Source organism: Megalops cyprinoides, chromosome 7 (assembly GCF_013368585.1).
Source record: "Megalops cyprinoides isolate fMegCyp1 chromosome 7, fMegCyp1.pri, whole genome shotgun sequence".
NCBI classification, from domain to species: domain Eukaryota; kingdom Metazoa; phylum Chordata; class Actinopteri; order Elopiformes; family Megalopidae; genus Megalops; species Megalops cyprinoides.
The window spans coordinates 18,663,335-18,805,146 of NC_050589.1; the positions used below are offsets into that span (position 1 = coordinate 18,663,335).

A 141,812-nucleotide genomic window follows, 5' to 3' on the forward strand; every position below is an offset into this window, starting at 1 on the left:
GGTTAACAAGGGGGATGCATTTTGGTCATTTTGCTAACAAGGGGGATAGCATCCCCCCTCACTCCCCCCTCAAATCGCCTACTGTTTACCTCTATATGATGCACTGAATTACAAAAATATATATTTCACCACAGAAAATATGTTTCAATGTTTAAAAGGAAAAAATAGCTGCCCCTAAATCACAGAAAGGTTATAGCACTTCAGAAGCTGACTTATCTGCTCAATGAGTACATTCAAACGAGCAAAAAATGCAGTGACTAATGATGTGTGTATCTACCAATCTGTATACAATGTGAAACACCAAGTGCAAGATAAAGCTCATTTTCTCATAATTTGTCTCATTCTCCTGCCTTCACCTTCCTTCTATCACGCTCTGCCCCCCCCCCCCTCCTTCCTTTGCCTCAGATTCTTTCTCCTGGTCTCTCTGCATCCTTTCCTCTTTCCCCCTGCCTTCTTATATGAAGTAAGGCAGTGCGTGCTCTGGGTTCTACCACAGTAATCAGTAGAGACTCGCCAGGTGTTATAGCTGACCTAGGCACAGTGTGTTTTGTTGGTTGTCCTCGGTTCTGGTCTTCAGCACTTGAATCCGTGGCACCACCTCCAACCTCTGCATGTTCACCAACAGGTTTCTGGCGAACAAAGGTTCAACCTACCAGGGAACAAACAGTGTTAGACTCGTAGGAATGTCTGGGCAATTCTGCCACTTGCTGGAACATGACTAGTTCTGTTACTTGCATTTCCAGTCTGTGTGATTTTTATCTCTAGCTGTATTCATTCATATTAAGATAATAAGCATTGTCAATCATACATCACATTTCACAAGTCTATCACTGATCATACAGCCAAAGCATTGTGGCTGAAGTCTTTTTGTACATAACTAGCTATGTTTACAAGTACTGAAATGTAAATTATTCCTGTTAATTTTCAAGATAAATTGCAAAAATTATATTGTTGATCCTTTCAAGATGTGTGAGTGAAATAGCCATAGACTGAAGATGCATTTTTGCATCATAGCTAATGTTTTGTAGTTAGTTAACATTTGTCAGATGCCAGTGTAAAATCAGAATCAGTTCTCAGAGCAGTCAAAATAAACCTGGTCCACATCCCTATAACCCATTGCCTGCTTAAGACAGGGTCATTAATGCTGCAGTGGTCCCCACTCACTCGTGCTGTGATGAGCTTCTTGGCCTTGCTCTGGCCGGATTCAGGGAACTCCTCACCGAAGCAGAGGTCGATCTCAAAGCTGGGTTTGGGTCCACTCTCTTGCAGGAACTGCTGAAGCTCTGTGCAGTCAACAGAGAATAGACATGTTTGTGTCTGGTTTGTATTAGGAGGTGCCAGTTCAAGAGACCATGAAGTCTTCAGGAAAATAACCCCCGAATTTGGATGTTACAGCCCTCAGGCAGGCACCAGTGGGTTTGGGAGAAGTTTATCTGAGCAGGAACAGGTTAACTGTGGTCTCGTCCGTGAGTCTTCCTGCTTACTTTTCTTGAGCCAGGGAAGGAGAAAGGGAAGGTACTTAGAGACCAGGAATAGAAAACAACAGATTGCACTTCATTCATTTCTTTTTATGGTCAAAATGAGATAATAGACTGACAGAAAAGAGAGTCATTATGCCAAACCTCTAAATGATATGGATGCTACCTGTTATTCAGCAGGTTATATGTGTATATTTGTCATTGAAATGTAGCTTCTCTACCTCAGGGAAGAGTCAATAATGTGTCTGTTTCGGCTGTTCCGCCTGGGTTCCTACCTTTGAGGAAGATGGGTGTGTCCAGCAGCTTGCAAGTCTTCTCCCGCTCCAGCTTATTGGGGCGGTCACGGTGCTGGGCGAGAGGGCCGCCCCAGTACACACGGCCCTGGCAGAAGCGCTTGATGAACACCCCATCAGGGGCCACCCACACCAGCACGCCCCGCTCCAGGTGGGGCAGCAGGCGGGCCATGGCCTCGGTGATGCCGGGCGGCACGCACACCACTTTGGGAGGGGGGAAGCAGACCTGCTCCGCTGTGCAGGGCCCGTAGATGCGCTCGTTCTCCATCGGGACGGACCCGTGCAGGATCCAGCAGCCATCGGGCGTGCTGGTGGTGACGTCCTGGACCAGCTGGCCCTGGTAGTACAGGCGCACCTGCAGACGGAAATCTGAGAAGACAGCAGTCCACCCCATTCACATCAGCACCTTCAATTATGGGGAGCACATTCCTTCTAAAGTACTAAAAACAATGGTTTTACATTTGTAAAAACTAATAGTTGTATAGATTTTGTCACCTGTTTTTGGGGGTTGAGACAGAGCATAGAAGTCACAATTTGTTGGGACATGAAAGGAATCACAGTACCTGTGATTTGCAACCCTGTTTGGTGGATTGTTGGTAAGAAGGAACCAGTGGAAACAGAACCTGTCACTCCAGATATGCACCATGAAGAGGATTCAGTTTTCGCATGTCCTGCTGTAGACAGAGAATCGAGCTATCACTTGCCTCGCTTGTAAGTCACTGTCTCATTTGTAAGTCGTTTTGGATAAAAGCATCTGCCAAATGAATAAATGTAAATGTAAATGTAAATCAATTTCCCGACAGCTCAGCTCTGTACACTATACGTGGATTCTATAAACACGCATTTATTTCACTATGCCAAAACAATAGGCATGCCTATGTCCTATGCTGAGTGCACATTATGACACTGACCACTGTCTGTGGGGGCTCTCTGGGCTTGTATCCGCGTGTCCAAGGAGATAGAACGCTGGTTCTGACTACTGGAGTCCATCCTCTGCCTCCAGTCTGCATCCGCCTCAACGTGGGAGCCAAACTGTGGGAGACAACAGTCTTTTAACTCAAGTAGGATAAGGCTGCATTTGCACAGACTCGACAGAGAATGAAGTCACCTCTCATTCCGTCACAGCGACCCACACTCTCCACAAATACGGTTTCTCTCCATCACACTAGGTGGCAGCAGTGCACCACGCGGGAGCACCGTCCGCCGCACAGTCTGGCTGACGTAGATGACGCTTGTGTTTGTGCTGACGGCGGACAGACAGACGGAGATAAGATACGCAAAGCTGTCGGGTCAGGATTAGTGCTACCTGGTGGAGACTGGCTGGGACGCTAAGGGGCATGCCAGGCTGACTGCCCACGAAGATCACAGGATTCCCTGGGGACTCTGAGACAAGGGAGAGAAAGAGAGAGCCACTGGCTCAGTGGAACAGGGTCTGACTATCCGAGTGCCAGTGTGAGCATCATCATGTTCAAGGGCACAGAGAGGTCGTTGTGCCAGGGCACACTCAGCGCCTTACCACCTGCCTCTGGCTCGCTTACCTGCCCCGCTGCCTCCCTCTGCCTGGATCTGGTACACCTTGTAGGGCTCGGAGATGTCCAGCTGACTGCGCTGGGGGACCTCCTGGAAGTCGGTGCTCTTGTTCAGGGCACATCGCAGTCGGGTCTTCCAGGTGGAGGGGTCAGCTTTGTCCTTACCCTCCCTGTACTTCCCCTTATACACTGCCCAGGCCTGAGGCAGACATGTAAACACGTACACCATCACCGTGAAAGCAAGCGCATACATGAACTCGCACACACGCACACGTCCATGAGCATACAAGTGCATGTGCGGAGTCCTCAAATGACATTTACAACCAATGTGTTATCCAAAGGAATGCTCAGGTATATACCTTCTTTTTCAAAATATTTTCAAAACAAAGCTGCACATACATAAATATACCCATTTGTGGCTGATTCTACATACTTCTTTAATATACTCATTTAATTTACTGGATCTGAATAAGTGTTCCTTTTTAACTTCCACAGCTCCCTACTCAATAAACGACGATATTGTTAAATTTAAGAAAACGTCCACCAGTCTCTAGCAAGAAAGCATCCATATGGTATTATAACGTACAATACCATATAGGAACGATTTTGCTGTGTGGGAAAGACTAACAATCCCTTGAATACCTATATGTTTTATAGTTTTGTTTTGTTTTTTTTTTCAATGTTTTAATAAGCTTAATACTATCATTTTCATTACTAATTTCCAACAGAAACAGATATAAGACCTTAACATTAAATGAGATTAGTTTGTTGTTTTACCTTGAACAGTGCAGCGTCTTCGTTCTGCTTGTAGTCCTGCTTTGCTGCATGTTTCCAGGGTATTCTAAACATGGTTTTCTCCTGATTTTCCCAGCTGAGTCCTGCATATTTCCCGCTGTCTATCTGAGCAATTAACCACTCACGCAGGCGCATATTCTTACTGGTGTCCTTCATCTTAGTTTGAAAAGGGAGTAGAGGCGATAATTAAAATTACTTTTGCTAATCAAACTTAGCTACCTTGCGACAATGTAATGACAGCGACCATCTGTCTGTCACATGTGCAACAGAACTCTTTGTTGGAATCGGAGATATTTCTTTTTAATGTTATAACTAGAGTTGTCTTAGAAAACTTCAGTTAAAGTAAACCAAGCGCATATCCGCTTAAATTTGTTGGAGGTACGCATGGCCTAAATCTTGCATTTGAGAGAACGCATCCAACGTTGGCAATAATCTGTTTTAGAAGTGAAAGTAAAAGTAAGAAGTGAAACAGTTTTGGTTTCCTGCCTAACTCTGGCGCTCAGGTAAAAGGTAGACTTATCAAGCTGCCTTTCGTGTTGCGAGGTTATTATTTTTTATTACTATTATTTTTCAGATGTATATTATAAACAATTAAGTGGTTCAAAAAGCGTTTCAGGACCATGTCCTAGTGACTGACAAACATGAGTGTCATAACCGTAATCATATATTATAGATATGTGAAGGTAAAAAAAAAAAAAACCAAAACAAAACGTATTGTTCACTTACAACAGACATTTAAATGTAAGCTGAAATGAATAAATGAAGATATTTTGCAAATTAGTCTACTGTTATTATTTATAATAACTTACATGAATGACATAATTATCTGTTTATTTCCTTTATGTCTTGTGTCTTCAGAATACACTTTTGTTTGAGGGCATTATTTTCTGTGGAATCATTTTGCAACAGAATCCTACAAACTCCTACCTCCTGACATTTCAAATGGTAGTGAACTACTTCCCTAGAATTACTATGGTAACACTTGTGTTTGTTGTAAATTGATTTGGTGAAGAGCAATGCTGTTTGTGTCATGTCTAAAAAAGATTTTTTAAAGGTTACTAAGGTCCTTGGGGTTTACCAGTGATATCTTCTCATCAGGACAAAGATGGCTAAAATCCGGCATTGCCAATTAAGAGAAAGGTCAGTTTGTATGTATGTCAGGGCTGATTGCTTACATAATCTGAAGTCTACACAAACATTCTAGATTTCCATTTGTAAACATGTTCATCTAATGTGTATGTGCATTCATGTGTTTGTAGTGTGAGGTCAACTTTACCAGTTGCATCACGCAGATTATGGCCCATGGGAGAGAGTTCATGGCTATTTCACTTCTCATTGGTCACTAAATTGATGCCTAAAATGTATGAGCTGGCAGGACATTAGTTCACGTTACAGGTGTTTTCATTGATACTGTTTGACATCTCAATTAGGTTGAAGATATTCTAGTTTTTTCTGGCAATAAAGCAGCAATTAATTGTTGTGGATGTTAAAAAATAAACTCTTAAAACAAAAGTGGCACATGTCAGTGGAGAGGATTTGGGTATGATGTAGCGATGATTTAAACAAGGAAAACATTGTAGCAGCATAAATAAGTGAAGTGATGGTGAACCACTACACAGTATAGGCTCCCTTCGGATAAACGCTGCCTACCTAAGTAAATAATCTCTTTGCACACATTCTGGGAGCAGACACTCTACAAATCATGCCTCGTTTTTTGCTTCCATGACAAACGCAACAGAGAGCATCCCTTCTGTGTTACCATGTGTCACCTTTGACTCATCATTCTCTGAGTCAAAAAAAAACAACTTGTTTTCCCCAAGATAATAATGTAGTGAAGACCACGCAGTGCTTTATGTATGGGAGGAGTGTCATTGGTGATGTTACAAAGGAAGAAGTATTTGTCAAACGGTCATAAACCTGCTCTGAGACTTGATGGTCTGGTCACCTGACAGGAGGAATCCTGTATATGTATAAACTTTGTCTTGGCAGGCATCTCGTCAGTCATGCCATTCGAGTGGGAGTCTGGAGGAGGAGCTAGGGTGATAAAGGGTGGCATTCGCTAGCAGAAGCAGGGGATTTCCTGTCGAGTGGCACTGGAAATTGCAGTGCCAAAAAACAAAGATCAGGGGCCCTGCTCCCCTGCCACCTCAATGCGTATGTGCAAACATATTCAGGCATATCTCTCAATAGAGGAGAGCGACAATGGCATGTTGAGTGGGAGGTAATGGTTTAATGGCAGTGGTCTTATGTTCCAACGGACATACTTTGCATGTAAAACTATGAATCACAGAGTGAAACTTAATTTTACATTTTAACCAAACTCTTTACCAAAACTATGGTTACATTGTATAGGAAGAAATGTGGCATTAAGTATCTTTTCATCTCCATGTACAACATCTGTCTTTAACCACAGAACACAGCTTGGTATCTTATGTTGTTTATTTATAGTTATAAAGAAGCTTGGGGTCTTGCATTGAGATCATTACGGTTAAATTCATTTACCATGCATGTCCTTGTCACTGAATTTATCTGTGAAGCAGGTTCAGACAAAAATGCAATTATGGTCTCTTTCCATTCATAAGCAAAGCAAATTATTTTTCAATATGTCTCTTTTTAGATTTTTTTTTAGATCTTTTCATGAATCATTTCAACACTTACTACAAAAGGGGAAATTACCCGGAGGGGAGTTGAGCTGTGCTACATCTTCCATTCGTGGGCAGGGACTTTTCTCCTTTCACTCTTTAGCTACCCACAGAGCACGCGCACACACACACACACCCACCCACATACCCACACTCATGCAGGCACACAAACATGCAGGCCTACACATATACACACACACACACACACACACGTATGCACATACACACACATACGTACACACACACACGCACACACACACAAACATGCAGGGACATCTACTTTTGTTTTGTTCACTGCTGCATACAGCTTCCTGTTCACAGGCAGACCTGCTCAGGCTCCTCCCTCAAAGCCAAGAACACAGATAGCAGGCACTGAAAGTGAAACTATCAAGTGCAGCCACCACTGTGACCTCCCGTGCTTTGATACACAATGGACCTCCACCCCACACATGCAGCTGGAGCAGGATTAAAGGAGCCGAGCATCTCCACTTTCTGCACACTACACTCTCTTCAAACAAAGCCTTGTCCATAATTAACCCTGAGCAGTTCTACAGAATGTGTGCAAGTTTAGTAAGGAGATCCTGCAGCTGAGCAGCTGAAATTGTTATGCAGGGGTGGGCTGGGGTGGGGGGTGGGGACATAAGATTTCTCCAGCAGCTGCCTTTGTTATTGAAGCACTAGATTGTCCTGGAAGAGCTGGCCTTCCCCTCTCCAGCTGCTGTGATGGCCCCTTCCCCACAGCAGAGGGGGGGGCCCTTTCATGTTCTCTCCAGTCAACCTCCCCTTCCAACCCCCCCGCCCGCTACACACACACCATCAGCAGCCTGAGCAAGGCCCATCTGGAGCGTGCATCCATCACAGTCATGCCATCATCCACACGGTCACCGTCACACCTGCGCCACCCAGAGGAGACCTGTGTCATGCGCGTGAGCATGGAGGGCTTCTCCAAAAACGTGTCTGTGAGCAGGGCTGTGTGGCGAGAGACCGGATGCATGACACCTCAGCTGTGACAGTTTGAGCTCAGAAAAGGCAGTGAGAACTAAAGTTATGTGTGATGGCTGCAAAAATAGGAAGTACACCTGTTTAGTCCTCTCTCTCTGTTTTCTCAAATCCTTTCTTCCTATCTCCCTCTCTTTCTCACCAATATTGGTAAGGGGATATTAAATTGACCTGTTGAAAAACATTCCTCTGCTTCACGTGCCTCCATTACTCAGATAGCTAACTCAGTCAGCATCTGTAGTGGCGCTCCAAGCAAAGCACGTTTGTTGCACAAGACCTCTGCTCCGCTGAACTCTCAGTTCTGGATATGACAGATTGTGTAAATGTTAACTCTGGAACTAGGAGCCGATGAGAGGCGTGAGCAGAGGGATTCTGCGGACATGAGGAAGGAAAGGCCACGCAGCAAGTGTGCTGGCTCCCAAGCTAAAGAAGACAGCACGCCTAGATGCAGGTCCGCAATTTGTCTGCATGTCTTGTCTGCACAGTGGGATGAAGTGGAAGGATATCGCCAGCAGGGGGCGGGCTTATCTCTTGCCGCTGATTGCCAAAGCGGGGTTGCCCGCAGCTGAATGTGAGAGTCGGCCGGCATTCTGCCAGCCCAAAGACAACACTGAGACAGCTTTCGGCAGTCCCAGCGAGAGGTGCGGCTGCATTGCGTCCTTCCCTGCGTGACCTGAACGCTGTTGGCGCGCTCCCGGGGGGACGTGAGCGTGGAGACATCAGTTGGCCGCACCAAGAGAGATCCCCTGCCAATGCTTCACAATGAGTTCCCGGGTCCACAAATCCCCGTGTACCAGACAGCAGCAGAGGGGGGGGGACAAGCACTCCTTTGTGTCAGAGAGTGTGTGAGTGCGCAAGAGGACAAGGGGGTACAGGGGCTTGTTTGGGGGGGGGGGGGGGGGGCTGGGTCTTCATACCCCATGATAGACGGAGTGGGAACACTGGGACTTTGTGTGTGTGTGTGTATGTGTGTATATATGCATGTATGTATGTGTATGTGTGTATGTGTGTGTATGCTCACATCCGAGTCTCTGTGTTTGCGTGTGAAAACAAGTTCTCATTTTCTGCCATCTGAGGGCGGACAACACCCAGGCTCACACCCGGGAACATGGAGATTTTCTTTCAAAGCTGGATATTTATATGTATTTTTGTTTACTCTGACACTCGGCCTTTGCCAAATTCTTTCTCCAGTCCCCCACCTGCTAATCTGGAATCAGTTTAAAAGGAACCTAAAGCTGAGCGATTACTCCCTGCCTGGGCCCTCGCCAAGCTATTGCCTTTCACAGCACTGCATGACTAAACTATGCTAGGCATGGCAGTACCTCTCTCTCCTTACCCATGACAAATGCAATATGTGTATTATTGTAATCTGTCTGTACCTCCTTATCATCAACTAAACACACTTATGTGTTGTGCGAGAACATTGCTGGTGTGCAGATAGTATGAAAACTAGGGCATCCTCAGCTCTACTCAGTTCTGTAGAGCTGCATCAGTTTTGACACAGGCTAGTTGTTTGTGTTTGAGTACGCATGTGTATTTGCAAGCGTGTGTATGTATGCATCTGTGTGAGTGTGTGTGCGTGTGTGTGCGTGTGTGTGTTCAGGCACCATCTGCTCCCCTCAGAGATCAGAGCATCCAGCTGCATCTGAAACACCCGTCTGGACCCCAGCAGCTCTGGCCTGGGACCATTCCTCTGTAAACTGATAGTCTTCCTGTTGCTGATTCGGTGAGGGATTGGAAATGATAGGATTCAGAGGAACGAACGCATTATTGAAACCTGGAGACCCCTAACAGCCCCATTCGGGTAAGTGTCCTCAGCTGTTCTGGATGAAAGGGGAGGTGGATGGAATGCAGGCTCTCGTCGCAGGCGAGCGCTGAGTTAACTGCAGAGTTCAGCCTGGAAGTGCAAGGCAACGGTCTGACCACGGGGACCACCGCAGGTGACATCCCTCCATGTTGTTAGAGGGGGGTGGTGGCCAGGCCCCCAGAGATTAAACAGAATCAAGCGCTTAAGTTCCATAAATAAACACTCTGTTCCATCAGTTTTGACTCTGTGCCTCTGTGAGGCAACAGTCAACTGCAGGACACAGAGAGCGCAAAGTTTGCAGACACAAGGGGGGACGTGGGAAACCTGGTGTAGGGTGTGATGAAAGCTGATTGGGTTTTGGATGTAGGAGGGGTCGGGGGTGGGGAGGGGGGCAGGGGTGTCCAGCGCACATTAACTTTGACCCACATTACCACTCCATTAACCTTTGACCTCTGGCTGGTCACTAAGGAGCTGACGAAGGGCAAGATTTGGTGCGCAGCTCCCGAGAGCAGGGAGAGAGCCGCCTCTGGTGGACTGGAAGCCTGCCCTGTCCCCTAGCCGCGCAACGCCAAGCGCTCTGTGACCCCTGAGGGAACACATGTTCCCCGTTTGCGAGTCTGCGGGTGGCACCGCCCGCTAATCTGAAACAGCCCACCATAAACAGGATGTCAGAGAGGGGCTCAGGGCAGGGCTGGACAGAGCAGCCCAGTCCAGCGCCCCCCCCCCCCCCAACCCTCAACCTTCTACACCGAAGGTGAATAAGAAATGAGGTACTGCAGGTCCATCTTGCACTTCTGCGCTTTTCCCTCATGCACACACTGCCATCCCACACTCCTGTGACTCTCTCTCTCTATCTCTCCCTATTTCTAACCCCCCATTCCACACCCATAGTGTCCATGTGACCTCTCTAACATTTTTGTCTCTGAGTCTTACTCTTTGTCCCTCTGTCTCTGCCTCCTGTTTGTGACCCTCCTAATGCCTGAGTGTCCCTAATGCTATCCCATCTCTTAGCTGTAACACAGGGACTCCAGACTAATAAATAGCCTCACCATGTTTGAAAGCATCTGGTGCATCAACAGCTGTCAGTGTGAAGTATTTCAGGAAGGGGTTGTGGTTTTTTTTTTTTAAAAAAGTAAAGAGTTTTCTTCCTCACCGTTCTCTCTCATTTCCCCTTAATTCCCCTCTCTGTATCTTCTTCTCTCTGCCTCTCTCCCTTTCTCACTCTTGCTGTCTTGAATTGATATTAGGATCATTGATGATTTCTTATACATTTATATAACTGGTGTTCTGCAACAGTATACATTTACAAACCCACCATGTTGTGCAATTATGTTACTTACAATGTGTCAATGTGTCATTGTCAATTGCCTTCCAATTACGTGTGAGAAAAAAGTTCCCTCTACACACTGCTCTCCCCCTGGTGTCAGAACAGGTAAATGACAGAAGAAATGTGAGCATCATTTTCCACTGTGGATACAAAAGTGAAATTAAAAATTGTTTGGCAACAATGTTGTGAGTAACTCTGGTGTGCTCAGTGGAGAAAAGCGGTCAAGCAAAGATGCTCAGTGGATTTCATTAGGTTAAGAAAAAAAAATTTGGGAATCATCAGGCTCCCTGCCTGCAGATTTTCTTGGTGAAAAATCAATCCATGAAGACAGAATAAAGTTTCTTCGTTTTTTATTGAACTAGTTTTGTACTAAAACATTGAAGTCAGGAGAGGGCAAAATACCTTTTTTGGCATGTTGTACTGCTCTCAAATGCACTCAATAAATATTTCTCTTAAATAAGAAAAGTGGTTTCTTCACAGCAGAAGGAGAAATAGAATATCCTGAAATGAGCTGACCAAGGCATTAAAGACGCATGTTCCCTCACACAACAGTCCTCTTTCTGCCCCTTATTGTTTCATAATGCAATGTAGCTAGCACTGCACATACTTTTCTACTTACTTACTCTGAAACTGCAGTCGAACTGACCAGAATTTAAGAAACAACACTGTACTGCAAAGACTTAACACATCTCTAAAGAAATGCCACAAAGTCTCTCGCGTCCTCTGCGTTTTGGTGTTGGCCACGTATCATATATCCTGACCTTACCCCCTAACCTCCTCCCAATATCATTACAGCAACGTTAAGAATTCAGAGGAAGTGCCTGAGATATTCCCATGGCACGCCTGCGGGCATTTAGTCATGACCTACGATAGAGTTACAGCTCTTAAACATAACCATTTTGTCAAAGTTTACAGGGAAACAACCGTCTGAAACTGTGGTGAGGTCTGCTACGCTGACGTATGCGCAGCCCAGGGAACAGTTTCCAAAACGTAGTGTCATTTTTTTTGCTTTTTTTGCAGCTCTCGAGACCGTTTTTATTTTTAAAACGCAGTTTTTGGTGTCATAAGCAGAACAAAACATCGATGCATTGTATAAAAAGGAACTGGAAGAAATGAGAAGTTTGACACAAGGAGAATGGTAGATGAGATCAGCTTCCCCTTTACATCCAGGCCTGGAAATAAATACACTTTTATCTGTCTTTAAAGAACTATTTACACAATATCATACAAAGGATTCATCTAACACTCTACCCTCCTGTAGCCAGGCCTTCTAGAACACCAAAAGAAAAACAAAGGAAAAAATATCAGACAGGTTTACACAACAGAAGAAACTTTGAAAGTGATTGTGTGGCTGTGTACTACTATACAACCACTGCTTATAATGTCTCATACACAGTAGACAGCACAGGAAGGGGAAGAATGGCCACTTCTGTCCGGAACTCGTGTCCATCCCAAGCAAACGATCACCGCAGCATGTCCATTGTGTTGCGTATTCGTCGCAGGTGGGATTCGAGACGGAAACTGGGCTGCTAGGCAATGCTGGTGACAGAAACTGAACTGAGAACATGCGATGCGGACAGATCCGCAGCTGGGCCACCATCCTCTTTTCCAGGGACGAGGTGATGGACGTGCAGGTTTTGTGACAGCTGGCCCGATGCAGTGTCAGCTGTTGTGAGGGCTTCCTTCTTTCATTTTCTTTCTGAGGCAAGTTGTTCTTTAAAAAAAGAGGCAGCCGGAGTGTTTGTTTGTTCACATGGTGGTGTACATGTGCACGTTTCCTGAATCGGCATACGTGTTTAAAAAAGGCATTGGTGCATGGCTACATGCCTGCCCCTGCAGGCCACAGGGCTGGTGCCTCCCAGCAGCATGATGGAAGGCCAAAGTGGATGAAGCTGGCCAATCAGAGGCCGCTGTCCGGTCAAGGAGATGGTCTTGATATGAAGCTCGGTGCTAACCTGGGGGAGTTTGTTTGGAGCAGACTGGAATGCGTCTCCGTCCACAGTGTTAGTCATGTGACCGGGGGCCATGCTGAGCACATGGGGGGAGAGAGCGGGCCACTGCAGGGGAGGGTCGTCTCCCCGTCGTGCCTTTCTGTGGGGTGGGGGAGAGTGGCAGCAACTTGAAGAAGTGATTCGAGCAAAGTGAGGGCCTCTGTTCCTTTCGCCTCTCTTCCAGCCTTGATGCATTTTGGGAAGTGTGCATGTATGTGAGTGTGCAAGTGTGTGTGTGTGTGTGTTTGTGTGTGTGTGTGCGCATGTGAGTGAGTGTGTTTCTGTATGTTTGTGTGTTTCTAGGTGTGTGTTTGTGTGTGTGTATGTGTGTGTGTGTGTGTGTATTTGTGCACGTGTGAGTGCGTTATCATGTGTTTCTGTATGTTTGTGTGTTAACAGGTATGTGTGCACGTGTGTGTGTCAATGTGTGCACATGCGTGCGAGCGAGCGCATGCGTGTTTGTAAATGTGTGCATGAATGTGCTGGAAGGCGTTAGTGGCAGCCGCAGGCTCTCACGACCATGTTGCGATACTTCTTCAGGATGACATTGGAGCTGTCGTCGAAGTAGAGGACGGAGATGGCGTGGAGCTGGGTGGGAGCACAGCAAGGTTTGGGCACCGTTTCTGGGTTTATGAAGTGAACCTGTGGAAGAAGAATGCGCGACACAGATTATTTCAATGAAAGACAGAAATAAAACTAAAATACAGTCTCCAAATATATCCTGTTTACCCCACTCAACCCGGTGCCCTGTTGAAGTCACTTACCAGTGTCTGCACAATGGCGTGATTGGTGGCGTTCATGTAGGAGTTGAGAGGGAAGGCGCATTCGCCCTCGCAGTAGTACGCGGCGTAGCCCTCTGGGGCGATGATCCAGTCCTACGAAAGAGAGCCACTTCTGTGACCGTCCCTCATGTGACTTTGGGCATGGCCAAAGCCATTTCTATGCTGCCTCTGACACAAAGATTCACCACTGTTCGCCCCCACGATTTACGCAACTCCCCAGATTCAATTATCCCAGCTGAATAACTGTCACACTAACTCCACTTTACTGCTCAGCTGCAGCCTCAGGTTGTTAAAGATTCGACACAGCTGCTGCCTGTGCAAGTGCACATACGAGAAATCATTTTAAAACATTGCATAGGTACAGACGGTGCAGCCCACTATACGCGTAGGGGCTAAACACGCATGTTAAAAATGTAAAACTGACATATTGTATTTTAGGTTTTATGTGGGTAAATATGACAGTATTTTAACAAGGACCATAAGTAGGTAACAAGCTTCCTCAACACAGCCATGTCAGTTTGGTCTGATAACTGCCCCTGATAGAGAGGGAAGGATAAATCACCCACACAAGTCAGAAGGGAGAGGGAGAGGAGGACCAGAGAGGGAAATGGAGAGATTAAAGAGGGAAAGAGAGAGAGAGGAGGGAGAGGAATGCGGAGGCGGCGTGCTGTACCTGCCACCCCAGGTCCCTGAAGCTGACGTACAGCTCGTGTTTCTTGCAGGCCTGTTTCTGGTCAGAGCTGCTGTTCTCTGGGAGGGGAAGAGGAAAGCAGAGAGAGAATTTGAGAGAGGCGCACGACAGGACGTGCTACAAGACATGAAAGTGTGCGAGAGACAGCACTTGTCTGACACATGACAGCGTGTCAGAGAGACAGCTTTTGTTTATCACGTGGCACCAAGTGTGAATTACCACCCCAATATTTTTTTCTCTATTCATTTTATCATGCACAGCATGTGCTGAGTAAATTCTCTTCTGTACAGTAGCCCTGACAGACAGCAGTACATGTGCAACAGGATCAGAGACGGGGGAAATGGAAGACCTCGTTAACAAGACAGTTAATGAGACTAAGTGAAGAAATTTCATAAAGCGTCCTGTATCACTGCAGTAGGACTCCACATTTCTCCATATTTCTCATTGCCACCCCCCACCACTTCATCACCTCCTAATGACTGAGAGAAAAACGGGACACAAGACCCTCCACATGCCTCTGAAACATAATGGAAGTTTATACAGAATGCTGGTAAAAGTGCACCTGTAATATCTTTACGGGAATATCCTAGTGTACATACAGCATGGACAAATTTAATAGCCCAGCTGGAGCAGAGCAAAATTCCCTTTGCCATATTTTCCAGTCCAAGAGGTGGAAAATAGATCACTTCTGCTCTGAACAGAGGTTTTCGACAAGCAGCAACATTTAGTACAAATAAATCATGTTTTATCCATAGGTAGATGAGAGGCCCCACTACCCTTCCTGTGCGGGGACCTGAGGCAGCTTGTTTGCATTCAAGACCAGTCTAGAAACAGTAATGCTAACTGTCCCAGTCTCCCATTCACTTTGACTCCAGTTCTCGTAGTCTCGGCCTTGACTCACTGTCAAAAAGGGTGGTCTCAACTGTGAGCAAGTCTGGCAGACTATTTGTTATTTTTGAACAAATCATGTCAGGGAACCGTGAGAAGAGATTTCAGCACCCGAAGCTTTGAGTGAGGCGCTGCAGCCTATCGTGTAAAGCTGACATACCAGCACATATCCAGACAAGAAACATTTAGAGTCCTTCCACCTATTTATATGTTCGTTCTACTGAATGTACTCCCTCCACTCTTTTTTTTCCTCAAACTAGTTTTGTGTTCTATGATTTTTAGGATGCTTATCATGCCAAAATAGTGGGTTGTGTGAAAAATAAACCACGCTCAATTCCTTTTCCCATGACACTGACCACGACTGTGTGCACACGATTCACAGCACTTGGAATGTTTTGACTCGCATTAAGAAAAAGCGAAGAGGGTGACAGTAGTTTCCAAACTGAAGGACTTGCACCCCTAGTTCAAGGATTACTGCAGTTGCATAACCTCTGAGGCTTTTATAAACTGGTATGAAAGTTATGCCTGAACACCATTGCTTAAAATGTACTTTAAAACATGCAAGTTTTTATTCTGTTATTAATAGAAATAATATCAAAGCTGCTTTATTGCTAAAAGAATTGGGGGTTCTCATCATGGTCTTGGTCTTGGGTCAGACTTAAGGCTGTCTTGACTTGGCCTTAGATAGGGTATTCTCGACTACCTCTCTGGTCTGGGGTAATAAGGACAGGAATCTTTTAAAAGTGTGGTTGCTGATCAGGGTACCCTATTCCTATTGACATATAATATGGGCAAACTATTCTTCCTGTAAATATGCATAACTTGTTTCTGGGTCTTCTCTACTTTGATTGGTAATTACGATCCTTGAAAATGAAGACGTCACTGCACAAGAAGAACAAAAATATAATCAATCACCACCAAATCCTCCCTCTTCATCTGCCTAAATAGTTGTTCTAACAAGTTCAAGACAGCCAAGGATTATGCTACTGAACTTTAGTGATATGGCATTCTTTCCTGTAGGACTCTTGTCCCCTCCACCCGCTTTGATAAGTATGGCATTCGATACTTTTACAAGCAGTTGCTGAATGTTGCACCGTCTGGCTTGACGATTCGATAGCCGGTTTGATATGCTAATGATGCAGGGTCTGGGAGGCTCTTTTGTCCCCCGGTTTGGTCCCTCCTCCCCTCCGTTTCCCCACCAGCAACACCCAAACAGAGCTGTTTCAAACATGTATTTGGCTAGCAGATGTGAACTGCACAACCATTGGTTTCAGTTGCAAGATTTTGTCCTTTCTGGTGAGTAATGGTTTTGTAAATAAACAAAAGAGGGGAAAGCTATTTGAAGCTGACGCACTACGGTTTAGTGTTACGGTTCCCTTACACAAACAGAAAGCTCCCACACCTCACTGGACACTGGGAAATATGCTTGCCTTGATATGAAAGCCCTCACTCTGCAAGTTACAGCTTTCTTAAGTTTAAAAAGCCTTTCCAGGGTGTCCAGCGAGTACCTCTGAGGGCAATTCCTCCATCTGGTTTTGATTTCACCCGGACTCCCGATAATTCATCACAGTTTATGGTTATGAAACATGGGACCTTCTCTCCCCAATCGCCTTTCCCATATCTCATCCGAAGTGGACTATGATTTTACGTGACCTATAAACTGGAAGTGTCTGTCATTGGGCTGACACTGATGTGGCATGGTGAGGAGCTTCTGCACTGTTCCGTTGATGTAATTGAGGAGTGAGTCTATGGCCCCCTAGTGGCTATTATTGGTATACCTGCAATGTTGGCCACCCTAAGAGCCTCCTGGCCCTTGGACCCCTTGGAGCGGTTGGAATTGCGTGGCTTGTTGCCGGCAGAACGAATGCTGCGAATGTGGACTTCAGTGGCTTTGAAGAAGGCCACCATGAAGGGCTGTTTGTTCTGGGGTCCATTGCGACCTATCAGCCCCGCCACCCTTGGGTTCACACTCTGGCCTGCAGGGGGAGACAGAGAGACACCACAGGTACAGTCACTTCCTGATTCTGCACTGTCCAAGCCAAGTAAAAATACAGCACAGTACAAAAGACTTGGACATTTGTTGTGAGAATAAAAAGAAAACCATTGCTATTGATGATTTTTTAATAATAATTTGATAATAATTTGAACTTCTAAATAAATGCACATGGGTAAGTAGAGAGAATCTGTATCAGATTGGAAAGTTCTTTAACTTCAATTTATGAAAGAATATAATACTAGCCTAACAAACTTGCCACAACCTGCTCTTCTCCTCCCCAATAAAATGGACAGACTGAGAAAGAGCAACCATGGTGTGTGTGTGTGTGTGTGTGCGTGTGTGTGTGTGTGTGCATGTTCACTCATGCTGGCCTATCTGTGTGTGTGTGAGTGTGAGCATATGTGCACATGGGCGTGGGCGCGCAAGCTTGCGCATTTGTATTTGTGCGTGTGTGTGGTCCCTTCTTCAGAAAGCTCCAAATTGAAAAGCATTTCTTCTCGCCTCTAATCTGCCAGCAGATTTCTCTAAACGAGCGGGTTTTCTCCCGGCCTTTTCAACACTTTCTTTCTGGGCTTTGAAATGCTTGACACATCGCAGGGCTTCTGTCAGGCGCCCACCCGCCGGTCAGCCTCAGAGAAAGGGTTTCAGCTGTGCTCTGGATGTCCTGACACAGAGGCAGAGCCGAGGAATGCACCGCCGAACCCTCTGTGAGGCAGAACGAGGCTGCCGAGCAAGAGGCGGTCTGCGGGCCTGCTCGCACACGTCCGTCTAAGCCCTGCTCCTCTCAACATGAAAGGAGAATCTCTCTCTGTTCTCTACACAACAAGACATGTAATATCCTGTAACAGTGAGTCTTGAAAACCACTCCACACACACACACGCACACACATGCACACACACACACACACACACACACACACACACACACACACACACACACACACACACACACACTTACACATCACCCTGACCATTGGACCACTGCCTGCCTGAGCACCTTTCTTCTGTGGTAGTGACTGAGGGAGCTAGGAGAAATAAGCAGATGGGGAGTTCTTCCATAATAACTAAGGTGATGCTCTACTAATATCCTCAAGTGGCTCCAGTAGGTGAACCCCCTAAACCCACATGCTACAGCTACAACCTTCAGGTTTCTTATAGAGAGATGTCCATTCATAAAGTGACCCTGGAAGTAAGGCCTTTCTTGCACCAAAGCATGTGAACACCTGCTTTAGCTCTTTTGCGGTAAATGTTCACTCGTAAAGTTGTGGTAATTTGAAGAGACACAAAGAGGCTGTTGACAAGCGGCCGTCTGTGGCCGGGACAGGGCCAGCCCGTTCAGAATCCAGCAGGTACGGCAGTCCTACTCACCATCCACACTCTCCAGCGCCAGCTGCAGGCCCAGGTTCCGGCCCGGGTTCAGGACCCAGTGGTTGCTGGTGGCGGTGATGTCAAACACCAGCCACCCTTCCTCAGCCGCCCATATGACCCGCGAATCCAAGAGGAACAGGTCCGATTCCCTGCGATGCAAGCAAAGGAGAACATGGTGAGCATGAACTGAAAGCAACATCTCCGGAGAGAAGCTAGGTGCAGGGCACAACAGGACTTTGGGCCATGCTGTGTGGATACCGCTGCCTGATCTGAAAAAGACTTCACAGAAAAAAAATTCACAAAATTTCACAGAGTTGCAAAGCTACGAACTGGTGACAGCCTACTGATTCGGTTTAATCCCAAAGGCAACTTGTCTTTGGTAAAATGCCAATTATCTGAAACACTGGTGAATCACTTATCATAACATCACCATTCCCAGACTTGATCTGAAACACAAGCTATCCAAGCTGTTTCGTGGATAATGCGCTTGTTTACACCTAATGTTTCAAGCCCTTGGGACGTGTGATTTTGTTGTCATCCGCTGAGAGGACACAGGCATCCCCTGTGTGTGGCGGCGCCAATTTGGAGCCTGGCGACACAATTGCCCTGCGTCATCCAAGGGAGGGGGTGTCGATATCTACACCTGCCGCTCAAATGTCGCCGTAGCGACGCCAGGACGAGGAGGTCACTTGTCTGCGATGACACACGAGACGTCTTCGCTTCTTGGCGGATCAAAAGTGTATAACAACAAACAAATGGGGTCAGCCAAAGCCCAGAGACGGGGCGAGCGCCTGTGTGCGGAGGCGTTGGATGGGTGGGAGGACGTGGTCGCCCGCCCTGTGACGGGAGTGTCTGGTGTGAACCGTGCCAAGCTGCCAGAAATCAAGAGGAAAACTGTAGCGGGAGCACGAGAGGGCGGTCCGTGGAGACGAACCGCAAGGGAACCATGAATTGCAAATGTGGAATCCCTAAGAAAAGTGAACAACACAGCTACAATCTTGTGCGCAGACAGGCCAACCTGTCAACCTGTCAAAGTCACAGAATGGATCACATAATCGGGGGGCTGGAGGGATAAAAATCATACAAACTGACACTGTATGTAATATATTTGTGTGAGAAGATGGACCTGTTCATTGTGAAATGTGATTCTTCACACAAATACACACACACACACATACACACATATACACATGCGCACACAAAAAAACAGGAACAGGCGTGTGCGCACACACACACACACAGGCACACACACAGGCACACACGCAGGGAATTGCTAGGAGGAATGGAGGACATGATAAAACCGAACACTGAACCCAACAAGTGAGATGACAGAAAGGAGGATGCGGGAGGAGAGGAGATGGATGGAAGGAGGCACCGGGAGAGAGGGAACGAGTGAGGCAGAGAAATGGCGAGAGGGTAAGATGTTAGAGGACTCCAGATGGCGAAGCAGGGCCTTCATCCCGCCCAGGGGAGCACTTCATTTCCTTAATTGACAATAATGGCTTTATAAACGGCTGTTGGTTTCGTGGCGAACAAGCAGCTCCACAATAAATCAGCAGCAGGAATTCTGTGGGAGCAGCAGAGCTCCAAAGGCGCTGCCAGAGAGAGGGAACCGCCACGAGTGCTGGATTCCAGCTCATCCAGGCCCTTCCCGCACAGCTCTCCCCATTCAGAGTGCTGGGGTCCGCACTGAGGGACCAGGGAATGCGGGGCCCAGGTACAACCCTACAGTTCAGGGGTTAGGGCCGTGCACATCCGCACGCTTCCACACATCCCCCCACACTCACTGCAAAGATCCCTCACTGTCCTCTTAATGTGAGAGCTCAGGAAACTAGGGGCAGCAGTGAGGGATAGTGGGAAGGAACAGGGCTCGTTACCCAAACCCCACTTCCCTGGTGGGGCACTGTTGTTTTATCCTTGGGCAAGGCGCTTAAGCCAAACTGCCTTGGGACAAATACCCAGCTGTGTAAATGAATGACATTACTCTGTAGATGAGTGTCTGTTAATCAACTGCAACTGAAACAAGATGGCATCCACGGAGCCTTTTTATTTGATCCTACTTGTACAGAGGATGAGTGATGGCTACCCAGCTCATCTATGGGGGTTTTCTGAATCAGCACGCAAAGTAACAAGTCAGTTTGGAATTGCAGCATTGCTTTACAAAGATAGGGAACGACAATCTGCCAAATGAATAAATAAAGAATGAAAATCACCACACCGTGAAACATAACCCTATGTAGCAATTTATATAACAGGAAGCTTCCTGATTAAGAAAAGACAATGGTGTCAGTTTTCAAGAGCTCTCCCTGAAAGGGAAGCTGAAAATAATAGAAATGAATAAAATAATTCAATAAATTATGAACACATAACCAAGGAGGCATGGGGGCATATCCGGTCATATCAGCTCTGTGTGGGGCCTCACCTGTCCGAGTGCTCCTCCAGCACCTGGTAGACGCTGATGCGGAAGGTCTCATTGTCGAAGCGCTCGTGGATGAAGTCCTTGTAGATGCGGAACTCGGCAGCAGTGACAGCCTCCCCCTCGGGAATCCGCGACAGGTCGAAGCGGAACTCCCTGTGGTGTCGTCTCACCGGCAGGAACTCCTTGTCGTGCTCCACTGGAAGAAAGGTGACGGGGGACAGGGAGAGGGAAAGGAGATGCTTTGTCACTCTCAGAGCCATGTCGCCACGCTGTTCTGAGCTCTCACACGCGAATAGACATGCTGTGCTGGCCTTGACATTTCCCTGTACAGATTTATTCTTTGATTAACCGAAGTGGAAGCTTGTTTTTGTGCAGATGGAAGTGATATATGGATATGTCCCTGCTCCTGAGGGTATCTAACCACCGAAACCTCTGAGAAATATTGAAATAGATACAAAGATACACAGATAGACAGCTTTATGTCTTTTCTCTTCATTTCAACCCCTGAGAATCATCTGGTGGGGCTCTCATCTGGAACTCATGAAGAGACTCCATTTCGACGACTGCATCCCCCTGTCCTGGTCTCCTGAGGCGCAGCAGGATCTTCCTGGGGTCAGCACCTTGTCTCTCATCATCTCCCAGGCCTGCTTCCCCTTCTGTTTAACCTCCCTTCCCCTCTCCCCATCCCTCGCCCCAGTTTAGCCCCTTCATTGACCCATAGCTGATTCGTGGAGAGCTTTGCCCCCTGCACCTTTGTTTGCTTGACCTCCGGCATTTATCATATCCTGTGTGATGCACTTCACAAAGGAGCGTCCACGCTACTGGGCGGGCTATGTTCCCTCCCCATTAATGAGCTTAGAGATGGGAGAAAATTCTCCAGTACTTTGAATAGAAGCATGTCAGCGACGTGCCCAAAGCGAACCACCAGTGTTACCCATCCTGCACTGCAGTCACAAATGGCAAAACAAAAGTGTGTGAGCGAATTCTCTGTAATGCTGCTTCTTCTGCGGTCTCTCAACAGTCCTTTATCAAATTGACATTGAACTCTGACCAGTTTTGGCACCAGTGCAAAGCCTTTATCTCTGCCAAGGCCCTGGAGTTGGGGAGAAACAGAAGGCGTCTTGTTAGCTCTGTTGCACTGTTCGCTTATCTGAGCCGAACCTCTGAAACCCCTGTTTTCTTGAAACAACTAACAAGCAACTCTGACTAGACAGATAAAAAAAAAACCTACCAACAACAACAACCTGCCCTCTCAATAAACGCAGCATCTTCCCATATTGCGCTTGTGTAAAAGCCTTTTCACTTCCCATCTCATTTTTTCCACGCTTGCGCTCTCCCTCTCCTCTCTCTTTCACTTCTCCCCTCTCCCTTTCTCTCTTCTACCCTCTCACTTTATTCCTCTTTCTCACAGAGTGGCAGCGCGGTACAAAGACCGCACTGTCTGGGCTGAGCGGGGGAAAAGCATGGATCTAATTACTTTTCAATAGGGGACTGGTTTCTGTTCGCGATTAGCGGAGGGCTTTCGTGCCTATTGTCCAGAGCTTCCCAGAGCACTCACATTGTTTACACACCGTTTTCACTTAAGAGCGCCCCGGAGGCGAACCCTGAGGTCCTGTCCCACTGGGATACTCAACACTGCCACCACCTCTGCCATTCCAGGGCCACAGAAATTCCCAGTCATTCGGAGCTTTCAACAGTGCCCTCCCCAGTGATTCCATTAAATGTGAGGACACTAAGTCAACTTTACACACACTGGAACTATATGTTCCAGAAGCCTGGGAGACTTACCGTATACCCCTCTCAGGTTCACCAATGCAGTGGCTGCAAAGAAGGTAGCCATACCCTTTGTCAGTATATATAAAATGCTAATTGGTTAGTAAGCTGCTCAATGGCTATTTTTCTGATTTTTTTTTAAATGATTGTTCTTGTTTCCCCAAGCAATCCTTTCAGTCAGCGAAGACACTTTTGAATCTTCTTTCACCCACAGAGAATGCTTTATTTGAACGGAAATCCAATTTCGTGGTGGGCGTTTTTTATGCCTTTTTCCAAAATCATTACTCCATCTTTAAACATGCTTCCCGGCATCAAAGTAAACACAGCTGAATTTTACTGTTCGTTCTGCGTGGAGATCAAACAGTCACCCCCCCTCCCTCCGCTCCCTCCAACGGAAAAACACAAGTGCTTTTCCATTTTCTTGATAGTGTTTTATGGATGACGTCCACCAAGCTGTCACAGTCTCTCTCCCCGGTCTTACTAAAGACTCTTCCTGGAATGTGTTTAGAAGTCTCTAAACATGCGAGCTATGCCGCTCCTTATTCAGTCAGATCTGCGCTAAGTGAAATCATCTGCACCCCCTCACGCTTGTTTTTTTTCCCTGTGTGTGTTCTCGGCCACAATTCAGCAGGTACATTCACACCCCACAACTTTTCCCCTTTTTCCCACGACGGCTAACCTGCTAATCATTACAAATGCCTTGCTCTTGTGCAGTGCCTTCAAAGAATCTCAAAGTGTTTCATAGTTACAGAGGTCCACCACCAATACTTTGTTCCCCACCTGGATGATGCACGCCAGCCATTTAGCCACAGAATGCTTAAAATAAATCATTAAAAGACAAGAGAATAGGAAGCCTTAATTAGGTGGTTAGGCTGGGAGATGGAGGCTAGACTGTTCCTTGTACATGATAAAATTTTTAACAGATCAAATACAGCTTTTATACCCATTTGCTCTGTAATATGACATTGTACAGTCACAAGATCTCAGGCTGTGTCCAAGCTGACTTAAATTACCACTGGTCAGAGCTGGTATTGAATACAACTGTAGAGCACAAGATTAGGAATTTGGCAACAACACCAGGGATCATGACAGTGCCATGGGGTCTATACGTATTCTGCAAATAGTAATAGCAAACCAACACTAAATAATTGTGACCCATTACACCAACACACCTGCAGGTCAGGCTGAGCCATAATGAGCTCAGTGAATGCACTGCTTCACACTGTCAGCCTTTTTGTTAGCTGCACTGCCGCCTGTGTGCACGTGTGAGGACACCCTGTTACTGGGGGCAGATGAGAAATCCGTCTCCCAATCACCCGCACACCCCTCCACCCACCCACCCCTTTGCGGTGCTTGATTAACGATTGGTCGTAAATAAGGCCCGGCAAACCAGGACGCCCAAGCGGCGATGACACGGGGAGACCTGACCCAGCCCCCCCCACTTTCCATTCCCCAGAGCCGGCTCTCTCACTGGGCGCTCCACTTCCACAAACCCTCCCCCCTTCCCTTGGCCTCCTCCTCCAGCACAGGTGCAGCCCACTGCAGGGAATACAGACCTGTTCTCCCGGCCCAGAGGCCAGCAGGCCCCTTAATCTCTCAATCCGCCCCTCCACATTAAAAGCCCTTTATCTGCACTTCTGAGAACAGCTGGTCGCGGCTGTGAAGTTTTGCGTAACCCTTTCCCTCCTCTCTCCTCGCTGCGCCTCCGTACTCTCCCTCCACCAACGGCCACATGGGCCCATGCCCATCCATACAATGCTGGCTCAGTTCACTGAAGCATACACCTACCTTTCCTTCTCGGATGACCAAGAATTCCCTTCATAAAGTCCTTAACTATGTATGTGGAAAGTTGAACAGTTAGAGCTATGGTAGAAAATGATTCTGATGTGATAAAGAGGCCCCCGCACATCAATAAGTGTGATGAACATGGTTTTGTTCCCTTCTCCCATGTTGTCCTCAACTTTTCACCTCACCTCCCTCCCAAATCCACCGTGATTGGTCCTCAGCTGACTCCCAGTCGCCGGTTTCCTCACCATCTTCCCTTCCGCCTCTTCTCTCTTTCTCCCCTCCCCTTCCCTCTCCTGCTCTTCCCCTCTCTCTCTCCTCTGAATCCCATTAAAGGAGTATGGCAGTAATTAGAAGCCGGGCAGAAGTGCAGTTAAACATAAGCGGGCACGTTTATTGCTTCCTCTGAGAGGAAACAAGCGGCCATCATCGCGGTCGCCCTACCTGCGTTAAATAAACATTTCAGGGAGAGTGCAGGCCTTAAACAGGCGGCTGGAGAAACGTGATCTGCAACGTCTATAATTCTGTCCGTTTCCACCCTCTCTATCTCACTCACCCCCATGCCTCCCACCCCCCCTTCCCCACAAAAAACCCTCTCCCAGCAGCCTAGGGTTCAGCATAGGGCCTCCATCCCACTTAAATGCACGTGTACACATGTTAAATATGAAACTGTTGAAAGAAGTTCTACATTTCTATCAGTTTAGCTAGCAGTGCATTCTAGAACGGTACATGATCTTAAATTTTATATGCTTATTGTACACCGGTGCTTTGCTGGAGCAAGTAAGGTAAAGTCACTTACTCAAGAGTACAACAGCAAGACTGGAAACCACTGCCATCCGGTCTGCACTGCGGATCGCTAACCACTACGCCACATGATGACCCACTGCAGAGGCGAAGTGGTGAATTTCCAATGCGAACATCCGCTTCTTCAAATAGCATTCATGGAAGTCATTGTGGTTTAATAAAGGCAGAGACACTCACCGCTATTAACTGTGTAGTTCATCAATGTGAGCACCAGATTCACATCAGTCAGAGCACCCTCATTAAGGCCCCCTCTCTGAAGCCTAATTGGAAACACTCACAAAGCACAAAGTGCCACTACTGTTTGTGTATTTAATAGTAAATCTATCATGTCAACAAAGGGAATGAACAGGATTTGTTTCAAATCAGAACATTTCCTGGTTCTGTTTTTTTTCTAAGAAAGAAAAATCAATGTTTCCTAAAAACTGATTGATCTTAGTACAAGATACCGCAGTTAAAAATTTCATTTGGACTTGGACTTGGAATGGGGAAACCCAACCACTGTATTTGCTTTTAGGTTTAATATACATGAACTCCTGCCACGAGAAAGATGTAGGAAAGCGTTTTCTCAAATGTGCCGCACCAACAAAAACACACTGCAGGACCACGGGGCAGGGGGAAATAATGAGTATGGAAGCCAAGCGCCCCTGCCCCAGCGAGCTGACCCCCGTGCAGGGTGCGGGAGGGGCCGTCCTGGCCCACGGCTCTCAGACACTTCCCCAACACCTCGCCACCCGATGCCAGAAAGAGGCGGAGTGACACAACACATTAGCGCAAGTGTCTGTCCCATCCGCCCGCACCCCCTCGCCGCGCCGCGTACTTCCGCCTACCCGCGGAGAGCTCCTCACCTTCCCCCCGCCCCGTTCTCCCCGGTGTTGTTCCCAGAGCACAGCCGTGACCTGACAATGGAGGGGCCTGCAACCACATCCATCATGACAGAAAATGGGGGTGGGTAGGGGGTAGAGAGGAGTGGCTGAGTATATACACCAAGAGGATTGAGGATTGATGAAGGCACAACCCATGTCTGATAGAATCGGGACTCTTACTTGTGGTTTCTGGGGATTACAGAGCAGGGTAGTCCTCGAGCTCATTATAGTGACGGTTTAAACTTGGGAGACACGGCCAAGATCGCCTGTTGTGAGCAGAGGAACGCTTGGGAGTGGTGACTTCTAGAAAGGAGGAGTCTAGAAAGTGTCCGCTCGGGCGCTGCTCGCATTTCTAAAAGCAAATCTGACCTTCCGACTCCGACATGTCTTCGGCGTGGTGGCGTTTGTCAGATTTCCAGAGGTTTTGCCGTGGTATTTGCGATGATTGCTTTATGTGTTTGCCCTTTTAAAAAAGATCTCCAAAGCAACGGGTGACTTCCCACAGCGGAGTGATTGCAGAGTTAAGACACATCCTGCCCACTAGCTGCAACAGATGACATCACCCCTCCGTGATGTATTTATATTGTTTTAACGCCTTCCAGTGCACGCTGGCTTGGGAGGCTGACTGAGGCGGGAGTTAAGTGCATACTGAAGCCAGCCAGCCATTTGCTTGGCTGCAATTAAACGCTGGAAAGCAACCAGAGGGTTTTACAAAGCGGTAATTGCTTATAAGGATTTAGTGTATTTGCATTTGGGGCTATTAACCTCGGTTCTGTGTGTATGTGTTTTTTTTACTGTTCCAACGTATTCAAAACTTATTTTAACGCTTTGAGAGCGTCAAGTTTGCCTTCATAAACCCTCGGCTATGTGCCTCCTGCTAGAGTGGATGTTACAGAAGTTCACTTCCTCCTTGACCTTGGAAGATTTACTGTTAGCTCACTGTGTTCCAAAGGCAAGTGTATGCATACTGCCCTGTAGAAAAACACAAGCAGTGCAGTGAATTACTATATCTTTCCAGAGATCTCCCAAAAAATGTCACAAATAACAAAAAATAAACTCCAGTAAATACCCTGCTTAACAGGCAAATTATAAAGCAGAGTCATGGATAAAATAATTGCGATAAAGCATGGACCACTGTTGTTGCAGATACAGCTCCCTTCATTTCACCTAACCCAGTTCATCCAACTCCAGGTCCATGGCAAGTTCTCCGTCATCGACATTCTGCAGCCCATTTAAGCAGCTGAACTTTTATTGGGGTGACCACTAGGAGGTACCTAATGCAAAAGTACCACAGCACCATGCTACACAGGGCTCAAACTGTGGTTCAGCATCCATTCCTCCAACCACTGCACCACACAGCCCTAGAATAATCAAAATAATTGGTCTTAATTGAAGATGGGGGCAACTGTGCACTGTAACACGGACAATCATTTAGGAGTCTGGCCAGATTGATTACTGGTCACAGAGAGATGCAATTCAGAGACAGCCTAAGGAGTGACTCGTTTGCACACGTGGGGTCATGAAGACTGGGGGTTTGTTGGTCTCGCCTCATTCACTGCTGTTGTAGGGTTAAATTATTCCCTTTTTCCCTGCGTTCTCTAATTTAGCAGCCACAGCGGCCCCGCCCTGCTGGCAGGCTCCGTGCTCAGCCAAGCCACCTCTTATTATAGACTTCACGAGAATTCACAGTTTCTAAGTAAATATTTTCATAATTTTCCCCTAAACCCGAGGCAGCGCAAGCAGAACACATGATGTGCGTTTCCTTTAAGAGCTTGTTGTTTACTTAGTCTAATTAAAGCCAGACCTTTAAAAAGTAAAATATTTGAAGAAATCACATCCAATTTGCTGTTGCAGCTGGTAAGTTTCCTGAACACACTGAAACATCTAGGATAAAATTCATATTTCCCACTAAAGTGGCATAATATTTCAGCTCTTCAATAAAAAATGATGCTTGTTAATGTCTCTTAGCATTCCGAGGCCTTGATGTGGCTCTCTGGAGCCGCAGCGAGTTCATGATATGGTAAGATCATTCTCTATCCCGGCCATCATGTGGCAGGAGATGTGTCCGCAAAGCCGGATGATGGGGACCTTCCGCAGACCGCTGCGGGGCCGCTCCGCTGATGTCACGCCGCCCTGTCACCATACACCCTCTCCAAGCGGGACCGCTGCACTTGTCCTCCTTCCTCCTCTCCAGATGTCTCTTCTGCTCCGCCTAACTACTTCAGAGGTCTCTGCTGGCTTTGCTGAGTCACCCCCTTCCAAAAAAAGCCGTGTCACGTTTAATTACCGGAGGATTTCCGCTGTGTCCCGCCCCACCCGCCCGCCCCGTACCTCCCGGCCTGCTGACAGCACCCGAGGCTGGGTGCGCAGCAACGGAGGTGAGGGCAGATTGATAGCAAGCTGCATTCCATCACCCCGCGTGCGGTGTCACGTCAGCTCACCTAAGTCGGTGCACGCGATGAAAGTAGAGGGAGGCATAAATCACGTCAGCAGGTATTCCGCCGGCCCGTTGCACACAGCTGGCTACGTAACACCACGTGTCAGGCTAGCTGAAGAGCAGAGAGAGAGAAAACTAGAATGGGCCAAGGCCGCATCGTGGTCGTTTTTCTATAGCTTCCGCTCAAAGAGAACGGAGCAAGAAGCCTCCTCTGCCTGCGAGCGGCTCGTCACGCGTGTTCCCCGCTGTCGTCACGTCCCCGCTTCTCCAGCCCCACCCTTGGCTCCTGGCTCCTCACGTGTGATGCCAGCCTGCTCCCGCTGCTGCGCCCACTGGCCAGTCTCACTCACCAGCCGGGCGGTTTGTTGTTTCTAAATGGGACCTTTTATTTGTTTTAACAACACCGCGGTCGTTCACTGGGTCGCGGGTTTGTTCGGTCCCACATCTGGGTCTTTTCACTCGGGATGCTTCCTTCTCGCCTTCCTCCCAGGGCTGGAATCGGACGCTTGGGGTTAACCAGACCTTTCTCTGCCTGCTGGGGCCAAGCCCTGCTGGCTCTCAATGCATTCAGCAGGCACTGAGCAGGCGGGACGGCCTCTGCTGTCACACTGCACCGAGACACATAGGATTATTGTGTGCACATCTCACGGACACTGTGCGTTACTCTGTTTGCCCACAATAAACGGCAGGCTCGCATTACAGCCTATCACACCACCACTGACCTTGCTTCCTTAACCAATCCACCCTCCCCGGTTCAACTGTCATTTTTTAAAAAAAATCTTACAGATGGATTACGTGTGATTATTCCTAAAACGAAAATAACACTTAGGGATTCAACTCATTTGAGTGCACTGCTCTCAGCCCCATGTCTGTCTTTTCACTGGCACTAGTTACGAATTCTTCAATTTGACCTTGTACGTCATTGCAGCTGAAAACACCCATTCGCCCAACTACCATCATGCTCCTTTCGCAACGCTCAAAACTCCTGCATACAACATCACGCCTAAAACCGTGATCCCTAATAATCTTGCACCCTCCTTTGTAACATTTTGTATTCAGCACCCTCTGTTTGCACGTTAAAGTCATTAAGATTTCAGGGGGGAAAACAAATGAGAGTAATTGGAAATTATGTTTTCATGCTGTGACGTGTCTCTTCTCTTTCCGACATTAATTTTCTTTTCAGTCTTTTCATGTAACTTCTACCGCAAAACAACAGAGCCGGTGACGCAAACCTCACTGGCACTAACCAGACCTAAAAAAAGTAGAGTACACAAGGGAGTTGACTTTAGCGTGTTCTGCAATGATTGCATATTTTTAGCTAAAAAAAAGGATTATTATTTCAAGGTGCGTTAACGGGAGTCGGCGACATAATCAGATTCGATGGAGGGAAACAAATCCCTCCCAAGTTTGCCTGCTTCTCCCTCCAATCTACTTATCAAGACAAACAGTTGCAGTTTCAGCCACCTGAGGTCTTTTAAAAATGCCGTCCAGTGTAACAGCTGGGAAACAGCATCTTAACAGTAATGGCACAAAATGTTTTCTGGGATAATAAGTACATGGTAGCTGGGACAATGGCTCTCGGCATTTTTTTAATGTAGTGGAATAATTAATCACAGGATTTCTAATCTGATGGAGAAAAGAGATTGTTTACTTGACAGGTTGGTAAAAATCCCCTCACAACTGTATTTTGCCGAAACTGAGTCCCCTTGAACTACCTTCACAGAGATCATTGGGCGGTCGATGATTACCCCAACACACAGCAAGAGCCCCCGACCGCCCCTGGAAGAAAAAGATATCCCCTCTCCGGTAAGCAAGGTTGGGGAATTGGTGGACTTGAGGCGATAAAATTTCCATGCACAGCTGCTTTGGCCCAGAGAAGTCAAGAAACATCTGTATTAACCTCTGGCTGTGTCCCAGGGGCAGCGCGCCGAGCGCTGGAATGCGAGGCAGCTCCTTCCAGGGAGCGCGAGCGCCATGCGCTGCAGCTGCTCAGGCCGGCTGCCCGCTCCGGAGCCGGGCAGAGCACTCCCGGCGCTGCAGCGTTTTGAACAGACCTCCGCCTCTGCCACCTCGCCCCGGCCGCCGCATCCACCAACCACTGCCTTACATCTCCGCTGCTGAAAAAGGCCTGTCCTGTCTCTCAGACTCCCCTCCCTGCGCTGACAGTATATCCGAACATGCTCTTGCAAAGACGCACAACTAAGTCATCGGCGTGGCGCTGCTGGGTGTATGACAGGGTGCTGTCTCCATGCAGAGTCCTAGTAAATCCAAGCAAATTTTCCAATTAGAACTTTTTCTAGGCCATATTACTTGCCTGTTAACACACACTATAAAACCCGGTGGAGTGGCTGCTGGCTGTGTGGCATCTCTCCAGAGACAGGTTGCACTGTGCCCCGCAGCCTAACAAAAGGTACAGCTGCGGTAATTATCCATTGTTTGCGAGTGACTCACTGTCTGTGTTTACCCGCCGTATCTCAGGTACACAGGATAAACCTAGCCGTTTTTTTCCTTCAGTTCCCCCCACAAAAAGGAACAGTCCTCCAGGAAAGGAAGAACCTTTTGCTGAAGTAACGAGAGACTGACTGTTTCAATTGTTTACGCTCTTTCACATCTGGCGTACATTAAAAGCACTGGAACATTCGACAATTAAAATGCGCGCACACCTTTTTATTCGCAATATCACTCCGGTTCCTGCCAAACCACAACTCCTTTTATGATGGAATCCCTCACAAGGCGAGGTCGAAGCAGCTGTCTTAAATACCAAATATTACAGACCGAGGGGCCTATTAATGATATTCATAACTGGTCACACATACGTACACCTGAGAGCAAGCACGTTTGGGCATCTGTCCACGAAGAATCACATGAGAGCCGGGAAAGAGGACACTCTGACTAACATACTTGATAATACAGTTGGCAACCAGAAAACAGAGCAATAAAAATGATACCACCATTCCCACTGTGATGCAAATAACAGGCTTACAAGTCACCGGTTGCTGCCTGATATCGTGCGCGCAACCGCCGGGTCGGGAGAATGACCTCACTGCGCGCCTCGGCTCCTCTCCAGCCCAGACAGGCAGCGCTCTCTGGAAGCTGTGGTTTGTTGAGGGGAAATGCCTTAATTCAGTGTGGCTGAGGGCTAATGCGCCCGGGACCGGCGGGACCAAATCAAATAATTAGCCAGGAAGAACGAGGGAGCACAGAGGGAGCAGTCCTGCCAATCAGCCGAGGAGAAGGCCCAGGAGCCGAGGGCCCTGTCAGCACCCTCCTTATCGCCAAAGAGAGCGATGGAAGCCGCTGAGAGCTGCGAAACAGGCTCCTCTGTCTCTATCCCCCCCACCCCATCCCACCCCCCCTTCCCTCTCCCCCCTCGCTCTCCCTCTCTCTCCTGCCGAGCCCTCGCACAAGCATACCTTTGTCCTGCATCAGGAGGGAGAGGAGGGCCGCCACACTGGAGATGAAAGCGAGGCGCTTCCCCTAAATGTTGCCTGCCTTCCCCGACCCGTCCCGACACGCTCCACTGAGAGAGGGGGGCTTGGAGAGGGTAGAAACAGAGGGGTGGCTCCCACTGTTGCTGCTGTTGCCGCTGCTACTTTTCCCACTCCGCTGACTGGTCTCAGAAAGGATTAGTCTTGTCTTCCCGGCATGACAGGAGATGCCATAGAAATAAAAAGCCAGCCTGAAACATTCCCACTAACATGGTTTTCACATATCTTCACATCCAGTAAGCTTCATTACCAGCACCATACTATTATATTATTTGTTTAGCATACACCCTTGCCAAGGGAAATCTGTATCTGTATTGCAGATGATTTACCCAGTATGTGATTTATGATGTACACAGCTGGATTTTTTAAACAAAAATAGTAAAAGCAGGTCCATCTATTTCAGCATCCAATAGTAAAGGCTGTAAAACTGGACATCCGAACAACAGCCCTCTAATCACAGTCAAAATCTCTATACACTACTACACACTACTGTAGCCACAGTGCTGGCATACTGTGCTTGACCATGCACAGTATGCCACAGTGGAACCTATTGACATCAAAGGGAAGACACCTACACCAGGAAGACGCATGCTGGCTTCCCTGTGGTGAGGTTGTGGCTGTGATGTGGTAGCAAAGGAAAACAAGCAGGATATTGTGTTATAAGACAACGATAGCAGAACCCCCCCCCCCCCCCCCAACCTCCAAACATGTCGAAGCACACGCACGCTCTTGGACGAGTGGAAAGCAACCTTGGCCGATAAAGAAAATGTTTAGTGTGGGAGTGTCAGCGGTTATACATCTCATTTGTCCCAGCTTTTGTTCCACTAGGTTGAGAAATGCCTGTCGAAATCCCAGCCATGGGAAACCAAGCCACTCTAAATTGTCTGTGCTTTGAGGGGGGTATCGCCGAAATCAGATACAGAGCTTCTGTCACAACATTTAACACCTGGGATATCACCTAGCTCTGTATCAGTGCATTTGGGGTTTAAAATTAAAATGTGTGGACTGTAAGTACCACAAATGTACAATTTGCATATTTATCAAGAGCAACAAGTTAACAGCTAAAAGAGTACACAAAATGACAAATAAATTTAAAACACATCAGACCCAACAGGGTAATAAAAACTTTCTAAACTTTTTGTCTTTGAATACTGCCTTAGGAGCAGCCAAATGTTTTTCCCAGGTGCAAATAAGACCATCCCTGTCTGTAACTACTTAATCCCTCCATAATTATTATATCTTATGCATCCACATGTCTCATGATGGACTCAGTGAAAGCTTGGACTTGATACTATCACATGAGCTTTTACAAGTGACCCACTACAAAGCAGCCATTCACAGCCATAAACGTTGTGCAGACTGCAATAAGATCATATAGCCAAATGTGAATGTGACATAATTTGATATGAACTACATGTACATACAATGCTGAAAGCATAACTCATCCAAATGGTAATTCTACAGTCCCGTTGCATTCTGTTTCCAAAATTTAAAGATCTCTACCTTCAATACATGTCAAAATATTATGACATAAATCATGGTAACTAAAAATTATTTGCAATTCAGTGACACACGAATCACATATCTTTTCAAACATTTGAGCATTTTACTTGAATTGAACTGCTTTGTTATGATTGCTTGTTGCGCTTATGGTCTGAGTTACAGATCTGGAATGGACAAAGCTTCCCTCTTCCTCATGCTGGACAGCACATGTACTCTGTATCTTTAATAAGCTCTTAAACAGTTCATGGATTGGTCCTGTAGAATTGAGGCCCTTGACTTTTGGAAAGTTTGTGGTCACATGCATCTGTGTCAGTCAATGTCTAAAATAGGCACAATGTAGAAGCTTCCACTATAATTACACATTTCAGAAAAAGAAACATAGTGTCACCTCCCATTCTCTTGCCAAAACATACCAGCAATTATCTTTTCAGAATTAAATTAATCCTAAATAGCAGCAACCTATATATATATATATATATATATATATATATATAATTAAAAGGATGCTGCTATTTATGATTAATTTACCTACATTTGAAACTACAGTAATGTCTATTGCCTCCTTTTGTACAATCATTTCAGTTGTCACATTTCAGTGGTGTTAACACTAACCCTAAATGTAACATCCAATTTCTTAAACTTCAACCATATAACCAGATGCCAGATGTACAACTCAGACTGATGATCATGAAATCAAGCATAACCAACCAAAACTTATTGGCTGGTCACAGTGCATATCCGATTTTAGTGGTGGCTCTGAGAAGCGGAATAGCAGATAATCCTGTTGGAATCAAACCACAATTTCAACTGTATGCTGAAGTCATGCAAGCGCGATAAACGGTGCGCGAACCCACAAACGTTTAAGGCAATGCACTTTGAACTGACAGGAGTGATGACATCCCTCTCCCCAACTGCCGCTTGCCTCACAAGCACGGGGAGATAAAGCAGCCTGGGAACTGCTGGTTTCAATTCTATGCAGGTCAAACACCTGAACATTAACGGCTCAGCACAGCTGTCGGAGCGACACAGACACGTTGGAATGCGACGCCTTTTGGATTCCTTTTCCACTGGCAAAATTGCTACACATCACAAACATAGGCTATATTTAGTAAAGCTGAACAATTGGAAATCATTGGTATAGTTTGTCGGGTTGTGGTTTGATACTGTTATGCCTGCTGTACAGGCCCAAGAAACATTGCCTGCACAAACTTATCAGTAAAATATTTAAAAAAACAACAACAATTACTTACATGTGGCCTTGTGAAATAAAATTCTAATTTAGGAAAACTACAGCCTGACACTACAGCAGTGTCAGACATTCCCGCGAACTGTGTCATCTAAAATACACAAACACGATTCATTTAACAATCTTCACAATGCCGGGATTACTGGACTTCACCGCCGCGGAATCCCCCTGGGAATATGAGAGGCTACACCGATCAGATTCTACTACAAAAGCGGCGTTGTTGTCAGTCCTTAAAACTCAATAACCAATTAGGTAAACAAATGTATAATGAAAATTGTCAATAAACAGCTTACTTTGTATTCCTTGACATTTGTTGTTTCCCGTGTTTTTTTTTTCAGTGACCGTGTCGTGGTCTAAATTCCTTTATTTTTGCTGCATTGTCTACATTAATTCGACTTCAACGGTAACGCAATCACTGTGAGATCTGTGAAGTAAGTACGCCAAAGACCTACTAACGTGACACAGGACTTACCCAGGTTGACAAAGCTCATGACCATGTCAGCATCGTTAAGGAAGTTGTTATCTTGCAGAGTTGCGATCGGCGGTCCCTGGGTGGTGAAGACGGGCTTATATGGGTACGAATAGCCGTCAGCTTCTCCTTCTGTGGACATGGCATTATACAGGTCCAGCATGAACATCGGCGCTGCGTTGTGTTTCCCGTGGAGGTGCGGCCGGGGCCGATGAGGCAAGCCCAGAATGGAGAGTATCTCGCGTTGCATCTCTCTGCGCTCCTGGCTCTTCAGTCGCCGGTGGATGAAACTTGAGTGGACCTCGTTGTCCAAAGTGAAGTTCGTGAAGACGGTTTCTGCCAGCACACAGTATCCCCACAGCAGCGCTAGTGCCGGGGCACTTGTATCTAATATCGAAACCATATTCAACGTCTTCAACACGTTCTACAGTGTCTGTTGATGTTCCACTTAAACTAAAGATAAGATTAATCGAAAGTTTAAAAAGCCTCGAATCAAAATTACTTAATAACTGGCATGTACAGTATATCTTAAGATAAAGAAATGTACTTATCCCTGCATCAGCTCAGATCCCACATGTTGAGGGAAGAGTCCCCCAGTGGATACATCAATTTCAGCTCGCGTCCAGTTTTATTTGTGTTGTCTCAAAACTAGAACAGTGTGTATTCCGTTGCTCGCGAAGTTGCCTAAAGAGACCACTGATTTTCTTTTCGCTTTGTCCCTGTCATACACTAGGTCTGGAGTTGTCAAGACGCGTTGCAGGCGGTGCGATGCCTGTTTAGAGCGCAGATAGCAAACTTTGAGGAGGTGCTATCTGCTGGGAGGGGCAGGAGGCAGCTGCTATTGCCGCTGAACAAAGCGCTAGGTTTAAGATAGAAGGGTGTGTGATTGGAATAAGGTTGGTTGGGGGGGGGGGCACATCAAGGTTATCTTTCAAGATGTTTATCGCTTGATAATTCGGTGGGTGGAGACATGTGTCCTCGCCCACGACACCAGTTTTTCAGCGCTGAATTGCAGACATTCAAAAGACTTGCCAGTTTGATTGTCCGCGCGCAAGTTTCTTTTGTTTGTAGGTAACAGCTTCGAGTGTTCCTCTTGTTCATTGTGGGCGCCTAGCGCAAAGCCTTTTGTTATTGGATAGAGATGAGGAGCAAATGGTTTCTTGAGACATATTTATTTCTGGTAGCAGGGGGTCGGTATGCTGTTGTTAAATAAAAATTTAAAATAAAAAAGTTGGAGTCACCAGACAAACCGATGTAATGCCCGTTCAATTCGTTTGTAAGACTCAACGGTACTACACACTCTGTACATTACATGTGTGCCGAGAACAGTGTGATGTCACCCTATTGACAAGTGCTGGACACCAATGTCTCATTCGTTTGCTACTAATACCGATATACACATAAGCCTGCTTTTCTTCTCACGAATGAATTTTACGTTATTTAAGAAATATTTCCTGTAGCTTTTCTGTACAGAAAGATTTCTCTGCCCCTTTTATTTTTGTATAAGTAGCCACACACTGAGGACGTTTTGGTAAATGCAATTCAACATTGCAACGTTACCTCGTGTTTACCACACTATTGCCCTTTTATCCTGAGCTGTAACGTGCAACCCAGTTTCATCTATTGTTATGTTTTGGCACCAGGACCAGGTAACAGTTGTGTAATATGGCCTTTGCATCAGTAACATGGAACAGAAGAGTGGTATCAAATGCAGTCTTTAAACGGAAACCCCTTATGGATGCTTAACCACACAGTAATATGATCACAGATATAGAACCCCAATCCTTGGTTTATGTGAAGTCCTGTGCAGTTGAAGGAATCCTGTCGAAGGGCAATTAATGATTCCCTGCTACGAGTACATATTATGTGCACCCAGAACTCACTGTGGCTACTGAGTAGGCAGGAAGTGGGCCATAATAGCATTAATGCACCACAGAAAGCTGGGTTATGGGTGCAGATGTCTGGCAGCTGTTTAGCCCTTTTCCTGCCCCCACTGCCCCACCACCTCTTAAACACCACAGTTAATGTAACTTCTCTGACCTTCACGTGTGCACCTTTTACCCCAGAAGGGATTGAGTTTGGGACCAGTTTATTCATTCTCACTTCTATTGGATCGACTCTTCCCAGTTTTCTTTATAGCATTGTGGGGGAGTTTTAGGGTACAGCTGCCAGGTATTTTTATGAAAGTTTTCAGTTACACAGCAAGGGAACTGATCTGTCCCAGATTGCAAGCAGTAATGACAGCAGCAGCGGAGGTACAGCTCTCACGTGTATTACACTCTGGCTGCATTTTGGAGTAGTTTTACTCCTTCCGTGATGACGATGAATGGTACTTTTATCACAGCCACAGCTCAATTTGTGTTTTTGTTTATCACCTTTATTGCTGTTAAATGCCTTTCAGCAGTAGCCTGTTAGTGTAAACCATTCTTTCCGGTTCCTCAGATGGAATCGGCAAATGGCAGCACATGTTTACATGCCAGTGGTTTCTGACTGAAGAGTTAAAAGGGACGTGGTTTTGGTTAAAACTCCTCTGTCAGGGGCCTGCACGTGGAAGCAAGGCCTCCAGTCCCCACCCCCTAAAGTGCCAGGCTGAGGGCTGTCAATCTTGGAAAGGACAATAGGAACAGACCTCCTTTTGTTCCGGCCCTAGTGCCCCTGATGACCCACACAGTAAACAGTGGCATTGGCCGAGGCCCTGTGACTGCGCTCTGAGGCGCCTCTGACCAGGAGGGGCAAAGTAGAACAGGAGTCCGCTGCCCTGCATTGCCTTTCCAGCCACTCCTCTTCTCCCAGTCACCTCCACAAACACACATCCTGACTGCAGCACACACACACACACACACACACATTTTCCCCAACCGTCAGCTGCACACATGCACACACACACGCCTCTCGGTGCAACATACAAACATCCACACAGACACACACACACTTACTTTTTGTCTATCCAACATCACACACCCACCACCACCCTGTCCCACTCCCCTTACCTGCCACCCCCTACCCCCCATCCCATGTCTTACTGTAAAACAACTCAGAGAAAATGCTCCCATCAGCTACACCCTTTTATGAAACTCAACACTCATTTAGCCACATGCACACATCTCAAACACATACAAAAAAAATGTGTAACTCCAGTCGCTAATTGACACTGCTCTCAAACAGCGCTCTACAGGCACACACTGAGAGGACCTCACAGTCCATTCCCCCACATGAGAGGCAGCCGTCGCGCATGGAGGGACACACATCTGTCATGGGGCCCAGGTTGGCTGGCTGGTAACCAGGGACGGAAATGAGGCTGGTGATGTGCAGCGGGGCTCTGGCCCAAACGCAGTATATTATCATTAGCACTCAGGAGGACTAAACAATACCATGCCCAAAAATACTGTTACTAAGTATTGTGCAATCTAAACAAATTCCAAACCCCACGTCCACCCTTCCTGCTCCAATTACAGTGTTCAGAAATGTCACATTAAAGGAAAGAAAATGTCACACAGGCATTTTGCGGAATGCAGCTGCCTGATTTGTGTCTCTTTTTATTTTCTTTTACTTTTTCCTCCCTCTGTCAACCTTTCCCCACATTCCCTAATCGCTCTCACCACAAACAAACTCACCCGTATGACAACGGCAGTTAAACAATGTTTGCATGCACCAGGCCCCCCTGCGCTCCCCCCACGCCTCTCTGTAGCTTGCTCCAACACACAGAGGGCCTGCAGGTTGGAGCATGACATCACCTCGTGCGAGCCGCAGCTCCAATTCAAAACAACTCGCCCTGCTCCGAGCTCACAGATGGACGCAGGCTCGGCCACCTCGCCTCTGCCTGAACCCCAGAACCCCTGGCTTTTTTTTTTTCGTTCGGATTTGCGCTTTAACAGCTTAGGCAAAGGTCAGATTAATATTTATTTCTGATGTTGTCTTAAATGCCATAGGCCATGCTCCTTTGAAGGCTGGGGGCAGAGCACAGCGGGCCACTCTGCGGAGGATACAGTAAAAAGTCTCTTTCAAGGTAAACTGACCTTTAAATGGAGCGGTGCGGGGTCGGGGGGGTCACATTTTTCCCTGTCTGTATTTTCGGGGCAGCACCGCCACTCACTCCACTCCCCGCCCCAGCCTGTTAAACACCCAGCCAGGTGAAGCTGAGCGATTGCAAATGTTCCACTTTGTGTCCGATAGGTCCCCTCCTCTGAGCAACAGGCCCATATGAGACACAGCTGTTGGACCACAATGCGCCTTCAAATGTGCCTTATTTTTCTTACTCATTTGCAAGCGCTGTTTTCATCTATCTTTCAAATGTGTATGAAGAATTAAAAAGGTTATTAAGTTCCTGTGCAGAAGCGATGATGATTGTGATGAGAAGGAAGGATTATGAGGATTAATTAAATATTCTTAATTCTGACTGTGATATATATTCTCGCATATTCTTTGAATATAATTTGTCAGTGGAGGGAATCTACAGAAGTTTGGTAGTGGACGATCATCTGCCTTGCCCTGTTCGTGGCTGTATCCACCTGCTCAAGTCTCAAATGTATGCAGAGCAGTGTGTGACAACGGCATCAGAGCCATTGTGACACTGCCCTCTGACTGTGCCTCTCCACAGAGCCACAAGATCACTAGACTGCCAGCAGTCAATTACATTTGGTATGCCTGGTCCATTTTCAATAGGATTTTCAGTTGCCCTACAGGACAATATGTTAGCACTTCACAGCTCTGGTGCCTCTTACTTTCAGCATAGCTGTTAAACTTTGCAAACAAAAAAAAATCACATTATATCATGTTCATGCATACTTAATACTAAAACCCCTTTATCCTGAGATGTAAAGTGCTGCCACCAATTCTATACAGTTAGACATCATATTAGTAGAGATAATATAATTAACATTTTTTTCTTTTATTAGAATAGAACGTATTAATATCACAGTTTTTCACTCTACTTCATAGCTGATAAAGCCCTTTTAGAGATACTGATGTTTTGATAACAGGATCATCCCAATCATCCCAATGGATTCGTGACTCTGTGTGGGCCTCCTCCCAAGCATTACGATTGAGGTCCTTATCACATCACTTCATAGCTTGAACTGTTCCATCACTCACATCTTTGAATAATCAGTCTCTGCCTCTTTAGGCCACTTACACAATTCCTATTAGCTGTACAAGATCGAATGAAACTGTGTTTGGCAAAGGCAGATGGGAAATGGGGATGGTGTGGGGGACAGGAGGGGAGGGGTGAGGCAGCTCTGTTTTCTATTTGTAGGGATTAAGATGACAGATCTGTATTTGGTTTCTCTGGGCCTCCGGCTGAAGCTAATCCCCCTCACCTGCAGTGGTTGCCCCCCTCTTTCTACTGACCCGGCGACCCTCTCCTCTCACCCAGTGCAAACACTCGTCCCGAGACAAGCGCATGACTGGCTGCACTCTGTCTCCGCAGGTTAATGCCTCACACTTGCCAGGGATCTTTCACAATCCAAGAAAACAGCAGGGGTCTCTGCTTTTGGGGAAAAAATAACCCACAGATGTTGTGGCCTTTCACAGATTATGGGTTTTGTTATCAAGAGATAGCAATTAGCCGACAATTAAGCCCTCGTCTTGCGGAAGCTGCTTGTCACCGGCACTCAAGAAAAGGGGAGACCCCTATTAAAGTACTGCGTTAAGAGAAATTTAGGGTCAGACCTGGGGCAGAGACCTCATCCTTCCATATTCAGGCATCCCACACATTTAACAAGCTGTTAGCTAAATGAAGAAGAACACAGTACCTTCACAAGTCAGATTCTATAAAGCTCAGCTCAACAATGATATATCTAGGCAAAGATTTTACTATTGTGTAGCAATTTTTATGTTGTGACACAGATTTAAAAACTCTAAATTATATGCTGATGAGATGGTCTGAGGGCAATATGAGCTTATTTAGGTTATTTTTCCCCTCTATTCAATTTCAAAGCTTCGCCTGAGTTTTTATGTCTGAGCGTGGAGCTTTCTGAAATTAAGGCTCTTGCTTTTTTTGGAAAATGAAAGCCTTCCCTCTGCAGCCCAGTGGTGTCATGAAGGGCTGTGGAATTCAGGGCTCCGAGGTGGTTTAGCTGCAGGGTCACTGAGGAACTGAAAATGTTTTGAGGGTCTCAGGTTGAAAGCTTGCAGTCTGCAGCTGGTGTAGTGACTGCACATACACCCTAATTAAAAGCAGTTATGACATACTTTATAAATTACAGCCATTTCCTGATTTGCAGGAAAGCACCCCTGTCACTTTGTATTTAACAGAAAACAAACATATTTGGGATTCAAAAGCAGCTGTTTGTGGCATGTGTGTGTAAGCGTGAGCGTGTGTGTGCGCGCAAGTGTGTGCATGCTGGGCAGAGGATGTGGGGAGAGTAAAACAGGGAAAAGGAATTCTCGCAATAGATTGCACATCAGATGACCTTTCAGATTTCTCTGTGCCACAATGTGCTTCATTCATGACATCAGCTCACAGAAGACACCATGTGATGTACCTGTTAGATCACAGAACTCTAGCTTTCAGGTTTGAGTCTCACAGAAACACCGCTGTTGTACCCTTTGTTATACAACAGATGCATTTATCCCCATTGCTTTAGTTAGAATCCAGATATTTAACTGGGTTACATAATAATAACAATCATTTGACCATTTGTTGCTCAGAGTCACATTGTGTTATCATAATTATCATTTTAGCTTCCAGCTTTGAAAACAGTAATATCTCTGTGTGTGTGTGTGTGTGTGTGTGTGTATGTGTGTTCGAGCATGCTGTGCATCTCATGTTCTCACAGGAGGTCTTGTTACTCCTCCAACCTCTTTATGGAGGCTAATCCCTCATTCTCACCAGTCGGCTTTGACAATGAATAGACCAACAGCCGCATGGAGACTTTCATGATTGGCAATCAGCTGTTAGTCTGTAGAGACAGATGCCACAGGAGGTGCTAATGTGGCCCACTGCAGTACAATGAGGTGCTAACTGCTGCATAGCCTTAGGCAAAAAGCTCTGTAACTTACTCAAAATGCCATTATCAGAGGCCAGAGAGAGCTCTGAGTGCCTTCTCTCTCCAGTGCCTCAACCACTGATCTTTATCACGGTAAGATAAAGATCACATGGAACAGTAAGAAATTGTGGTCAGTTATGAACTTAAACACTGGGGAAAATGAACGGGATTAAACCAAATACGAAAATGAATAGTTTGTTATAACACAATACTACATTGCATCAAATGATGATTACATAATACACAACACAGATAAGCATAATTGCAACAAACTGGAATTAATCGTCTCATTTTAGTACTGCACCCTTGACAAAGGAATTGATGCCTTTTAGATACAACGAAGCACGTCTTTCAAAATACACTGTCTAACAAGCAAGCTATCTTAGTGAATAAGGCATTAGTTAACAGAGGGTCACGCGCTGTCCATTTTACTTCAGAACAGTCTCTCAAATGCTCGCTGATGAGCAGCTACGCAACGTTTAATGTGGAGTGTTTTCGAACATACACGTGGTCTTTTTTTGAACAATTTGTGATAATTGTCGGTTGGTAGAGTAGTTAGACGATACTTGCGAGTTACTACATTGTGTGTGTGTTTTATCTAGCTATTAATCTCAATTAGCGAGTTATTGTTGCTAGTTAGGTAGTGAAGTTATCGGGCTACAAATTTGGCTACGCTACGCTTTGCTCATTCGTTAGTAAACGATAGCTTATTGACCATCAGATTTATAGCAAGCCAAAACAGGATTTATCAGTTATCTAGGCCAACTATATTTTAAATTTACGCTATTTCTTCTTCACATATAGCAAATGTCTGAAAAGTACGGCGAAGTTGAGAGGCTTTGGGCCGACCTGCAAAGTAACTGTACAGATGAACTCTTTCAACAGCCCAGGGATGTGGAGATAACCAGGTAAATCACACAGGCCCGTTTCGCTCTACAGATAGCTACTGTTTCGAAACTATTTTAGATGTCTGTGTTTGATTCCCTGTGCTTTGAAGATGTTGTTTATTTCTTTCTAACGATGACGCATGGATGTTCCGCAGTAGTTTTAGTATCTGTTGAATTTTCTTTCATTGTTGTTTTTCCAAGTCAGGACGTTCTATCGCGCATCGAGAAAGTAATCCTGGAAATAATAACTGACCTGTCCAAAGGCCAGGCGCCTTTGTTGGTCATTCAGAACAGATCGAGCTGGGCCAACATCAGGTAGGCCATACGCTGCATCATCAGTACGTCTTCTGACTAAATGCTATATGGGTGGTACTTAGTAACTGTATTCTCACCGTTTTGACCTTCGCAAGATAAACACGTAAGTCTATACAAATGTGAAAAGTTTATTTATGCTATCTAAATAAACATTGGAGATCGTAAATAAGCAGTCGTTTCTTGTAAACAAAATATTGCATGCAATTTAGTCGAAAAGGAACGTCATTTAGGATGCCCGTCCACGTCGGTGCTTGTTCTGAAACAACTTTACAAATAAATTGCCTGTTTTTGGAGTAAAGTAGAAAACACATTACTCAAAATAGACCAGAAACTGCACATAGAAAGGTGAACCAGAGTTAAAAGCAAAAATAAGATTTGGAGATCTAATATTTATTGTTTTTTTATGCTCTTATAAAAGAGGACGTCGTTTGTAAACGCAGTTTAGTAAACACCTCACCGAAACCTTGATCTCTTCAGCCAAAATGGCTTCCCGGCTCTAAATAGGTGTGAGTTTGTTGAAGGATGTCAGAGCACCAACAAGCAAAACACCCGGTGTAGACGTTATGCCTAGAACAAACCCACTTGCCACGGAATGCATGTCAACCTACCCGGAATGCTCTGTAGCTTTCCTCTGTAAAACAGGTGAATCAGAGTCTGGTAAAATCTTAGACTTCAGTTTACATACAAAACATGGAATTATTCCACAGACAGTTTATATGATTCAACCAAAATTACACATTTTTGTGACTGTGGGCATAGCTTCATCTGCTTTTGATAAAGAATTAGACTACAAAAATCCTTATGTGCATGTGATAAATTTTCTTTATTTCTGTATTAATATTTCTTTCACAAAGGTTTGATGATGCTGTCGGTCTTCATATGGGTTCAGGCAGCACTGTAAGCACCATCAGAAGTGACAGCGCTTCATCTGTTAACAGATTTGGTAAGAAATTATACATATATAATATCCTATGCAATTTCTATACAATTATGTTGAATCTGAGTTTCTGAATGGAGAGTCCCTAGGATGAATTTTCCTGAGGTTTAGCTGGTATACATCTTAGAAATTCCAAGTGTGGATTACCTTTAGGAGCACATTAAGTTATTTCAGTGTAACAAAGTGTGTTCCTGATCATTGTTATATTTAAACAGGGTAATTAATGTATGTTACATATTTCCACGTGCATTCCTGCATGTGCAGGAATTATAATCTGCAAAAAACATCATCATCTTAAAATGTGACATTACAATGAGGCAAGATAAAAGTGCTGAATCATGAAAGAGATAAAACTCAAAAGAACACACATACATGTATCATCCATGCAGACATTAAATTGTTGGACTTCTGTTTTCTCTTTGGCAGCATTAACTCTGAAGGTCCTATCTGAAGTCTATAAACTTGTGCAAAGCAACACGTATGCTACTAAAAGGTAGTAAACATATCCACTGTAGACTCTATCCCAGCTTTAATGAAACAAGTGCTGAAACCCCTGATTGAGCTGTGAAGATTTATCACTTGGATTAAAGGGAGTGTGTGCTCTTGTTTCCATAGGGACATTTATTACAACGACACACAGCTGTTTGGGTCTCAAAGGACTGTGGATTCCATTATAGACGACATTTCCTGTATGCTCAAGGTCCCGCGCAGGAGCCTACATGTGGTGTGTGTGTGTGCGTGTGTGAGCGTGCGTGTGTTTGGGCTTCTGCAGCTGCATTCCTCAACACACAGAGGGAAGGGGCACCTAACCGTTCGCTGCAATTAAAAAAATACGTACGTGTTCAGATCCTGTTTGATTGGTCTCTGGGTGATCACTTACTAGTATGTGTGTAATTTCTAAAGGAAGCACCTGCTCATGATGAATGTTTTTAAAGGTCTTTGCAACAGTGGTGATCAGCCTTCAGAAATGGAAATAATTTATTAACTGCAAATGGTAATTCGCCTGCAGCTTGCCACGTCAAAGGGTTTACTCTCGGGCGATCTTTCCTATCTGGAGGAAGATGGCACTCGGGTGAACTGCAGGTCTGAGTCCAATGTGAGTGAAGCAGATACACATTTTACATGTGACACTTTCACAATGCTTCTGTCATATTGTAGCAAAGAGAAAATGTTTATTAGTGGAAGTTATAAAAACCTTGAAGAATACTTTGGGAGACAGCTGTGACGAGTTGTGGCGGTGTTGTCAGCCATGAAACATAATCTTTACCCAAGAGCCGCCCCACCAACCTCTCTTTTCAGTGACATAAGGATATCCACACACTCAGCCAACAATTTTACGTCATATGTCATGTTTTCTGGCCACACTTTCCAGGTTCAGCCCACATACAAATCACTCAGTGTTGCGTTTAAATTGGCAAAAAGAAAAACATTTCTCTACTCAGTTTTATGAAGTAGTGGATTTCCCTATAGCTCATTTAAATAAAATACTGATGGAAAAATATTTAGCCTAATTTAATGTATCCATAGGAACGCTTTCAATTAGGTTGGTTTTGCTTTTGCGTTATTTGGAATTGTTTCTCTTTTGCTGTTTAGGCTATCTCTGTTTCATCTAATGTCTGTGGAATAAGGAGTATCCTTTGTGTTTCAGTCTGAAGATCAGTGACATCCCTGATTCTGTCATCTTTTTTTATTAAAAAATGTAAATACATTTCTCCAAGTAAAAGTCTGCTGAGTAGCAAAAGTAGCAAAAGACGGGAATGATCAGACTGAGACTTACCCACTTGTTCAGATCAGATTGACCTTAACTAGTTTGGATATTGTGTCGTCCGCAAAGTTTGTTTTAATCGTGGAAAAAGACGCAACATTCCAGAGACTCCTAGATGATGGATTTTGTAGCAGGCTGGGTCCATGTATCATGATTACAGTAAGTCCGCCTTTACAGTTTAATCTTACACAGTTGTGGGAGTGCTTGGGTGAGATCAGCACTGCTGTGTCTATGTTATTTTATGTCATTTCCTTTCCTCATAGTCCAGTTATTGTTTCAGGTTACGTTTCTCAGAATGAATTATTTTTATCTTTGGTTGGCAGTTTTTTTCCCCAGAATGGTTCCATCCAAAAACATTCCAGTTCTGCCTGTCTGAATATCTTGAAACAGGAAGTTTCAGTAAAATAATAAATTGTGAAGTGTTAAATACCTGTGCGACACTCAGGGGAAGGGCTTCCCGGACGTCAACAGCAGGTTGATGGTGAGGAAGTTGTGGGACACCATGCACATCCCCATCTTCGCGTTGGTGGACGCGGACCCACATGGTACGTCCCCTCCCTGCTCCATGCTCATGAGGGCTCTTTCGAAACCCCAGCAGGTTTTAGAAGAGCACACCCGGGGCTTGCATGGCCCCCTCAGCTGACAGCAATCTGAGTAATGTGTCATGGTCATTATGGCCGGTCCGTTGGCGTGATCTAACCTACCGGAGTCACTGAGGTCCTTGGATTTACTGACACTGTCACTTTCAATGACGCCCACTTCCTGCACATTGCAAGGCACGTGTGTAATGGTTTACTTTGTTCCTGTGAATTACAAGCTCAGAATAATTGTTATGGTATGGTTGTGATTACAGTATGTCTGTGCTTTTCCTAGGCATTGAAATAATGTGCATCTACAAGTATGGATCAGTGGTAAGGCTTGTGTGCTGTTTGGCTGAATGTATCATTCACTTGAGGCCCTTGCAACATCTCAGTGCTGTACTGTGTAATTATTCTCTTCTCTTTGTGGAAAAGGTTTGCCCATTCAAACATATAAAGTTATCATTTGTAAAAGCCTTTTTCTGTTTTTCCCCTCAGTCCATGTCCTTTGAGGCTCACAATCTCACTGTCCCAAGCGTGATGTGGCTTGGCCTTCTTCCATCTGACATTGAGAGGTTTGGAAAAACCCTTGTTACTTTCTGTTTTGTGGCCTTAATTGACATAGTATTTTTGGAATTTTAGTTTTTTTCTTGAAGGATTATGCATCAAAGGGCATTTTCTGTATTGTAGGAGACCCTGAACGGTCTGGATGGTTGGTGCTTAGAAGCTGCCTCAAAATGAAAAAAAAAGGATTTTATTTATCATTTCAATAGTCCCAATCCCACAATATATGATACTGATAACATGTATTTAAGATCAAACACTTGTGTGATTATTTGTATCAGGAGATGCATGACCATAAAAAAGGAAGGCTAAAAACATACCTTTATAATGCTAATTGTCCTAAATCTGTTCTAGATCATCTTCTTGAGTGTTTTTGCTTGATTAACAAGATTGTCCATTTAAATAAGAATCGCCCATCTGCAGTGGAATCACTTTCTGTTTGATTGTATTTAATGTGGTATCAGTACCTCTTAAAATCATTTGAACTATAACTGAGGGGCAGGGTTACTTTTAATAAGTTTGATTTTAAGAACGATTAGTCATGACTTTATACAGATGTTTTTGTTTTTGTCACAGCTTAACATTTTGATACAATTTGTTGCTGTAGCAGTTGCAAAGGCAATGGCACATCCTTATATGCTATATAGTCAAAACGTATTAACTTGTGGTGGGTGATCATCATTTGCACTTGCGCACTTGCTAATCACACAGAACAGTCAGTAGAGGTTAAACATTATCTTTTTAGCCTAGTCTATTTCAAGCTCAAAATCCTTTATTACTCTTCTTTATATATATATATATATATATATATATATATATATATATATATATATATATATATATATATATATATATATAGTGCTTTCACATCTAGACTTGTGTTACATTGTTATGAAATTTTTGATATTGTGACATTGTTAGATTGGCATATCATAATGCAAATTGTAGAACATAAAAAGCATGAAGAACTCCTTTAATAAAAATATCTTTTTCAAGGGACATGGAATGTAGTCCTTACACATTACATTACATCACACAACTGCCAAAGATGAATACCCCTGTGGTATGAAGTGGAAGGAAATTGTGGCTATTAGGATTTAATCAATTTCGTCAGAGCAGGTGTAAAATTTGATTAAATCTTGTTTTGGTACAGCGTGGTTTGCCTCAGAATTATTGCTGGGTGTTTCCTGGGTTGGGGGTTGGGGGGGGGGGGCACATGTTGAAAACAATTGCCTTATCTTGTCAGGACTTTAAAGCTTTGTAGGAAAAGTAAATGTTACTACATTACATGTTTTTCATTAAAATGATGTATTTTAGACTGAAAGTACCAAAGGAGGCCCTGATTCCATTCAAAAAGAAGGACGAGAGCAAGCTATCAAGTCTGCGGAAGCGGCCCTACATTGCTTGCCAGCCTGCGTGGGAGAGGGAGGTAAGGCCAAATGCAAAGAGACCCCAGCAATAGTGCTGGAGTAACACAATTATTTGGTTTTGTTTCAACTCTTAAGTGCTTAACTGGATAGATTTTTGAGTTAAATCAAAATGACTATATATGAGACATACTGAAAACCTGTAGGTTTGGTACTTTCCTGGCACAGGATAGGCCACCTGGATGTTTTACAGCAGTGTGGAAATTTCAAAAGTGTGACGCACTGTAGAACAATTTGTAGTTTGTGTACAAATGCACACAAGTACGGGTATGTGGGAAAGATAACTGTTTTGTGAACAGAGATTGGATCACAGATGCATGTCTGAGATGATCATCAAAGGAACTTCTGCCGTTTGAGTTTTGAATACTTGTTGTTGTAGATGGTGATACTGCATGAGAGGAGACAGAAAGCTGAAATCCAGTCCCTGACGTCCATAGCCCCAAATTTCCTCACTGAAGTGTACCTGCCTAACAAACTGCATTATGGAGGTTGGATATGATTCTACACTGCCCCCTTGTGGTTAATGTTCCGTTACGTTTAACTCTACAAGTTTGATTTGTGTTCCTTTATGCTTACATTCTATGTTTGAATGAATGTAAGTAGCATTTATAAAATGCATGTACACAATATTGAAATCAGAGGGACATTACATCAGTTATGCTGTATTCACTTACATTTTTCACGAAATAATAAAAATAATTCTGTCATGACCGTCAAAGTAAGATGGTTGTGTGTGGTGTGTCTTGTGTTGTTGGATTGACTCATATAAGGGAAAACACTAATCATTCCCATATAATTCCCAATAATATTTCTAATGAAAGAGTATAGCCATACTGCATTGGTCATTTAGTAATTTGCATGTACATTTAAATTTACATTTAGTCATTCAGCAGAATACCTGCACAAATTTCTCTCCTTGAATTAGGCAATATAATAAAGCCTTTAATTAGTTTCATTTCACTGCCTCTCATTGTTTATGAAATTAAAGTCAATATCTGTATTTTTTTTCTTTAAAAAACTTTTTGATTTTGATTTCCAAATAACGTTGTTTTACATTCTTGCATATTATCAAAACGCTTTTGAAATCCACAACAGCTAAAAGCTTTGAGGATTGATTAGAGCTCTATCCTAAAACATCACCAAAGGTGGAATTACTATGGAGTGAGTTGCATTCAGTAAATCATTTTGATGTCATCTGAAGAGATGAAATGCCAGGATATTGGGTCTTGCAAATAAAAACATAGTGTAGAGCTGTGTGCTTTTATGTTTGTCTGAGTACTTCTACAGTGTCTATAGTGGTTAGCTTTGATGAGTGACAGTCACAGGTCACTGCCTTTGCCCCCAACCCTCAATGCTTGATAACCATCCATCTGTATTGGGGTTTTACAGAGTCCCCAATGGATATACATTTATACAAAGGTCTTTTGAAAGCACAATATAAGCATAATTACTCAAGGAATGACACACGTGGGTGAAAATGTGTCTGGTATGGAGATCAAAACTACACGAACAATTGGCAATCGGAAGAATTGAAATACTGAAAAACATGAAAATGACTGTGTAGTCGTTTAATGTATGCCATAAATATGTGCCTCATGCTTCTCCGTAGTATGGTGTCGTCATCAGTACGCGTAAAAAATCTGGGAGAGTGATGTCACTGGATAGTAGATAGCTGCATTGCTTGAATTTGGGTCACTTTAGATTAGTAATAGTCAATCCAAAAATATAGATTTCTTGGTACGCATAGAGAATTTTTTTTGTTGTGATGAAACGAAAATAATTATGTTTTGAGTGAGCTACCGTGGTGAGGAACGTGGTAATTAGCTAGCCATCTAGGTAGTTGCCTTTCTGCTGATGGAGCTAACGTAGTCACTTTCATTTTAAATTTTGGGGCTAGCCAGCAAACGTTAGCTTTAGACACCATCCCTAGTTAGTTAGTCATTCACGATCATTTCGATATAGCAGGTTATCTAGCTATTTCGCTATTTCTGTATGTGTATGTACAGTTGAGCTTTTTGAGGTGCTGGGTGGTTAGCTAAATGGTTAGCTTTATGAACATTAGCAATGTTAGGTAGCTGCTTAGACTAGACACGATGGAATGCGGCATTTTTGTATGTAGCGTCGTGATAGCTAATTAGCCATCTATCATGTAGCTCAGTCGGTACCCACGTTGTTTCTGACAGACTATGCTTTTTTGCTTCGCTAATTAGTTATTTTAACTAGATAACGACATAGATGAATTTTAGTTAGCAAGTAACTACTATATGTCATGGCTGAGAACCGTAGTATCGACGGATGTACAGAAACTAGTTATAGTCACCATACTGAGCAAATGCATTGTGTATTTTTCAACTGGTTTTAATTACTAATGTGATATGTCTGTGATATGTGTACTGCCAGTTTGCTAACTGCTGACTCCTCTTAGACCTACAATGAGCTTGTTTGGGGCAAGTTCTGCTTTTGGAGCTGGGGGTACCAGCGTATTTGGCAGCGCAACAACTGATAGCCACAACCCCATGAAGGTAAGGTCATTCAGTTTTAAATAAATAAGTAAGTATATACATAAACAAGAACAGTAGCTATTGGATGTAGTCAGATTTGGCTAGCATAAAATGGTATTGTCATGGCCACAAATAAATGTGAATATTTTCAGTCTGTGTTAGGCTGGAATGATGAAGTAGAAACTGTATTGTAGGATGTTGAGGTGACCTCCCCTCCTGATGACAGCATCAGCTGCTTGGCCTTCAGCCCCCCTGCTATGCCAGGAAACTTCCTGATTGGAGGCTCTTGGGCCAATGATGTAAGTGGCTGGCTTTTATCATCATTACCTCATGCCGTCTTTGAGCACAAAATTCTGATCATGTTTTTTTGCCTTCATAACTTTTGACTACCTTTGCCCTTGCTGGTGTTGTATTCACCAGTTTGCAGGAAACCAGCTTAAGGTTACTTTTTCAAAGTGAGCGCATTAGTGCACTAACATAAGTCATGTTTTCATATTGAATCCTGTCAAAAGGTAGAAGGGATGTGTTTCTTGACAGTTACCTCACCTTGTAAATTAGGAAGACCACTTCATTCAGGTGTATATGAGGTTTGGTTATTAACAGATCTGATCCTGTTGAAATTGTCAAAATGACCCAGAACTGATCTGGGGTCAGTGATGGTTGTGTTTGATACTTGATGCAGGTGCGGTGCTGGGAAGTTCAGGACAATGGGCAGACGGTCCCCAAGGCTCAGCAGATGCACACAGGCCCTGTGCTGGATGTTTGCTGGAGTGATGTAAGCCTCAACTCATCGTCTTACGTATTTGGTAGATGGAATGTCTAGCATTACACACTGACATCCGTTGCTTTCCATCACAGGATGGGAGCAAGGTCTTCACTGCCTCCTGTGACAAAACTGCCAAAATGTGGGACCTAAATAGCAACCAGGCAATGCAGATAGCACAGGTAAGAACATTTATGTCAAATTCTCAAACATTCTGTTATCATTCACAGTTTAGAGTTGAGAATTGAGGTGTTGCCTTAATTCTTAAATTTTTGTCCTTTGAAAAACCTGGGTGTGGTAGTTTAGCATAAGGCCTGTCCTTCATGTGTGCATACATGTACAGTACCATTCAAAAGTTTGGACACACTTTTCCACTTTTTACTATTTTTCATATTTTAGAATAATAGGAAAGCCATTAAAATTATGAAATAACACAAATAGAATTATGCAGTGACCAAAAAGGTGTTATAAACAAATCAAAACTGTCTTATGTTGTAGATTCTTCAAAATATCCAAAAATATTTTTTAAATTAAAGATTTTTGGCAATTTATGCATAGGAATCAACTTCACTAATTATATTTGTCTGAGAAACACATTTTAAGCATTTCAGTATAAGTCTTTAGGTGAAAATGTCTCTGAATGCATGTTTCCCATTATCTTAATCAGGTGTGTCCAGACTTTTGACTGGTACTGTATGTGCAAACTAAATGAGAAGAAGCAAAGCCAATCAAGAAAGGCTGTCATCACACCTCATTAAAAAACACGTATTGCATGGCCACAGGGCGGCTGCTGGGCTTCCCTCTGTAGGTCAGCTCAGTTTTCTTTTGGGGGTGAGAAAAAAGTAGAAATGGTTAACTAAGTGGCCAGGGTGTCAAGGCTCAGACGGATGGAATCTGAGAGATTTGTTTTATTTGTATTTAAAATGAAATAGAACCAAAACCCAGTCACAACCAAAAGGTGGAGAAGGGTGCCTGTATATGGTTTTGGGAACAATTTCATGGGTTTTATGCAAACATTCTCTGATGTTTCTTTTATTTTTATTTTATTCAATTAGTTAGCTTTATTTTCAGCTGGGTACAAGGGAAGGACAGAAGTGCCTACCTAACACCAAAGCAGCAAATGATGGCCGTATCAAACGTTATTCTGTAATGTGTCACACAAAACACCTTGAACTTAACTCCAAAATGCCCTTTTTTGTGTCTTAGAATACCTAAACTGTATGAAGCAGTTGCTGATGTCACTCTTCATTAGAGTGAATAAAAACACACACACACACACACACACACATACACACAGCAGCTCATGGTCACACCTTTCTCCTTGAAGTGTGAGAATATGAGCTTGAATCTTCAGGGGGGTAACCTCCTATTGCATGATCATGAAAAATACTGATGGGTGGAAAGCGTAACGTGCTAATCCTACCAGTTTATGAGCATGATATTACTGAAGCTTACTGTATGGTTGTTTTGTATTTACTTTAAGCATGAGGCACCCATCAGAACAGTGCACTGGATAAAGGCACCTTCCTACAGTTGTGTGATGACAGGCAGCTGGGACAAAACTCTTAAGGTATGGTTTGTCAGGAAATGTGATGGAATGATGGATTATTTTTAAAATTCCTTTCATGTCATTCTCATTGAAAGTCTACATTCAAATCAGTTCAGCTGACTCAAAATCGAATGCCTCAATTCTTGCTTTGCAGTGTAGAAATCACCCCTCCTCCTTTCCCCAACCCTCAAAGCTTGGCAACCAGGGTTATCCTTGTGTGTTGATCTTCACAGACTCTGATTTGATAACGCTTCTTATGTAACCTCTGTTTGTCAGTTCTGGGACACACGCTCCCCGAGCCCCATGATGTCCCTACAGCTGCCGGAGAGGTGCTATTGCGCTGATGTGGTGAGGATCTGCAGCCCCACCCACCCCACCCCAGCCCCCTTTCTTCTTCCTGCTGACAGTTGTGTCTCTGTCTCTTTCCCATCAAGTTCCCATGTTTCTTTAATCTGACGATCTTAATACTGTAAGAGTTGTGGGAAATATTTGGTTGGAACCACTCTAGCAGACATGTTGTAATTGTAACTGTTGAAGCTTTAAAAGGTAAGCGTTTGAGGCTGATGTGTCGTTCCTACCCTGGTCTTGGGCAGGTCTACCCCATGGCGGTGGTGGCCTCAGCAGAGCGTGGGCTAATTGTGTATCAGCTGGAAAATCAGCCCTCTGAGTTCCGCAGGATAGACTCCCCGCTCAAACACCAGGTGATTGCTTCTCCCATACCCCACCCCCAACACTTAAACCTCCTCTCCTTTTCTCTCTCTGTCATTTCCTCTCATATCCTCTAACCTTTTTCATTTTTGGTATTTCTCCCTCTTATCATCCCTTTTTTTCTTTTCTTCTACCCCTCACATTCCTCTTGATCTACCTGCAGCTTTATTTCTCTTTCTGTGTCTGACACTAGCTATCTCTTACTCGTTTTGCAGTAATCAATATGTGAAGTACAATATGTGAAGACAAAGTTTTGAACAAATGCAAAAACCTAAAGTTTTTGTTTCTTGTATCAATATTTATGGTAGGAGAGTTTGTCTTGACTCATTTATTTCTGCCCAGTATGGTACCTAACTAACCATACCAAGGCATTGGCCTGCCCTGCATACACTCCATCTCTGTCTGGAAAGGTTGTGCTCTTAATATGCCCTCCATGCTTATATATTTTGTGAGGTGTCGGGCTGGTTATTGTTGCATCAGTTGCATACTGGGAAAGGTCAGAAAGCAGAAAAGGCATGTTTCAAGAGTTTTTCCTCTGATGACTGCATGTGTTTTGTCATCTGCCATGGGTAAGTGACGCCCCAAGGCCTCACCATGAATATCTTAATTTATGACGCAGCAGTCCAAACTGAAATGGGGCAACGCTTTCTAGAATATAATTAAGCATACACTATCCCTCTCTCTGCTCTTTTTTCAGCATCGTTGTGTGGCCATCTTCAAGGACAAGCAGAACAAGCCTACTGGCTTTGCCCTGGGGAGCATCGAAGGACGGGTTGCTATTCACTACATCAACCCCCCAAACCCGTGAGTGTACCGTCCAGACCAGTCCAGCCTCCTAACCATGCCCAGAATGTGCCACATTGCCCTATGCACAAGGGCACACTGGGTGATCAGGACAGCAGGGCGGTGCAGTGGTAAGGAGCAGGGGTTGTAACTGAAAGGGAGCCAGTTCGATTCCTAGGTTGGCCACTGCTGTTTTACCCCTGGGCAAGGTATTTAACCTGAATTCTCACAGTAGATGTACATGGGTGTATAAATTGATAATGTTCAAAATTGAGTAAGAGTGTCTGCTAAGCAGATGTAATATAACTGATCACTGTTCTGTCTGCCCCAAAGCATCCTTACCGTATGCAGTCCTTGCCATATTTGGGCTATGCTGTAACTCCCACTCATTATATCCTGACACTGTGAATTGTTACCACTGCTCTCTTGATGCTTTCTTCGATACAGATGATGGTCTTTTTACTTTCAGTAGTTTCACCACCTACACATTGTTGTATGGTAATGAACCAGTGTCTGCTTACTGCCATAGCAGTATTCCAAACCCTTAGTTATATTGTCTAGATGTAAAAAAAAAAAAAAAGAGCAAGAATAAGGACTCAGTGATTCTATTTGTGTGTGTGTGTGTGTGTGTGTGTGTGTGTGTGTGTGTGTGTGTGTGTGTGTGTGTGTGCCTGCCTGCGTGTGTGTTATAGAGCCAAGGATAACTTCACCTTCAAGTGCCATCGGTCCAATGGAACTAATACTTCTACCCCACAGGATATCTACGCTGTGAGTAAAAATTGTCTGTTCCCTGCAAATCAGCAGCTCGTTAGCAGATTGATTTGATTATAGCCAAAGGGAATAATACGATTACGTAACAACAGGAGCTGGAACAGATCTACCGATGACGAAAGAGTTGTTTACAGCAGTGCGGTCCAAATTTGTGTTATGTGATCAGCAGTGTACCACAACCTCCAGTCAGATGCTCTTCGGAAAGGTGCACAATTATGGAAATGCTAGTAAAAAAAAAAAAGAGACAATGAGTCCATAAATACTTTGATGTCTGTTAGGATTGTAGATTCACCAGAGAAGGATGTGCCTCTTCATGTAGGAAAGTGTAGAAAATCTCTGACATAAGTTTAATTGGACCATTCATTTATGGTCCATCAAGGTTTGCCGTCATTTGCAGGTGGTACACTGGGAGCGCTTCTTTGCATGACACAGTGGTTCAGATCTGTTGCTTCTTTGATAGGTCAATGCCATTTCATTTCACCCGGTCCACGGCACCCTGGCTACCGTGGGCTCCGACGGGCGCTTCAGCTTTTGGGACAAAGACGCTCGGACCAAGCTGAAGACTTCGGAGCAGCTGGACCAGCCAATCACCGCCTGCTGCTTCAACAACAACGGCAACATCTTCGCCTACGCTTCTAGCTATGACTGGTCAAAGGTAACGTGCAAGCATCAGAAGCCAACAGCAACCCTTGGAAAGAGCTTGACCCCTTCAGCAGTTCTCGCAGAATTCAGCCTGTTGTTTTCATGCAGTGAACTTGCATACATTACATAAGAGTAGATGCCCATGTGTCTGTTATTTTGCAACACTACCTGTGGTTAACCTGGAACGAAAAATGTTTGTCACATATTTGAGGTTTGTGTATTGTATATATGTAAAAAAAAAAAAAAAACACTTTTGCATTTTCTCCACTGGCCATTCATGTTAAAGGCACCACGAACCTCGCTGCTAGAGAGAATGCCTTGTTAAGAAGACAAGATAGTAAATGGTCTTTTACTAACATGTATTGCAAACTGTAGAAATTCCTTAATTTACTTATTTTATGATTCTAACAAGCTATGAACATATTGAAGGAAATTAATTCTTTAACTCTTTTGCACAGATATATTTTCTAACTAAACGTAGTAGGTTCTCCAAACAACATTAAGGAATATAATGGGTTTTGTGTGACTTTTGAGTGAAACAATGTCCTCTCCAGCCTGTCTATGAAAAACCTGAGTGTAATTGTAAACTCCATTGTATGTTTTGAAAACCATGTTAACAGTATTATCAAGGATTCTTTTTTTCACCTGTACTTCATTGCTAGACTTCACTCCAGTTTTCTACAGAAACTCGTTTATGCATTTGTTTGTTATGGATTGAGGAATGCAGTACCTTTTTTGTTGGAGTTTGAAAATTGTCTCGAATAACATTGACATCTAGCACTCTAGCTCAGATTTTAACGACAAAAGCTTGTCATGCATGCCATCTGTTTTAACTGATCTACATTGGCTCCCTGTAGAATTCAGAATAAAATTTGATTCTTAGTGTTGTCAGATACTTCTAATTCCTTACACCCTCAAATGCGATCTCTGGTCCCTTGACTAAGGCTTCCTTAAGAAGTCTTGATATTATTACTGTTATTACCAGTATTACTACCTGTTAACCATCTACCATTCTTATTTTTGTGCGTGTATATCACTTATTGAAAGTGATCGGCTTGGATTATTTTATCATTGGTATTGATGAGTGCTCCCGTGTGCTTGACTCCAGGGACACGAGTACTACAACCCCCAGAAAAAGAACTACATCTTCCTGCGCAACGCAGCGGAGGAGCTGAAACCGCGGAACAAGAAATGGTGAGAACGGGCAGCAGCTCTCTCTCACCCTGGCGATGGTGTCGCCAGGGGGGACTGCCTTCCTCCTTCCACTCTGAGATAGTCACGAGGGACCTCCCAGTATCCCATGGTACTTTTTCACGTGCGGGTTGTGTTTTGCTGTTGGTAGAAAACTAGGGACATTCTCTGGACCCCTTGCGCAGCTGTGTATGAGTGCTGCTCTTGGTTCCTGAAGCACATTTAGGTTCAGCAGACCAATCAAGGCGTGGCGGTGTTGTGCTCTTGTAAGCGGATCATTAGAAGTGTGCCACAGCACTTGTAAGACATGCCTGAGACAGCGGATTCTGAATCAGGATAAAGTGTGGTAAAGGAGTCGGTGTGCTTGAAGTCACTATTGCTGGCTAGGATGCAGTGTGTTACTGGGAAGAACAATGCGTTTTGAAATTAACAGCAATGGGTGTATCAGATTTTGACAACCTTGGGCTGCCAAATATGCTATTCAACCAGAAATCCAAGGGGTGAACAAAATGGAAAGAAAAAACAGAAACCCTGAGGTAGATCATGAAAAATGTAACCTTCCCTCAGGTACAAGGGCTTCATTGATTGAATGGAGCGCATGGCGCGTATGTTCTGTAGCATAGATTCAAGAGAAAATTCTTCTGAGATCTCCAGGTATAACAGTCACTGCCAGGAGGATTAATAAAACCCTTAGACAAATAGAAAGAGCAGTCTTGCGGGCAGTGTTTTTGGAGTGATTATTGTAACTGTTAATTTTAAAAATGGGATATCAGGACAGAATTCTACAATACACTGGTTGGACTAAGGGATTGTTAGGTGCTTCTTTTGATAGCCGAATGCTCAGCCTTATTACCTCACTGTTGTAGAATGGCACTAGATGTACAGTTGGACGCATGGCTGGTAAGTGAGGCTGTGAAAAATGTAGCAGCAATGACTATAATTATGTATGAACAAAAAATAGTACCAAATAAAACATATGCCCGAGATACTTCTAAATGTATTGCAGTTGATATCCATACAAGCTGTTAATATTGTTGCAAACTGTGTTTTCTCCTTTTTCATGAAAAGGAAAACAATAAAAGTCATTGCGAAAAGTATAGAGGCCGTAATGACTGATTGCTGCCCCTCCTGTCTTTAGATTCTTCCAGCTGTGTCACATCTGTTCTGGGAAACCTGGGTTCGACAAGTGCGCGGAAGACCTGCCTTATTATGTATATACTGCAGACCTTCTTTTGACTCTGCCAGGACCAATGGCGAGGCATTGCTTGTAAAATGGACCAATTGGTAAAGGTCTTCAGCCCACTTTGGTGCCATTGGTGTGGCCTTCAGTCATATGAGGACCAGGAGTGTGGGGATTATTGTTCATTTTTTTAATGTCTGACGTATTTTTTGCATCCTGAATAAATGACTTTCATTTTGTTTCGCTGTTACTATGTGCTGTAGTCCAGTATATATTGCATTGTGGAATAAATAAAAGCAACTATCCTACAGGTTTTTTTTTTTCAAATATTTCATTCTACTTTTCTACTTTTTTTTGGGGGGGGGCAACATTGATTAAAATCATGTGCATGAAAGCTAACTGAAGTATAGATCTGTGTGTGACTGAAATTAACATTTTTGGATTACATCCAAGACAAAGTTTGATAAAATGCTCACTCTTAAGAATCTCCCTCTCTCATGTAATTAAAGTAGATATCCACTAGGCGGTGCACTTTCTCCTTTAAACTTTTCCTCCCTCATTGTGTAGAGCTCTTGTTGGAGGTGAAAGCTCATTAGAAAGGCGAAAGAGTGAAGGTTAGAACAACGGGATCAAAGCTAACTTTATTCAGATGAGTCTGTGAGAGGGACAGCAGCAAAGGAATAAGGTACTTATCATCAGAGTATCAATGAAGGAGGGAAACAAAGGGCATGTGTGAAACAGGGTAGGCCAGAGGTGAGAAGTGGCTCTGGGAACACAGGAGAGACAGGGAAAAGGTGAGAAACATCCTCTTTATTGAGGTCATTAGAGCCCAGCCTCACTGTACTGCCAATGAAACATGACATGACATTCAAAGTCCCTTGTTCTTACACAGGAGTGAAAGTCACTTTCTGCAGTGATCCAAGCATTCAGTAGCCTGATGAGCACCTCAAGAATTGTTCTGTTATTTAAGATTCTAGCGTTCAAGTAGCCAAGCTCTGACGTGGTCCTCCCGTACCCCAAGAAAAGTTCACCTAACCTGGCATGAAATCCAATTTTATGTTTTTAAGTTGCAGTTGAATGGAAACAGTGTGGTTGGTTGCGTCTGTTCCACTTGTTCCATTGTTGGGCTGAGGTTCAAGCCTGATGGATTCCAAGGCCGCCCTGCGAGGAGCACTCGCGTAATACCTCAGCTATTGTGTGAATTCACCAGGACACATTTTATAAAGTTCAAGCGCAGTAAACCAAGACGGTAACTGCCAGCTTGGAGATGCCAGTGCCAATGTGGCAGCAGGTCAGAAACATCTGCATGGAATCGTTTTTGTTGGGGGTCCTCTCTCTTTTCTTGCCCAAACAGAAAGCCCTTTAATTAAACTGAGTTTAATAAGAAGGCCCTGTGATGAAATCAGCATAAGGTTGCTTCAGAAAAAAGTGAAATGATCAGAAGGACCCATTGTAGAAGTATTCCTACAATATTTAAGTATATTTGTTAATGATTTTAAGGCAAATTATTATTCTTCTGATGTTATGCAGTAAAGGTTCTATAATCATACGATGTATGTTCACATACACACACAGACATAGTTGCTCATCTAGCATGTTTATTCTCTATGTGAAAAGATGGTAACAGTGTCTGCTATATGCGCCATGTGACATGTCTTGCAACACTCGGGCAATTTTCCGTCCTCCTAGACGTTACGGTGCCTTTTCAGGTGCCCACCTGTTTGCTCTACCGCTCTACTACCCCACCTCTCTACTCTCTGTGCTGTCTTCTTTACTCCTCTTTTCCGGCTGGATGTTTAGAAACGAGTTTACAATTTACAGGGATGTTCCAAACCCAATTCAAGACTACGTAAGCTTGTTCATTCTGAAGGGGGTTCGTAAATGTAACAATTAATTCACCCAAGCCGCTTGCACGAATGTAGCAACGGATAGATTTATCATTTGTTGTTTATGAGTTCTATAAAAGCGTGATTCATTGATTAGAAAAGGCGGCATTTATGGCGGGTTTTGCGATGTGGCTACAGAAACATTTGCTGGCGGTGGGTAGGGTATTATATAGCCTAAGCTACTGGGCCGTACAAGGACAGGTATTTACAGGCAGATATTGGACAGACTGTCCACGCAGCGAGTTGTTTGCTCCAACTCCCAAATCCTGTGTAACTAAAGACTCGGCCACAATTTCAGCATGGCAGCTGAGTCTCGCTTAATATCCGGCGATGATTTTTCTTTTTGTGATGGAGTAGAATATAAAATACTAAAACAGTATTTTGAAATGAATGTAGCGTATTTTTAAACAAAAACGTAAACATTGCTGTTGAAGCCTATATAGCTTACCTCTACAAAGTAAAATCGGTTAGGCATACATTAAACTCGGCTATTAGGCTACATTTATTAACTTACAAATGGGCTACATAAATTAAGACGTTGGTCAAATATTATACCAGGTCGCTAACTAACTTGTAATGTAAAGTGCTTTAAGAGCTACACCATGTCTGTGACTTTTGCGCACTCTGCTCGGAGTTTTGCCGTAATGGAGTGAGTAGGCTAACTACCAAACACAAGTTGAGAATCGCGCCGACACAGTTGGCTTTTCTTTGTGTGGCAAAAAGACAAAAGCAGGTGCAAGTCGACAGCGTGGGGGGTGGGGTAAGGGAGGGCTTCTGGGGACGTCAAATCGAGGAACGTCATAACAAAACTACAAGGGGTGTCGCCAAACGGAGGACAGTCATTGCATATTGGGCAAGAAGATGAAGAGGCGTGGGATATTCTGAGGTGGTATAAATGCCTTTCCGGGAGTGTTTTCAATCAGCAAGTGAAGGCACCTGCTTAGACGCCAGAGGGTCTCCGAAGTTTTGTATGGAAAAGACATAAACAAGGCCGATAAATTGCATGGAATTAAAAGTCTAACTGTTCGCCAAGTGAGGCTAAGAAAAAGGGAAGGTAGCCAGCTAGCTAACGGAGAACCAAAGGACAGTCTACCTCAGAATTGTTTATCGTAGGATTTTACTCAAATGTTCCAGAATTTGCACGTTGGCTTAGCTAGTTAGCTGCGTTATTCCCAGTAGCCGTTCATGTTTATTAACAGCGCGCTGTTGTTTTCATATACTATTTAATTAGCTAATGCTTCTGCACTCGTTTGTCAACGGAGCCCTGGAAGCTATGCATCCAACAATTCAAAAAGACACTACTTTTACAAAGATTTTCGTGGGCGGCTTGCCATACCACACCAACGATGCTTCTCTCCGAAAATACTTCGAGGCTTTTGGCGAGATCGAAGAGGCGGTGGTGATAACGGACAGACAGACCGGTAAATCCAGAGGATATGGCTTTGTAAGTAGTAAACTATGGTGTGAAAATTCTCAGACATTTATTTGGTATCACGTAGCCATGCAACTGAGACCACAACCGTGGTGATTGTCGCATGTCTCTACTAGGTCTTATTTTAGCAACATTATCAGTAACGTTAGCCTACAGTAACTTCACCAGCGGCATCGTGTTCATCAGCGAACTAAATGTAGCCAGTCGGACGAGAAACTGAGTTGTTTTTTCTGTGCATACTTTGTGGGCAGAGTTTGTAGCGTGAAAGATTTTAATTTTGGAAAATAGGAAATTGTAGCAACTCCAAACAGTGGCGTAACCTTGTAGCTGCCAAGTATAGCCTGTGTGTAAATGTAAAAATATCGCAGCTTCTACCTTTTGGAAAGAAACCCCGGTTTCTGAAAGATAATCAAGATGATCCGGGTTTTTTTTACAGTCCGTCAATTTATGGTTATTTGGTGTGCTTGTAGGCTGCTTTCCACGGAGCCATACGACCATTATGAGGTGGAATTGTCACTTGTTATGAGTGTCAGTCAGTCTCAGTGTAATTGATCGAGTCTGTTGGAAAAGCCAAGACTTTCTTAACGAATACACGTGACTTGATTGATTGACTGATTTGAATGATTGGTTCGATCTACAACTACAGCTCCTTCGCAATAATATAGATCGCAGAAAGAAGGCTACTTGATCAGTAGACTGAATTAACATTATAAAATATTAATGCTACCTATGTTTTCGGGTTGATGCACATATTCATACTTTTTATAAACACAAACCTTCAAGGTTAACTTGTTTCCTCACGTTTCCTTCCGGAAGGTGAGTGTTATTGTTCTAACGGTCTGACGCGCATTAAAAGTTCCAGGTGCTACCCTTGAGCACGCCCTTGTCGCCTGCGTTCTTTGTTTCTTTGTGATGTAGGCATTACTGCACAAGCACATGGCTATCCATACTTCACTAGGCTGCTCGTATCTTTACTTTTTAGGGCATTCATTGTCTTGTTTTGCGTATCATAGCAGTATAAGTAGCATAGCGTCTTTCAACTAAATTACGATCGTGTGGTTTTGCCTACTTCATCTAGCCTAGTCGTACAATTATGGGCAATGGTGCTTAACAATAATCCACGGGTAGTAAGGATCTGTAAAACGCACTGTACTGAGGGCAACCCCACTCCCAGGTTTCGTTTCTTGTTCAGTTACAGTCACATACACAGCCAAGTGTATGTTTGGTGGGAACTTTCATGTTCAATGATAATCTGACTCAACGCATGTAATTTGTTCTCATTTCTCATTCGACGTGTAGTGATTCCGCACAGTGGCGGTTCAGCGCCCCCCCCCCCCCCCAACTGAATGGAGAGATGTGCTTTCTACTATTCGTATTGTACAGTAAACAAATAAAGTTTTTCTTCTTCATTAGCTCCGAGAGAGCACACGTGAACAGCAAGCTCCTCGCACTTACTTTATATGGAAATTTGTGCAACTGGAAAGCCAGACCCCTACGAAAAAGGACAGTAGCCCTCTGCCTGTGAACTGTTGTTTATAAAAGCATAAATGCGTTGAAACCATTCGTCATTTTTCCCTGAGCGGAACCTTTCGGCAGGCACTGCCTATGCACAGAATCGTATTACATATTTCAGATGCGGTTGGAGCCGTGAGATAATTCAACAAGTTAATTCAATTTCCTTTCCATCATTGACTGAATGTGTGCCTCTTTCTCCTTTTTCGAATACTAAGCGCGTTCCTACCATTTGTGTTGTCATTTCCACCATCAATGTGACTGACCAGGGGTCATGTGTTTGGTACGGTTTCACGCGGAGCGTAGACTGCTGATTACCACATTTGCCTTTCAGGGTCTGTGGAAAGAAAAGGTCCATACAAGCCAGGCTGTAAATTTGCCTTTAAGAATGCAGCCCCTTGATGTTTTTCCAACTTGTGCAACGATTGGTTTTACCTCATTTAGTAGTGGGGCTTGTGACTAGTTAGATAATATGTGGTCGCAACCGTGCGCGCGCATGCACGCGTGCACACGTGAGCGTGTGGGTTTCCACATTAGTCTGATTTTTTTTGTTCCTCTCATGCTAGATGTGAATCGAAATTACACATCACTATATATTTGACAGAAATACAAGCCTTTGCTCAAGCTTGTTACCTGAATTACAAGTTCTTCCAGCTCTAAGAATTGTTATAGTTGGGTTTGGTATGGCTTATGTCTGGCAGCATGCTTCTTGGAATAGCCTGTCACAGAGAGCACTAAGTTGATCTTGTCCGTTGAAACCGAGCGTTAAAAAAGTAGCCCTACTGACGTATCAACAGAACACCCACTGTTCCTTGAAATGAGGTCATAGGAGCAGGGCCCCTCTGTCCTTCGAGTTCCAGTGCAAAGTAGTCGTCCTGTGCACTCTCTTTGTTTAAAACACAGGCGCACGCTCTGGCCATGGCCCTCTTCTGACTGTGCTTTCTGACGACAATGAGTGTCAAGACGCAGTGCACAAGATGTCTATACAGCACCTCACGTACCACTGCTTTTTGAGTTTAATTTGAAGTATAATTTGTTGAAGAAAGACCTCTTTTGGGGTGTGTAGTTTAATCTACTTAATCTCTTTGTTTTGCCCTGTAACTTCAAGCTCTTCCTCACAAAGTCTCATAAGGAGCTGTATATTCAGGGCTTCAGCAAACCAAACAGCTTTCATTGTGTCTCAGAACTCTGGTTTTCAAGTCACTTTAAAGCGACACACATCTCTGTGATGAATTGTCCAGATTCCTGTTTTTATTCCTTAGAAAAGGACATTTATGGTTGGTAGGCTGAGATAAGGGAGGAATCGTGTGTTTTTGTCCTGAGCTGTTTGTCTGTCTGGCCTCAGCCTGGGAGAAGGGTGAGTGCAGCAGACACTTCACAGGGAGTGCCTTCTCATAATAGTAACCAATCTGCCTCCAATTTTCCTGTCAGGTTACCATGACAGACCGAGGGGCAGCGGAGAGGGCATGCAAAGACCCAAACCCCATCATTGATGGTAGGAAGGCCAACGTGAACCTGGCATACCTGGGAGCCAAGCCCCGCAGCTTACAGACAGGTGAGCAGGCCGTGTGTGTGTGCCTATGTATGTGTGTGTGTGTGTGCGTGCGCATGTGTTCACTCACTGTTTATGTATACACACACTTATTTACAAGCTGTACAGAACCGTGAGCCTGCTGTTTATTTATAGTCCATTCATGAGTGTTCTCTGTGATTTTACACACAGTCAAATGTACATACACATAAATACACAGTGGTACATACACATATAGGCCTCCTTCAGGTCAAATATGCTGGCAGTTTTTTGCCATTTGTCACCTTTCACACTAGAGAGTGACGCTGCCAAACGTGCCATTCACACTGCATAAAGGAAGGCCTTTAGTCCTTCTTTCAACATACTTTTATGGATGGAAAATAGTCTTTTTTTCCAAACAATGAACCCCTTGATTTTATATTCCCCACATTGTTGTGTTCTTTAGACTCATGTGAAAATAGTTTTGATTGTTGTGTTCAGAACAATTTTTTTTTATGATAACATGAGTCTTTTCCTATTAGGGAAGTTCTGAACAATGTGAAATGTTAAAATAGGATAAACTATCTGTCAAAATTTACTGTGCTAGGTAAGAACAAAGTTCCATTTTGTGGCGTTTTAACTCAGGAGTTTCTTGTTTTTCAGTGTAAAGATGAGACACCAACAGGGATAAGTTGATGTCTGGACATTCTGTTCAACAAGCTAGCACAGAAACAGTGGTAGTTATTAATGCAGAAAATGCAGTGATCCCTGATTGGGGAGGAGGAGGCTCTAAGAAAGTGTGAGTAGAGACCATTCCAGGGGTGTTTGACCACTGCAGTGGGTGGGAAATGGCCAGGTTGCAGCTGTCTGGATTCAATTTGAGGTGGCTCTGACAGTAGGACAAAGCTGGAAAAAAAAGAATGCTTCTACTTCAGTTTCAGTGGCGTTATAAACATACTTGGAAGTACACATGCATGCACACACTACACTGGCCGCTAATAAATTTGAGTCAGGCTCATTAAGTATTTACAGCCACCCTACATTTGCATCTGTGTTTTTTTTTATTTTGGTGAGCAAACGACAGCTTCAGTGTCAGATCCGTTCCTCTGGGTGATCATGGCGGCATGCCTCTGCATTATCCACTGTGTCAAATGGGGGGGGTCGTGGTGCAAGGCTGTGACAAATTCGGCGGTATGCGTCGCATTACCTCAAAGAGGAAGGCTGCTGTGAGTATCCCGGCACCTTTTACTTGTTTGTCACTTCCTAGTGCCTCAGGTATTCTGCAGGGTTTTTGAATATCTCCATAGAACAAACATGACCACCGGCTCTGTTGGCCGCTGTGTATCTGTGTCTGTGCGACATGCAGGAGGCAAGCCGGTATTTGGCACAGACAGACAGTCAGAGGTTAAAGTTGTCTCTGGGACAGGCCTGACTCATGTGCTGTGTACCGGACCATGTGCTGATGAGCCCAGCTTCCTGCGCTCGACGCGTCGCGAATCAGAGCGGAGACGGAATGCATTGGTTCCGTCTCTGGCGCGCCACATCCGCATCGTCCCACCGGCCCACCCTGGCTCGCCGCTACACATCCCGGACCCTTTTGCTTATTGGCTGCTTATGGTGTGTGTGTGTGTGTGTGCGCGCACACACGTGTGGGGATGTCCTCCTTATTTTTTGTATCAGAGCAGCATCCTTTAATTCATTTCTTTTCATTGAAACCCACGGTTCAGAGTTTTGAACCCCTAAGATGGGAATTCCTATCATGGGCCCCTGTGCTTGTTTTATAGTGTTTACTCCTTCCTCTCCAGTTTGAGACTGACTTAAGCCCCTCATTGCTCTAATTATTTACCCACCTCCTTCACCCTTGTGCATTAGCCTGTACTGAGGGAGGGCATCATGTTGATTAGTGTAATGGTGCCCACAGCAACACAATGTGTTTCAGAGTGTGGTTCAGGACTGACAGGATTGGAGGGGTGTTCAGTGTTTGTTTTTGCTGCTTTGCGTGTGTGTGCGTGTGTGTGTGTGTGTCCGTCTGTCCACGCGCACGTATGCTCAGCCTCACTCCTGTCCAGGCTCACTGCATTCCAGCTGTGATTCATGGTAAACTCTGGGGCTAGCGGAACGAGAGACATTACCCTCAGTGACTCAGTAGCTACTCTGTTACACTGTAGAGTAAACAGCACAGTAGTTTGTTCAGTCTGACTCTGAGGAAGGGTGAGACACTGTCCTGCTGCAGTCTGGTTTTGGGCTCCCTTTCTTCTGCTTCCCTGTGTCCCCTCTTTCCCCTAAATGTACTGCTCTGTCTCTTGGCCTCTCTTGTGCTCTCGCTCTCTTTCTCTCTCTCTCTCTCTCCCCCTCCCTCCCTCCCTCCCTTCTTACCACAGGGTGTCCTGTGTCTCTGCATTAGTGATGTCCTCCATCAGTCTCGTAATGCACTGTCCTGACACACACACACACACACACACACACACACACACACACACACACACACACAACACACTGTACTCTGTCTCTCCCATGATGAACTATGCTGTCTTTGGTATGATGCACTCCGTGTCCTTCCGTGTCACACCCGTAACAGACTTTCCTCCCATAATTCAGTGACCTCTGTCCCTGCCTTAATGTGCTGCGTTCTGCCTCTCCTAGGTTTCTCCATTGGTGTGCCACAAATCCACCCCGCGCTGATTCAGAGGCAGTATGGGTAAGTAACAGGATGGGGGCCCACCTGCCTTCACATGAAAGCTTTAATGAAGTCTCTTAGTGTCCATATGATTGCTCATCTCTCTGCTCCTGGTGTCTGATATACCCCACGTATGTCAGCTCGTAAACATACATTGCCACAGTCACTGTCATCAGAGGGCATTTAAATTCCTTTCACACCTTATCAAGCACCATGTTTGATTAATATTGGATTTTAAAAAGGCACTGAGGTAGAAATGAACTGGCCCGTAGGATTTTTTAATCTCTACATGGAGAGGAGGAGGCACTGACTGCAGTTTGAGTAAGGATAAGGACACCGGTGCTTTTGGAAGTGCTTTTCTCACATTTTCCAGCTGTCAGATGTTATAGATATAACATGAATCAAGCTGAGTATTAAGCACTTTATTTTGTCCAAACAAACCATCGTTCAGTACACTTGTATGGTATGGTTTGATTGCATTCTCGGTAGAAGTGCTGTAGATAATAATAGCTTATTAATGGTGTTTGATTCCACACTGAGTTTAGTTTGTGCTCCCGACTCCTCAAGCTCCTATGGCATGCAAACTCATAAAGGGAGGAGGAGGGGGGATGTGTGGGGACTGTCCTCATGTCACCCCAGGGTGCCGCTGGCGCCACAGATTCCCTTTCTGCTGCTGTCTGTGCTCCTGCTTATTACATCGTTGCCTATCAGGACTGGCACCGTTGCTCTAATTTGTTCTGTTGGTACACCCCATATTCAGACCAGCTTTTATAAAATCCTGCGTGTAGTAGAACCATTTTAGACAACTGGTTTTGCATCAGACCCACATTAATTCCAGTTAATTGACTCAAGGGCACAGGACAAATGTCGTGCGGAACATTTGGGTCCAAAATTGTCATTGGCAGGTCTTCAGTATAAATATGTAGAAACATTCTGCAAGGACTTTCTTCCATAAGTATGTTTTCTAATGCTGCTTGTGGTATTTGCACTCAGTCATTTCTGTTTTTGGAGTATTTTTTTCTTGTATCCCACCCCCCTCTTTCAGTGGTCCATTGGTTCAGTGAGAAGCCCCCTCTTTGCCTACCACTAAGTGCTGGTTTTGGTTGACCTGCCTTTCAGTGGGGTGAAGGGGGGTGGGGGGCCCCCTCCTTCAGCCGCGACTGAGCTGTGTAAACAGGTTTGGGTGGTTAGGCTGTCGAATCACGGTCTGATGCCTATGTAAACACATCGTGTTCAGGTTGGCTCACATCCAGGCCCCCAGTACGTCCCTATCACTGCCAAATCCCCACTGTCAACTGGGGAGACGGTCACAGCCACTAGTGCTGCTGTGAAGGCCTAGAGGGTGTTGAAGTGGGTCAGTGTCCAGTTCGGGAGACCTCTGGGTTTGGACATGTCCTCCCTGGAAGCCAGTACAGCCCCCGTCCTGCTCACTGCTGGAACACCCTCATGGATGGACAACAGTACTGAGTTTGCAGATAGATGCCCCCTAAAGGTGTCTTCTCATTCCTGAACTTGTTCCAGTTCAGAACTCGGTTAGACACCAGTCTGACCCCAGATCCAGGTGTCGATGCCCTATTTGGATTAAGTATGTTACAGCTGGATTTGTGTTGGTATCACAAAGCTTTAAATTCAATTATTTAGACTGGTGATGTTCGTGGGCATCATTGTGTTATTTCAGTCCCCTGTAAGTCCATTTAGTCCTCTGTCCCTCCATCCTTCATCAGATCTGAGACCCTGTTTTGAGCTGAAAAACGATTAAATTTTAAACAGTTTGCCGTTAATTATTGATCCCGAATGGCTTTTAGGGAATTGAGCAAACTCTGGCCCAAAGGGTTCATGAATGAATGATGTTGAGTTGATGGTGTCCTGTGAAATGGATCCATTGAGCTGGACTGCACTCAGTTGTCTGCTGCCCACTATGGGCACACCTGCTGCAGATGGAGCCTGCACTTAGCCGCTGACTCTGGATCAGTATCCTCCTTTTACTCACAAAGGATTGTTTGAAATAGAGGTGGATAGACTGATTGTAGATGGATGGCTGGGTGCATATTAGTAGAGGTAGCACAGCTGTCAGCTGTAGCGGTCCACACATAGTTTCTCCCATTAGACCAAAATGGGACCAAAGGTGTATTCAGAGCATACTGCTCTTGGTTGGGCATTTCAAGAGACAGCTTGGGTAATTTAGTTAAGCAACATGAATCAGCTCAAGGCCTGCAGAAGATCTCTTAAGCTGTTGTGTTTGTTCCTCTTATCAGATCCCTCTATAGAGAGCTTCAACTCCACTAAAGCAGACTACTTCAAGAGGCTTTTTCACCAAATCGAAAAGAGAATCTTTTTTTTTTCATTTAATTAATATAATTAACTTGGCATAAGCCATCCAAGTGAACATGGGTAACGTTATACACACCCATTTATGAAACTTGGTGTTTACAGCTGAAATTCAGGTTAACCTCCTTGCTTAAGGGCAGAAGAGCTTGAGAGTCAAGCCTCTAACTTTCAGGTTACACATCGCGTTCCGCAGTCATTACTTCACACTGATTGCGACATTTTCATTCCTTATGATTCACTTGTGCCTTTAACGGCAAGGTGTGACATTTTATGCAGTACATTTTTTGTGATATGTGTTTTCTGTTGGCCAAGGCCGAGACCTGCCTAATGGGATTGGTGAAATTGGTTTGCGCCCTTTGCGCTAAGTTGCTGTTCAAGAGACCCTCGGCTGTGTAAATCTTGGATAACCCGCTGGGCAACGTGGGCGTGCAGACATCTACAGATCATGCATGGGGAAACCGGCTTCTTTTGAAAACAAATTCTGTATTGTTGGTTTGTCAGAATATCCCTCTTGTGTGAGTGCGCCTTGTTGTATTAACAGAACTTGTTCTCCCACACTATGCAGGTGTTTAGTGTCTGCTTCCCCAGGAACAGTGCAACACTGCCCCCCCCCCCTCCCCCAGCTGCATGTAACCCTGCCTGGCGTCTTCTCCTTTTCTGAGATCAGTGGTCTCACGTTGTCAGAAACAGATGGGCCCATGGCAGCATGAGCCTCAGGCTCGGGGCAGTAGGATTTGGTTCTCTGCCTTTTTTAATAGCTTTTTCCCCCCGCTCTCTCGGTGCAGCTGTAGATGGTAAGGAAGTTATTGTGTGAGTGAGTGTGTGTCAGGCTTGCAGAGAGCATGCGTCAGACAGTTAGCTCAGTGCAAATCGAATGGTCATTTTCACTCGACGATGGAGAGGGGCAGCACCAGAGTCAAGGTGACGGCCAGGCCGGGCCCCGGTGCCCCCCTGTCAGTCTGACTTGGCACCCCGCTCTCTCTGCGGGAAGTTGCAGCACCATCTGCTAACTGCCAGGGCGCGCGCAGACAGAGAAGTGAGATTTCTGGAGGGGGAGGGTGGAGGTTGAAAGGCAGTGGTTGAAGGCTTTGCACATTTCCTGTTCAAACAAAAGCTGCTTATGCTGGGGAGGGGATTAGACCCAAAATGAAAATGAACACCTTTGTCAGCGGGGTGGGGTGGGTGGGGGTTGTCTGAGAGCACAGACGGACAGGCCAGCCCCTGCTGAAGCAGCATTGCGGTGGATCACGCTAATTTAGCGCCTGTGCCAACATCACCTTTTTCTTTCTCTGCGGTGGAAAGTGAAGGGGGCCCCTTTAAAACCGTGCTGTGAAGTATTCATTTCGCTTCCCTAGGTACCCCAGGGCTCAATCAGATAGTATTTTGACAGTTACGAACATTTGATGGGGTTTTTTTTTGCCCCCAACCCCCCTTGGGGTAGGGTGCTGATCGCTGTCGCGTGAGCAGGTGGCTGCTCACTCCTTAGACGTGTTGGAACCTTCACCACCACTCGGGGCTGTTTGTCTCCACTGAAGAAATTCCCAGCATGCCGTTGGCAGGAGGAGATGATGCTGCGGTTGTGCACGTTCACACTGCCATCGGTTACCCCTTTGCCCCAGCAGCAAGGCCAGCTCAGCTGCCTGTCAGACAGACAGGGTGACCTTTTGCACTCTGTACCTCTCACTCCCTCCTGCACTGGTGTCCTGGGGCACACGTGAACATATGTTATGGTGGATGGTATGGTATTTCCTCATACACTGTAAATAAATCCATATCCCACAGAAAAATAATGGGACTAAGGTTAAACAAGATAACTCTAATGTCTTATGTTGAGAAATGGTGAGCACAAAAACTTCTGTTTTCTTGCCATTACTCTAATTTCCCAAGCTTATTTTTAGATCACACTTGCTTGTCTGTCAGTGACTACACCCTCATGATTTTCGTAATTAACTTCAACCTCAATTTCTCTGCATCCTCATTAAATGTCTGATCAGTCAGGCCACTGAGGACACAAGATTAGCTTCGCGTAGATTTGCAGACTGAGCTGCCGCTGACGCTGTGGGGCTGTCGGAGACTGTCAGCTGTGCTGAGATCAGTGGAGGGGGGAGCCTTGAGTAGGTTATGTGTCCGGCAGCTCTGCAGTGTCAGAATCTGTGGTAGTTTTGTGCAAGCATGAGAGATGGTGTAAGTGTGATTGGAGATGGGGGAAGGTGTGTGTGTGTGTGTGTGTGTGTGCGTACACATGTATGCGCATGTGCGCTCTCAGTGGTGTGAAGAGGTGACGCGCACTGTATTCAATGTGGTGATGTGTTCAGCTGCTTGACGAGGAGATACAAGATGCACTTACTGTGAGATTACACTGCGCTGTATTGTGGCTCCTGGAAGGACTTTAGTGTGTTTCTGAGACCTGCTGCTGTTGTGGGTGTAAACAGGGCCAGGCCTGATTTCCCAGTGTTTGTGGGTAAGCAGACATGGGGCCCAGTTCCAGCTTGACTCTCATCTGGGAGCCCACAGGCTGTTGGTCGCTGGACAGCAGAGCGCACCGTAGGTCAGCCCGAGGCTGAGTCTGAGTGGGTGCCAGGAATGGCCACGGCCCGTGCCCGCAAGCACTGAGGTGTAGCAGGCTGCCTCAGAAAAGAAAAAACAGCCCCACACTTTTGTCATGTTAGGCTAATACATTGTCACGGTTTCTACTTTTTTCTCCCATTCTTCTCCCTGGCTTCTGCATCATTAGCCTGTGGTGTTTCTTCAACCACTAAATTAACCTGGGCTTCATTTAGCGCGGCTGTTTGTCCTCAGTTATCTCCGCAGAATTGTAAACCCTGAAATCCCTCACGGTCAGTGAGCAGGTCAGCACATCAGTTCCAGTGACCGTCAGAGCCTTGTCCCTTTCATTTGTGTTGCTGTGTCTCTCTCTGTCTGTGTGCTGCTTCAGCGATACGGTGCGTAAATGTCTCAGTGCCCCGGGGGAGCTCAGCGCTCCCAGCTGAAGAGACCCGGCACTGCGGGAGCGGTCCGATTGGACGCTGAGGTGGGACTCTGCTCTTCTCGACCCGATGTGGAGGCCCCCGGCTCGCGGGGCCGTCTCCATCCCTTTCCTGGAGGTGCCGACTGGGGGGTCTTGGAGTTGCAGTGTAGGGGTGTGGAGTGGTTTGGACTGGGAGGGGAGGTTGGGGGTAGGGGTGGATTTGAAGTGGAGCGTGTTACCTTTGTGTGTGCGTGTGTGTGCTGTGCTCTTAAATGGCTATGGTATTCCGTCTTGTGCTGGAGAGCAGTTTTCTCCTATTTATAGCATGGCTTCTGCTTGAACTGTAAGTGATAATCACTGTTTGAAGTGTGATGATCACTCGGGGTGGCGGGGGTGTTGGATTTTGTGCGCACACCGCCCTCCCTTTCTCCCATGGTGTGTGCAGCTTGCCTTGCCTTGTGATTGGCTCACCCGGGCACCACCTGACTGCACTGACGTCCATGTTTAAAGCGCCAGGCGCACACTGATCTCTAGATTAACATTGTTTTAATGTAGAGATCAGCAGAGGAGAATATGTGCTCCCTTTTACCAAAAAACACCCTCCAGTCATTGATTACGTAGGTAGCATGACCTCTAAAGGTGCAAAATGTGTCTGTGAATGGTGTTGCAGCACTAGTTCTCATAAGAAATCACGGCAACATCACAAGGCCTCAAGTGGGGGAAAAACATTGCGCCAGAGAGGCTGTGGTATTTCAGGCCGAAGTGTCAAAATAGCACTGCAAATAAACAGATTCATGCAAATTGACCATAGAATTGGTGCTCTCTGATGCAGAAGCTGCACTCTCGCTGGGAGCAGTGTGGGTCGCTAGTCTCCAGACACACCCCCTCTCCCCCTCTCTTTCTCTGCATCTTGGCCCCCCACTCACTGCCGGCTGCCAAGGGAAAAATTGAGGTTGGTCCCCCCGCGCTTAAATTGGGTTAACGAGGCCCTCGCTGCTGCCTCTTCTGCTCTGAGCCGTCACCTTCGGTTCGCGAGCAGCAAAACTGCCTCGCTGCCCCTTGTGTTGGGAGGTCTAGAACAGCGGCCTGGCAAACAATCCCCTTTTGCCACTTTCCTCTGAGAATCCAGCGGTGCCGGAAATGTTCTCCGCCTTGACCACCCAGTGGGTGGAGTGGCTCTCTGAAAACTGGAGATGGTTTTTACACAGTATGCTGTGACTCACTGCTTGGGAGACCAGCCTAACAGGTGTTACAGCAGAGGAAATGAATGAACTTGTGCGTTTTCAAATAACTCTCGGAGGTTGGGTTGCCAGATTTAATCACAAATTTTTGTGATAATGGAAACCTCCCCTGGTATGATTTGACATTGGAAAAAGAAATCAAAATACTTGGTAATGGTGTTCTTTACTGTACATGGGAAACCTCCGTGTGTATTGCTCAGGGGTTGAAGTTATCTCAAAAATGTACTTTTATTGTACCTCTGGCAACACTTGCTTAGGTAGTTAAAGGTTGTGGTGGATTGTGGTGGTGCTGCAGTAGTGTCCCCTTGAGTGTTGTCACTCACTGTCTTTCTTTCTTTCCCCCTTCTCCCTCCCTCTCTCCCTCCCTCCCTCTCTCCCTCTCTCTCTCTCTCTGTATTCAGGCTGGCTCAGCAGTATGTGTATCCACAGACCTTTGTGCAGCCTAGCCTGGTACTGCCCTCCCAGGTGTCCCCCATCAGCTCCCCCTACCTGGACTACAGTGCCACCTACGCCCAGTATGCCTCGGCCGCCTTCGAGCAGTACCCCTACGCTGCCTCCCCGGGCTTCCTGGGCTACGGCTACGCTCCCAGCTCCTCCACCGCTGCCCCCGCCCCTGTCCAGCAGCCCCACCCTGCCGGAGCTGCCCCTCCCACCGCATTCATCCAGTACCCTCCCCAGCAGGTGCAGCCCGACCGCATGCAGTGAGCACCGCACTGGGGAAGGGGGCGTGCACCGGGGGGGACGGGTGGAAGCAACAGGAGGGTACTGACGGATTCGGGCGAGCAGAGTGACAATTGCACTATGACATCAGGATAAGAATTTGTTACTGAGGAGACTGTGATCACATCAAAGGGCTTCCCAGAAACACACCTTAATGTTGCTCAGTTTATTGTTCTTAATATTATCTGTTATATTACTATTGTTGTTATTATCACAATTATATTATTATTATTATCAACGTTGTTATGATTACTATCAATGTTCTAATAATAATTATTGGATCGGTGGAAACCTCACCCAAGTTACTTGCCAAATGCAGCCTTGCGGTGAGCTGGGAAACTGCAGGTGACAGAGGGGAGGGTTAGGACTCTGAGAGAGGCAGCCCCCACTTAGGGAGGTGGGGTAGAGACCTGCCACACAGGAACACTCGGGGAGGGGGCTCCTCCAGACCAAATGCTGCAGCCCTCGTTCCCACACAACATGGGCCAAAATCGGGAGACGGGGAGGCCCAGTGCCCCTCCTGTGTTTACTCCCCTCCCTCCAAGGAGCCTGACCGAAGACGAGCCGAGATCGCACACCCTCCTGACGACTGTGCGGGCGACCACAGTGACATCAGGAACACGAGGCCTTATAAACTGCTGTCTCATTTCTAGTTTTACGTCCTCCTTTCTTCCCATCCCCCTAACTGTGAACATCAGCGGCCAATTTTTTGATACAGGACTCATTTACGTGTATACAGTGGAATTTCTTTATTTTCAAGGTCGTGCTCGCCTCGTCTTGTTAAATTATTGTAGGTGGATGTAGATAATCACAACTGATTTTCAATATGCAATTACGGCAGGGGCGGGGAATAAGAGGTGAGGATAAGGGTAACAATGTATAAGGTAGTTGACACTGTAATATGTATTTTTTATAACTGTTAATCTAAGATAATCATGCCAATGTTGCTTTTTAAAAGGACATACATGTATACCATTTTAGGAAATTGCTGCAATTGAGGTAAATTACAGTATTTATGTTTAAAATATTTAAAGAAATGCATAAGTTACAAACTTGCTCTGGATTTTTGGTAGTTTTATTTAAAAGTTTGTCCACAGGAAATGGGTCAAAACTCCTCTGTACCTTGAATGTGCCGATTCCTGCCCGACTGCTGATGGGACACAAATAACGGCACGTTTCTGAAGGATTCCACTGTCACAGCCGCAGCTTGCTGACACTGTCGTTCTTGGAACATTTCAGTACAATGTTATTTATGTACAATGAAGCCATACAAAAAAGATAAAAAAGAATAAAGAGATCATTAATACAAATGGTGATTGTGTGTGTGTGTGTGTGTATCTTTTTAAGTGAAAAAAGAACATGAACTCATAGACCGTTATCAATTATTAACAGGTCAAGTCACTTAACCCTGGTTCCAATTGAAAGGTGTGTTCCACAGTATTTTTGTAGACAAGTGCAAAGGATGTGGAGTCGCAGCCCTTTTACAATAATCATTTCCCTTCTAGCCTATTGTAACTTAAATTAATCATGTAGATGTGAACAATTTAGTAATTAGTTGATGTGTGACCAAACTGTTCTTTGTCCTGAAATGTGATGTAGTTTCCCAACATGCAGATACACAGCCTCGAAACATTTAGTTGTTGCTGCTGAAGACGGTTTGACCTTTTTTTTTTTAAAAAAAAAGGGATCCAGGTAATATTTGTGGAGTGGCAGCCAAATTATGTTACAGTTGACCAGTACAGGGTTGTAAAATGCTGTGAAATAAAATATCTGCTAACAGCAAGTCACAATATGTAAACAAAAACCTTAACTATCATCTGTTTATTTCTAACACAAAACTCGATGGACGACTTCCCAGTATGTGTTTGCTGCAAAATTTGTTCGCAAATCCTCTTCCTCAGGCGTGGGTCTCCGATTTGCTTGCTTTCACTGTAGTCTCCATTGAATACTAGCAGGTGTGTCATTGAATGGTGTGGGCATATAGGTGCAGCCTGTCTTCTAATGGGTGATGCACTCTTACCCTGGTGGTTTTGGCGTTGTAGTTATCTGTGTATAAAATCTGTAGATGTGGTTTAAAAAGCAGGGTGGGGATACATTGCAGCCTATTAGCAGTAATAAACAGCACAGTGCAAACTGAACTGCAACCTGTAACACTCCCCCCTCCCCCTACCACACACACATTGGCTTAATTCTCCTTATCACTGGTAGTAGGCCCCTGCACCCTTACACTCCACCCTCAGCAGAAGTATAGGGTATTTCCAATCCCACATCATGCCAGAGTGCTGTTGCCAGGGAGATGCTGGAGGACAGTTTGGGAGGGGGGAGGGCTGTATCTCCTTGCTTTGAAGTTTTTATAGAACACATTTCTCAGAAATATTGACTACCGCTTTGCTGTGGCTGAGCCTCTGCAATATTGAGAAAATGAACAGAGGGAGAAATGTCTCACCAAGAATCTTTAACATCGTGTTCATATCAGCCAGCCTGGGTTTCCCACGGCGTGCCATCATGTGGTGCTCAACTGTGAGCTCGCATGTTGTGTGCTCCTCAGCTCTAATCTCACACACTTCTAGCTGCCTACTGACGTCAGGGGTTTACTTAGAACTGTTTTCACAGAGGAATTCAGCCAAGTGAATGGCCAACGTAGATTACTGCACCATAAACAGCCGGTATTCATTTTTAACCTGGAAAAGCAGCTAAACTTCCAGTTTTGTGACTTTGTATGAGTAACACTGGGAATAATTAGGTTCCTCTTTATATGTTCTGCACTGTGGCATTAACATCCTCTTGTAATTAAATATTTTTGAATGGTGGTGTGCATCAGAATAATCTCTCTCCTTACTGGACAGATGCATTTGTGTCTGGGAAACACCTAGAATGGTTTGTGTGTACAGACCTACCAAATATGTCAGGTGACGCCATAGCCATGCAAGTCAAAGGAGCCGACTCTTCAGTTCCTCCCAGGAGAGGGTTGACTTCCTGTTTATTTCTTACACAGCTGGCAAAATCATTAAACACTGATCCTCTGTGATGAAAGAGGAGGCAGGTAAATCACGCTTGGGGTGATTCAGCTTGAAAACCCTAGGGACAGTGTTTGTTTGGACATATCCAGCGTTTGTGAATCAGCCCAGTGAGGAAATCTGACTGGTTAGCAGACCTAATGGCATAATTACATAATTGTGATTATTAGCAGACCCGCTGGTACTTTGTCATAAAATGACTGCTTACGTTCTGACCTAACACATACAAACAGGAAATTAAGCTACTGCTTGTTTGGTTGCAAAAGGTAACCCCTCTGGTGAACTTGCAATAAAAATTCAGCCCAAAGCAAAGTAATGTTTATTGGGTGAAAGAGAATAGTACTGGGTAGCAGCAATGGATTTGCTAGGGTGATTTGATTGGTGGTTTTACTCATTACATGCATTTACATACACTTAGCAGATGTTCTTATCCAGAGCAACTTCTAGTACAACTTACTCTTAGCGACTTACTCTTTCAGCTGTGACTCTGCAGGCAACCCTGACAGACTGCTCTGTGGTGGTGCTCGGGGCCCTGGGTTGTGTCACTGGGCAGGATCTCTGTCTACATGTGTCCTGTCCTATATTTAGTCCGGTCCTTCAGTTCCTGTGTGGCTCCTGCCCCCACTGGTGGGTGGCCTGAAGAAAGAGTCCCACGACGCCTTGGGAGTCAGAAGCGACAGCCCTTAAGTGTTGTGTCTGCTGGGAAGGTGAGAGGCAGACTCCTGGTGTCGGCTGCACTAATGGCCCTGTTCCACTCAGGGCTCCCCTTTTAGGAAGCTGGAGGTGATAGTCACGACAGTGCTGTGATAAGCTTTGCAGGCAATTGGCAGGATGGCATCCCTGTAGCCTAACTCATTGCGGCGGTGAACGTGGACGCACTGGGGCGACGCTTGGCTTTGCAGCGAGATTAGCATGCACATGTACAAACCGAAGTGGAGGGCCAGATCTGTTGGGCCGCTGACCTGAGGGCCTGTAACCTGATATGCGGAACTCATGTGGTCAGTGTCTGCCACGAGGTTAGGGGACTGAGTGCAAGAGCTGACTCTGGAGAGCTTAGAGAATTACAGACTAACACAGTAACGCAGTAACTGTCCCCTATTTAATTTCGTCTTTGCGTCTGTGTTATCAAGCAGTTCGTACAGCTCTTAACTCAGGAATGGTTATGCTCACTAGCGTGCGGGTGCATTTGGCGGCCGAGGTGGTGCCATCCTTGCTGTGCAAATTGGGGGTGTCGTTAATTCAGTGTGAGTAACAGGGTCCTCAGAGGGTGAGATGAGGGGGGAGGACAGGCAGTGGGAGAAGGTCGTGCTCAGAGAGAGCTGCTGGGTTTTGATAAATGTACCAGTCACACTTTCCCGAACAGCCCAACTTCCCCAATCATGTCAGCAGGCAGGACCGGCACAGTCATGGGGCCTGTCTGCCACTGCGAGCATTGCTGACGGAGAGAGTTTGTGTGTGTGTGTGTGTGTGTGTTTGGGGGGGGGGGGGGGGGATGGGGGTCTTTCTGAGCTGATACCTTGCCAGATTTCTTTATCTCCCATGAGCAAACCTACACCCGGGGAGCCCTCCCCTGTGCAACAGCCCCTCACATGAGCCCCTATCTCTCAATGGAGGGTCCGCCCTCTCAGAGTGACGCAACCAAAACAGACGAGTGCAGGAGCTGTGAGGCCAGATGCTTCCCGACAGCTGCCTGTCTCTGCTTGAATGTTGTTCTCTTTTTCTTTCTCTCTTTCTTTCTCATTTTCTCTTTTAAGGACGCACACATGCACACACACCGCTCCCTCATCGGAAACGCAACCAACTATCAAGATCACATACAGTAAACACATCTAAAACTGACAGATTGCAAGAGATATTCTTTAATGGCTGTGAGAGTACCCACATGGCTTCAACCGAAAGCCCAAACCACACCAGAAGGGAAGTCACACCTGCTGTAGACCCCTCATAGGGACTGGCCGCTGTGGCAAGTGAGTGTAAACATTATTTGGTTCAGCTCATCTCAGGAGAGAGCAAACAAACAGTAAACAGTAGCAAACAGTAGTATCTCGAGGTCTTCTTCATCTCTCAGCTACACTTCTAGAGAGGAGGGAAGGACAATTTTGACACAGCTCCACCCACAGTCCTGCACTCCTTTGGTCTATACCAGAGAGAAAGCAGAACTAAAGCTCTCCCCCCGTCCAAGGACTCAGCCATAATATAATAGTTACATACATTATCACTTTGATTTGAGGTCGCGCAGATATGGACTTTGTGGTTTTATTGTTTTGGCAGAAGCGGCCTACAGGAAACCCCTTCTGACTCACTGATGGCTCTCAGTGCTCTGGGGTTAGACAGACAAGCAGGCCTCACAGTTCCAGTTCAACTGAAAGGAAATAGCATTGAGCTGGTGGTCAGACTGGATAAGCATCTTTAAGAAGATGAGCGTGTATGTGTGTATGTGTTTGTAAGTGTGTGTGTATGTGTGTGTGTTCATGTATATTGGTGCGTATGTATGCGTGTGTGTGACTGCGTGTCCATCTGTGCGTTTTTGTGTGAAAATGTGAGACTCCTTACAGGAAAATGGCTGTCACATCTTAGTGACAGACTCTAAACACAGCCCCACTATATAGAAAAGAAGAATAATCTTCCCTCAGGCAGAGCACCCCTGGGAAGTACACGCCTTTGTTTCTCTGTTCAGGGCTCAGCAGTCTGATGACAAAGTCCTTGATAACACTAATGGAGCAACAGGTCAACAGGTTTGCAGAAATGGTCAGTTGAGATTATTGGAGTTGATAGCTGTGAGTTGTGAGCGTAATGAGTTCATGGACCTCAGCCTGACACAAGTAAGAAGCATGCTTGAGGTCGCTGCGCCCTGGTTGCCTCACCCATTCCCTGGGCTGTGACAAACCGCCCAGTTCCAACAGGTGTTCCAGAAAGAGCGGAGAGTGAATGAAGGTGAGTGACACCCGGAGGGGGGAGGCAGGGCTTTGTGCTGGAGCGTGTACTGGCTTGCCTGTTTTACTCATGTCTGGGGGGGGAGGGTTCAGCTCCCCTTTATAGACACAGGTGACTAATGGCGCACCGCTGTTTGTTTGCCTTCTATCAACCGCAGCCCAGCAATAGAAGCTCCCGACACAGACCCGCCCAGCACCACACACAGTATGAATCAACGCTGCGCAGTACCCCTCACCACTGTGCAGACAGAATCAACGCTGCGCAGTACCCCTCACCCAGGTCAGAATCACTACAGGATAGTCCCCATGACCACTGTGCATCAAAATCATTATTGGACAGTCCCCATCAGTCCCCCAAATCAGCGTCATTCACCACATTCAGCAACCATCACTACAAAACAGCAGTCAACTGTTGCAGCCCGTGCAGTGAATATTATTATGCGCGGGCACCATATCTATTCGTTGTCACCATCACCTACCAACATGCGGTTCTTACGTGACAGTCAACTTCATCATGATGTAATTTGTTCCATTGCATGTAACTCATCCCACCGCTGCCGAACCCCCATCGCACTGCGCTGTACCCATGAGCACATGCAGCTATCTTCCCCCATTGCGCTGTCACGGTGGTGAGGTGGTGTATGTTTGGCAAGGACGGCACTGCAGGCTTTGTCATGCTCTGACTAATGATGGGCCTCCCGTGTGTCTACTGTTCCTCAGAAATCAGGCCCCTCCTTCTGCCAAGCGCTGCTTTCTCAGGTTCAGCTTGCCTCTGTGTCACCAGCACATTTTCTCTCTGTTGCAAATCTGAGGGATAATTTAGTCACGAAAAGCACACAGCAGGAGCTCAACAGGACCAAGAGGATGGGGGTGTCCAATCAGGGCCTAGAGAGCCCTGGAAACACTTCAATGCCAGTATGGTCAGAGTGTGAAAGGGACACCCTTGGACAAAAACACTGTTAGACAGACACATCCAGGTTCAGCAGAGCCGTGACCTCTGCTCTGAAAGCCCCATGACTTTTATTGCACCTCACAGGTGTGGCACAAGTGCAGCCACTGCTTTAGCAGATGTCAAAACAGCTCTAGACACCACGGGCAGTATTTGCACTGGTGGAATGCAATTTGAAAAAGATGGCTGTCTGGAGCTGGCATTGGGGTACCCTGTAAGTCTGAAAATGTCAGCTGAGGTCCACAGACCAATGAAATCGTGTATGTCTTATAAAAGCGAAGTGTGTGTGTGTGTGTGTGTGTGTGTGTGTGTAAAGTGGGGCACAGGAAGAGACAATATGTGTGGCCAGCGTTCTAGTGGCAGTGGGAGGAGGTGAGATAGAAAAAGATGAACTAAATACACAGAAAACTGTGAAACACTTGAAGTGGCATCACTTTTTCCATAGAATTATGCTGTAGTGTCTGGTACTTGCACTTTTGTTCTTTAACCTGTGAGAGGACAAACTTTATGGCTACGAGCTTTCCATGAATGTGCTAATGTTCTAATGCCCTTTTGTTTAAGTTGGTGCCCCCTGTGACATCAGAAAGTGATTGAATTTGCCAAAGACCAGCACCTGCCTTTGGACTCATGTATTTGCTATTCTGCTTTATGTCACAAGAAGACTCTGCCCTCCAGGAGTCAGTCCATGGTGAAGCGAATGAGTTCTCATTAAATGATAAGGGTTCCCATTGCACCACTTGCTGCTGTATCTCTACCTCCTTCACAGTAATATGCTGCTCTCTTCTCTTACCAATCTCTACTTACCGTGACTTTATCTCTCCCTCTCCACTTTCTCTCTCTCTTCCCCTGCTTTCTCTATCTCTCTTTCTCCCCCTCATCGGTAAGACGGAGAGGGAGAGAAGACAGAGAGAGAGAGACAGGCCGGCGCGCTGCACATTGTTCCAGTCCACGAGTGACTTAATTCTCCACTGGATAACAATGTCATTTCCATAATAGGAAGTAAGAGAGCAGCCGGTACCAACATCTCATTCAGTGAGCAACAGCCAGAACAGCAAGGCACCTCAAACAGGGAGCAGCACTTTAAACAGAGAGGCACCTCAAACAGCGAGGGGCACACAGAGCCTGTACAATCGGAGAGGGGGCAAGAAGATCATATCAAATCCTGCTCCAGGACAGGAGTCAGACAAAAAATGGCTTTCTTCCTAGGGGTGGTTAAGCTGCAGGGGCAGGGGCTGGGGCTGTGGCCGGACGGGCAACTCCAGTGGGTGCAGAGGGCACTTTAGTACTTGCTACGCCCTCCGTGTGATCACAGTGCCACTAAGGCCCGGGCTGCAGCCTTGTTAACGTGTCCAATCCATTTCATTATCTCTCAGTGCAGACACTCTCTGGCTGTGACTGAGGAGACGTGACAGTGGAAGGGAACGGTTTCTGCACTGAGAGGCTCTACATCTCAGTTTATACCTTTTCAGTCTCTCAGACATCAGCCCCACTCATGTATGTGTGTGTGTGTGTGTGTGTGTGTGTGTGTGTGTGTGTGTGTGTGTGTGTGTGTGTGTGTGTGTGTATGTGTGTGTGTGTGTGTGTGTGTGTGTGTGTGTGTGCAAGCCTGCATGGGTGCGTGTGTGTGTATGAGTGGGTGTGTGCTTTGGGTGGTGGAGTAGCACGGGGTAAAATTGTGCACGGCGGGGTATTGGGATGGCTGATGGTGCATTTGCGTAAGTGTGTGGGTGTGTGACCCTGTGTGCATTTCTAGTGCTGGGTACTGAGGAGACTGTGTTTTATGGCAGTAGGAGGGCTAACGGTGTGCCAGTCAGCTGAAGAGAGACACAGATGTGAAATCGCAGCTGCACTCACACTCCACTGCTGACTGTACACAAACAGGCTCAGCCAGGGGGACTTCCTGTCCTCAGTGGATCCCATCTCATTTATGGTATTAAAAAAACACTTCTCTGCTTCATTTCACTGTTCCAGAGCAGAGCTGTCAGATTGTTCTTTGGAAATTTACAGTGAAGTAGATTTTGTTTAGACATTACATTATGTTACATGCATTTAGCAGACGCTCTTATCCAGAACAACTTTTGCCCTGGAGCATATCAATATGGTCAAAGTAGGCACATCTATGTGTAAATATCTTAATATTTCTTTCCCAGTTATAGGACAGCACGTGTATCCATGTGTCCCTGTCATGTGTGGCCACCCAGCTTGAGGAAAAAGACAGGGGAACAGATGCAGCGAGATGCTGGGAGACAATGATCCCCTCTCTCCCACTGCCTGACCTTTGAACCCAGCCTGTGACTGTCGCTGTGATTTAGGTCAACGGGAGATGGCTTGGAGGATCATTGGCTGTCATTTCAGATCCCAGGCCAACTCGGAGGCGGGACCTCTCCTCTAATTGGCCAAAGAAGACGACGGAGCGGCTGCGGACGTGCTGTACATGCATTCGCGCAGATGTGCTTCTTTATTCAAATTATCGTGGTTCACACTTACTGGCTTTTCTTCTTCTCTTGCGGAGGGATTCCACAGAGGGAAAGCCATCTCTTCCAGGCAGTGAGCGAGTCAGACAAGCTGTGGAAGAACCTCTCAACGCTGGCAGTGAGTCCTCGGGTTGCTGGATGCTAGTAATAGGTGTGTGGTGCGTCTATGAGGCCTTGGTTCACTCAGGTTTAACAGTGTGCGTGGGGCTGCTGATAAGTGGAGAGCCACCTGTGCGCTGGCTGAGATTACAGCACAGCGATTGCGGCTTATTGTGCCCACCCACCCAGCTGCTCGCTTGCAGCGACACTGACCCCAACAGACTGGTGAAAACAGGGCAGCTTTGTCTGTTTGTCTGGATAACACCCCAGCACTGACAGCCCTGACTGGGAATCCACTGCAGGGGGGGAAGGGGGGGGAGGGAGGTCCAGTATCCATTCTCTGGGTTTAGACTTCCTCAGATTACAGAGTGGAGCACAGTGCGGTAATTATTGTGGACAACAACAGAACCGTACATGTCCTAAGATTTATGGCACGGTATTCATTACTGCGGAGCGAACAGTAAATAACCATTTCTATGTAAATAAACAGTGGCCATTTAATCTTCCAGCAGGACTGTGATGCCGAGCCTAGCAGAGCGCTGCACGCCCCCGCTCTCTGACTAACAGGAGGGGAGTTTGTTTGCTGCTCTAATGTAAGTGAGAGAGAGAGTGAGAGAGAGATGAGGCAGAAAGAGAAAGGGAGTGAGAGCAAGAGGAAACAGAGAGAAAGAGAGAGAGAGAGAGGAGACAGAAAAAGAGGGGAAGGGGAAAACATTTGGAAAAGCAGGAGCCCTGTTACCAATCAGGTAGGCTGTTCACCACCCGTGGCCAGACGAAGTAAAGGATGCCCCTCTCCACATTCCCCAAAGCACTTTATAAGGAGAGAGAAAACCGTCAAGGCTATATATAGACAGAGTTTATCACGCAGCTTGTTATTTTTTCTCTTGCTGTTAACAATCTCGCACGGCCATGTGCTTCGTGTCACAGGAGCACCCAGCGAGAGCATGAATAATAATGACATTAACTACGGTCCCCCTCTCTTTGGTGAGCCAGCTCTGGCTTGTTTGTCAGCTTATTATGATTATGATTATGATTATGATTATCTCTCAGTGAGTGACAGTGGCCCTGGATGGAGGCCTGTAATGGACTCTCATTATCAGTCTCTTCCTGCAGATAGAACAGGGTCATCACTGCCTTGAGAGGGCCAGGGCTGGATCACGTCACGGCCGCCCCTGGCCCTGTTTACACATGACGCATCTCCTCTTCATTTGATGGCGCCGCGGTTTAGGGTGATGCTCTGTTTAAGGGCATGTGGTTCATATTTTGATATTAAAATCTCGAGTCATATTCTCAAAGGCAGCTCCTAGACGACCTGCATTTGAACCCGGACAACATGAACACAATCCATAATGCAGCTATGATGCATATTGACACACCAGTATCTGCTACAATAGCAGCTGAGAATAATCATGTTTTTTTTGAAGATTTAATAATTCACTATGGTGACACTGAAGCCACCCACTGTGACACCATGTACTCGGAAACTGCATACTGGTTCTAGCCTACTGAGCAGTAACGAAAACTGCACCCTCATACTTGCTCACCCATCCATCATCACACACTACGCTCCTGCCAGACCACTCTGCTCTACTGCCTTTGCCTGCCTAGTCCCTCCCTGGAAGTGCCGCTCATTTCATTCACGATCCTTTTCTCCAAGTGGTGGAATGAGCTCCTCACAACTGTCAGAACAGTAGGATCGCTGTCCAGTTTTCAGTACAGACTCAAAACAAAAATATTCATACTACATATGTGCTTACTAAACTCAGACACCTCCTCTCTCCTAACACTAATAACAGCCGGTAGCTGTGAAACAGATCACTATTTAAGCATAGGTAATAAAAGTCTGGTGGCGTTTCAAGCTTTTAATGTGGTATAAGCTCAGTGGTAAACATGCTGGAGCACTGCAAACTTGTGGCGATACCAATTCGCTGAGTGGAAATTGGCAGTCGTAATTCAGAGTGGTGTGCTCTATGACAGCACTAACTGCCCTTGTGGCAATGTTTCACACAATGGCGCTATATTTCAAGGATAGTGCTCATTTCAATGTTTGGCTAATTGCCTAAACTTATTAAATGCACTTCCTGTAAGTCACTCTGAAAAACAGCAGGTGCCAGATAGATAAATGTAAATGAAACTGGCCCATGGCAGCTGTTAATATTAGACTGGGCCTTTAATCTTGATTGGTAGGTAAGTAGGGTGCAGGCAGACTGATGGGCTTGGTGTTTGGTGCGTACCGCCTTGTGTCGGCTGGGAGAGGGAAATGTTGATTTTAGATTTTGTGAGGCGGGTAGATTCCCTCTTCTGGTGCTCTGTCCATCTGCAAAGGCTCCGCTGTGTGTTTAAGTGTGGGATCTGCACTGTACGTGACATATGAGGGCTGGCAGTCCTCTAAGAGCACAGCGCTGCATACCTCCCTTATCAGTATTGCTCTCCACTCCACAGGACATTTCTCTCAATCACTTTAACCTTTACAAGCCAAATACCGCGAAACAAACAGCTTTAAAGCAGCAACCCGCGCTTTGCCTGACTAACCGTTGCTGTTCTGTTGTTGGCTTCTCTTTGAACCCCAGTTGCTCCAACAAACCGTGCCTGTGTAGTGAAAACAGTAACCAGTCACCAGGTGGAACGTGCAAACTTTATGGCAGTGTGGATGGGGTGAGAGAAGGATGCTTGGCCTTGAACACAAACAGAGGGTACACAGTCCAGGCTTCCCAACCTTGAAGAATCTGTACAGGGTACTGATTGAAGGCTCTCTTTGTTAGAGCATAAGCATTTGAAAATTGGAGCAAATCGCTCATCTCATCACCACAGCAAATGATGGCAACAGCAATAAAGCAAAAGATAAACAAAAAAAGCAAAACAACACAGAGCAAACATGAGCTGATTAAGAGCCCACAGGGCCACATAACCGCAGAATGTTTGCTTGTCCTTTGTCTCTGTTGCCATGGCGACCCTTTTTTATCCTCTCCCGTTTTCACCGGCCCTGCCTTGGGAGCCGGTGCCCTGGTGCGTCAGGTGAGGGAGAGAGAGCGCCACGGGAGCCTGCAATCGGCTCCTCCCATGCTCGCTTCCGCCTTATCTGAAGAACTCCCTCTCCAGCACCGCGTGTGTGAGCATACGCTGTCGCGCTCACACCATGCGCCTCAGGACTCGCCTCAGGACTCCTCTCTGGACATCTGCATTCGGTGCCTGCATAATGCTACCCGCATGAGCGTGATACAGTACATGTGTTAGCTTCATTTAGTCATGCCATCTCAGGTAGACTTACGCTTGTCACCCCAACCAGAACACCTCTATATTAGTGTTCACTTACTTTATGTTACCTAACCTTACACCTTGAATTGAAGAATAGAAGAGCTGCTCATTTATAAGCCGTGGAGTGGGTGGTGTCGTATTGGCTTTTAAGATACAGTGCTCACTCATGAAATTAGGCTGAAAAGTTTACCCCAGGCAAAGCTGTAGGAATATTCTTAGGCAGCTAAAAATGAAATCAAATCAAATAAAATGAAAGGGAAACCACCCTCATTTGCATGTGCTTGCAAATGGGCATGTAGTTGAACAACAGGTCCAACTGCCAGGCAAAAGACATGCAAATGAAAAGTGCTCAGGAAGTACCTGGAGACAGGGGTGAGGGAAAGAGAGGGAGAGGGAGAGAGTGAGACAGAGAGAAAGAGAGAGGCAAGGGGAAGGGTAACACAAACAAGGGAGAGAGCAGGTGTATATACATGTGTGTGTGTAAATCATTCCACACCAACCCCTAACCTGACTGCCCCCTGACCGATCCTTTAAAAAAGCAAAATAACATTTCACTATGTGTGTGTGTATGTTTGTGAGGGTGTCTATTGGTGTGTGTGTGTGCGTGCATGTATGTATTCCTGCGTGCACATGTGTATATATGCTTCTTTGTTTGTGGCCCTGCATATGTGTATGTGCGTCTGCATGTATTGTCTAGCCTGCAACCTCACACCCTCGGTGTAACTCAGCAGACTCGTACTTCTTGGAAGCACAAACTATGACATCATAATGGAGTGAAACGTCCCTAGCGGCGGAGACAATGGTGCTCTTTCTGTGTGGAGGACGGCCCCAGATGAAAGGGACTCTGCTCCAGAAATGCTCTTCACGCTTGTGCAAACAACACGGCGGGGGCAGCTGAGTCCCTGCTTCCACTGGCTGCTCGTACACAAATCCCACACATTTGTTTTTGGCACGGAGATAAAGAAAGGAGGAGAGAGGAAGAGGTTAAGGATCTGACGAAGAGATGGCCATCACTGTTTCACTGTTGATTTCAGCTGGTTCATCCAAAGGCACGGCCCACTCGTCGTGTTTACTTAGTGGTCTGCCCATCTGCAAAGCCCGTATCAAAAAAGCAGGTGATCAGTTCGGTGTTACAGCTACATATAATCAGTTCAGACACCCTTCTAACACTCATAAAGGTTTACGGACGGCACACGTTCAGCGTAAGGTGATTGGATGTTGGTATATGACTGTCAGTTGGGGAAGGAAGGGCTACTATTTTACATGTAAACGCGTGATTAAGTAAATCTAACCCAGGTGTGGACTAATTTTATTGAATCAGTGTGTATGCAAATCAAGGAAAGGGGACCATTCAAGCGTCACTGCTCATCAACAGGTTCTGAACCAATGAAGTGGCTACTTCACCCAGCAGTGCCTTTCGTTGTGTGTCAGCATTTCCTTTTTATGAAAAGAAGGAGAACAAACAACAAATATGACAACTCAAAAATACAGCCTGTTGTCTCTTTGTGACTAACGTATTTGTAACTCTGTAAGTTTGAAGAGAAAGTGATACCACTGAGAAACAATTATATTTCCTTCCATATTGCTAATCACCACAAAACAATGTAATGAAAACTTTGAACTGTGGATTTGATTAATACTCCTGGCTGTGTTGAGCTGGTTGACAGTCTTAGTGGCTTGTGTGCAGGGATGCTGATAGGACAAAATAGCTCACAGAATACAGGGGGCAGGTCCACATTCAACAGACTCAGGAGAGAAATCTCAGTCCGTTGTCAGTGAACACATCCAAGAGGACGGTCTTCCCCTAGAACTAAAAGAACAGCCCTTCCCCCACCACAGGCCCAGCCATACCTTTCACTCTGTCTTCCTGCTTCATTCTCATTCCTTGGACCCCTTCTCTCTTTTTATGCCACCTCTAACTTTTCTTTCCCTATCTCTTCTCTCACAGTCCTTTCTCTCACCTGCTCTGGCTCAGTTTTCTCTTAACTCCACTCTCTCTCCTAATGTGCCCTGTGTCCTATGCTACTGTATTCTCCTCCTTCCTCTCATGCCCCCCTCCCAGAGCTATTCCCCCCTCTATCTGTGTCTTCCTGCTCTCCTTTTGTCTCCCCCCACCCCAGCTGCATTTGTGGAGAGACCGTTCTGAAGCGTGGGTAGAAGGCAGTGCTGAGTCTCCAGCTGCCGGTGTCCTTTGTGCTGTTGTGTTGTAATTACAGCCTTCACAGAGACACAATGGGAGAGGGCCAGAGTGCTTTGAGAGGGTGCCTCAGCCCCAGCAAGCTAATAAGAGACACAGTCAGTCAGGCAGCTGCCAATGCTGTGAGCATGCAGGACCAAGCTTTAGCCCATAGGGGGAGTGAGTGAGCCAGTGATGTATATGTACACAGCTGTGGAGAGGTTTCAAAGAGTGACTCATCAGGGAAGTACAGTATATTCATTTTCTTTGTTTACCAAATGATATGACCACACAAAAGCACATAAAAACAAACTGATTTTATTGTCTTCACACCCATGATGGCCTATATGTAAATAATCATGCTACTACTAATAGTAATCATTTTAAAAAGAAAAACAAGATTAGTTTTTCCTACACAAGATGAAAATTAAAGAGAAAAAAATCTTTTTTTCCTATTCATGTTGGCAAGAATAAGACATGTGGTCATGTTGATATTTTAAGAAAAGGATATGTGCTTAGGGCTGGTCTCAGCCTACTTGCTGTAGGATAAAATTAGTGACACAGACAGTCACTTTACTTACTGTATAGCAGTTTATTTGCTAAATAGTGGAGTATTGGTTTGTTCATTGTGATTCATTGAATTTATCTCCTTTTCTGCAGCTTTAAGGGTATGTACTGCTATTTTCCTCATAACCTCATTTGTTCACAAAGAATAACAATAGTTTTGAAAATTGTAACTGGAAACTCACAATAAACAAATAAACACACTGGAAACAAATAATTCAGTGCAAGATATTAGTCACTTATTATTCACTTTCATGATCAGTAACGTTGAGGTGATTTAGCTTTGATTTTATGTTTAAGTGTAACATACTGTATATGTCCATGCAGACTGAGTAGGACAACTGTGAGGGCAGACAGACATGGAAGTCACACATTTGTGGCACCATGTGAGCTCATTAGCATATCAGTGCCTTTGAGCAGGCAGTGCTTCCCCAGCACACCCCAGACCCTTCTCCCTTGTCATCCGTGGCTCCGGTCACGAGAGACGACTCATTTGCAGCAGGAGTTCTTCTTTGACTAATTCACAGGAGAGACAAAGTGGTTCCTCTCAGGATCTCGTGTGAAGTATCTGGGGAATGCAATCGTGTCATGGGAATTTTTTTTTTTTCCCTTTTACAAATCCGTGTCCTAATGTAATTGTGCCACTCAATATATCAAGCTCTTGCGTCATATTACAGGTTAATTTGGAATGTGGGCCATTTGGTATGAATGAATAAAGATACAAAAAGATACTAGAAGGGTTCTTATTGGGTTAATGCAAAACGGATGAGCCACCAGCTGATACATTTATTGCAAAACTATAGGGAAGCCTTGTGGCTTTCTGTGTCTTCCACTCTTTCCCAGCACTCCCTGAGCAGGAAGTCTTGTTTAGCCAACAGGCTTTGCTGAAGGTTATAAGTGTAACTTTAGTCGAGAAATAAAGCACATGAATGTGAGTTTGAGCATCGTTTTTTAGAGACCAAATTCTGGCATAAGGAAGCAGCAATTGTATGTACAGCAATTATATAACCCAAGTGAAAAATACATGAATTTACATGCCATGCTCACACTCAAATGTGGTGTTGACTTTTAAAACAAGACATTCTCTTTCACTTTCATCTTCCATGCTTGGTATTTACATGAAATACCAAGGAAACACTGTTCTCCACTGATTTGTGCTATATTGCTATCTACAATAAATACAATATGTTTAGAACACATTTCTGCTCTCAGGACAATGGCATATGCACGTTTTCAAGAAAAAGTATACAATAAGGTGGATATAACAGTAACCGGAACTTACATAGGCCTTTCATCCTGCTATATTTCAATACCCTTTCCAGTACGACAGGCGAATTCAGCAGCTAGCACCAAAGTATGATGCCAACGTACAATTAATAATATTTAATCATGAGCAGTAGTCTGTAGAGTTGAGAGTTTACATTTTCGGGCAGTCACTAACAGACGGGAATCTGTGTTCTACCACTTTAGCTGGTACAGAACGCCATCTAGTGGGGAACACACACAATGTACTTTCAAGGACAAACTGAAGCGAACATTTCATGTTAACATTTCCACACATTAATAACAAACATGAAGATCAAACATGAACTCATTAAACGAAATTAACATTTTTTAAAATCTTGTTTTGATCTTTGAACTTGCAAAATGAAAAATATACGTTTGTAACTTAAAGTACACCGACATTTTACGCAAGACTAAAGCAAATATGACAAAATAGAATTAACACATGGTAAAAGCAATAAACGAAGCCCCCATAGACGGTAACTAGCTTGAACGTGGCTCATGGGCTGTCCCATGCCTATGAAACACACGACTGAATATTACCAGCTAAACATGTCGTACACAACCAAATAAAATCGTTGAATGTGCATATAGCTTTCAATCATATAGTAAGGCATGCATACAAATCCTTTTGCTCAGTGGTCATGCTCCATCTCCACAGAGAGAAGACTTTCCTGTTTTGCACGTTTCTAAGCGGTTGTTATGGAGACTGTAAACAGTCTGTACGGACGCGAGTAAACGACACTGCGCAGGTGCAGGGACGGTGGTCAGATTGGGCGAAAAAGATTGAAAGCGCCGGGACGGGCGAGTTTACCACCCCTACAGAAGGCACGGCGTGATACTGCGGACTAAGTGATTGCCCTTGCTGAGGTACCGTTTGCTATGCAAGTAATTCGAGGTCGTGTCGTTCACACGAAATTGATGGAGGAGTTAAAACGGACCCCATACATTATGCGTTTTCCGTCATTTACGAATAAAAACTGTGCTGTCCTATTGTTTGATAGATATAATCGATGTCGTTGTGGTGCGCTTGCTAGCTTGCTAGTGATGTGTTCAGTGGCAAAGTTCAGAATGATGGAAAGGTGATAAATGCAGGCGCAGAGGATAAACCTGGGTGTGTGGGCGCAAGGATAGCTGACACAAAAGCTCCCCTTTGACAGTCTTTGCTCAAACGTCTTTCTGCATGTTATTGAACGAACCTTTCGCAAGTAGCTACCTGTATTCATGCTGTCAGGGTACTATGATGGGGAACAGTGGCAGTCCTTTATCACTGTTTAAACCATGCTGACCTGAGCCTTGGTAGAACCTGACCTGACTTGACAAGTACAGCTCTCTTAGTTTTACATTCTTGTACCCAGTCTGCAATAGGTCACATGCATTTGAAAAGCTGTGGTATGTGCTAGCATAACCTGAGAAAAAAAAAAACCTTAATCCTCGGTTGCTCCCTTTGATTTCCAATTCTTGGAATATTTGTAACATGAATGCAATAATTTTGCATTCATTTTTTCAAAGTGGTGTGGTTAATTCTTTGTACTTCTGTCTATAGTAATTGTAAAATGAATGTCACTGCCAATAACTATATTCGAATATATTACTAGAGAAGACCAGAATGAATATTTGATATGAACAAGATCTTTCTGGGTGGGATGCATATGGGTCACATCCCCTTGATCAGATTCAGGCTTGATCACTTTGAGGGGGTGAACCTGTACAGCACTGTGTATGCATTGAATTTCTGGTTACATTATGAAGAGGAGAATGGTGTTGTATCTGGGCCATGGTAATTACATGTTTCCTGTCACTGTCAGGTGCAGTGATGCGTTAGTGACAGGGACAGCCATGACCAGACCGGTTGTCTTGTATGGCCCCAGTGCATGTCCGTAAGTGCTGTGGAGAGGTGTAACTCTGCTTCTGTCTAGGTGATGGGAGAGGTGACAGGTGTATCCAGGCTGTCTCCTGCTTGCAATCTGACCCAAGTTACACTCCACTGCTCCTCCTGGAGTAAAACAGTCCTGAAGATAACAATGACTACTCCGGAATGTGGCAGGCTCTCTCTCTCTCTCTGTCTGGCATTTTCCATCACTACACATACATGTGCGTGCGTGTCCTTGCAGGTGTGGGTGTTTGTTTGTTTGTGCCTTCCGGGGCAGGTCTGTATTTTTAACCTTCAATTTCTCAGTTTAACCCCTCAGTCGGTCTCTCTACTGTACCTTCCACAGTCGTTGCAGGCCCACAGCACTGTCTGACAGACTGACAGATAAGCTCCTCAATAACGTGCTCACAAAGACCCGTAGACTGCGTGACCAGGCTGTGCTTTATGGAGCACAGGCTTGGAAAGATGGACTAAAGCAGGAGGAGGGCGCCAGAAGAGAGGAGCATTGGGACCTTAGGCCCCCAGGACCTAGAGGGCTAGTGACCACATGAATGCTGTGAAATGCTGAGCAAGAGTGTCCAGGAGGAGGGGAGGGAAAAGAACCAGGGCAATGAGATTAGCCTGCTCCGCACATACAATGGTGAGACTCTCTGTTTTGCCTGTCTGCCTGTCTTCTCTCATCCTGCCTTGCCTGGTTTGTGGATCCAGATATCTGCTCACCAGCCTGAGTGTATCATGTGTGTCAGTGGGTATTTATGGCTGCTGAGCCATAAGATCTAAGATATTTGTACAGTAATACCATGTTTAGGGATGTGTTTCAAAGAATGATGGGGCCAATCGCATCTGTGATCAAAGGGCTCATTTTAACATTATATAAATAGAGCGGTATGGACAGCTTAACTTATGAGTAATGTGTGAGGGCTTTTTTGAGGTACTGTACAGAACAAAGGGCATCTCTGTGCAGACAGTATGGTACCTGTGATTCTGCCTTGTGCTGTGTTCAAACTAAGAGATGGAGAGAAGAGGAGGAAGTGGAATTTGAAAAGCCAGGGCCTTAAATAAGTAATGAAGACACACTCGACAGTAATGTTGGTTAATTGTCACTGAATAAATAAGTACATGAATACAGCTGAGCCAACACTGGCAGCAGCTCAGCCGTATTTCCTTTGTATCAATTCATGGTCAAGAGTAAGGTTACAGACAGGTGTTCAATATTAATAATAATACTGAATATTCATGAAGTATTTGTGTTATTCAAGTGATAGTCTTATTTCTGAGTCACACACACTTTTATTTTCAGTTATGTGTTATAGGACCCTCAGGGACAATTGAACTGGGTGTAATAAAGTAAACATTCTTTAGATATTCATATTTTGTTTATATTGCCTCATTGTAAAAATACTTCTATGGAGCATATTATGAAATAATTTGATTTGAATAAATTGAATTTAATTAAGAAATTCATTACCATTTGCCATTATTTACACAGGTAGTAATTGTGTAGTGTAGTGCAAGGTGATCAGACTGTCTTTACCTAAAATGGAGACAGGATCTCAAAAATAGTGCAGTAGAGTGGTTTGAGCACACATACAGGAATCTCTAAAACTGAAAATAGCTCTTGGCCATTTTTTTATTTGATGAATCCTAGTTTTGTAAGTCAAGTCATATAAAATGACTTGGCAACGTCTCTGCTTGACAGTGAGTACTAAACAAGCTTTATTCGAGGCGATGCACTTTGATTGTGCCGTTCTTTAAAGGAGAGCTACGGACAGCATGTTTCATCAAGTCAGCATCGCTTACAAGTCAGCACCGCTTACAAGCAGAACTCGAGACACGCCTGTTTTTTTTTGTGTTCTAGCGATCATTGCAGATCTGTGCAGCGAGATTCTTCCCCAAGCTCCGCTCCAGAAGGACGGTGACCCACTGAGAGACGGCATGAGCCCACCCCAGCCCAGCCAGCGTGCACAAGCTACACCCCCTAGACCTTCACCTGAGAAGAGCGCACAGCAACCGCAATGTATTGATTTACCAACAGCCCAGACTTGCACAAATGTGGAAGATTGTGGAAATATACCCATACTGAATGCAGGACTCTGAAAATAGATTCACACACAACACACAAGTTCCTGACAACACCTACAGTGTTCACCTACAAAAGCGACATGGTGACAGCATACACAAGGTGTATTAATAGCATAGATGACACACAGTGTAATAATGTATGATGCACCAGCAGCTGGCGAAACGTACTGGCAACACTCTCACACGTTTCATACTTAGACATATCCTCACACAATGTGCTGACAGAATAAACTCGCATACAATGTATAATCAGCAAAAGATTCATGCACGCAATGTACTGATAACCTACACCATGCCGTAACAGCACACGCTATCACACTGCAGAAATTGGGCTACATAGTCAAGTGATCTTATGTGGCTAGTTGTTTATTGTGATTGTTTTGGCCTCATTACTGTATGAATAGCATGCTAATGGTATGATGTTATTGCATGATTTTGTGTGTGTGTGTGTGTGTGTGTGTGCACGCATACGTGTGTGTAAGAGCAGCACCTATGGAGCCGAAGGTTCGGCGCAGTCTCACCACTGTTCCTGTCATCAGCCCTGAGAGAATGCGGATGGCTAAGGCTCTGGTGGACAAGGCTGTGAGGGTGAGTTATGTTCCTCACCTCGACCACTGCCTCTACAGCGCCCCCTTCTGGGCTCCCCAGTAACACGCTTTTTGTTACTCCCCGGTTAGCAGCGAAAGGTGTTTTCAGTACAGGGTCCTTACCCTGTTGTCCGGGCAGCCCTGCGGGCAAGGGGTTGGGTGGAGCACCGCCTGCCACGCCCTGCCAGGACAGCGGGGCGTCGCCTTGGAGATGAGGGGGAAGACAAGGATGACAGTAATGACGATGAAGGTGAGATGTTGGGTATGCAAAATGACAGAGGACAGATTAGGGACTGATCTGTGTTGTAAAACAGATCTCATCACACTGGTACCTGGACTGTCTCATAGGACAGATCAAGCCTAGGCACTAATTTTTCCTCTTAGGACAGTTATCATTACACTGGGCCGTCCCATAGGACGGTGATCTCCTCTGAATAGGAATAAGGTGTCTCATAGGAGGAACATACCTGTATGTGGCACTGTAGGTTATTACTGAGGCTATATGGTAGAGTGATTACAGAGAGATCTAATGGGACACACAGCCGGCACAGTACAGCTCCCTGTGGGCCCCACCAATGAGTCAGGGACAGGGACAGGGACTTGTGATTTCTCTTTCAGTATCAGATTTAATCAATGCCGTCCCCCTGCTTTTCTCAGACAGCTCAGAGGAGGGAGAGAAGGAGGAAGACCCAGATGAACTGTATGACCTCATGGTGGGTTGGTGTTCATTTTGGAATCCTCTGGCGTTGAAAAATGACCATACAAATTACGACAAGCTCCTCCTCCCCATGACAAAGATTTACTGCTTTTTCTTCCACATTCTCTCTAATTACTACCACTTCTGATAATGTTGACTACAAGAGATAACAGCACCAAAAAATAGAATCGCTTACATGTTTAGACAAATCAAGACAGAAGTGATTTCTGAAATAACTTGATTCCTAATCTTTCTTATCATGTAATAATAGCAACAAATACGATCAGTGTAAATAATACAATTCATAGTATGAAAAACAGCTGCAATAATAGTGACTAATTAAGATTTGATCGTAAAACCACTTTCCTCTTTCTCCTCCTCATCCTGTCCTCTCCCTCCTCCTCCAGTGTCGCCTTGTGCGAAATGAAGCCGTGTACTTTTACTGGACAATGCGGAGAGATGCAATTGACTATCGCATGCTGCGGAAGGAGCAGATGGTCAATCACTACGCAAAGGCGGGCACTTTCACCACCAAGGTGGGAAACTGCTTGTTTCTTTCAAGCACAATTTAAGATGCGGTGAGGTATTTAATGCCCCTAAGTTAGTAACATGTCTGTTACAGGCTGGCAGTTCGATGCAGGGCTTGTTACATGGCACATGTGCTGTTGTAACAAGTACTGTCATATGAACAAAAAATCCTTAAATCCAGAAAAACCTTATATCCTCATATACACTCTCGCTTTCCTTCTCCCTCTCTCTCTTTCTGTCTGTCTCTCAGGTGGGTTTGTGTGTGAATCTAAGGAACTTGAAGTGGTTCGACTCAGCCGATCCCGACACGTTCTTCCCACGCTGCTACAGGCTGGGTGCCGTGGACGAGAAGCACGCCTTCATCGGTCAGACCGCCGTCCCTCTACTGCGACCTTCCTCTCTCTGTTTAGCCGCTGGCCACCTCAGAATCAAAAATGTTTTCTTTGTGTGTCAGGTTCATTGTAGATGGTGTATGGGAAACGCAAGACGACTGTTTATTCTTCTCAACTGCCTCACCTCACGCACACACACTGTCCCCCATCCCTCTCTGCAGAGGACTTCCGGAGGACAGCATGCACCAGCCTCTTGCAGTGTGTGGTGGAGAGGAGTCGTGGGGAGAAAAGAGAGGAATCCAGGGCAGGAAGATCGCCTAACACCGTCAACGTAAAGGGTGGGACACATTACTCATGTGACACACAGATACACACACACTCCACACTGTTCAACAGAAGCATGCCCCCCTCGTTCTCACAGACATGCGCACACACACACACACACACACACACACACACACACACACACGAGCAGAAAAAGAAATTCACTTGTTCACAAAAAAACACTGTTTGCACTTGTTGTTCAAGAAATCCGTGCACAGAGAAGTCTAATACCAGTCTAGTATTCACTGTCAGTTTCTCTAATAAAAAAAAGAGTGGTCACTTGTCCTCTTGCCCTGCCTTGCTTCCAGGTCAGAAGCAGTGTAAGCGTCCAGCCATGCAAACGGTTGGATCCGGAATCATTGGCACCGCATTACGTGTGTGTCAGGACTTCCTGGACAGCATAGAACACCATGATATTGACATCTCTATGGAAACCCCCCCTTCCCTCACAGAGCAAGAGTGGGCGGAGTTTCTTCATAACTACTACCTGGTTGTACAGTGAGTTTTTATTATTATGATGTTCTGGGTACATTGACTGCAGTTTGCTCATCCTGATGGGTTTTTCCTATGAGGATGCATTATTTCAGTAGCTCACTGCTGGTGTGCCTTGTCAGCCTGTCTCGAAAGTGCATCTCGACCTGTGCGTAACTCTGTGCCTCAGCGTCAGTGGGTCTCAGTAGGTCTCGGTGGCACTGGGGCTCAGGTGTGTCTTGTCATCCCTCTGTCACTGGGCAGTGACGGGGTGGAAATCCAGGACAGCGCTCAGCATGTGGACAGCTGTCAGACGATGCTGCAGAAGACGCGGGAGGTCAGCCCACAGCTGGACACGGACGGGATCCACAACATCTGGATAGTTAAACCTGGCGCCATGTCCCGTGGCAGGGGTGCGCTTTCGAATACAGACCAGAGCACAGTCAGCTCATGGTGAACACAGACACAGCATGGTCACCACACTGTGAAAACAGACACGGCACAATAGCTCCGCCATGAACACAAGCACAGGCCGGTCACAACACTGTGGGCACAGGCACAGCACAGTCACAATACTGTGAACACAGACACAGCACAGTGCAGACACCTCACTCAAAGCACTGACTTGGTGCAATCCCACAAACGCCATCACAGTATATGAATAGAGTAATGTTCTAACTTAGTCCAGACCAGCAATGTAGCACAATCATAGGGAGTCACACAATCACATAACAGACTGTGTAATGTTTTGGCTTCAGGGATCATTTGCATGAAACACCTGGACGCCATCCTGAAGCTGGTGGACTGCGACCCGGGTCTGATCAAGGATAGCAAGTGGGTGGTGCAGAAGTACCTGGAGCGACCCCTGCTGATTCATGGCACCAAGTTCGACCTGCGTCAGTGGTTCCTGGTGACAGACTGGAACCCCCTGACGGTGTGGTTTTACCGGGAGTGCTACCTGCGCTTCTCCACTCAACCGTACTCCGTGGAAACACTGGACAGGTGAGGGACACAGATGTGACCCTCGGTAGCCTTACGTATACATATCTCAAGCTACCAAATGCAAAGTATTCCTAATATACAGAATATGCCTTGTAAAGCAGTTAACCGAGTTCTCAAAACTATCAGAGGAAGGAGAAGCATGCAATCAGTCTGTCTTCAGTCTTATCTGGCTCCTGATAATCATATTTATTAATATTTAATTCCAAATCAGGATGTTCTACCTGTGGAAAAGATGTGCTAATAGCTTACATCTGGAGGAATTCTTAGTCTTTTTTTCTCAGCCTACATTTTAACAGTACTGCCCTAAGCACTTATGCTGCCACACCATACGACTTATCAGTGAAAAAACCTGAGGAAAGGGACAAAGATGAGACTGATTTATAGGCGGTGCTTCTCTCTCTGCGTCTCAGCTCCGTCCACCTGTGTAACAATTCCATCCAGAAACACTTCCAGCCGTCTCAGCTGCGCCACCCGGAGGTGCCCGAGGACAACATGTGGTCGTGCTGGCAGTTCTGCGACTTCCTGCGCGGCCAGGGCAAGGCGGCCCTGTGGGACAGTGTGGTGGTGCCGGGCATGCAGCAGGCGGTGGTGCACGCCCTGCAGACGGCGCAGGATCTGGTGGAGTCGCGGCGCGGCAGCTTCGAGCTCTACGGCGCCGACTTCATGCTGGGCGGCGACCTGCGGCCCTGGCTGATCGAGATCAACGCCAGCCCCACCATGGCGCCCTCCACGGCCGTGACGGCGCGTCTGTGCGCTGCCGTGCAGGAGGACACCCTGCGCGTGGTGCTGGACCGGCGGCTGCACCGCAGTGCGCACACCGGGGGGTTCAAACTCATATACAGACAGGTGAGATATGGGCACGGTCACCACTGGGGTGCGGCGCCACTCTGGTTCTGTTTCCTGGTTTCAAGACAGCTGATCTCAGTCTGTTCTCCTCTCTAGGCTGCAGTTGACATTCCGCAGTATGTGGGAGTGAGTCTGCTGGTGGAGGGGAGTTCTGTCAAGCGACCACGTCGCCGCGCTAAGAGGAAATCCCACCCCCCGAAGCTGAGCCCTGTTGTTCAGCCCCTCGCTGACGAATCAGCACAGGAGGAGGCGGGGAGTGCGGGCAAAGCTGTGGGGAAGGCGAGGAAAACTGTGAAGCCTGCAAGGCCTTCTCCTGTTGTCAAGGCTCATGTGGTGCCTAGTCGCTGGCCGCAGGAGGAGGGGACGGAGAAGGAGACGGCTCCGAGAGCTGAAACAGAGGCGGAGGCAGAGGTGGAGGGGAAGGAACAGGAACCGGAGCCTGTACAGCCCCCCGAAAGAGAGCGACAAGCCCCGCGCCAGGTCCCAGTGCCCCGCATAACGGTAATGCCCGACGCCCCTGCCTTCTCTATGGAGCCCAAGAAATCAAGGCACCAGGGTGCTGGCCTCACCTGGGACGACACGCCACCCGCATCCACCCGCACCCTGTCCCGCTCGATGGACTCGTCCCGCCGTGGCTCCGCCCACAGCAGACAATCGTCCCGCCCCGGCTCCTCCCGCTCACCGCGGCCTGGCCTTACGCCTACACCCCAAGGCTCCCGTGGGCGGGACAGCCCCGCTCTGCTGTCCCCCGCCCTGAACGGCTCTCAGGCTCCGCCCACCTCACAGAGCAGCCCAGAGCAGCCCTTCTTCCCCCACTTCCACAGACAGATTGTGCCTGTCTGCAGAGGGGCCGGAGCGCGCCAGTCCGTATGACAATCCACAAACACTGCTCCCTGGTTTTAATAACTGTGCAGGTGGCTACTGATGTGCACTGTGCAGGAGAGTCTTGTACCTCAAAATAAAGTCAGTACTATGTCATCTCCCACATTGATCTTTCTGTTTGTCAGCCTTATCCTGGATGACCTCACACTATGTACAGAATGTCACTACAACCATGTGTTTAGTGTTGCTATAAACAGAGAAATGCAAATAAACTAAATGTGATGGATAGAGATAAATAGTAAGCCAGATGGAATGGCATACTAGAGACTGCCTCTGTGACTGTAGTGTCCCTGAAACCTTATCATTTCTTCCTTACTTGTCCCAAAAGTAGTCACCTGAGGAAGTTTCATCCAGATATGTCCATTACTTTTTTAAGTTTATAAACAGACAGATGAACAAAGAAACAAACAGATGAAATCTGAGGGGCCATCATGTATCCTCTCCACTCCACCGACTGTTGGAGGAAGATGTTTGAGTAATTCTCATTAGCATGGTAAATCTTAAATACATACCCTGATGTAATTCTTCAAAAATACATACTTTGTAATCTGTCAACAGCATTCAAAGTCAGGCTATTCATCATCAGTGTACGTCATCAACTTACAAACGGGGGTATGTGAGATGAACTCGCCCATGAACTCACTGACTGTTTTTATGTCTGACATCGAAGGCACAGCTGGTTATCATTCGAGGCTCAGAAACATCACTAACACTGGTACATGTTATGACTACTTCTAAAACATGCACTAGTGAGCTAGTATTTGTTCATCTGTCTTCACATTTTAAATGACCGGTGAGAGTTGGACACCAAATCCCACAAATCAGATGTGAAATACTAAACTGATTACCCCTCTGCATGTTCATTTGCACCAGCTCAGAACAAGCACCGCAAGTATCCATATATCATCCTGAGGGGGATGATAGTGGATGATTAGACATCTGGATTATATCAATGCATTTCCATAGTAATATTATGTTAATAACAATTATAAATACAATTGGACAGCCATTGAACTAAACGAATTCCACTGTACCAAGATGGAAAATGGTGAGAGATTGACATGCAGTTTTCATGTTTTTCAAGATTAGTCAGAAAATAACTTAAATTTAATAACATAATCTTACCGTTGCCTCATTGCTTTGCCCCTGTCAAGTGATTAAAAGTCAGCCCAGATTTACTGCTACCCACAGATACCGCAGTCTTTAAGTGGTCAACGCGTGATCAGCCGGCCTTGATCCGTCTACTACCGCCTGCCCCATTTGTGCACAGTCACGGCTGTACGTGCGCGCTGCCGGTGTTCAGTCAGAAGTTTTGTGACAGAAAGATGGCGGCGTCCGTGTGTCGTGCCGGGAGCGCAGTGGGTCGAGCTCTGTCTAAAATTCGCAGCGTAAGTTATTCTAACCCATTATATAACACGGAGAGATTGTAGAGAAGTCCATCACTTTCTGTTTTGGTCTGATCGATAGAGTGTCTCGTAAATGTACCTGCGTGTCGCTTTACCCTGTGCTGTTAGCTAGTTTGCTAGCCAGGCCTTTCCGGAAGGTCACAGTAGTTAGCTAACATAGCTAGCGATCGTGACAGAATTAGCATGCTAGCTAATTAACGTCTAGTCAGCTGGCAGGCGGACTCATTTTGCAGAAAGTTACCGATATGTAACTAGTTAGCTAAATTTTCGCATCTGTCATTTTTGAAGGAATATTTTCACATCGTCCTTTCGGAAGGGGATGGGACATTATGTGACTGTTTCAGTCAGGTTCAAACAAGGTCAGTGTGAGACAGATTGCTGGGTTAACTGTCGACGGTTTGATTTGGCCACAGGTGAGCAGGGGAGATTGTGTGAGATTAATTTTTGCCTCGATAGCTGGAGAGTTGTGACTGCGGTGGTCAGATGGAGGAAAATGTCTGAGCTGTCCTAAAAGATTCGAAGCAAAACGCGACTAGCTACGTGCTCCGAATATCATTAGCGTCACCGACTTGTCCTCAGGTGAACTTTTGCTGGGTAGCTGGCTTTCAAGCGGTACTTTATTTAATTGATTTAAATTGACATTTCAGCAGCAACGTCTGTGTGGCTATCTTTTAGAATTATTTAAGTTTTGTTTTTATTGTTTTTCAGTTAGGATTGTGTTTTACGCAACCTACACCTTTATTGAAAGTGCATTAATTTATTAGCCCACTTTAGCAAATTTCCCCAAAACGACTGTTACAGTTGGTTAATGATGTCCTCTTTGGAGTTGGTTCCTCTCAGTGGGCCTGTCATTTCTGCTTAACATTTGCTTTAATGAAAATCACAAGATTTTATAAAGCCTTCATATATGTATGTATATTTGTGTGTATGTGTATGTATTTTTTTTTTATTTATTTGCATGAATGAGATTATGAGTGTCTGTTTTCCAAATACAGACTGAAATTAAGAAGTATGAGTGTGTTAATGTACATGTAAGTTATTGAAAAGACGTTGTTGTAACTAGTCTCACCAGTTCTTTGTACATGTGTGAGCGCGGTATGCTTCCGCTTCTTCTCTCTCCTTGTCTTTGAGTATCCGTTTGGATACTCAACGGAGTTGACGTGCCGCATGCCTGCCTCTCACTAATGATCTCTGCCTTGTTTTCTCTCTGTTTAGCCTGCCTTGCTGTCGGGAAGGCGGGGCCAGGCCAGTGTGTCATATGCACAGAGCCTGCTGGGAATCCCAGAGACTCAACTCACTACCCTGGACAACGGCTTGCGGGTCGCCTCCGAGGAGACTGGACACGGCACCTGCACTGTGAGTGTGCATTAACGCATATCTGGAGATAGGCACCCATGCACATGCACTGAGTTGCGCATACTTTATTTGAGTATGGAAAGAGGCATCCATGTCACTCAAAAACACAACTTTTTTTGCTTTATGATCACTCTCTCTGGTCCTCTCACCTGCACAAACAGAATAAGGTATTTTTAAAGGTGTGCATGCAGCCTGGCCCAGTTAAACTCAGATTCCCTCCCTCTCTCTTCCTTCCGCAGGTGGGGCTGTGGATTAACTGTGGCAGTCGCTATGAGACAGAGAAGAACAATGGAACAGGCTTCTTCCTGGAGCACCTGGCCTTCAAGGTACCAGCAAAAACCCACCTTATTGGTGAAGTGATTTTGAGCAGGGAGTCCAATTGCGCATCATCCCCTGTTTTCCCTCTGCCATTTAACATCGATTGATGCACTCCCACAATTTTGCAGATTTCTCCACTAAATATTCTGTGGTCAATTAAGATATGATTTAGACTCATTGATCTTTTATGAGGACAACAGCTGACCTGTGCATGTGTTTTACCACAAAAAAATTGTTGGGATCATTTGACATCACTTCTACTTCCATGTCATTTAATGGCAGTGGAGTATTGGGTTATGTCCAGCACTGGTCCTCAGTAATACTGCAGTCACATTTACAAAGCATAATGTCACTGTCACAAGCTTTGGAGTTTGAGAAACTACAACGGCCCATGGATGGGCGATAGAGTTTCTCAAACTCCAAAGCTCCAAACTCCAAAAAACAGTTTTTTAGTAACATTTATTATTGACAGTCTGTAATTGAAACACTGTTTTCTGTCTGATTAAGTGTTGTGTGGATCAAAGCTCCGTTTTACAAGTGGCCCACATGGTCCAGCATTGCATCAGATTCTGGTAGATTCTGAAAAGGATTTATTCTGAGAGTAAAATTCAATATCCATTATAACTGTTTTACTGAAGAAGGGGAGTAGCATTGTACATTGTACAGACGTCTCTTCACCACATTGCCTAAACTAGATTTCCTCTCCCCCTTTTTCCCTTCACATCTCTGTCTCCTCCTCTTTCATCCCTCCCCCTGTTCCATCAGGGGACAAAGAAGCATCCCCAGGCAGCCCTGGAACAGGAGGTGGAGTCCATGGGGGCTCACCTGTCCGTATACACCTCCCGAGAGCACACCGCCTACTTCATGAAGACGCTCACCAAGGACATGCCCAAAGGTCGGGCTCAGCTGCCTTGTGGACTCATATGTTTCTGTGTGTTTTGGTTTGTGTGTGGGTAGATATTTATGTGTGTGTGCATGTGTGGGGACGCGCATGTTGTGTGCGCGCCTGTGTATGCATGCACAGGTGCACGTGTCTGCTCATGTTCCTGTCTGTGCGTGTGTATGGGCTCGAGTGTGTGTGTGTGTGTATACTTGACTGTAACTGAAACCGTGTGTGTGGCTGTGCGCCTGAGGGCGGCAGTGTCAGCAGTTGTGAATGAGCTCACCGTGGCGCTGGCCCGTGTCCCCGCCCAGCTGTGGAGCTGCTGTCGGAGGTGGTGCAGAGCAGCGCGCTGAGCGAGTCGGAGCTGGAGCGGCAGCGCGACGTGGTGCTGAGGGAGCTGGAGGAGCTGGAGGGCAGCCTGCAGGACGTCTGCCTGGACCTGCTGCACGCCACCGCCTACCAGGGCACCCCGCTGGGCCACAGCGTCCTGGGACCCTCACACAACGCCAGGTATGGATACCCGACAGAGCCGAAGGGCTGGTGGAACACGTCAGACCGTGGCTAAAATGCCCTGCTGTTCTGATGCCCAACTCCCTTCTCTCCCTCCCCCGGCCCCTCCTCTGCAGGACTCTGACGCGTCAGGACCTGGTGGAGTACATCAACAGCCACTACAAGGCCCCTCGTATGGTGCTGGCTGCTGCTGGGGGTACAGTATTTTATTGCAGTAGTTACTGCCACAGTGACTCGTCTATGTCATTGACGCCTCCTTATTGTGCTGCCGCTTTGACCCTTTGCTCCCCTATCGAAGAGTTCCCCAGAAAAAACTGTATGGGTGTGCCAGTGATTTCCATTCTCCTGTTTCCTGCACTCCGTCAGGAAGGGGGTCACTTGCCAGTCCAGAGGTGGTGATCTAGTACTGTCATCTCTACAAGAAGCAATGAACTTTTCAATATCCAAAATTTTTTTTTTTTTTTTACATCAACCAGTTTCTCAGTGGAGTTCACTTGAAAGCACTTGCAGTATATTTTCTGCGTGAATAAACACAGTTAGGCATTTTTACTTTACTTGAATGCGATTACACATAGCTTGAAGATTATTATTCTCATGAATGATTCCCACCCAGCAAATATAAAACGACAGTAGTTAAGCTATTTGTAAGAAGCATAATCAGTGTTTAAGGTGACGTTCACATTTACAGTTCATGTATTCTGTGTAAATAAGCACAATTATGCATTACTTCACTTGAACACAATTACTCATGGCTTGAAGATTAATCTTATGAATGACGCGCATTCAGCGTGCTACATAAAGTGGCATTGGCTAGCAAGCTATTTGTGCAAAGCACATAGTCGGTGATTAAGGTCATGTTCACAGTTACACTGAGGGGTCGTGTTTGACATTGACTACTATGGTGTTGTAGTGGTTCTGCACTGTGGTGCTACAGTGACTGTCATGGTGTTGTACCCCTCTTCTTCATACCCCTGCAGGAGTGCATCACAGCGAACTGGTGGATCTGGCCAAGAAGCACTTCAGCGGGGTGTCGTTTGAGTATGAGGGGGATGCGGTGCCTGTGCTATCTCCCTGCCGCTTCACTGGGAGCGAGGTGAGAACAACTGCCTTGTGCCCTTTTGTCTCCATATCTTTAGCTTTCAGTCCCTCGCACCACCAGCCAAGAACAAAAGATGTCTGTTCAGCCTTTTTAAATTGATACCTTTTTATCTGTCCCTGCTGATCATTTCAGCACTCATAATGACAGTTACTGGGCTTTGTTTGATGGCAAGCATGAAACTGAACCAAAGTCATTGCCTTCTCTCTCCCCCTCTCTTGCTTGCTCCCTCCTCCCTCTCCTTCTCTCTCTTGTTTGCTCTTGATTTCTCTTTCTTCTTTTTCGCTCCCTTTTCTCTCTCTCTAATTGCTCTTGTTTTCTTTCCCTCCTCCTCTCTCTCTCTATCCTCATTCTCTCTCCCTCCTCTCTCGTCTGTATCTCTGTTTGCTCCTGCTTTCTTTCCCTCCTTTCCTTTCTCTCTGTCCCCTTTCTCTCCCTCCTCTCTTCCCCCCCCCCCCCCCCCCCCTGCAGGTCCGCATGCGTGATGATGACATGCCTCTGGCGCATGTCGCCATCGCTGTAGAGGGCGCCAGCGCCACCAGCGAAGACATCGTGCCCCTCATGGTGGCCAACGCCATGACTGGCAGCTATGACATCACCTATGGCGGGGGAAAGGTGAGGGTCAAATGTGACAGAGACACTGGAAACCCGATTGTCCGGTCCTCCTCCCTTTAGTTTCCAACTGAAACAGAAACCCAACTGTGTGGTCCCTTTCCCCTTGTTTCCGTTTCAGGGAAAACTGTCTAGTTTTCAGTCCATTAGTTTCTAAGGTAATGTGGCTCTTCTGAATGCAGTAAAGTGTATGTAATTATATGCTTTTGATAGTGTCATGTTTTTAATCATGTACTTTTTCTGTATCTATGATTATATGGGTGATGGGGCCCGTATATATAATAATTTCTAAACATAAATGTGTATTAAAGTTTTGGAGGTTTCAGCACTTTCATTAGCGGGATTTTTACAAAGAGACGGAAATCTGTTTTAATCATGGGCGTGTAGCGCCCACCTGCATGCGATCCTGTGTTTGTGTGGCCCGTCTAACGCCGGCTGTGGCCTCCGTGCAGAACCTGAGCAGCCGTCTGGCACGCATGGTGGTGGAGGAGAATCTGTGCCACAGCTTCCAGGCCTTCCACACCGCCTACAGCGACACCGGCCTGCTGGGCATCTACTTCGTCACCGACAAGCACCACATCGATGACATGATGCACGTCGCCCAGAACCAGTGGTGAGTATCCCGTGGCTCACTCCCAGCTGGTGGCCCAAAAACCCATTTAAACCCACCGACATTTGCTCATATGTGCTGAGGAAAGTTCATAGGATACATATAAGACTTACATAGGATACAATTTTTACATGCTATCCATTTCTGTAGCTGGATATTTACTGAGGCAGTTGTGTGTTAAGCACCTTGCCGAAGGGTACAACAGCAATGTCCCAGCAGGGAATCGAACCAGCGACCTTTTGGTTACGAGCCCTGCTCCTTACCACTATGCTACACCGCCACCCCAGATACCCCCTGATCGCAGCTGTGTTCACTCACAGTACGCCCGTCTGTGTGCAGGATGAACCTCTGCACCACTGTCACCGAGAGCGACGTGGTCCGCGCCAAGAACGTGCTGAAGGCCAACCTGCTTTCACAGCTGGACGGTGAGAGAGAGAGAGACGGTTCCTCCCTCTCCCTCGCACTCTCAATCTCTGTCTGTCATTCTCTCGTTCTCTCTCACCCTTTTACCTTACCCTCCGTTACTCACAAGCCTTTGAGATCTCAGTTGCGATGGATCAGATTTGCCTGCTGTGCAGCTCTCCCTCTCCCTCTCTCGTATCTGCCTCAGATGAGTAGTGCTTCATCTCTGAAGTGCAGTTTAGAGCTGCCTCCCTGCTGTACTGTGTGATTCTATATCAGCAATACACATCCGCTCTGTGCAGTCTCAATACAACAGTACTGACTCTGTACAGTTCAGTGTTGTGTGTCATGCTCATTTTGTCCAGTGCTACAATGTATTGACTCTGCGGCTCTCGGGTAGTGCAGAGCTGTAATGTATTGGCTTTGTAATACTGAAATTGTCCAGGGCACTGTTGTATTGACTCTGTAGTATTGTTTGTTCAGTGCTGTAATGCGTTGACTGTAATGTATTGTCTCATCACCCCCACAGGAACCACGCCACTGTGTGAGGACATCGGCAGACACATCCTCACCTACGGCCGGCGCGTCCCCCTGGCCGAGTGGAACGCCAGGATCGATGTGAGTGCATCAGTTAATCAGCAGCGCCACGTTCGGTGGCACCCTCTCGCTGCGATCGATTAACGATTAGATCTCTGTCCCAGGCCTCTCAGCGGGAGAGGGCCTGGTAACAGCTGCACGCACACGTTTGTCCAAGCCACTGAAGCAGTGAACGAACCGGCTTCTTCAGGGCTGATTGAGTGCATGTTGAGCACTGATTTTAATCAAAGTCAAAGTCAAAGTCAACTTTATTGTCAATTCTCCAATATGCACAGGACATACGGAGGATTGAAATTGCGTTTCTCTCAGGCCCACGGTGACAATACAACAGTTCGACATAACACAGTGACACAGAGTACGCTGTCCTCAATTTTTTCAGTCTGTCGATGACATTTCAGCAGCCAGTTCTGCAAGTTCTGCAAGTTCTGGCAGGAATAACTGAACTCTTGCATTGCATCTCACTGCCTGTCTGCATTTCCCCTTGCTCCCACAGGCTGTGACCCCAAAGATTGTACGAGACGTGTGCTCCAAATACATCTATGACAAGTGTCCTGCAGTGGCTGCTGTCGGTAAGTGATAATAGACAGATTATTTGTTTGTGTGTGTGTGTGTGTGTGTGTGTGTGTTTGAGACTGTGTTCATTTCTCTGTGCAGTACCCAGTGTTCCAGTTCGCTGACCCCTGTTCCCTTCCCTCAGGTCCAGTCGAGCAGCTGCCTGACTACAACAGAATGCGCAGTGCCATGTATTGGCTCCGATTCTAAACCTGCCGTGGAGAGCCACAGTTCCGCTGGACCTGTCACCATCATCCCCGCCCTGACTCCCTCCTACCCCTCTCTCCCTATCCCCATCCTTCACTCCCTCCCACCCATCCCTTCCTTCAGAGGACAGTGTGACGGAGAGCCCTCGTCCCCTTACCAGTGGCTCAGAGTCCCCTCTGTTTGTGTCGTCCAATCCCCTGTCACTTCTGTCTCCTCCTCCTCCAATCATGTGTCACCACACGCCGAACCTCCCCAATCCAAGTGTGCCAATGTAGGACAAGTCTTCGGGGCGGGGTGAATGCCGTGTTCATGTACCGCTTTGATTGTTCTGTATTTTTAACCACTGATTTTTTGAAGCCTGGAGAAACAATGCAATTCACACCACAGAATAGGAGAGAAGGGAAAATCGCTGACACAGACTTTCTCATTTTAAAATGTGTGTTCAGTTGAGCGTCATTGTATGCAGACTGCAATTTACTGGTACAGGCAGAGTGGAAATGGAGCACTGCTCTGAAGGATTGGTAGACTATTGTTTGTAGAGGAGGAGAGGAAGTATTTATGAGTCCTTTCAGTTTTTCTGCCATTGTAAATAACAGGCTCTCATTCCAAAAAGTTGCAATAAATGATTGTGAAATATTGACGTGACTGTCTTTTCTCCTTTGGTGGGAACTTTGGCTGGGTTCTAACTTTTTTTCCATTTGACTTCACTGTGGTCAGTTTATGGAGCGACTAGATTTTTCATGAAGGCATGCCACCCTGCTGAAGCCAAGCAGGGTTGGGCTTCGTTAGTATTTGGATGCGAGTCCATTTGGGGAAAACAGGTTGCTTCCCTCTAGACCAGAAGACTGATGCCCCAGTGCAGTGATGGGGACACTGCTGTAGGAGACGCTGTCTTTTGAATGAGACAGTAAGCCACTTCCTGAAAGGGTAGGGCATTTCCCAGTGCCCTGGCTAAGTTCCAAATCAGGCTCTCAGTCTGGCCATCCAATAATCACCTAATGTGGTTGGAGTAAATCCCTCCCACTCCATCACAGCTGATGTGTGGCGAACGTTATGGTGAAAAATGGCTGCCGTGCATCACCGAGGTGGGTGATGGGCTGTTTGGTGGCGAGTCCCCCTCCTCGCTGTAAAGGTTGTTGAAGCCAGGCTAGGTGCTATATAACTGTAATCCATTATCATTATTATTATGGAACTAATCAGTTGAGCACTGTGGCACTCGCAGGGCATTTTGAGATCTGCATGTCTGCAATTATGTTCCATTACAATGTGCAAGTGTCAGCGTTTTGTACTCATGGATATTTAAAAGACAGGCGAAAAGACTATTTCAGGCAGTGAAAATCTATTGAAAATGCTCTAAGGACTCAAAGCTTTGGAAAAAATCAGATTTTGTGGAAAATGATTAATCATTGTGACAACACTATATTACTGCAGAAATGTTCTAGAATGATCTTTTAATTATGAATGAAAAGCTGGCACGTTTCATATCTGTAATTAACTTAGGCATTGCAAGCCAAAGGGCTTTGTGTGAGTACTTTTAGTTCATGCTATGACATGTACCACACAGAGCATACTGGGCTGATTGTCCAAATTATCCCTAATAGATTTCAGCATCGCCCTGTGTTTTGATACATGTATACAAACTCTTCATATGAGAAATAAAAAATGAAAATGGAAATAAAAGTTACAAAACAGTCCTTTTCTTAAAAATCACATGCATCCTAAGTATGTAAGAATGCTACTACCTACATCACAATTGTTAAAACAAGAGAATTAATGGTCATCACAATTTAATGTTAACCATATCATACTGTGCCAGTCACAGGAGGGTTTGCAGAAATTTACCGCTTCAGTCACTTTTAGTCGAAATACACAGGACAGGGACATTTCCAAGAAGGGAGAGACCAGGAATAATCAAAAGAGGTGTTTTTAGAAGGAAGCAGAAAGTGGAGATTAGTCAGAAAAGGCAGAAAATTCAAAAAGAAATTCAAAAAAAGGTTTACATTAGTACAGTCCTTGAATGCACTGAATCAGTCTGGAGTAGCATATTTTGCCCACCAGAGGGATCCTGACAGGGATGTCAGCCCTCTCTCTAATATCTGATAAAAGCTGAAGTCAGCAGGGTGAGTCATTTTGGTGTCTGTTTGGTTCCTGTTAGTTTGTCATGGCCTCTCTGTCTTTACCTTATGCAGTTCAGTTTTCAGGAAGGATTACTACAAATCTGCATTAGACTCAGTTTGCATTGACTCTCTCTCTGCTCCAATATATTCCTTGAATATATGTCTCTCAGCAACTCTTGTCTCTCATTCAGGCTATCCTGCCCAAGTGTCACCTTTTGAGCCAGGTATTTTCTCCTTGTTCTGTGACATAAAAGGTTGGATTGTTCTGACTTTTCCATGGCCTGAGGCTGCATCGCAATCCAACTTCTCCCTCCTCTCTCTTGTCTCCTGTTACAGTTTTCCTTGATGGTTAAATGGCAGGATGAGTCTGAACGAGCTGCAACAATTAGGCCAGAACTCCCAGCTTAGTTCTCAATGTTCCTCTCTCATGCTCAGGGGCAAGGATGTATTTCAACCCACTTGGTATTTACACTTCCAGAGGAAGGCAAAGCGTGCTGGGAAATTTTGCTCCTGGGGCACATAGCCAGTCATTACTAGTGTATGTTTGCATCTCTTCATTTTTGACTTGTACCGGAATGTGATGCTGATGTGTTGTCTAGGGCACCATCTCATTTTCTTTAACCAGCTCAAAAAAGATGGACATTGTTTATCGGCTGGGAAGATGAGAGAGGGAAAAGGGGGAGGTGATCCTCTGAAGTGATGTTACAATATAATCTCACAGGAGCCAATCAGATAGGAGCTGCTATCTCCACTCCAATCAGTAGCAAACAGGAAAGTAGCATGGAACAGCAGTCAGAGACAAGTATTTGTTACTGTATACAGCACTAAGATCTATAAGAGTATCTATCCTTGTACAATGGACTGTCCCTTTGCCAGATACTGCTGGGAAAGAGCCACCCCTTTGGCAATGCCCTGGCTTCCTCAGGCCCTGCTCCATGTCACCATGGCAGTGGACAGGCCAATAAATGGATCATTTGGTTGTACTGTGCTGAACTTGTAAACCTGCCCCCCCTGCTCCCTGATAGAGTAGGAACGGTGCAGTGGATGATGCTCACTATTCACACACACTGGAGGTCAGTCACTTTGTCCTCTGTGTATGAGACAGGAAGCACAGAGCTTAACATTCAGACACACTCCCCCCCCTCATGTGGGTTTGCATCCTGCCCTTTCTGGTATCCATATTTAATCTCTCTCACTCTCTCATATGTTTTCCCTCTGGCTCACTGCATTCGTTAACATCCTCCTCAAATGTTTACTGAATTTTCTCGGTGACACTGAAAAAAAGAACAAATCAGAGGAATTGTCAGTAATTAGTAGCTTTTATCTTTTCACCCAGGAAACCGGAGTACAACCCTGACCTGTGAACACTGACTCCTCTGACCCTTATGGTGAACACATGTGCGCACGCTTTCACCCCTAACAGACCTAATCCCTGAGAAATTGTTACAACACTGAAGATGGTCCATGCTCATGCAAGCTCATTTAATCTGACAAATTAATACTCTGCTAAATAATTTATTGGTTTTCGTTTAAGGGGCAAATCATAAATTGATTCAAGTTGGATCAGCCCAGAAGGCAATTTTATGAGAGAACAAGTAGATTGGATGCAGCTCTGATCAGACTGCTGCATGTCTGTACACACAAGATGCAGTGTCTACTCTGCAGAGGGCAAGAGAGAAGAATGTGCTGTTATTATAGCCTGTCTTCAGACAAACAGACCGCACCGACGGAGGAGTGTTTGTGTGCACTCTGCCACCTGTGCACCATTTAACACCAGGCAGCCTGCAACACTGCACTGCTTCATTATATACACTCAACATCATGTTCAATGCCATCATATACACACAAAATCACACAGCTTCACCGCGCTCCCACAATAACCACACCCGGACTCTTTATTGAACACATGGGCTCACACACAATCTCTTTGCTACTACAAGACATTACCCACAGCCTTCTCACAGACATGCAGTGTCGCGCAACAGCCTTCATGACATTAAATACCATCTCATCATCCTTTCAATGCATCACTCACGTTTTCATTTGTGACTCGCTCAACATTTAGGGAAGCAGGGCCTTCCGAGTTTATCAGTTTTCTGAGAAATCGCAAAATAGGTTATTGTAAAACTGGAAGGTAGTATTTTATAACTGCAAGACCGGGACAGTAGGACTGGAGTAGGGCTCTCTGGTGGATTACTCTGAAGGACCAGAAATGTTACACACATTGTTTTACAGAAGGAGCAACGAAGAGGACTTAAATGACTCCACTGAGAGGTGAACAGGCCTGGAGCAGGGAGAGTAACACTGTGAATCACTTTTTGTGAATTCCCTGTGGCTTGGTCTACAGACTGTTATTAGTGCAGATGTTCACTTGCATCTCACCCTCATTAGCACGTATGAAGGCGTTTGAACCCTGCGGAGGGGAAGATTAAACAGACAGAGGTGATTCATGGCTGCGGTTTTATTGTTCAGACTGTAGGTGACTCAGCCCTGTCCGGCACGAATGCAGGAGAGCAAGAGTACACACATGCACATGCTCTCACACAAATAATAAACACAGCCTCACACTCAAGCAAGTGGACAGACCTACATAGACCCGTCTACCATGAGCACACAATACAGAAAAACACGCACACACATGCAAGGACACCACTCATACATTTCATGCATACTACTGTTCATTATCATGTTGGGTGTCTTGCACGTGCCTGCTCAGCAGCAAAATATCTTTCTTGCATCACAGAATTTTGTCAGTTTCATGCACGTTGATTTACCTCTGGGGTAAGATGACTCCCGGCTACTAAAAACTGTAATAACTCAATGATAGACAATGCAGTAAAACTGCTGAGTTTAAGTCTCAAGGGGAAATCTGTGGTACCTTACTAGAGAAGTTGAGCAGCAATTTGGTGTACCTCTTTGGGTGATAATTTGCCTGTTTGCTGCTCTTTGTACTCGGTTTGTTCCTCAGGCGATGAGATGAAGCCTTGAGGCCAACAGTAGATGGTGATAAGCAGTTGTGAGACTGAGTGTATGGAGTGAGTGTGATGTAGCTGACAATGCAACTAAAGAGCCTCATGCTTTGATAGCAATGCAGAACACTGAAGCGAATGATGAGTGCATGATTTCCCCCAAACTCACAGCCTTTCTGTATGTGAGTATGTGTGTGTGTGTGTGTGTGTGTGTGCGTGTGTGTGTGTGTGTGTGCGTGTGTGTGTGTGTGTGTGTGTGTGTGTGTGTGTGTGTGTGTGTGTGTGTGCGTGTGGGTGTGGGTGTGGTTGTAGGTTTGTATGTGTGTGAAATGACAGCATACTCTCTGTCCTGTTTGACATGTTGGGCATTTTTCCAAGTGTTCTTTGGATGTATTTCAAAGACTAAAATGGAATAAACCCAACATACAAATGAGGAAAACAGCCTATCAGCAGGCAGGTGAAGTGGATGGTTGGAGCGTAACAATGTTCTCCCACCCTCTGGGTGTATGTTATAGAGCATATACTCCACAGCCCTGTCCCTCTGTATCTGTCCCTTCATCCTTTTCTGAGGTAGGGAATCTCTCATCTGTGTCCAACAGTATGGACAGACAAGGTATCTGTTTCAAGTTTCTCTTTCCCTCTTTGCACCTCTTTGCGGGACCTCAGAATGCTGAATGCAGTAGATTGAAAGATCCACAACAGGGAGATGAGCTATCTGAAGTTTCATCCAGGCAGTGCAGCAGACTCATCCATTCCCCTTCATGGTCAGGAATACCATGACGCACCAACATGAAAAAAAGACACATTACACAGAGGAGAGGATTGAGGATTCACGATTCACTGAAATAGAGGGATGGAATGAAAGAAATGTCTACCCCCTTTATCACTGTCCTTCACTGGAGAACAGGGCTGACTGATGTACTCACAGAGAGTGGAGTGAGTCTATTCAGATCCTTAGTCCATGTTAGAGATGGAGGGGGGGGATCTGTCACCAACTTGCGTGAGATTCAGACCAGACTTTCCAGAAATAGCACTGTGGGTGTAACAGCGTGTTCTCTGAAATATGGAATTTAAGGAATACTGTATGTCTGCTTGCTGTGATCCACATGGAAAAGCTCAAAGTGAAATATCAAGTGAAAAGCATTACATCTGACTCATGAGAGGGAGGTTGTGCTGAGCGTGCCATGCTCTGTTTACAGCCAGTCATCCTCTCCGCTTAGAGAGTGGAAATGAGTCCGAGGAAGCTGTTTGTGCCTCAGAAATGGTAACCATTGTATGGAAATAGATAATCATGCACAGTCAAGAGAAACCTTCTTAGAACTTTTCAAAGAGATTGTTGTCTGAGGAAAAAAATTACGTTGCTAAAGTCTACCACGAATTTTCAGTTTGGACTAGGTCTTCTGACCACAATTAGAGGAAATCTCCTGTTGTGTCCATGCATAAAAGCAAAGGAAGCTGATGACAGTGCTTAGAAAATCCCAGTGTTACCTGGTTTACCCTGGTCATGTGCAAATCACCTTTCCCTCCAACAGCAGGAAGCCACAGGAGAAACAGAGCACCTGTATGTAGACAGTGTGCCATTATTACAGTGCATATGTGCTCTGTCCCAGAGTGTTAGTTTTCCTGTCCCAGTGGCAGTGTGTTTTAGTGTCTTTGCCTCTATCCTAGGTTGTTTGTGTTCCTGCACTAGTGTCATTGCATTTCCACTGTCCCTGCCCATGAGTGTCACTGTCCATATCCTAGTACATGAGTGTTTCATTGTAAATGTCTCTGCGCCTGTGTCAGCGCTGGGATGCAGGAAACGGCAGGTGAGACAGCAATGCCGCGTTGCCCTAAGGTGCACTGCTCAGGTATCAAACTCACTCCTCCTGTGTACTCTTACATGTTGGTACTACTGCTTCAAGGAATTCAAATAAATTAACCTCTTCTGTCCATACCACCAGTAAAATCTGTTTCTGCACTCTGAGCAGCAAGCATATCAAATGTCTGACATTGCTGGTTCCACAACAAAACAGTTACAAATCACTTTCTATTCACAACATGCCCAAAAACAGGCATGGAGAGGGATGCTCCTGTGACCCGTAAGCTCAGATGGATACATGGTTCAGAAGTTTTAATCAGCAGGCCGGCTGTTGTATGAGGAATGAAATTTGTCTTGCACTGATGTTACAATTAAAGATATATACTTTACTTAAGGCAAGAGTGAACAGCTGGACTTTGGTGGCCAACACCTCTCATTCCCTCCCCACAGTACCCCAGTTTGACCCCCCTCTCTCCCTCTCCTCCTCCCTTTTTTCGCGCTCACTTTCTCTCAAGCACAAATATTTCAGGGGCAGCACAGGCCATAACATTACTCATCACCTGGACAGGTGGTATTTAAGACAAGTGCTGCAGGGGGACTATTTTGGAAATGTTTAAAGAGATTCAAAAGAGATAGCCCCTCCTATCCCACCGTTGTTACCTTGGTGGTCAAGGTCAACACTCAGGAATTCTATCCTTTCGAAAACTGAAAACCACAGACGGAAACGTCTCTCAGAGGTGCTGTGTCAGGACAACCCAAATTAGTGATGTTATTATTAGGATCAATGGGAGTTGTTTGGAGAGCTTTTCTATAGTGTGTTGAATGTATTGGGTTGCATTGTGTGTTTGTGTGTGTGTGTGTGTGTGTGTGTGTGTGTGTGTGTGTGTGTGTGCGTGTCTGTGTGAAACGGATGCACTCACTCAGCATTGGGCTGGCATGGATATACACTGAGAAAAGAATTTCTCCAACGCATCACTACAAAAATTCCAAAAACTGCTGAATGTGAAGACATACCCGGTTTGCCATTTGTTTGTGAGTATATGCTGGCATGGGCAAGTTTTCATGTTATCTGAACTGCACACACATATGATTACAAGCACACACACGTGTAAAAGCACAGTATGTTCAGCTGCTGACAGGCACATAAGGAACCTGTCACTGGTTTAAGAGCGAGAGGAGAGACAGATGTCAGCACAGAACCACAAGGCAGGAAGGAGGGAAGGCAGAAAAGCTGGGGCAGCACCCACCCCATCTCCTCTCCTCTCTCTGCATTCCTCCTGTGAGCTGAGAGGGAGAGAGAGGGGGATTTCAGAGAGGATAAATGACCCTGTCCCTGTATTTGACTTGATCTTTTCCTTGCTTTCGTAGTCATAGCCTCATACAGTTTTGGAATTGGTCGTCATTACATTTTATTCATTGCCAATATCCATTACTAGTGGATCCATGACTAATGACTACATGAGCTTGCAAGAGCATACTGTTTCGTGGACATTTCTGGGTGCCTATGTGAACACCCACTGAGACCCTATTAGTCCCTGTCTCAGCTCAGACCAGTGGTCCTACAGTATGAGGGGCAGAAAGCAACAGCACAAATTGAAATAAATATGTCCCGTAATTTGTTGCAAAAGTTATCATCCGAACAATTCTCATTTATAAAAAAAACGGTTTGCAAGGTCTGTTATTTAACCCATGTAAGGGACTGATTTAAATGACAGATCTTTTGATATAACAAAATGAGCCCTCCTTCTCCATACCTCAGCACCGCCCCCCCAGCAAACCCCTCAACCCCAGAATCAGAATCAGGTATCCTGCTGTCCTTACATTAAAGACCCATATGGAATTATGAAGAGAGCTGCATTACGGCACCAGATTCCTGCTTTGGTGGCGTATGATTTATGACGGACACACCTCGCGGTGAACATCTGCCCCGCAACTGCGATGCAAAGCTTCTGTTAGATCTGAGGTTAGCTGGAGGCCCTGTACATCCCTGGGAGTCACAGCCATGGTATTGCAGGTCTCTCTCATACTGTATTCCTGGGAGTCACAGTCAATATTATAATCCTCTCTCATACTGTACATCTTGGTGTCACAGTAAGAATTACAGTCCTCTCTCATTCTGTAATGAGTCACAAGTACAGTATGACACCTCCCTTTTTCTCTCTAAAAACAATTTATCATAACTAAAGTAATCTGCTGTCCCCTTCTTTTTCTGCATGACAGGGAGTGAGAACATACTATCAGAGTCTTTTGAATGCTTTTTTCTAAACCTAACCCATATGTCTGCAGATATACATATCACTATATCAGTTAAATTATCTTATTCAATAAATGATCTGGAATGCAAACCCTTAGGCCAAACATACAATCCTTATTGCATTATTTCATTGCAGAGCCTGACTCCAGGATAGCCTACGCCTGCTATATAGGCATATACTGCAACCAATTTATCCAGTACATTATGACAGTGTTTAGGAGGGCTGCCATGCACAAAGAGCCATGTGCTCTCTATCAGCATATTTTTGCCTGTACGCGCTACATCAGTTCGGGCAACCTGCAGACACATGATCTGTTTGGGTAGCATTGGCTTCTCTCCAATATAAAGTAAGTGAAGGTATCACAATGTGCCCTCCGGGACTCTACTGCTGTTACACTGCAGGACAACACTACAGTTGCCCTCATGACACTCCACAAGACAAGGGTCTCTGAGCAAGGGTCAAGCATCTGTCATCATTGTGGATCGTCTTCTACTGGTCTTCCAAGATACTCTTCAGGAGTGAAGAGACTCTTCAGAGCTGAAGACTAGCCTGGTAGCATGTGTGAAAAATTGAATTTGGCATTGTTTGTATTATGTGTATATCTGAGTAAGCACACCCTCAACTCCACTCCGAGCTCTTTCCCTAGCCCCTACCACAACCCAAACCAGCAGAGTCTGTGAAATGCAGTGAGGAATGTTTTTATTAGTGCAACATGGTTTAGGTTTCATTTGTTGACTGCTTCAAAAGACCCAGCTCCGCACATCTGCCTAGCATAGTTTCCCTCTCACACACAACCACATGGACCTTGGTGGGAGGAGGACTGTGGGACAGCTAGCACCGCCCTGTCGCTTCACTTTGAAATGAAATGGAAATGAATACAAAAACTGTAAGCCAATAATAATAAACAAGAAGATGGTATTTCAGTTGAGACCCAGCTTAGCCCATAAATAGCTCTTGTCTTGGCATGCCCATATTGTCTGGAAGGATTCTATCTCTGGTGACCTTTCTGTCTCGATGATCGTGACACTGCTCTTAAGCTGTCATCTGATGACATGTTCGGTTTTGCATGTGCATGCACATCTGTCAGCCATGTATTTCTGAGTGTTTGCAGTGACCCTTGACCTTGTTTCCCTTGCACTTTAAATGCAAACTTAAGAACGCACCTATGCCCACAGTATTGTTATCCATGTACGAACTGGTGAGTTTAGCAAAGAGAAACCGACAGAGCAGAATGGCTGCACTTACTGCAGTTCTCTCCTCTTCTGCTATTTTCTCTGCCCTCACCTGTCCTTTCCCACTCACTTCCAGTCTATCAGGGTAGATGCTCAACTAACCAAAGCCCTGACATTTTACATCCCAAAGCATCTTTTATCACAAAGTGTACAGGCACTACCACTGAAATCCTGTCTATGTTCCTAAACCAATTTCTCTGCTCTCCATAGCATTTCCAAAGTATAATCATTGCAACAGAGGACTCTGTCTTTCCCGCTCAGTCTTCCCAGTCATTATCTTCTCCTGTCTCCTCTTCCTTCCCCAATCTATCTTTTTCCCTTTCTCTTCCCCTTATATCTGTAACAGTATCTCCTTCTCTTTCAAATCCTTCCTTATGTCCTGTCATACTTAGAAGATGAGATGGTCTTCAGTCATGAGGGTATGGAGCCCTTAGGTAAGACATATAACTGAAGTTTGTTGAACACTTCATTGTTCTTAGTTAAGACACTTAAGGCACTCAGGTATTCTGACAGGGAGTGGCAAATTATTTTGTCAGCATCAAGTCTATGAAGAAAAAAAAACAAGATCCATTATAAAAACTGACCTCTAAATTAGCTGATTTCTGCCTGATTCTTGGGGCTGACACATCTGAAAAACCAGTGTAGTATCCATGTGTGTAGAATCCTCAGTTAAGAAAGGGAGAGCTTCCCTGGATCCCGGACTGGACTCCTAACTTTTATGAGCCTTTTTGAACCCTGTAACATAGACGAAAAACCCATCCTCTTTCCTGAGTAAAACTAGTCCATTTGGAATGCAAGATCATACCTAAGTGTGCAAAGGGCACAGGGCAAGAGGCAGAATGAAAACCTACTCCTCTCTGTTTGGGGTAAGGTGACTCTCCCACTGTCCACAGTATGATGTGATGGACAAAATAACACTCCAAACACTCAATGTACACTGTAGCTGAGAGCTTGGAGGATGGAGTCATGTCTTTTTCTGATGATGACGCAGTGATGAAACTCTCATATGGAGATGCTTAGTGAGGCTCAGAGGAAGGTATGGCCTCTAGAGGTTGTGTGGAAATTAGGGGAACTCAGCAGCCTGTGGGGGAGGGGCCGTTGACAAGGGGGTGGAGTGACTTATTCTGGTAAAAGGTGCCCTCTGGGCCTGGAATCCACAAGCACCCCTGCCCATGAATGTCCCTGTCTGCCAAGCATGTACTAGTTTAAATGTTGCATTGCAATGAAATGTAAATGTAGTGCAATGTTGCTTTCCATGTGCATGTGTATGGGTGCATGCTTGCATGTATGGTTGTGCATGTATGTATGTGTGTGTGTGTGTGTGTGTGTGTGTGTGTGTGTTTGTGTGTGTGTGTGTGTGTGCGTGTGTGTGTGTGTGTGTGTGTGGTGTGTGTGTGTGTGTGTGTGTGTGTGTGTGTGTGTGTGTGCTTGTGAGTGCACGCACATGCATGCCTCTGTGTTCGTGTGTGCATGGGTCCACATGTGGAAATGAATGTATGCTCACATAGAAGAGATAGGCAAATGAAATATGCTTACCCTCTCTCATCTTTACCATATCATTGGGAGGAAAACGCCTTGTGATAACAGATGAAGTGATGTAAAAACGATTTAAGTAGTTCAAATTTAAACGTATTTTAATGCATGGGATCAACATTATGTGGATACCACCTTGATTAAAACGTTTACAATTAACCTATGTTTAAATGAAGCAACATAGAATATATCGCAGAATGGATGATACGGGGATAGCTGGGGTGGAAATATATAATAAAACGGTTAAGGGCTCACATTAACACTAAAATTGCTACTCACCTGGAAAGGTGATGGCATTCTACGGCAGGAGACAACGGGCACAGCGTGCACGTTGTTATTGGCTGCTGCCTCTTGAGGAAGGCGGGCAGAGGGAGAAGCCGGCTCGTGCAGGCACAGAGAGGAGTAAAGGAGAAAAAAAAAGTCTAGAAGGACTCCCCTTCAGGCATCCGAACAAGTCTGGACTGCAGTGACAGGGCTCAACTCAACGAGAGAAGTTATTTTAAAAACATATAAATAAAAATCCTCCGTCCTGGATTCAGTGAGGAGGTGCGGGTCATTCTGATGTCAGTTACTTTTTTTTCAGAGGGAAGACAGCTGGATGACAGAAGGTGAAGACTTGAGTTAGTGAACTTAGAGCGAAGAGATTTTTTAAGCGTTTCCATCCCCACATCCTCTGCAGCTGAGGGAGAAAGCGCGAAAGTAAAGCAGTTGGATTATGAGAGGCGACGTGCAAAGGTGAGCGAGGGGGCGGACGGTTGTCACCCAGCTGGGGTATGCGTGCAGAACACGGTTATGTGGTACAACTGGTGGAAAGGTGTGACCGCGGGATCTGAGAGGGGTACGCGTTGAGCTGGAGGGGGCACTCGTCTGGCTCTCCTCATGTGGGGAGTTCAGGTGAGATGTGATTTATTGTGCCCATGAAATATCACTGGAATGCCGTTGCATCCTAACGAGATGACGTGCCTTTTCGGCGTGCGTAATTATTATCCATTTTAAAGTAGCGACAGCAACTACATTAGTTAATGGTAAAATTCGTCGTCGAGAAGTGCACGAAACATTTCCTTGGTATTATGTTCTCCACATCAAAGCGATAGTTTTTTTTTGTTGTTAGTTTTCTGTTTCTTTCCGTTTAAACTCTTGCAGGGGACAGTTTTATTTACGGTCAGAACAGTCCCAGTGAATGTCGGACTCGGACATCCCGCGTGGTCACATCAAACCGCATCAAAGCAGCGCAAGGGCAGTAATCTCACCAAAACACAACTTTAGCAAGAAGGCGTCCAAGAGAATGGATTAGTGGATTAGTGGTCAGTGGAATGTGAGCTCTCTGATAGTTATACGGTCGTTATTTCTGAGATTCGGCACCTGACCGTGCTGGCTATCTAGTTGTGAGAAATTCGTCGTCAGGGTCTGTTTAAGGCTATATTCCGGAACGTGTTCAAGCTTAGATACAACGTTACATACATGAATATTTTATGTAGTGACTTCAAGGACGCTGGTGTAACACGTTGCCAAGTTAGTATGTTCCATGACTTCCCCTGGTCAGGTGGTGGGTACAGTAGTCGTGCAGTCGCATTGGAACTGGGACCCTTTGTGAAGCTCTTGAGTGATGTTCCAATGTTAGATGTAAAAAAGAAACATTAATTTTGGCTGTCACAATATTTCCGCAATGAGATATTGTGCTCGTTTCAAATAGCCTCAGAGGTAAAGTATGCCAGAAATGGCCCCGGCTTTGATGGGCTAAATCACTTTGTGAGGCGCAAGTTGACAAGTCGACCACGGTGAGCTTGCAGGTGAGGACTTGAAGGAGGTGAAAGAAATTCAAGACACCTTGTTTGTTTGAATTGGAGGGGCCATTTCAGACATCTTTGTTTGAGATATTGTTTAGTGATATTTATTTTGTTCTGTTAACAGTTAGTTTTGTTTTACTCGTTTAAATGCCATATTTACCGAGGTTGGTAAGACGCAGGCCTCCACTGTACCCCATTTACAAAGCAAAAGGCTGCACCTGTTGATTAATTGCATACCTGGAAATAATTAGATCACTTTCAAGTTTGATAGCCTCTCTCTGCATGGCATGAATCAATAACTCTCAACAAATTTATACCTATTATATACCAAATCCCAAAGAAAATGCTTACTCTGATTCTTGGTTAGTCTTTGTAATTAAGTGGCCTGTGTTTCTTTCAGTAGACTTAAACAGCATCCAGGCCCTTTGTCTGTGATCAGTAATGTAGGGCAGGCACGACTGCGTAGGAGCTGCCAATAGGAGTTAGAGTAAGAGTGGGAGTGTAAGTGAGAGACCGGTGTGGTCATCAGTGTGTGGGATAGTTATCAGTATATGTGGGTTTGTGTGTAAAAGTGCATTAAGAGTAAATAAGGGTGACTTACCTATGATAATCAGACATGCAGGTTTGGCATGAAGATTGATGTGTATGTTTTAGCTTGGTCTGATTAAAGCCTGTGTGTGCATATGTGTGTGGGTATACATGTGTGTGTGCCTGTATACTGTTTAAGGCTCTGTCCCCCAGTGGCATTATTACAGTTATAGTAATCTTTTTCCAAATGGATGAATGTTGACACACGTGGACAGAATTTGTGGACCCTCTATTCTCAGCTAACATGGAATATTTTTCCAACATTAGGACATTGTTGTAAGAGCCTCATCTTTGTGAGTACAGGACAGAAACTGGATTAAGGCTTGACCTGAATTTAACTTTCTCAGTTCAGACACTTGTCTGTCACATTCAATATTTTACTCTTTGATGAGCATGCTATACAAAAGGCTCACTATTGTCACTGTTTGGTACTGAAAGTGGGTACATAGATGAATAATGCTGGAGAGAAGGTGATGATCATCATCATGTTTAGAAATGGTTTAATCAGGATCATTAATTTCATATGTGAAATAATGGCATGTCTGTGTCATGTAAATTTCATGCAGAAAAAGAGTTAGGATATGGAATATTAAATTACCATTTGGCTGAGAGCTCGTGGCTTGGCTTCCTCCTCCTATTCAAACAAAGCTATGTAACTGGAAACACCTTTGACCAAATCTAGGTGCGATGTATGAGGATTAGAATTGAATGTTTTCTAACCCCACTGCGTTCCTGTGCCATATGTGCATCTTTTTCAAGGCAACACCTGAAAACACAAACCTAAGTGAAAAAGAAAAGCGGAAGACTAACTGTTTGGGAACAACTTTACATCGCACCAAATAAAACTGAAAATACAAAATTTATAAAGTTATAATCTCGTTGTTCTAACTTCAGAGTTTCCCAATTTCCCTGCAAAAAGTGCACCCTCTGGTAATGAATGTGGGCGGTTGGTTCTCAGAATGTGGCAGCTGGTGTCCTCCTTATAAATGGCTCTGGTCTTGTTGTGGCGAGTTGCCGGGGTGCAGGAGGTCAGTGGCCATAGTCCTGGTGTCAGGGTGTTTAAGCATTCCTTGGCCACATCCTTGCCCAAGTCCTCCAACATTTACACACATCTGCAGTCAGAAACTGATATTATAGGAAGTCTGCAAACACTTAACATGTCATCAGTTTGGTGTACAGATGATTTAAGTTGAATTAGTCTTTGGCCGAATAGACGAAGCTATTTCTGGGTGAAAATTTATAGTAATCCCTTTTTCATGAAAGAAGATCTGATGAATCACTAGAATGATTAGATCAATCTGCCTCATATCATACTTTCTTGAAAAAAAAATGTGCTCAAGATTTCTTTTCTTAATGAGTCCTGTCAGTATTGTCTGCGGATTAGTGGATATAAAGAGGTTTGATCAGTACATTAAATGTGATGTGGCTGATTTCTCAATCATGCTGTCCCTCTGATGCTTTATTGTGGAGTGCTGTGCTCACTGGCTGGGATAATTAGCCCTGCACGCCACTTGCTTCCACGCGTCGCCTTTGCAGGAATTCGGGGGTGCCTGGGGCAGCGCGGGCCACTGTGACTCAGCTGGAAGTGGGTGGAGGCGCTGTATCTTTGGATGTCAGCTTGCAAGGGGGCGTCCCACACCAGTCTCACGTGGGCTTGTCAGGACAGGGAGCTCTGGGGAGGTGTGTTTGCAGGCCGGTGCTGAGCTGTCTTTGGGGTTCCCCCTGGTATGGGAAGGGGGTGTGGTGAACTCTCCCCCTCACCCAGTTCAGTCCAAAAAGAATGCCAGGCTCAGAGAGACAGAGAGAGAAGCGTCTAACCACCTCCTTAGATGCCAGTCTTTACGCCTAGGCTCATTCAACAACACACCATTCTTTGCTGTTTTTATTATATTATTCTTTTTTATGATACAGCATGCATATATTCCAACATTAAGCATGCATTTTAAAACAGAAGAGAGCATAAAATAAACTCACCATGACAAAGCAAGCAGGGGTGAGTCTAGACCTTGGTTTTTGGCATCTATCATAAAGGAAAGCGTATCAAACTAAGGCTGGTAGAAGGCTGGTATTTTAATAACCATATTTATTAATAATCCTCACATAGGATTCCTCAACGTCTCTACTTTCAGAAACATCACATTTATTTCACCTGAAATAAGGATTGGAATGGAGTGGGAGGGGAGACAGCAAACTTAAGTGAGTAGACAATGCCAGTCGTGAATTATGTGAAAAGAAAAAAAATGCAGAAAGGTGTTCAGTCCCATGCAGATTGTCTGGGTGTGTAGAAATCACAGTCATGTGGAATGTGTGTTGATGCACCCCCATTTACAGTAGATCCCTCTCAGTCCTCAGCCTACACTAGTACAGCTTGTGGAATTATGGCCACTGAATACTGTATCTCCACAGTGGACCATGGGGTTGGCATCCCTAAGGCTCTCATGTCCACACTGTTCCCATAACCGCCAAGTTCTTACCATTGTACCATCCATTTTACATCCATGACTCTATGTACAGTTTCTGTACCGCCAGCCTTCCCAGGGCTCCCATGATCACCTTCTCCATGTGCCCTTCTTCACTGTCCAATTACAATTGTGATCATATGGTTTGCCCACATTTACATGCTGTTTCAAGCTTGGGTTAAGGGATCCTTCTGCTCAGTTTGCTGTGGTTCAATCGAGACTGTCAGACCAACCGGGAGTCCACACAACCCACCCCCTCACTACATCTGCAATACAGTCCCCTAATACTCTTCCGTCTGTCAGCCACTTCCTGCGAGTGTCCTCTTATTGACCAGCAAAGAACACGCAGTGCTTCATCGCTCATGCCACTGTGGCTGCTCAGCACAGCAGTAACGCCGTCAAATTTGGTGAATGGAATTTCTCTCTGTGAAATTTTGGAAAGCTGCTCTGAATTAGATGTTGATTTCGCTGTGTGACTCTCCTGCGCTGGTTTCAATAGAGTGTTCCATTCCTGTGGGCCGCCGAGTCTGGTCTGCATTTAACCTTGTGGCAGCGGCGGCTTTGCCATTCAATTCCCTCTGAAGTCTCTGTGTTTCTTCACCTACTATCTATAAACACTTCCTCCTCCTCTTCCTGGATCATGCCTGTTTCATCTGCTCCTTTCTGCTGGTCGTAGCATGCTGCCCGACCGTGGCGAGCTGAGGGTAATTACCAGTTCATCAACCCATGATTACAGTGTTTAAAGTTTTGCGCATGTGTTTTGAAAAGGAAGACCCTTCCTTTTTGTGTAAACAGCTGTTCTATTAACAATATGCTTAAGGTAAAAAAAAAAGATTGATTATAAAGGACTATATTTGAAGAGATGTTGACACTTAGTACTGTTGTTATGGAAACAGCAAGTCTTTATGTGTGTGATTATGAAAGGAGGGGTCTCTTTGCGCCCCACCGCAGTGAAAGATTTCACTGTCACACAAGGTAAATAAGATGATAATAAAGATACAAGAGCGTATAATTAAACTTTCCATATAACTACACCTTCATGCTTCACTCTCTCTCTCTCGCTCCTTCTCTCTCCTCTCTTTGATCTTACCATTCTTGTAACTATATAATGAGAGAAGTGGGAAACTCATGGAGACTTGGGTGGGACAGGAAGCAGCCTGGACAAGAGAGGCAGGAGTGAGGACAAAGTACCATCTTTGTTCAATCAGCGGCAAAAACGGGGAAAAAAATGTTCAAGCAATTGTGAAATGAGGATGCAGATCCTCTTTCTCCACATCCTGGTCTCGTCTGTTGTAGACTATTAAAAGTGTGAACATGGGGGTTTATGTAATACATTCTGTGACCAAAAAAATCCCCATTTGTTACGGTTGTAGGATTATAATGAAAACTGCAGACCCAGATCAGCCCATTCAGACCTGTTGCAGATTTCATAGTGGCATCTCAGAGTGCTGCACCTCACTCGGTCAGGCCTGTGACATTGGAGAAAGTGACGTTTCATTTCTCTGGGTGTACTCGTCGCCTGTGACAACAGGGAGCGTGCTTTAGCAGACTGCAGCTCTGGGAACAATAGGCCCTGCATTGCTGTCCTGTAATTCACTCTGACACCTCACTCTGCCTCTCTGTTCCTGCCCCGATGTCCAGCTGAGGGGAGTCCGCCGTTGCACAACTGCCCGAGCTAAGCTGGAACAAGGACAAGCGGCGCATTTATTTTGCAGCGTAATTTCTGTCCCTCCATGTTGTGTAACCCATCTGACTCTCTGTCTCCCTGCTGCCCCCACGGTCTGACGGTCCCATTCACGTTATTCTTTTCCCCTCTCTCTCTCTCTCTCTCTCTCTGTCTCTCTCTGCCGTTGTTCTTGTGTCAACTCACCCCCACATTCAGAAAGTCCCAGCGAAGTCCCATCTATCTTCCCAGCACTCCTTTTTCTCCCTCTCTCTCCCCATCTTTTTTCTCCCTCTGTCAGCTTAAATTCAAATGCAGGCTTGATCAGCCACTGTAGGAAAATCATTTAAACTCAAAACTGTACTCTTAAAAGGCCCCCGCGGAAAGGAAAGCCTTGTGCTGCACGGCCACGGTGTATCTGGCTGCTGGTCTAGCACAGCTCGTCTCCTCTCCCAGGAGGACTGGCATTTCTTTTATGTCTGACAGCACTGGGAACTGCAGGCATATTTGCGCTATTATTTTGGGAAAGTATGTGTTTCTAATTTCTCTCGCTCTCTTTCATCCCTCCCTCCCTCCCTCGCTCCCTCCCTCCCTCGCTCGCTCGCTCGCTCACTCGCTCCCTCCCTTCCCTCTTGGCCGAGTGGCTGAGGCGGTGACGCCGGGGCTCAAGCCGCAGGGTCCAGCCCTCCCCTGACAGTCCCGCTGTTCCTTTCAGCTCCAGTGACACAGGCCGTCACAGGCCGTAGGACTGTGTGCCTGCTGCCTACCCCGTCTGCACAGTCACCACCATGCCTCCAGCGCTGCCTGCTTTGTGAACTCTCTCCAAAAAACTCGCAGGTACTGCTTTAGGTGTCCAGGAATGGGTGGGGTATGTCAGTGGTGATTTGACATCTCAGTGAGCTGATCATTTAGGGCACTGTTTCCCAACAGGAAAAGGTTATGTGTACACTGGAGTCAAATTCCAGCTGAGCGTTTGGTTGAACTGAGTTATTAAGTTGAATGCTGTCTATACTGTACATCACTTGACAGCTATTGACTTTTATTACTGTTTGAAAAGAATGGCATGTTGCAGGGATATTTGTGACAAGAAGAATATATAAATAAATGTCCATTTGTGCTGCTCATATTAGAAATACAAAAAAATTGAGATTAATTAAGTAAGACAAAACATAAATAACATATTAACATATTATGCTTCTGTACATTAACTGCCTGAAATGAATCGCCTTGTATTGCAAACACATCTCCAAAGCAGATTTCGTTAACATTTGCCTTTCACATTCATTTACAGCGGATTGTCATGAGATGTGAAATAGAGGTAGTCACTTAACTAACTCAGACCCAGTTAATGAGAAGGAACATCAGTGTACACTGTGCCCCCAGCATCAGGGCTGGGAAAAGGAGTCAGTATCTCTGTCATCAGCTTTCTGTGGGTCCCTTTGTATCCAGTGTGGTCTTACTCTGACTGGGACATGAACTCACACCAAGCACTGCAGGGTCTGCAGAAAGAGCTCTGTGTGCCAGACGTCACTGAGCTCTGGCACAGGGATCCGAGAGGTGATGTAATACTTCTGCAGCAACTAATATATGGACACATGGCTCATTAGAGAATAAACAGCATGCAAATTTCTGCTGTGCTACTACTGAGACTGAATCCACAGCACACCGGAGATAGCAAAGCCTTTTCGTTTTCCCCCACTTTTACTCTCATACCGGCACCAGGCTCAATGCCTTCCCCCTGTATTTTCTGGCAAGCGAAGGGAAAACCAACCCTAGATCTCTCATCCCATAAACTGCCTGCTGCAGGCAACGGGTGGAGTTGGCACCCGTTTGGTAATGTTGCATTAGTGAGTAGCAAAGCTGCTGTTGAGACGATGCTCTTGCAGGACGTCGGTTGGCTGTGAATTGTCAGTTTCACATCGCCAGTGTTCATTTTTTGGAAGTCTGCCTCCATATGCTGCTTAAGTGCTACTTTAACATTTAGCAGAGGTTTTGGGTTCCCACAAACAGAGACTAGCTATTTTAATGTAGGCATTCAAAAGTAAGGCACAGTTTTACCAGACTGTAAAGTCATTTGGTAAATTCGTTGACCACAAACTCTAAAACTCGGTGAAGTGGCTATTTATGTGACAGCAGGTGCAAGGTATTAGACTGTGTTTTACAGATTTCCAGTTGATTTAACAGTCATGTAAATTAGTGCTTTATCTTAAATCGAACCCTAAATAGGCTGTGGCCAGACTTTTATTGTGCGGTGCCTCTGCAGCATTTGATTAATCTGACCATGAAAGGTCTGTCATGACATTTACTGATCAATTTCATTCCAACAAAAATAACATGAAAGTTAATGGGACTTGTGGTTTCCACAGTTCTGTAGTGTGTCATTAGAAAACTTTACTTTCAAGGTAAGCACTGATTCAGATTTCCGTTTCTCAAGAATTATTGCCCAAGTTTTCAAAGAGAATAACAACATTTGAAACAAACATGTGTTTGTGGAATGTTGCATGTTTTTGGAAAGTTATGCAAATATTTTTGTGGTGGTTTAAAATCGCATAATGAGGGTAAATATTTCCAACTAATTATGAGTTTCCCCTCTCACAAAAAAATCATCAAAGGGGTTGCTTTTCCTTTCTGTATCTCTGTGTCAAGAATAGACCAACCCCAGAAATGGGATGTAGGAGAACTTCCAGAACTCTTAGAAGGGTCGACATTTACTATGTCTACTAGATACTTGGAAGTTTAATATTTTTCAAAAGTCTATTCTGGCACCTTTAAACACATGTCCAGCTGTATAATGTATAAAGAAATATAACAGTGTCAAACTCAGGATGAGTCTGTGTTGGATGCAACAAGCATAATATAAAAGCTGCCAGTCCACATAGCCATGCATTCTAAAGTATGTGTTCAACATGTCAAATCATTTAAGGGGTTAATTTTCAGGTATTTTTACAAATATTTTCTGTATGGATTTCAGGCTTCAGATGGACATAAACTGGATATTTCAGGATACTACTATATGGCATGGCCAGAGGTATTAATGTACACTACATGGCCAAAAGTATGTGGACACCTGACCATCACACCTATATGAGCTTATTGGACATCCCATTCCAAAACCATGGGCATTAATATGAAGTTACCCCCCCCCCCCCCCCTTTGCAGCTATAACAGCCTCCACTCTTCTGGGAAAGCTTTCCACAAGATTTTGGAGTGTGTCTGTGGGAATTTGTGCCCATTCAGCCATATGAGCATTTGTGAGGTCAGGCACTGATGTTGGACAAAAGGCCTGGCTCGCAATTGGCCTTCTAATTCATCCCAAAGGTGTTCAGTGGGGTTGAGGTCAGGAGGCCACTGGAGTTCCTCCACACCAAACTCGTCAAACCATGTCTTTATGGATGTTGCTTTGTGCACAGGGGCACAGTCATGCTGGAACAGGAAAGGGCCTTCCCCAAACTGTTGTCATAAAGTTAGAAGCATACAATTGTCTAAAATGTCTTTGTATGCTGTAGCATTAATGCTACCCTTCATTGGAACTAAGGGGCCTAGCCCAAACCCTGAAAAGCAACCCCAGACCATCATCCCTCCTCCACCAAACTTTACAGTAGGCACTGTGCATTCCGGTAGGTAGTGCTCTCCTGGCACCCGCCAAACCCAGATTCGTCCATCAGACTGCCAGATAGTGAAGCGTGATTCATCACTCCAGAGAATGCGTTTCCACTGCTCCAGAGTCCAGTGGCAGCATACTTTGCACCACTCCAGCTGTCGCTTGGCATTATGCATAGTGATGTTGGACTTGTGTGCAGCTGCTCGGCCATGGAAACCCATTTCATGAAGCTCCCGACGCACAGTTCTTGTGCTGATGTTGCAGCCAGAGAAAGTTTGGAACTCTGTAGTGAGTGATTCAACAGAGGATAGACGGTTTTTACGTGCTACGCGCTTCAGCACTCGGTAAGTTTGTGTGGTCTACTGCTTCTTGGCTGAGGTGTTGTTGCTCCTAGACACTTCCACTTGACAATAATAGCACTTACAGTTAACCGAGGCAGATCTAGCAGGGCAGAAATTTCCCAAACTGACTTGTGGCAAAGATGGCATCCTATGATATTGCCACGTTTAAAGTCACTGAGCTCTCCAGTACGACCCATTCTACTTCCAAGGTTTGTCTATGGAGATTGCATGGCTATGTGCTTGATTTTATGCACCTGTTAACAATTGGTGTGGCTGAAGCACCTGAACTCAATAATTAGGAGGGGTGTCCACATACTTTTGGCCATTTAGTGTATTTGTTGGGGGTAACCCAAAACACTCAAAAATAAGAACACATGGTAATCCCACCATGAGTAGAGTTGTTTTATTTTCCTGTAAAATGAGATGAAGACTGTGTGCGTGTCTCACATGGAGAATTTAGGCCAGTGAATACTTGTCTGAAATTGAAGAGTTTTGTTGAAAGTTCTTCTTTCATCTCATTGGATCTTAAGAACAACAGTGTACCTGCCACCTTTTAATTATATGTATGAGGGAGGTTTTGGTAGTTTAAATGGGATTATGGGTGTGGCAAGGTGTGGCAAGGTATGCCCCAGGGGTCCTGGTTAATTTGAAACTAAATTGTAGCAAATGAGGGGTAGTACATATGGGTCCATGTTAAAGAAATGTATTCTGCTCTTATTAAGAGCAGATTCATACAACACTATGTTATTGTGATAAAAAGAAACAAAACTCAGTTCATATTTTTTCTGTGAAACGTGTTTCAAACAATGCCAATTCAGTGTTGTGACTTTAGTTAACAAAATATGGAAAATAAAAAAAAAAATCAAAAATTAAATTTTACATTAGTTGTATTAATTCCCTGTTGGAAAAAGGAAGAAAGGTTTTTGGAACATCTTTAGCAGTACACATTGTATAGTTAGGTATGAAAATCATCTTGTCACAATGATAAGCAGTTATGAGTGAGTCATAAGTAAGCTACAGTCAAAGTCATTGTGCACTGATGGAACTTTGTTAAGTCTAGCCAGGTGCCTTTCTGCCATATAGGATATGGAAATCAGCTCCTCTCCATCAGAGGAAGCCTAGTAAGCCACATAATTTGACAGAATATATTTGTATGGATGAAGACTCACAGTTTCACTGAACTTGTTATAATGTGTTATAACACTTGAGCTGTATATGGGGTAGTTGTAGAGTCAGGACAGCAAAAGCCGGGCAGTGGCCATGCCAGTACTACAGCATGGCTGAATGGCTATGAATGCAGGAATGTGCTCAATACTTCTAAAAGAAATCTTTTGCAGATGCTGTTCTTCTGCTTCATTGCATAGGAGGAACACGCTTTGTACATAATCGAACGAACAGGCAGAGACAGAAACTCTTCATCAGTGCCTCTAGTCTAACATGTACTTTAAACTTAACAATGTGCACTGTTGTTATCTTCCTTTGATACTGAAAATTGAAATTGAAACATTAATCTTGACCTTGACAAATGTATTTTGTCAATTCAACACTGTTTGCTACATCTTAGCTAAACTTCTTCTCAGTTAGGTTGTTAACAATATGATAGGTAGCTTGCAATATGTTAAAAGTCAAAAAATATTTAGCTAATCAACAAATGATAAATGGACAGTCAAAATTACATAAATAAGAAGTAACACAGACCCATCAGTAGATCAGATGAATGTAATTAGCCATCAGACTGGTTGCAAGCATCTCTCACATAATGTCAACCATGGAGGTAGCTGACAAGTTCAGGTTATGTACAGTGGATATAAAAGTCTACACACCCTTATGAAATTGCAGGTTTTTGAAATGTAAAGACAGAAATAACAACAATGTAAATGTCAGACTTTTTCCAACTGTAATGTGAGCTTCCAACAAACAAAAATCTAGAGAAAAAACAAATTTTTGTTTGTTGGAAGATCACATTACAGTTGGAAAAAGTCTGACATTTACATTGCTGTTATTTCTGTCTTTACATTTCAAAAACCTGCAATTTCATAAGGTTGTGTAGACTTTTTATATCCACTGTATGTTGTAGACAGTATACATTAGTATACATTTTTTAGTGAAATCTATGGCTCACCAGCATTGCAAAAGTAAAAAATACCATGGCATTAAGATCCAGATGGGACACTACATACAGTATATTCTTGGGATTGTGACATTAGAGAGCAGTTTTATAACATGTGTTCCACAGAGAGATTGCAGCTCTTGCTCTTCTCTAACAGAACAAAGGGAACAATGTGTTTTTCCTGCTCTGACCAGTGTGCACCAGAAAGCCAATGTTTCAAACAGGCAGCAGGTTCACAAGAAGCAAAGCATTTTTTACATTTTTTGGTTAAAAATGTGTTTTTTTTTTATTATTTCCTCTGGCTCCATTTCCTTAGTTCTATACAAGATGGTGTACATTTCGATGCCATCTCAGCCCAAAAACGTTATTGATTGCAGTCTGACGGTGGAGAGGAAAATTGGTTCTGCAGCGGGCCAGTTTGGCCGCAGTCTTTGGTAACAAATGTAAGGAAGTGTTACTTGTTCCATGTAAATCATTCAGGATGTTCAGGCTGGAGGCCAAAGACCTGTGCCAAAGAGATACTGTTATACCTGAAATAGAAATATATAGCCATGGAATCATAAGGTTTGAAAATCAATAGGTTAATTGCATTTTGCACATCAACCTATTCTCCATTTTCTTTCAAAATAAAGCTAAACACTATGCTAATACATGCTAATTAATGACCAAAATGAGTCACATTGCTTTGTGATAAAATTTTATTGTCCAATGAATGTTTGAACAAAAACAACAAGCATTAATTTAATGAAGGATATCAATTCAGTCCATACAGCAGCATGTTAACAATAACAATTTTATATACAGAAACTTTTTGCAGTTACAGAGCTTGTGTTAATAATTCTGATTTTATTTTAAAATCGCAAATTATTATGAGCAATTATTCAAACTTTGTCATATTTAATATATTTCCCACAAGGAGGACAGTGGAATTATCTGGTCTAAAAGAGAAGATATTGCATTAGGACGTTCACTTTGAAAACCACACTACACAACCCATGTTAAGCACCTTCTTAGTGCATTCAGTCAAGCTGCTAAGCTTTCTCCCCCTGCCAGTGAATGCCATTTTTATTAGACCTGAGATGTCTTGAGAACTGGTCTATTGCAGCCTCACTCTGATATACCCGGTAATCTTCTCAGTGTCTGCTTTCAACCCAGTGAGTGAGCATGTGGGTATACATGCACAACTTTCATGTTTGAAAGCACTGGTTGGATTGAACAATGGTGCATGAGGAAAATGGCAACACACTTGTAACTATTTGTAAGAGCACAGTTACTGCATATCCTCGGTACAGTCCGAATCTGCAACACAAAGGCTTTGCAGCTACTAAACAATTGCACAATACCATTGCATTGTGACTACGCAACGCACAGTACAGCTATAAAATGTAACAGCAGTGGGACCCCATAACATAAGCCTGTCTGGGGTATCAGATCTAGAATGTAAGTTCTGTGGCGTAAGGGCCTTAACTGCTAAGACATTTTAGCTCAATATTAAGTCAGTGACTTCAGTGTTTACTGTCACCATATGTTTTCATGGAGGACGACTTCCTCAGAAACTGTTTGAGGTCCGCTACAAAACATGTTTGTTAACTTGAGTGTTTTTGGCCCTAGTTGATTCAGCAATTTTTGCACGGTCATAAACACAGCTGTTGGAGGACGATTTAGAAATTACACTCTGATTACACTGGTTGCTCACATCCTCTGCTTTCAGCTAGAGTGTTATAAAGAAAGGACACTTAAACTAGCAGGGAACCCTGAGCAAACGCCGCGGAGATGAAAGCCTACGTTACACGTCAGATTACTTGCCATAACTTATCTTGACATTGTCGTGACATGAAAACGAAATTGCGTTATTATCCCTTTTAAGAAAAGTCTTTTTTTTCTTCGAGTACATCTGTTAGATATTTGCAGTACCTCTGGAAAAACCTTACCTTGAAGATAAGGTCAGTGTGCTCGTATGGGGAGTAAACCCAATGTGGAATGGAAGATGTCTTGCGTATGGGAGCGCTCTCAGGAGTGATTCACTGCTGAGCTGCATCTGTCCTGCTGCTGTGTATGATGATCCATGCAATACTGCACTCTCTGCAGACTCAGACAAGCAGCCATGGCCTTTGAAGGGAACAGTTGATCTGTGAAGGATTATGTGAATATGGGTCATGTTTTACTTTCTGTAGTGCATTCCTCTGTAGAAAGTAAAACTTCCCGAGACAGGACTTGAAACACTGCACGAAAGAGTAGAGGAATCCATGATTGATTGCATTATATTTGCAGGTGGCACTACACGTTCAGATACCACACCAGGACCTGAGGAGGACCTTTCCTGGTCAGGGCTGAACTGCACTGAAATCAAAATGTGATACAATCCTGTAGCTGACAGACTGGTGTGTGGCGGTAATGACAGCGATGGTGGTTATCAGGGCAGACATGAGCTGGAATCCCAAAGTGGGGACACTTCTGAAGCTGTCTTGAGCTAAACATGCTAATTTAATTTGTTTCTGTTGTCTTGGTGATAATGACACTAATGCCAGTTTGACATGGTAAATTATACACCATACCACTATGATAATTTGTGTCAGTTACCGCAAATGGCCATGTCAGTTTGATAGTTAGTGCCAATAGACACTTGTCATTTGAATTTAATGATAGTGTCACTTGGGTATGCCACTTTGGCATGGAAAGTAATGAACCTTCTGTCATTGAAAGTTAATGAATATGTCAGGTGTCATGTGCTGAATGTAGGGCTTATATGAACCTTAGCATACTCATTCAAGGAAAGTGTCACCTAGTTTTAAATCACCTTGGATATTGGCATGTGGTAACTGAAAAAAATAATACACTGCAGCACGTCTTAACATGCTTAGTAGCAGTGCAGTGGGGTTGTTGTGTAGTTGAGTTTGTAGTAGGGGTAACACAATGCAACAGGTTTTATTGCGGAAGTGAGGAGATTGCATTATAGTGGCACAGCGGGCAGCTGTTTCAGTGGTGCATGCCCTGAGAGGCTGCCGGCATGCGGTCAGTGCAGTCAAGTGAGAGAGAAACGCTGCCGGCATGCGAGGAACACGATTTACCGTGTCGTCGTGGGCAAGGCCTCACTGACCAAAGGACCTTAGTCTTTGTTAGAGCTAATGAGGGCAGACAGGGGGCAAAGAGAAGGGGTGCACAAGCGCAAGGTTTGGGGGTCAGTGAGGGGAGCAGAAAGGGTTGAGGATTTTGGGGTTTACTGGTTATGTTGGGAGAGGAAAAAATGGGAGGGCATTGAGGATGAGTGTGAAATACATCTAATAGATGACCTGGCTGCACCTTTATCACTACATCCCTGTGTTTCGTCTTATGGTATTTACTGCCATACCTGTTTAGTCCGTATCTGTATATCTATATCTGTACTTTAAAAGACTAAATGGACGGATGACCTATGTATATTGTTTTTTGGAATTTATGTGCAATTGTGTGTCTGTTTCTGTAGGTTCAACACCTGTGTATGCCTGTGTGTGTGTGTGTGTGTGTGATGTATAATATGGGTGCAGTCAGTGTGTATTTCTGTGTGCAGGTTATGAAGATGTGGAGCTGGGTAATCCCACTGGCTGTGCTGCTCTCCTCCCTGCCTCAGACCAGAGCACAAGGTACAGAAGCACAGTACTGCATCCCAGTGCATAGGTGGTATTGTGCCTAATCTAGACTGGAATTAAATGTTAAATCATTTTTTCCTGCAAAGTGAGTCAATGACCTCAAAACACTTTTTGAAGGAAGCAAAATTGGTACTATTTGTGTCCTTTGTTTACATTTAAGGAAATACACTGCTTACATAAAAAAGTTAAGCAGCTATTTGCATTTTTGCAAATTTGCTATTTGCATTGTGTTTTTGAGTCATCTCTTGATATAATGTCACCCTGATTTCCTGCTGAATTACAGTTTTATCCCAGCAGGCAGATGATTTTCTGAGAACACAGACGACTGTCAGAATTGGAGGCAGATACGTTCGGAATATTAACTAGGGAATCAGGACTGAGTGCAAGTGCATATCTGAAAGCAGCTTGATTTTGAGATCACAATTAGGAGAAGCAAATGTGTGTGTTTGTCAGGAGCTTTTTGCTCAGCTGTGCTTTTTGATTCCTGAGATGTCTGTGTCACTGTTATAATACTCCTCTTCCCCGCTCTCTTGCACCCTCCCGTGTCACCTGTACCCCTGCTTCATTCCCTCTCTCCCCTGTTGCTCCATACCTCGCTGCCCCCCCCCGCTGCCCCCCTGCCTCCACTCTGCTCACTCTGTTCACCCCTGTTTCTCTCCCTCATTCGATGGCTCTCAGGGCGTTGTAATAATGTACGAGCTGCAGACATCGTGTTCCTGGTGGACGGCTCTTCCAGCATCGGCCGTACAAACTTCCTGCAGGTCAAGGGCTTCATGGCAGGCATTGTGAAACCCTTCGCTGACTCCGTGGGTGCGACCGGGATTAGGTTTGGGGCTGTGCAGTACAGTGACACCTCCAGGTGAGACTTTGTGTGTATATGTGTGTGTGTGTGTGTGTGTGTGTGCACGTGTGTGCTTTCCTCATGATTTCTATATGTTTAATTGTCACAGCAAAGAACTTTATAAAGAACCAGATCTTCATTATAACATCTGGCAAACACAGGTGTCCATTCAGTCCTCTTAGTCAGTACACAGCTCATTTGTTGATGTCTGTCTCCATGGTGATGATGTGCACTGTCCTGCCTCAAACCATCAGAGTGGAGTTCACCTTTGCCACCTACCTTAATGGGACAGAGCTGGTCAATGCTGTGGAGAACCTTAACTACAAGGGGGGCAACACTCGCACCGGGGCTGGGCTCAAGTTCGTTGCCGACAACTTCTTCAGTGCCTCTTCTATCCGCGATGTCCCAAAGGTGAGAGAGGAGAGAGGATGTGGTCTAGGTGGGGCACTGCAGCCCTCAGCGTAGAGAATTCAAGCCAATTCCTCCCTGTCTCCCCCTCCCTCATACCTGCAGATCACCATCTTAATCACAGACGGCAAGTCTCAGGACAGCGTGAGGGAGCCAGCACAGAAGCTGCGTAGTCTGGGGATCAAAATTTTTGCTGTGGGTAAGAACCACACCCTCCTACATACATGCAGACGCCTGCACACATTTAATATGTTTGCCACATACTAAATCAATCCACAGTGTTATGCTGACGGGGATGAAAAGATTTATTTAAACCTTTGTGTGTGTTCTAGAGTTTCTGATGTTATCCCGGTCTTTTTTCATCATGTATTGTGTCTGCATATTTGTGTATGTCTGCATAACTGGTTTCTCTGTGTGTGCGTATGTGTGTGTGTGCGTGTGTGTGTGTGCGTGTGTGTGTGCGTGCGTGTGTGTGTGTGTGTGTGTGTGTGTGTGTGTGATTGACTATTTCCCTCTCAGGTATAAAGAATGCAGACGTGCAGGAGCTGGGGCTGGTGGCCTCCGAACCACAGGCTGACTTCTCCTTCTTCGTGGGGGACTTCAAGATCCTGGGCACGCTGCTGCCCCTGGTGGCACCCCGCGTTTGTGCCAGCTCGGGCGGTGTCTACGCCAGTGATGGTACCTGCAGTCTCCTCCCCATGCAAAGCACAAGCACAGTATCACACAGTGCAATGCAACAACACAACAAGACTCTCCAAAGGAATCGCGCAAGCTCTCTCCTTTCACAACAAACGACCACCACGCAACCCACAGCTTACAAAATCCCTCTCAACATGTCTAACACCTCTTAAATTCAGTACCTACATGCACAAAGTCTCTCCTTCTTTCTCAAATTCTCCCTTTTGTCTAACTCTGTCTCTTTGATTTCCCCCTATTTTTGCCATCCACCAGAGGCCTTCTCTGGTCCCTCTAACCTACAGTTCACAGGTGAGACCTCAGATTCCCTGAGATTCCGCTGGACACCTGCATTGGGCCCTGTGAGTGGCTATGTTGTGCAATACGTGCCCCTTTCTGGACTGGGTCAACCAATCACATCTGAGCTGCGACAGGTGGGCACTCAGCTTGTGGAGTTTTGTTTTTACATGACTTCAGCATAGGGCAAAACAATTTGACCTACTTTTTGAATGTTAATTGTAATTCTGGATGGGTGCCAAAATGTATGAAAGCATTTAAAACAGTCATCTGTTGAGTGCAGGCTTGTAATTTATATCAAGTGGGTGGATCTGAGCCTGATATTATTTATAATTGGGTACCATCCTGACATGTCTAAATGGTATATCATTATGGATTTATGAATTTGAAAATGTCATGAAAAATGTGTAGAAGAGAGTTTGTATCAATAGAAAAGTTGAGTTACGTCACTGACACAATGTGGGCAATGGTATGTGCACAGTATTGCATATGTTGTACATTAGTATCCATCAGTCTTCAAATCCAACCCAGATTTTATTCATGACACTCGGATGTTTTAGTACATCAAAGAGTATATCAATGTGCTATGTTTTACTTGTGAATAAAAATATGAATTATAAATGTATATGACTTTGCCGAGTTCATCTGAAGCTCACAGGGCTCATCATCTATTCTCAGACTCTGTGCATAATGGTTGTGCTTTGAGGAAGGTTCTGAATAACGTATTTTGGTCATCAGTGTGAGGCTTGAATAAGAATATATTATTTTACTGGAGTTTTATTAAACAGTTATTATATTATGGTGTAATGATTTGTAATATATTTTTAAGCAAAGGTAGTGTTAAAGTATTGTAGTTTGGTACAGTGACATAGTGTGTATTTTTTCAGTACTGTTTTACCGTCATATATCCTTGGCAACCATGCAAATGACAGTTATATCACAGGACACATTATACATTATTAATTGTATTTTGATATTCTATCATTTGTAATTTTATTATAGTAATAAGTGGCATAAACTGGAACAATCCACATGAATTGTACCATTTAATTTGATAAACAGAAAATTCCAGTGAATGAATGCCAGTGTTTAACAGATTGCTTAAACCGAATTGTTCACTTGGAAGGTTAAAGAAACGAGTAAAAATTGCATTATTATATTTAAAAGACTTTGAAAAGGTAAATAAATACAAGATTTACTTCAACTGGGTTGGTGGGATTTAAGGTGACAGAAATGATACAGGTATATAGATGTGGGTGGCAGTGTAGCATAGTGGTTAAGGAGCAGGACTCATAACCTAAAGGCTGCTGGTTCGATCCCCGCTGGGACACTGCTGCTGTACCCTTGGGCAAGGTACTTAACCCACAATTGTCTCAATATCCAGCTGTATA

At 45.1% G+C, this 141,812-nt stretch overlaps 8 protein-coding genes across 12 annotated transcripts in view; 6 read left to right on the forward strand and 2 right to left on the reverse strand.

The window, feature by feature from the left end:
- Nucleotides 1-421: 421 nt before the first annotated feature.
- On the reverse strand, nt 422-4,484 carry irf10 (interferon regulatory factor 10). Its single transcript, XM_036533544.1, has 8 exons — nt 4,078-4,484; nt 3,310-3,499; nt 3,078-3,154; nt 2,683-2,803; nt 2,335-2,445; nt 1,754-2,140; nt 1,165-1,283; nt 422-649 (listed from the first exon to the last, which is right to left on the reverse strand). The coding sequence occupies exons 1-8, from the start codon at nt 4,249-4,251 to the stop codon at nt 521-523; spliced, it is 1,308 nt and encodes a 435-aa protein (XP_036389437.1). The 5' UTR covers nt 4,252-4,484; the 3' UTR covers nt 422-520.
- An 8,798-nt stretch (nt 4,485-13,282) lies between these two features.
- On the reverse strand, nt 13,283-36,135 carry bmp7b (bone morphogenetic protein 7b). Its single transcript, XM_036533163.1, has 7 exons — nt 35,377-36,135; nt 21,009-21,201; nt 18,587-18,735; nt 17,001-17,198; nt 14,317-14,393; nt 13,626-13,736; nt 13,283-13,503 (listed from the first exon to the last, which is right to left on the reverse strand). The coding sequence occupies exons 1-7, from the start codon at nt 35,774-35,776 to the stop codon at nt 13,354-13,356; spliced, it is 1,278 nt and encodes a 425-aa protein (XP_036389056.1). The 5' UTR covers nt 35,777-36,135; the 3' UTR covers nt 13,283-13,353.
- A 7,031-nt stretch (nt 36,136-43,166) lies between these two features.
- Nucleotides 43,167-49,331, forward strand: spo11 (SPO11 initiator of meiotic double stranded breaks). Its single transcript, XM_036534145.1, has 13 exons — nt 43,167-43,267; nt 43,448-43,561; nt 44,416-44,504; nt 44,925-44,991; nt 45,114-45,222; nt 45,508-45,594; nt 46,092-46,128; nt 46,313-46,422; nt 46,709-46,808; nt 47,137-47,174; nt 47,340-47,416; nt 48,723-48,834; nt 49,212-49,331. The coding sequence occupies exons 1-13, from the start codon at nt 43,167-43,169 to the stop codon at nt 49,329-49,331; spliced, it is 1,161 nt and encodes a 386-aa protein (XP_036390038.1).
- A 1,140-nt stretch (nt 49,332-50,471) lies between these two features.
- On the forward strand, nt 50,472-59,228 carry LOC118780664 (mRNA export factor). Of its 4 annotated transcripts, XM_036533288.1 has the most exons (13): nt 50,472-50,569; nt 51,258-51,354; nt 51,528-51,632; nt 52,016-52,108; nt 52,192-52,278; nt 53,580-53,666; nt 53,922-53,993; nt 54,239-54,346; nt 55,051-55,157; nt 55,829-55,904; nt 56,368-56,562; nt 57,658-57,743; nt 58,879-59,228. In XM_036533288.1, coding segments are annotated over exons 2-13 (1,107 nt in total). In that variant the 5' UTR covers nt 50,472-50,569; nt 51,258-51,264; the 3' UTR covers nt 58,880-59,228. The 4 variants fall into 4 exon arrangements, with proteins under 4 accessions (XP_036389181.1, XP_036389177.1, XP_036389179.1 ...); XM_036533284.1 differs by lacking the exon at nt 58,879-59,228 and having other exon boundaries at nt 57,658-57,747; XM_036533286.1 differs by lacking the exons at nt 50,472-50,569; nt 58,879-59,228 and adding an exon at nt 50,577-50,668 and having other exon boundaries at nt 57,658-57,747.
- A 2,439-nt stretch (nt 59,229-61,667) lies between these two features.
- Nucleotides 61,668-76,458, forward strand: rbm38 (RNA binding motif protein 38). Its single transcript, XM_036534306.1, has 4 exons — nt 61,668-62,250; nt 65,182-65,305; nt 67,904-67,958; nt 74,876-76,458. The coding sequence occupies exons 1-4, from the start codon at nt 62,041-62,043 to the stop codon at nt 75,177-75,179; spliced, it is 693 nt and encodes a 230-aa protein (XP_036390199.1). The 5' UTR covers nt 61,668-62,040; the 3' UTR covers nt 75,180-76,458.
- Nucleotides 76,459-92,731: 16,273 nt separating this feature from the next.
- On the forward strand, nt 92,732-101,563 carry LOC118780659 (tubulin monoglycylase TTLL3-like). Of its 2 annotated transcripts, XM_036533279.1 has the most exons (14): nt 92,732-92,815; nt 94,165-94,458; nt 95,677-95,835; nt 96,388-96,488; nt 96,578-96,737; nt 97,145-97,200; nt 97,592-97,720; nt 97,963-98,077; nt 98,266-98,382; nt 98,677-98,866; nt 99,104-99,252; nt 99,598-99,841; nt 100,252-100,687; nt 100,784-101,563. In XM_036533279.1, exons 2-14 carry the CDS (start codon nt 94,380-94,382, stop codon nt 101,558-101,560), a joined length of 2,712 nt encoding a protein of 903 aa, XP_036389172.1. In that variant the 5' UTR covers nt 92,732-92,815; nt 94,165-94,379; the 3' UTR covers nt 101,561-101,563. The 2 variants fall into 2 exon arrangements, with proteins under 2 accessions (XP_036389172.1, XP_036389173.1); XM_036533280.1 differs by lacking the exon at nt 92,732-92,815 and having other exon boundaries at nt 94,072-94,458.
- A 1,318-nt stretch (nt 101,564-102,881) lies between these two features.
- On the forward strand, nt 102,882-110,465 carry LOC118780600 (cytochrome b-c1 complex subunit 1, mitochondrial-like). The gene is made up of 13 exons (XM_036533188.1): nt 102,882-102,957; nt 104,191-104,331; nt 104,571-104,657; nt 105,415-105,544; nt 105,844-106,042; nt 106,159-106,238; nt 107,020-107,135; nt 107,610-107,753; nt 108,203-108,363; nt 108,700-108,785; nt 109,292-109,380; nt 109,853-109,928; nt 110,057-110,465. Exons 1-13 carry the CDS (start codon nt 102,895-102,897, stop codon nt 110,119-110,121), a joined length of 1,437 nt encoding a protein of 478 aa, XP_036389081.1. The 5' UTR covers nt 102,882-102,894; the 3' UTR covers nt 110,122-110,465.
- A 12,227-nt stretch (nt 110,466-122,692) lies between these two features.
- col7a1 (collagen, type VII, alpha 1) overlaps nt 122,693-141,812 on the forward strand; it is an 82,541-nt gene continuing 63,421 nt past the window's right edge. Inside the window, exons 1-7 of the mRNA XM_036532813.1 lie at nt 122,693-122,760; nt 138,122-138,194; nt 138,879-139,059; nt 139,296-139,452; nt 139,555-139,648; nt 139,969-140,127; nt 140,401-140,558. Coding sequence (XP_036388706.1) covers nt 138,125-138,194; nt 138,879-139,059; nt 139,296-139,452; nt 139,555-139,648; nt 139,969-140,127; nt 140,401-140,558 — 819 coding nt within the window. The 5' untranslated portion in view covers nt 122,693-122,760; nt 138,122-138,124. The remainder of the gene's footprint in view (nt 122,761-138,121; nt 138,195-138,878; nt 139,060-139,295; nt 139,453-139,554; nt 139,649-139,968; nt 140,128-140,400; nt 140,559-141,812) is intronic.

Bases quoted from the DNA above. Each gene is read 5' to 3' on its own strand.
- bmp7b (XM_036533163.1), bottom strand. From the start codon at position 35,776: ATGGTTTCGATATTAGATACAAGTGCCCCGGCACTAGCGCTGCTGTGG. The intron at 21,202-35,376 runs GTAAGTCCTGTG...CCTTTCTTCCAG, and splicing joins CATGAGCTTTGTCAACCTGG to TGGAGCACGACAAGGAGTTC. The intron at 13,737-14,316 runs GTACAGCACGCC...TCTCTTTCGTAG, and splicing joins TCAGGGACCTGGGGTGGCAG to GACTGGATCATCGCCCCAGA.
- spo11 (XM_036534145.1), top strand. From the start codon at position 43,167: ATGTCTGAAAAGTACGGCGAAGTTGAGAGGCTTTGGGCCGACCTGCAA. The intron at 45,223-45,507 runs GTGTGTGTGTGT...ATTCGCCTGCAG, and splicing joins CGCGCAGGAGCCTACATGTG to CTTGCCACGTCAAAGGGTTT. The intron at 47,175-47,339 runs GTAAGGCTTGTG...TTTTCCCCTCAG, and splicing joins TCTACAAGTATGGATCAGTG to TCCATGTCCTTTGAGGCTCA.
- irf10 (XM_036533544.1), bottom strand. From the start codon at position 4,251: ATGAAGGACACCAGTAAGAATATGCGCCTGCGTGAGTGGTTAATTGCT. The intron at 3,155-3,309 runs GTAAGCGAGCCA...CCCTTGTCTCAG, and splicing joins AGAGGGAGGCAGCGGGGCAG to AGTCCCCAGGGAATCCTGTG. The intron at 2,446-2,682 runs GTCAGTGTCATA...CTCTGTCTACAG, and splicing joins GAGAGCCCCCACAGACAGTG to CAGGACATGCGAAAACTGAA.
- rbm38 (XM_036534306.1), top strand. From the start codon at position 62,041: ATGCTTCTGCACTCGTTTGTCAACGGAGCCCTGGAAGCTATGCATCCA. The intron at 62,251-65,181 runs GTAAGTAGTAAA...TTTTCCTGTCAG, and splicing joins AATCCAGAGGATATGGCTTT to GTTACCATGACAGACCGAGG. The intron at 67,959-74,875 runs GTAAGTAACAGG...CTCTGTATTCAG, and splicing joins CTGATTCAGAGGCAGTATGG to GCTGGCTCAGCAGTATGTGT.
- LOC118780664 (XM_036533284.1), top strand. From the start codon at position 51,265: ATGAGCTTGTTTGGGGCAAGTTCTGCTTTTGGAGCTGGGGGTACCAGC. The intron at 51,355-51,527 runs GTAAGGTCATTC...ACTGTATTGTAG, and splicing joins ATAGCCACAACCCCATGAAG to GATGTTGAGGTGACCTCCCC. The intron at 53,994-54,238 runs GTGAGGATCTGC...GGTCTTGGGCAG, and splicing joins GGTGCTATTGCGCTGATGTG to GTCTACCCCATGGCGGTGGT.
- LOC118780600 (XM_036533188.1), top strand. From the start codon at position 102,895: ATGGCGGCGTCCGTGTGTCGTGCCGGGAGCGCAGTGGGTCGAGCTCTG. The intron at 107,136-107,609 runs GTGAGAACAACT...CCCCCCCTGCAG, and splicing joins GCCGCTTCACTGGGAGCGAG to GTCCGCATGCGTGATGATGA. The intron at 107,754-108,202 runs GTGAGGGTCAAA...GCCTCCGTGCAG, and splicing joins TCACCTATGGCGGGGGAAAG to AACCTGAGCAGCCGTCTGGC.
- LOC118780659 (XM_036533279.1), top strand. From the start codon at position 94,380: ATGCTGAGCAAGAGTGTCCAGGAGGAGGGGAGGGAAAAGAACCAGGGC. The intron at 97,201-97,591 runs GTGGGTTGGTGT...CTCCTCCTCCAG, and splicing joins ATGAACTGTATGACCTCATG to TGTCGCCTTGTGCGAAATGA. The intron at 99,842-100,251 runs GTGAGGGACACA...TCTGCGTCTCAG, and splicing joins TCCGTGGAAACACTGGACAG to CTCCGTCCACCTGTGTAACA.